This window comes from Mustela putorius, unplaced genomic scaffold (assembly GCF_011764305.1).
Source record: "Mustela putorius furo isolate JIRA1106 unplaced genomic scaffold, ASM1176430v1.1 tig00537284_pilon_pilon_pilon, whole genome shotgun sequence".
Lineage (NCBI taxonomy): Eukaryota > Metazoa > Chordata > Mammalia > Carnivora > Mustelidae > Mustela > Mustela putorius.
The window spans coordinates 3,090,909-3,235,087 of NW_025422422.1; the positions used below are offsets into that span (position 1 = coordinate 3,090,909).

General features: G+C 41.9%; 3 long non-coding RNA genes across 6 annotated transcripts; 1 reads left to right on the plus strand and 2 right to left on the minus strand.

Moving 5' to 3' along the window:
- Nucleotides 1-23,247: 23,247 nt before the first annotated feature.
- On the minus strand, nucleotides 23,248-47,855 carry LOC101676668. 3 transcript variants are annotated; one of them, XR_001178408.2, is made up of 6 exons: nucleotides 47,621-47,855; nucleotides 37,684-37,824; nucleotides 36,237-36,307; nucleotides 35,505-35,674; nucleotides 23,799-24,201; nucleotides 23,248-23,491 (listed from the first exon to the last, which is right to left on the minus strand). It is a non-coding gene; the product is annotated as an uncharacterized LOC101676668 (long non-coding RNA). The 3 variants fall into 3 exon arrangements; XR_001178409.2 differs by lacking the exons at nucleotides 23,248-23,491; nucleotides 23,799-24,201 and adding exons at nucleotides 28,750-28,805; nucleotides 36,641-36,765; XR_001178406.2 differs by lacking the exons at nucleotides 23,248-23,491; nucleotides 23,799-24,201 and adding an exon at nucleotides 28,750-28,805.
- A 1,613-nt stretch (nucleotides 47,856-49,468) lies between these two features.
- Nucleotides 49,469-51,001, minus strand: LOC101675374. The gene is made up of 2 exons (XR_006604863.1): nucleotides 50,138-51,001; nucleotides 49,469-49,716 (listed from the first exon to the last, which is right to left on the minus strand). It is a non-coding gene; the product is annotated as an uncharacterized LOC101675374 (long non-coding RNA).
- On the plus strand, nucleotides 49,523-90,157 carry LOC106005200. Of its 2 annotated transcripts, XR_001178404.2 has the most exons (7): nucleotides 49,523-49,998; nucleotides 60,511-60,589; nucleotides 69,657-69,750; nucleotides 75,167-75,229; nucleotides 77,694-77,885; nucleotides 85,138-85,252; nucleotides 90,071-90,157. It is a non-coding gene; the product is annotated as an uncharacterized LOC106005200 (long non-coding RNA). The 2 variants fall into 2 exon arrangements; XR_001178405.2 differs by lacking the exon at nucleotides 75,167-75,229 and having other exon boundaries at nucleotides 49,525-49,998.
- Nucleotides 90,158-144,179: the final 54,022 nt, after the last annotated feature.

A 144,179-nucleotide genomic window follows, 5' to 3' on the forward strand; every position in this document is an offset into this window, starting at 1 on the left:
CATTAGCACAGACATAACTGAAGCTTGGGTTTTTTTATTCCCCAAGAGAGCAGAGCTGTCCCTGGGAAGACCCAGGACTCAGGCTCTGACTTCGCTAATTTACACAGGCGTGGCCTGGGAATGAGGCAACTCTCGTGGCCCCAATTCAGCACCGGGCTCCTGGAACTGACAGCAGGTCAGCCCGTGGTCCCAGGGGAGCTAGCCTTCACTGCAGTCTGAGCGGGCAGTCGCAAATGTGGGTGATGAAGGGCATCCCCTAGGACTTCAGAATGGTCTGGAAGGAACTGCCGTGTCAGCAAACTCCAGCCTGGGATCATAGTACCAGAAATTGCACTGTTAGCAAAGCCATCTACTGGGCTAAACATTGCCTATCTGTCTTCTGTTTAAACCAGAGATGTCTGTAGGAGAGGAAGACGTAAGACTGAAGCCACCAAGTAACATCACTGCAATGTCAGTTGCTCAGGTTATCAATTATTTGAGTTACCAGTGACTTGGGAAGGAGCCCTAAGGTGAAATAAATTTGTTTTGTTTGTTTTAGGAAAATTTTGGTGCTCCTATGTGAAACCAGTGGGCACATTGGGAGGAGGTAGTCCAGGGGCTGCTGGGGAGGACACACAGGTCCTCAGATCGCCTCCAGATCCTTGTGCTCCTGGCCCGGAGACTATGAGTTCCATGTGATCTTGGACAATAGCTCCTCAGGGCATCCCTTAGAAACCGCCTCCACATTTCTGAGGCCGTCCGGGAAGGAAGCAAAGCATGCTGAGGGCTTCCTTCCTGTTGACCTTCCTGGGAAGGCAAAGGGGTTTATCAGGCAGGCAGGAGAGAACATCCAACCCGGGCATGTTCTGGGAGAAAAGGAAGTCGGTCTGTGTTGATGTGTGGTTACTTTGGGGGAAGCAATCTTGGGGCTCTTGATTTGAGAAATAGTGCACCTCCTGTGCTAAGTGGTGGACTGTGGCCCCAGCAAGGTCAGCCTAGAGCCAGCATGGGGGGTATATCTACTGGGCCAGGGGTCAGCAGTGATCCTCAGCCCATGATAGACCCTATAGACACTCACAGGCTGCTTTTTTATTACTTGCATGAGAAACAGTCATCAGTGCTGAAGTTCAAAGCCATGGTTTCCGTGTGTTCCTTAACATGATACAGGTGGGCCTTCATTGGAAACACCTTCTGCTCCTCCAGCTCCGTTCTCTTGAAAACAAACATCGGTGCCCTTTGCCCAAATCGGAAGACATGGCTGTGAAGTCCCCATGAGCTTCCCCTGCACGCCACCTCTTCAATCAGGTCCTTCTGTCGGGGTGAGGACCTGCACACCCGTCCCAGAGCTCACCACGGGCAGCATGGCCGAGTCTCCCAGACTGCATGCTTGCTCATGGCTCCTGCATAGCCACGCTGAGGTGGGGTGACGGGTCGGGGTCCCTCTGCTAGGGCCAAAGTGCAGTTACAGCTGGGAGGTCTCCTGTCTTTGCTCAGAAAACACTCTTCACAGCCCAGGCCTTGAATTATTCCCTCCTTCCCTTTCAGAGTATGACTGCTTTTCAGATGTGAGAGCCTTGCAGACAATGGAAGAAGCAAATCTGGAGCCTGATTCCGCATATGAAAGCAAGGTCATGTGACTTTGTGAAAGTCACTAAGCTGTTCTGCATTTTAGCCTCAGTGAAATGCAGGTCACACTAGTGCTTACCTTCCAGGGCTCTTTTGAGGTTTAAATGAATTGATGCATATAAGGAAATAAAGCCCCTGTAAGTAGAAATCATGAATAAAGCTGCATTTACCTCTGTAATCTCAGGGTGTTCAATATGTATCAGGACTTATACTCAGTTTTCAACTCCTGACTCACAAACATCCAGCGTAGGTTTCTGTACCCAGGCTGGCAGCAACGCGATCTCAGGATTTCTAGCTGTTGGCCTGTCCTTCACGCAGAGGGCACCTTGCCAGTCACATCTCACTCTTCCGCATTTGTTTGTGTCCTTAATGCCAACAGCTGGTTGAAAAACTTAGGCATAGCTTGTCCCTAAATCTTTACTGAAGTTTTTCATGCTTCTCCCCATGGCCTCAAGTTTTAGAAAAGACAAAAGACTCGTTTTGTTTGCCGCATAATGATTGCAATATAAAGATGCAGAAGAGTCACACAAGAATTTCTAAAGCATAAAAACCATGTGTAGTTGAAAAGGTGGTAAAATAGCTAGAGATACGAAGTAGCCACTGTTGATAGAAGTTACTTTAAATTTAGGAAAAAGACCAAATTACTTAGGGAATGAATAGAACCGCCAGAAGTTTACGACAAAACTGGCATGTTAATCTTGACTGTACACAGGTTTAAAGAACGTGGCGATGGCAGACATTCCTTTTTGACAAATTTGTTTCAGATGATTCATTTTGAGAGGGAAGCTAGGCAAGAGGAACAAGAGAAAAATAGGAAAACTTAGAAAATACTTGGAAAATGAAAGGAAAAAAGTAGGACAGATCTCATCACCCCAAACCAGGAAGTCCATAAAATATATAATACTGACTTAAAAAGCTGAAATTTTGAGAAATTGCCCACAATTCATCAAAATTTCCAAAAAGGGAAAACGAGTGATCACATTTTCATTTTCCTCCAAATTTCCTAATGAAATACTTGTTTTCAATTAAATTGGAGTTACTCAGTGGAGTAACAAAGACATTAGACCTTCTGAGCATCAGTCCTTGGGAAAACCGCAGTAATTCCTTCTGCTCACCTGTGATATGAGGCGAGACTTACTTCGTGGACTCCTACAGCCTCTCCTTTACTTGGTTTGGACTTGGGAGGGTCTCTTCCTTTTTTTGAGCTTTAATGCCTCCATTGAAGGGTTTGTACCACATGTTGAGTGAGAACCTTTGTAATTCTTTCTTTTCTGTGTTCAAACAGTACTGTTACTGTTACTCTGTTAATCCCCCAACCACACCCAAGACCTAACTTTGTTGGTCCTGTTCTTTTTGCTAATTTCTACCAGTGAAGGATCATTTTAACCATGAAACCATTAATGCCAAAGCCACCAAGAGTGACAGTCAGGATTCTGGGCAGGACTTCTGATGGTGAGAAAAAGGGGTGGCCCTATAATTAAGGTACTAAGAATAACAAAAACTCTTATCTCTGCTCTAACTCTAACTCCCATTACACACCATAAAGGTTGAGCTGCTCCTTTCTCACCCATACCTGGCCTCCAGACTGCCGTTTTCTGATGATGTACCTTCCAAGGTAAAGGTTGTCCTTGGTAAGCACTGTAATTGATTTTGACCTACTAGTAACAATTTACCATTGTGTGTGCATGTTTGTGTATGTGTGTCCTACTATCTCTACATCTCTTTTTCTGGGCAGTGTTGAATTGCAATTTTTTTCCAATTGTATCATCATTTCCACCTTGATGGTTTGATTTAGACAGAGCAATATGCTTGCAATCCAGGGACTGGTCCACTTCTCCCCCTCTCTCAAAGTATGCCAAACATATTGGGTACATGCATTAATGATCACCTTTAATTATCCTTTCTCTTCTCTTAATGGCAATATCTTAGTGACATTTGCCTGTCACTTTATGTCATTCTTGTGCCTGAGGAAAGGAGAATGGGGAACTGTGGGCTGGGAGTAGATATGACAAGTGGGGTGCCCGTTTTTGCAAAGAAGGCATTGGACTTGGCTTTCCTTGCTTTGCAGATTGAGTTGTTGTTTTCCATTTATTCCACAACACTTTTGTAAAGGGAGTAGAGATTTTTATCCCTATTGAACAGATGAGAAAACAGAGGCCAAGAGGGTTACATTAACACAGCAGGGTCTCGTCTGAATATCTGTGTGTGTAGGCATGAACCCACACTGAATAATTTGTCCTGAAGCACCCCTTTCTCAAGGAAGTCCTTCCTAATGTGGTCTATCCTGAAGGGCAGCCTCTAGGCTAAAGTAACTTGATAGTAGATGGCAGTCTTCCAAGGAGTTGCTGGTTTCCCTGGGTCTCAGATTCCTTGCTTGTGTGAATATTAAGGCAAATTGAGTGGGATATTGCAACACTGGGTTATCACTCACAGGGTAACTTGCATGGGAAAATGTCTCCCCTGCACAGATTAATTAAGAACCAATCCTTTGGAATTCTGTGCCTTGGAGTGAATTACGGTGGTGGTTTCTGTGAAGTTAAAGGGACGGAGACTGCTTTTTGTGGTTGCTAACTAGAAACCGTAGAGGAGTAGAAGTGGGCATTCAGCTGCATTTGTACAAATGCAGGTTGTTTTTAATTAATGCCACATGACGCATCCAACCACAGCATTCTCCCCCAGTTTGATGATGTCTGTAGGCATTGTAGCCTAGAATTCTCCAAATTACTCCCATGTTGTGCTAGATTCAGCAGTGATTGAGCATTATTTGCTGGGGGCAATTGGGATAATAGGAACCTCATCAGTCAGCTGAGGAGGTGTGGACAGCAGATTGGGGTAAAAAGGTAAAATCTGATCCCAGGATGGTTCCAGAGCCAGTTATGTCTACCCGCAATAACCAGGGAGTCAGAATTTACCCTTTGCAACTCAGCTACGTAGTCCTCATGGCTTGGGCAAAGGGAAATGCTTTGAAGTTCATAGGACCAGGCAGTTCTGGAACTCAGGCACAAGAGCACCAATCATCATTATCCTTTCGGTAGACAAGGAGCCCACAGGCAGCGCGGGGTCCCTCCAGTGTTCCAAAGCATTGTGACTCAAGATTCTGAAGCTGTAGCTCTCTCTTCTAGGAAGACATCCCTGACTTGCAGTGAGAGTTTGAGAAGAACTTAACGTAGAAAATGGTAGTTGATTTTGACGTCCTGTGGAGGGGGCTCACGGTGGGTTGATCGCTGAGGAGTAGGGGTCAAAGGAGAAAGAAGAATTGAGTCATTGCTATATACCTTGGGGCCTCAGACTGATTGGAATCAGTGGGTGGGATTGGTTTGATTATAAAATATTTAATGAGAAATGTATTTTGATAAAGTTAAGATGCATTCAGGGTTAGATATGTGTAAGAAAAGCATCTATATATTTATATAGATACCTCAAGCATGGTAATTAAGTGTAAAAAAGTCATTCTTAGTGCCTTAAAAATTTTAAGTAGGTAAAAAAAATATGCCACGCTAGCTGCGTTACAGTATTAATTTACTTTTCAAGTAGCTAGTGGAATGATAGCCAGATAGCCTGGCTTCTGCCCAAATTATCGAAAATCCCAATTAGGGGAATGTGGACTGGGTACACCATGGTGCATGAAGAAAGGAGGGCTTCATGTGAGCGGGTCCAGAGCCAGGACTCTGGGATCAAGATAGGCCTATGAGATTCAATTGATAAATATTTAACGATACCTACTATAGGCTAAGCACAGTGAAAGGCTATGTGGGGGGCGGGTAGGTTAGAAATGAAGCAAACAGAGGCTGTGCCTTCCTGGGGAAATGTATGTAAGACCTCTGTGGTTTAGTGCGCACAAGAGCCATGGGAGATGAGGATGATCGGGCCAGCCTTGGATGCTAGACTGGGGGGATAGTGAGGAGCCATAGAATGTTTTTGAGCTGGGGAATAACATGACCAGAGCTATGTTTTAAGAGCAGCCCCATGTGGTAATTCAGGGGTTCCAAAACTGCCGTGTACTTTGAGTGAGGAGAGGGCTCCCGAGAATGACAAACTATGGTAGTTCATTGGATGTGAAGAATCAAGGCGTCCAAAGGGTTATCGGAGACTTCAAGCCTGGGACCTGGGACATGGAGCCTGACGTTAAGAGGGTCGGTCTCGTGGGGGAGGACTGGTTAGAAGCTGAAGTTTGAATATTGGTTCTGGGCATTTGATTGTGAGTCCCGGTGGATTATGTAGTGAAGATGTGGAACTGGAATAGGGTCTTGAGCTTGAGAGCCAGCTGCATCGAGTAAGATCAGAGTGTGGGGACGGGATAGAGAAAGAGTGGATAGAAGGGAAGAAATTGGGTCTGGAACTTGGGTAAGGAATCCTGTGGTTAGGAAGTGGCTCATGTGGTCTGTGCCTTCTGTGCCTCCCACTCCAGGGAGAAGACGCCCCTACTGAAATGACTGAGTGTAAAGATGGGACAACTGAGTTTTCTTATTAAGAATGACATCACTAGGGGCCCCTGGGTGGCTTAGTCCGTTGGGCGACTGCCTTCGGCTCATGTCATGATCCCAGGGTCCTGGGATCAAGCCCCACATCAGGCTCCCTGCTCCATGGGGAGTCTGCTTCTCCCTCTCCCTCTGCCTGCTCCTCTGCCTGCTTATGCTCTCTATCTCTGTCAAATAAATAAATAAAATCTTTAAAAAGAAAGAAAGAAAGACATCATTACGCCATGCAGCCAAAGACTAGATTTCTGCCATGCTGGCAGACTATCTTTAAATTACAATAGAAAGGTCCTATTGGTCATTCGCAGTCTTTCTTTCCTTTTCTTTGACTCTGTCATAAATGCACTTTTGGCTCTTGATTTACTGTTAGAAATTTCCTGTGCAGTTTGGGGCTGAGAGTTAGGAGGTCAGGTTTTCGGATTTGAAACCCAAACAAATATTTCACTGCCTTCCTTCAGTACACTTAAATTAATTTAGGGGTCAGAGGATATCCTGTGAAAATATCAAGAGCAACCTAGTCTTTTACTTCTATGTGGATCCAAAAGGGAAACACATTTGAACAGCATGAAGCTCATTCCAGAGGAGCCAAGTTGTGCTGTTGAGAACATTAATGTACCCATCTCAAAATTGATTTCTGAAATAAATATTTGAAAAGTTAAGCATGTTTAACTTTGCAGAAGAAGTTACAGAATATGAGATGCAGTACAGCAAAACTAAAACCCAGATCTGGTATTAAAACATCAACAAAATAAGAAAACTTTACCAGCAGCCAGTCCAATTTGACTAATGTTTACCAAGTGCCTATTAATGGAAAGCATAAAGCATGACCAGGATGGGGATGAGTATTCTATAAAAATTCAGACAAGATTTCTGTTTTCATGTTTGTAGGCACCAATGCATGAGCTTATATATAAAAATAATAATAGCAACAGTAGCAATGATAGCAATAAACTGACTTTAATGCAAAGTAAAATTAATCCGTGATGAGCTGAGATGAAGAAGCATGGAGTATGAGGAAGTGGTCCAATTCTAACTAGAGGATTAGGAAAGTTTTCTCAGAAGTGGTTGTTTTAAAACTACATATTTGAGAATAATTGTGAGCATGATGGTGAGTAGTTGTGATGATGAAGATGATGGTGATGAGAAAGAAGTAGTGGGGGAGAAAGAGAAGAAGAGAAACAAAGAAGAAAGGAAGAAAAGAAGAAGAGGAACAGGAGGAAGGAGGGGAAGATAGCAGTTTCCAGTCATTGAGTACCCATGATTTACCAGCTCTGTAGTATTTGCTGAACAGATTCAATGTTAGGGTCTTGATAGGTAAAGCAGAAGGGGAGGATTTCAGATGACAAAAGAGCATGAGAAGAAATATGTTGTGTGTTGGTGTGTGTAGAATAGTCATTGGTGTGTTCAAAGTCTAGGGTACATGGGGTGTTGTAGTATGAGATAAGATTAAAGAGGAATCAGGGCCAGACCATCCAAGAGCTTGAGATAATCTACAAAACTACATGAGTCTCGCCTAGAGCTCTCTGGATACTTTTGTGGGAAGCTGCCCCCATTAGGCTCTTGGTGTATGTATCTGTCCTCCAGTTCCCTGGAAAATGCTCTCTGGAGTTACATAGTCTGTAGCAAAACTTTCACATGGGGTTTATGAAGGAGAAACCTTGAACCTGGTCATTTGATAGCTCCAGGGAAGATGGATTTGGTGAGGGCCTAGCAGACATCTTTAACAAAGGAGGGTCCAATAAATACATCACGGACATAGGAAGAGGTGGGTGATGTTTTCTCAGGAGATGTGGTATTCTTTTCCACTTCAGTCCAAATGCTTCCTAAATTATCCAGGCTTTCCCTATTTTTAAACAGCAATTCCACTTATTGGAATTGGACAAATTCCAATTATCTCTGAAATAATTTACAAGCCCCTCAGTGTTTTGTTAACAAAGAATACCTTTTATTATTTAAAAAAAATGACTATGCAGTCTATAATAGTGAAAGAGCGGTACGTATCTTTATGGGGAAAAAATTCAGAGAATTCTGATAGCTCTGAAAGAGGCAGAGAAACAGAAAAATAATGACCTCAGGAGAGCATATTATATTTTTTAAACAAGTTGAAATATCTTAGCGATATCAGTTGTGGTCTTTTTTTCTTTAAAGTATGTGGTCATTTGGGGAATGAGGAGGGAACGCATGTGTGTGGCGGGAGGGTGTAATCAGCTTGATAAAAGCTCCCTGCTTTCATCCAATTGGGCTGAGTCCAATTGAGATTAGGAAGGAACAGAAAGGTTTTCTGTAGAACAATTAGTGGGTTGTGAAGAATATTCAGTTCTGGTTTTTAGTTTTGGTGAATATTCAACAAAATAATGAAATAACAATGACAAAATAAACACAACAAAACCTTAGAAGACCCATATCTGTGTTTTCACTAGCTTTTAGAGCCAGCAACATCAGATACTTGAGACTTGCTGGTCTGGACTATGATGCAAAGAATACTTGCTGTTGATTTCTGTTGATACTGTGTTGATTTCTGACTTCTTCCTGGTGTCCCTGGGCATTCTGGGAGTAGAAACACATTCAGCTGCAGGGACCAGACCTGTTTCTTGAGTTTCCAGGCATCCATGTGGTTTGGTTTTTAGTGGAAAAGTTATCTTAAAAATTCCGGAGATTTCTAGGCAAGCTGTTAACATGAGAACTGATGCTGAACTATTCTCTCTCAAGTTCACCTCAAAACAATCAACACAATATGCCAAAAAGGGAAAAGAAATCTTTATTGACCTGAGTGAACAGTGAAGGGTGTCATCCACATGCCTACAACGCTTGGGAAACTTTGTTAGAATCAGGGTCCACGGAACCAAATGCAACCAGTATGCAACAGAACGACCGAACAGTTGTGGAAATGTTGAAGTGCATTTTTACTTATTGGTAGATGGCTACTTCCTGGAGCCTATTGAGTGCTCTCATGCTGTCCTTGTCATTGGGTGGTTCCCTCCTCTGCTAGTCCTTCCCCACAGTTCAGCAAATAACAGGATAATGCTTGGCACAATGGGGGCATCTCTAGAATTTGGCTTCAGTGGCCATCATGATTTCCCAAGCTGTATATGCTTATTAGATGGTTTAAATGTCAGGACTGTTGATTTGTCAGCTGAGATGGTGTGTGAGGGAGGTATTATTGTCATTTAATGTTAATATTCTCAAAACAGTAGCCCCTTCTTTGCGAGGGACCTCTTACCTATATCAAACTTGCGGTTCTGATGGAGGAGGACAAACAGCTACCATTATGCTGGCTACAGTGATCCGTTCAGGGATGAATAGCTAACTCAACCCAGGTCACTCAGATAATTTGTTTTGAATGGGAGCTGCCTCTTAGATTACAGAGTAGAGAATCTTGGAACTCGCCACAGCTATGCCTCTGCCACATGGGGGAGCTTGTCTAAGAGGGAAAAAAATTTCCACAAGGGGAAGTGGAGGTAGAGATTCTACAGAAGTTCTTAGGATGTTGAGGCCCCAGATCTAGTTGTTGATGAAATTCCCAGTCTAGCCCATGCTCTGTTTACTATTCCCTTGATAGACTGTGGTTTTGATTAGTTACTTCCAACCAGAGAGTCTTGACAGGAAATAAGTGAAAACCCATCCTGGCTGAACCCAGTAAATACTTCAGGGTGCGTGAGGACACTGGCAGTGAAGCCCTCCTTGAAAAGGGGAGTGTTAGTTCCCTGTTAACAAAAGAGGCATTGAACACCCTTAGTTCCCAGTGGAAGTGGTCACACCTACCAGAGATCTGATCAGGGGATCCTGTCTTCTCGCCATCTGTGCTGAGCTGAAGTTCCCGGTTGTCACTCAGGAGTGACTCTTAACTGCTTTCTGACTCCATCTGTCTAGGATATTAGTTCTGTGAATCGGTAATCTTAACTGATCATTGAGTTGAGTTTTTTCCCTGCATTTTGGTTTCTTTAATCTGTGTAGAGTTTCTCCTGTTAAATTTTCTACCAGGAAGGTACAGACCAGATTCTTACAAATCCCCACTTCAGCTCTACCTGAATATGAGCCAATGGTAGGTGACATTATGACACTTATTATGGACTAGGTTCTATAATATGCTTACATTGCTTCACTTAATACGTGCAATGATTTTATGAGGTTGGTACTGGCTTTCTATTTCATAGATGGAGAAACTGAGGTGAAAAGTCATGGTGCTCACAAGTAGGGAGACAGTCTGAACCCACGCACTCTGACTCTTGACTGTGTTGCTACACTATGAGTCAGGAACTAGACATGGTCCTGAGAGAACCCTAAGGTCTTAGAGTTTAGTTAACCACCGAAACTTTCCTTCTAGCCTTATTACTCTTCTGCCTTCCTCATGACCCTTCTCATCCTCATTTGACCCTGATTCTTTGGCCACTTGCCACTTTCAACCAAGAACTCCTGACCAAGGAGTAGTGAGGAGGAGACCCCGGAAGGCCTCTGTGAATACTTGAGGAGGGGAAGGGAGCACTCGCTGCAAGGGGAAACGGGAGATTTCCTTCTGTGCGATGACCGGACAGGGTCTCTGCGATGACCGGACAGGGCAGCGCTGCGGACATTTGAGAACTTTCTGCATGTCAGGAGGCAGCTGCCACAGACCCTGACAAAGCACAACTGCTTGCAAGAAAAGAATGTCACCATAAGAAAATAAGAACATTTGAGAAAGTATTTGACGAGTATTCTTAGACTCAGTAGGGAGCAGGGGACATGCAGAACATCCCTAAAAGGGAGAAAATCAAGGTGAGAATGTGACCTCATCTGGATGAAGTACTTTATGAAAAAAATATTAAAATTATTTTTGCAACAGCGAATGGCTGGCTTGATACTATAGAAAACAGTGAAGAGACAAGAGCTTGAAAAAGTCCTTTAGAGCACTAAGGAAAAATTAAGAAGGAAATGAGAGATCGCTGAAGAAATTTTGGATCTTGGAGATCAAACTATGCACAGTAAGAATTCCTGAAAGAGAAAACATTAAAGATGTCACAAGGATGAAAATGAATAAATAATGGCAGAACCTCCCTGGTTGACAGAGACAGCCAGAAGAATGGCGGGGGGGGGGGTTGGATAAAACAAGATGACAGAACCAAGAGCAAACAGAACAGATTTATATAGCAAGGGGAAAAAAAAAAAAAAAAACCCAATCAGGTTGGTTTAAGTTAAATTGCCTGTTCAGGAGAGATCAGTCAAGGAAAATAACAGAAAAGGATTAAAAAAGAAAATTATGAGCAATCATGTGTGAGGGAAACCAAAAGAAATCAGTTAGGTAACACTGGTATCAGCTAAAGACAAAAAGCATTTGGGAGGCCTGGAAAGTCATACTCTATTGGTCAAAGAGCAATTCGTAATGAAGGTTTTTGTTACAAATCCATAGCATCCACCTAGGTTCTGCTAAAGCTTAGAAATCTGAGGGAAAAGCAATAATCCCATCCTGCTAGATGCCAGCGTAGCAGTGAGTGTGTAATAGTTTAAGTAGGCAACAGAAAGCCTGACAGATATAAACACCATAAGAACGAACAAAGAGGTCTGGGGGAAATAGCAAGGTTGAATTTCTACATTATCAGTCTACTTTATATCCTTACAGATAAGGTTCCTTCTTTTCAAATGTTCTTAGGACGCTTATAACATTGCATTATTCCTTTTCCCTGCTACAAAGGACATCTCAATAAAAAACACCCCCGGGACCCCAAACAGAAAGTATTCTGACCACTGTGTCTGACCAAAAAGCTTTAATAAAAAAATAACAGATACAGCATCCATCGTTAGATGAAGCCCTCTGAGAACACGGCCTCTCTGCTCCGAGCTTCACAGCCTTGTCTTTGAGGACAGGTATTTTGTACTCTGGGCTGTAAGAATTTTCTCAAGGGGAACAACATGAAATGATACACCCCAACAGGGATTGAATAGGAAGTTATAGCCGACAACTTCGTGTTAGTTTCTAGAAAGAGAAATATAGGAAATGATTTTAAAAAGAAGTATGGCGTTAGGAAGGTTCTTAAGACATCATTCTGTCCCACACTCTTATCTTACAGAAGAGGGAGTGAAGACCAGAGAGGGGAAAGGCTTTTTCCCCACTTCATAGAGCAAACAAAATCTAGCTGGTGCCAGAGTCTTCTGGTGGGTTCTCAGTTCTGTGCCTTTGTCCTGCTCTGCAGGTTTATCTCAGAGCAAGAACTGGGACCTCCTACACATGCTGAGATCCTGGGCACAGGTGCAGGTCCCAATGACTGTGGAGTGCTCATTTGCCTCTTAGAGCAGAGGCTGCTTCTGGGGGACCCCTTGGCAGCTGGGCTCTGCCTGTTTTGTGAGGGGAAGCTGAGCATGGTGGCTGTTACTCCCCAAACCGCAGGCTCTCCACGCCTGCCAGGTAACTTGTGATACAACCTCTACATCATCAAATGCTGGAATCAATGAAACACACACGTGTGCTGGGGGCTGTTTTCTGGAATGCCTTTATGACCTCTTTATGTCAAGGCTCATTTTATTTGTATTTTTCCCCCAGATCTGACTGTCTCCCCCTTTCTTTCCTCTATTCCAGGTACCCAGGACGGCTCGCACCGTCCGCCCCCTCTCTTTGGATGGCATTTCTAAATCATGCCCGGCAGGCAGCTGCTTGTCTACATCACCAGGCCATGTTTTGTGTTTTCTCAGTTGTCTGCCTGGGCTGTGGTTACAAACCAGGTCTTCCTCACAGAGCGGAGAAAGCAGAGATGTAAACATTGGGCTAGCTTTTTCAAGACTGCTGAACTCAGTGCTCCAGAGGGGACCTTGTTTCCAGCCATGAACTTATGAACTGAGGATTTTATGAAATCCAATCCTCATTGTTATTATAGCATAATCCTTGTTCAGTTATCCACCCAATTTTCCTGTAACAGTTTTATTTCTCCCTTCCTTTCCCTGTCAGGGGCTCTGGGCATCGAGGCTTGGAATACTCATCTCCTGATCCCCTTTTCTTGCTAAGATGCCAGGGGCCAAAGCTGGGTGGAAAGTGGCTTAGCCTTTGAACTCCATCATGGCTAGGTGTGAGAATTGCAGAGCCCCGCTCAGCTGGAGGTGAGGGGAATTCTTTTTCTCTTGAAATAATGCCCTCTCAACTAATCACATCTTAGTTTTGGCACTTGCAGAGGAGGATTTTGTTTTGAAATGAAAAGCAAAGGATTTTAGGACAAAAAGGGATTGTTAGCCATCGCTCATGCCAGACTTCCTGTTTCATTTTTCTTTTGCTACATAACAGTCACCCCGGAATGGAATGGCTAATGAACCACCATCATTTATTTGCTCATGATTCTTTGGTATGGGTGGGGTTGGTGGAGTTATCTTTTTCTGTAGCAGATGTTTGGGGCTGGGAACCTTGGTTTTCCTCCAGGTGGCCCTTTTCCCCTCCATGTGGTCTCTCACCATTCACCTGTTAGCCTGAGCCTCTTCACATGGAGGCTGGCCTCTGAGAGACACAAGGTGGACACCACCTGGCCTCCTATGGGATGGGCCAAAGCAAGTCACAGGGCTGCCTGGTGTTTAGAGGAGAGGAAGAAGACCACCCTTTTCAGTGGGGGAACGTCTGTGAGCTTGCAGGACTGGGGGGCAGGGATGTTTGGCCCCATCTTTGCGGACAGTCCACCAACTTCCGTGTTCTTCAGAGACCTGTAGTTGCTCCTGGAACATGACCTAGTGCATTGGTGATGTGGCTGGGAGCTCCTGAGTCCCGGGAGAGAAGAACTCACTTTTCTATCTTTGGAAGAAAGAATTGAAGTTCCCTCTTAGACTAATCTGAAAATATTAGAAAGTGAGGGGGGGAGCCATGGTGGTAAAAAATTGGGGAGAGTTGGGAACAGGATACGTATTTTGAGCTCTGCCAATCACAACGCAGATCTATCAAATCAGTCAAAGCCATGTTTCTGTTTGGACTTTGTGTAAATCCCTAGGGCTGCTTTTATGTTTGTTGAATGATTATTATATCACCCCATGAAGTCTATTTTTGATCTGGAAATGTGTGGAATGAGCACAGGAAAAGTGAAGCACGGTGGCTTCTCTGTCCCATACTGAAAGGCGATGACTTGAGCCTGGTGCTTTAGCAGAAAGAGTGGTAGTGATAGCAGAGGAAATCCCATGCAAAAATACTGGTCCCATCTGTCCATCCACGAATGTCCTTCCTTCTCAGATCAGACAGAATCCCTTGAGGAGGTGCTGAAGGCCTCTGGCCATTTCTCTTTCCTCTTTGTTCATTACAATGGAGTTCAATAGAAAGTTGATGGGGTTGGTTTGAGGATGATATGTTGTGGTGTGTGTTGCATTTTACATACTTATGCAAGAGAAGGCTTGGCTTGGTATAGGGAGGTGAGGTGGGGGCCCTGACCCTGCTTACAGCCCTAGGCATGGCTTCCTCCTGCTTACCCAGTCTGGGGATGAGCCTCCATGGGCCTGCTTTGCAGTCTTCTTGGCAGGAGCAATGCACTTTTGCAAGGATTAGAAGTAGTTCTCCCAGATTGGATCAGAGTTCAGGCCCCAATGCACCTATTATATACAGAATTGATTCCAAGCCCTTGAAGTCAATAGTGGGTGAGCTCTTTGGTCTAAATGTTACTCTGGATAGTACCTGGAAGGATTATTTAACTTGAGGATTTGGAGGGATGAGGCTATTTTACCTGGAGGGTTTATTCAGTGTCTGTTAAATATTTAAAAAAGACCTTTTTGCTTTTTATTCATCACTTTTTTATCTCAATCTTTGGGTAAATGAACATCTGGTATGAAACAATATTGGCAAAACTGTTGATGTGGTAGGCCCACAGTAAAAAAAAAAAAAAAAAAAAAAAGTTGTATAACGGTTCCCCAGTTGGAAAATTGGGGGAGGTGGTCATGGTAAAGAAGACAAATGAAGTAATAATGACACCTGTTGACCTCACCGTGCTGGTTTTACCATTTGTACTAGTTTCATATCGCTGCTGTGACAGATTACCATTACCATAGTGGCTTAAACCAACACAAATGTATTCTCTTATGGCTCTGGAGGTCAGAAGCCTCGCATGGGTCAGCAGGGCTATGTTCCTTTGGCAGCCCTGGAGAAGCATCCACTCCTTGGACTTTTCCGGCTGGTAGAGCTGCCTGCGTCCCTTGCTCGGTGGCCCCATGTCACTCCAGCAACAGCTGCTGTCATCACATCTGACTCTGACTCCGGCACTCTGCCTGTCTCTCTCTTGTAAGGACTCTTGTGTCCATGTTAAACCCAGCTAGATCAGCAAAAATAATTGTCGCATTTTTTTCCAAAATTTTTTTAAAATTCTCATTTGTGAGCATACAGTGCAATATTGGTTTCCAGAGTAGAATTCAGGGATTTACCACTTACATACAACATCCAGCACTCTTTGCGAGTGCCCCCTTATCACCATTACCCATTTAACCCATCTCCCACTCTCTTCCCTCCATCATAATATTTCTAATCAGGTCTGCCAAGTCCACTCCTTTTGCTGCTTAAGGGACATTATTCTATCCACCATGGAACTCATACTTGAAACACTCATCTAGTATTAGTTGTGAATATCTCATACAGTCTATTCTGCTACAGTGTGTTTCTGTCAATAGGCAAGGCGGCATCAGTCTAATGGTGACTTGTAACAAAATGTTTTAATGTTTGAGCAAAGGAAAGCAAGCTTGTTGTCAGGTAAAGAGAATGCCTTTGTGGCATATAAAGACCTTAAGAAAGAAGTCGAAAATTCTGCACACTGCTTTACCTTAGAGCAAGAAGTGACTGATATGATAACCAGTACACTTAGTACCAGTACCCTTTCTTCTGTTTTAAACTGTTTGGGGGAAGATCTCTATGCATGTGAAGAAGTTACAAATACATTTCCCCTAGTGTTAAAAAAAAAAAAAAAATCAATGGATGAGGAGGGTTTTACACCTTGGGTCATATATTGCATTTTGATGATGATTTCTCATAGATATAAATACCTTCCAGGACCTATGTCTCAAAGGCAGAAGTTAAGGGAATTCAATTAAAATTAAATTAAAGGAATTAAAGATGCAAGGGATGGAGTGGCTTTGGTGCTGGGAGCAAATGTCAGTGGTGATTTCACTGTTCTCTTATTTGTATGATGACTATTTGTTACTATTTTTGTTAGTGTTCTGGTTAAAATTTCAGATGTTTTGAGCGGTCTCCCCTTAACCATTTTTCCCCTAAGCCCTGGTGCTTTTAATGTGTGGTTCTACAAAATGTGAGGTTTATCAGGAACATATATGTGGCATTATTACAGAAATCACTTTATTTGAATTTCAAAGTCACAGTTAATTCCTCCCAAAGTAATAGACAGATACCATCTGAGCCATAATTGCGAATTTTGTTTTTCCTGAAAACACCCATCAAAGGCAGACAGTTGCCCCAAGCAGTACGGGAGAGAGTGTTTGGGAAATGTGGAGAGATTTGGAAAAGTTTAGGTGTAGATAACATCTGAGCTAATTGTAAAGCATTGTGAACAGGCATTACTTGAATAAGAAAAGGTGGGAAGAAGCTTCAGAAGGAGGGTCACTCAACAGATACTTCCTACATTCTGTTCAGAGATTTCTTAGGAAGCATTAAGTTTGGTTGTTCACACATACCCAAATGGCTTTGACCCTGGCCTTATTGGTTGTATTCTGCCCAGCAGCTCATTGAAAGGAGGCATTAGATATCTGGAGGATGACAGCACTTCTGTTTCCTTGGGGAAATTATGCACCAGGATTCTGAGGAGGTCAGTGTTACCCCGTCCCCACCTGGCCGGCTGGCACTCCCCGGCTAGGTGATCAGAACTGATTTCGAAGAATGACCTTCAGCACAGATGAGGTGAGTCATTGCCCTGTCTGCCTGAGAAGAGCTCTGGCAAAGAATTTAGGCTCTTCCCATTTGTGGGAGAGCAGTTTCCTTTTAAGTTCAGAATGCTTTATGAATTAACTGCGTGTGAGAGAGAAAGACAGAGGAAGAAGAAGAGAGAGGGCGGGAAAGAGGGAACGGGGGAGAAGAGAGGAAGAGGAACTTGGGCTCTGCCACAATCCTTCGGATGAGGTTAGCATGAAGGGCTTTTGTTGGTGTTTGTGTTTGTGTTTTTTGGTAGTGGATCAGCAGACCAGCAGACCAGCAGACCAGGGCAGGGGGGAAGTGATGCGGGGCACACAGAGCCCTGCACCTCAAGGTGAGAGTGGGCATTGCCACAGCTCCTCCTGTCTGCCTTAGTTCTGAAACAAGGAGGGAAGAGGGCAAGAGGAGGTGAACTTCTGCTCTGCAGGGAGACAAGTCAGACAATGTGAGTTTTAATTGAAATCATATCCCGAGCATTTTACTTTTCAGAAGTTGTTAGCATGATCGAGGTTGCATTTTCTTGTGACTACTATTATTACTGTCACGCTGACTGCTCTGGGCAGGGGCTGAAGGTTACATGTGGGCTGGGAACGCAGGGCTCCGCGGGAGGGGCTGGCAGATGGAGCCCCAGCCCCGGGAATGCTGCTCCGGAGCCAGCTTCTGGCCGCCTGGCTTCCAGCTCCATGCTCGCTTGCTCTGGACACTGAGAATCATCCCCTCAGGCACAGGGCACTGCTGCTGTTTGCCTTCTCTAATCTTCCGTTCAGACCTCTCGGATCATCAGCGTATCTCTCCAGGATGGGGAGCTAGACCGAGAAGTGCACAGCGTGTGCAACTCACTCTGTCAGAGATCGGGACTTCTCAAAGCTCTGCAGGGTGTGTTCCTAGAAGAGGCCGTTGTACCTTAACTCGGCTCCCCAGTCTTCTGCGCATTTGAATCTCCTGCGGATCTGCTAAAATGCAGGTGCTTTGCCCTTGGGTTTAGTAACAGGTCTTTGGATTCCGCAGTTTTAACAAGGTCACAGGTGATGCCGAGGCTGCTGGTCCCTGGGCCACTCTTTGGCTAGCAGAGACTTGGAATACAGCTGGAAACCAAGTTAGCTGTGGCCTCTAAGCTCTGTGTGTGTGTGTGTGTGTGTGTGTGTGTGCGCGCGTGTGTGTGTGTTTAAAGAAAATCCAAGGAGAGTAAATGCTAAGGAACTCTCTCTACTTGCTGAGTGCCTGGACCTGGGGTGCCACATGGGTGAGAAACGTGATGCCGCTTCCTGCCTGTGGGCAGCTTGTGTCCAGTTGGAAGGACAGACTCACACATGCACAGAGGTCAATCCCGTGTCATGTTTTATTGCTGCCGAAGTGCCAGCCGAGGGGCCTGGGCTCTTGTGACTGCTCTGCTGTGGACAGTGGCAGGCTGTCTGAGGGGCTTTGGAAACCTTGGTTCAAGGGGAGGTTTGCTCCAAGGCGAGGGTAGATAACTCAAGGGAGGCCATGTGTGAAGGATACATCTGTTTTTTGCCTCCTTCCCCAGGAAACTTACTACTCTCTCATGTCCTGGCCCCTCATGTTTCCAGTGTTTTTGTGTTTGGTGGGGGAGTGGGTTGGGGGGTGGGAGGAAAGGTGAATCATGGGAAGGGCCCCTTGACCCAGAAATTCATCCAGTGGACATGTCCCGAAGGCACACTGCATTTCAGACCCAGCCCCCACGAGGTCCTGAGGACACAGACACGGAGTGACACTGTCCTTATCCTTTAAGAGCTCAGGTTGGTGACAGATAATATGGTTACTCAGCTTGTACAGAAATTTGTTTCTGGTGAGAAACATGGAGCTGAGGGCTTTCTGTGAAAGATTTATTCCACCCTTGCCATAAGCAGGGATAGAACTTCCTCAAAACCGGCTCAGAAGTGAAAATGAGCAGCTACTTCTCCATCAAGGCCTGTGTTGAGTTGTTTCTGACAGACCCTCGAAAAGAGCTCCGCAAGGTCTTCTTGCTCCTTCGGAGGTGGCTGTGTTTGGAGAAAAGCATCGGTGTGTTTCTCGAGTCCCTGGTTTTAGGCTTGAGCTCAGGATCTCTGGGAACACAGGGCTCTTTGGTCTCTGAACATCGGCATTATTTGGAAGCATATATGGTAGACTGTGTATGTGGGATGGAATTATTTTCGCATTTCCGGGCATCCTCGCGGCCACAGGCACGCTGGAGATGATCGGTAAGAAGCCGCCTCTGACCTCCTCTGTAGCACAAGGGGTAGGCCTGAGTCATCAAGCTCATTGAATTCTATTTGGCGAGGGAAGGTTCTGCTGTAACTGTCCCTGGAAGAAAAATCCTGTTTTGTCATACATTTCTTATAAATATTTTGGTACTAAAATGACTTTGAATATAATTACTAAGAAGTTCAAGATGTTTAATGGGCTCTGTGGCAGTCCAGTTAAAATGCCTGTCACTCTGTCTCTCTACTGTGCGCTGAACATTCCTGCCTGGAGTAAGAGCCGTGAATGTTATGTTTTTGGCTTGGATCTTGGCAGGTGTGTAACCTGACTCCTGATAGCAGGACAGCAGATTACATTCGGCTATAAAACCATTGCTGAGGCTCTTGGCACCCACACTGTTATTGCGCGTCTGCAGGTGTTTGGTAATTGGATTAATGCAGAGCCGGAGGAATGTCTGCTCCCCGGCTCCGAGAAACGTTGAGGAAAGACAAATTCATTTCGGAGAGTGACCTGGAATGCACGATGACAGGCCTGCGCTCACACATGAAGCCAGATCTAAGCCTGTACGTTTCAAATGAACTGCTGTGAGCAATCACCTTCCCTAGGAAAGTTTATCCAAAGCTAAATATAATAACAATGGCCTTGTGAGTCAGGCGGGAAGGAGCTTCAGCTTGGGTTTTGATCCTCTTCCAAAAGCAACTTAGACAACTTGAGCTTAAGCCGTCCTATCATGCAGCTCATGAACCCCACAATCCTAGGTGTTTAATAATAATAATAATTTTTAAAAGACCTTGGTAAACAGAAGAGGACGATAAGCCTCCCAGTGGAAGTGCCGAGACCACAGTGGTATCCTGGATCATCACGCTCTCGCCGATTAATTCCCACCTTGATCATAAAGACAGTCTCACAGTGTCACAGGCCTCTTCCGATCCGCTCACAACACAATGAGCAGGGGTCTCACCTCACTGCAGCTATGGCCGGTGCGTGGAAGGAGTCGCTGCTTTTGGGATAATTTTGTCATTCTGGCTAATTGAAACTTATTATGCCGTCTGAGAGCTAGAAACCAAACTCTCCGAGGCTCCCATCTGAGTAGATAAAACCTAATGGTTTGGCTTCATAAACCTAACCTCTTTCTCAGCTTTACAACTCAGAAGGGAGGTGGACCATTTGGAGAGAGTCCAAATAGAAGGAAGATAATGGTCAAAAGGCAAGTTCTGTAAAGAAAGGCAAAAGACTTGGTATTGCTTAGTTTAAATCCCAGAGGGGTAACCTGTTCACAAATATTATTACAGGAGATGGCGAGGGTAGGACAGGAGGGACGAGGAAGAGAAGCCGGTCATGACATGCAGGCATGAGTTTGAAGGGTAAAGGAAATGAGAACTCTGTGTGTGGAGGAAGGAGCCTGGCCCAAATGGCTACTCATTCATTCATTCGTTCAACAAAATTTGCTGCTCACAGCTATGTGCCTGGAATGTCCCCAGTGCATGGGTACTTCAACATGTCGGCGATATATTTTCGGCTTTCTGAGCGCTCTGGTCTAGGAAGCATGGTAGGTACTCATCCCACTGGCTTTGGCAGCACATAGAGCTATGAGCACTCTTGGGAGCATTTCAATGGCCTGGGGTAGGAGCAGGGCAGATCTGTCTAGGGAGGTGTGAATGGACAGATGTTGTGCCTCCCCCTCCCTACTCCTCCCCTCCCTGGAGACTAGCAGTCCTCTTGGGTAGGTTGATGGGGTTCTAGCTGACAGTCTAGCTGACTTTCCGGCTCTCATTTTGAAAAATTTTGGGGGGGGAGGGAAGATGTAGATACAAGTCACATCTGGTTGTTTGGATTGTAGGTGTGGAGAAAGCAAAGGTCTGGAAAGCCCCTGTGGTCATCTCAGCATGAAGGTCATGGAGAGGGAAGAAGAGGTCTGTGTATAGGAAACGAACAGAAACAAATAGCAAAACAATAAAACTTTCAAATGAAAGGCAGCAGTTCTGAGGGGGTCGAGGGGATCAGACAGTTGGGTCTGTTCGGAAGGCAAAGTGCTCAGAACCTTCATCACTCAGATGTCAGTGTGGCCAACAGGGCAGGGGAGCTGTGCTAGAGAAGGTCAGGGGAGGATGGGGGGCAGAGGCCTAGCGTGGGTGGAGGCAGTTCTACCTACCGCGCCAAGTAGGAAGGGCGTCTGCATGAGTCCCCGCAGAAGGGGCTGGGGCAGGGGTGAGCAATCCTTGGTAGATCCCAGGACAATGCTGAGGACAGTGCTTTACATTTTTCCTGGGGCAGAAAGGAGCTTGGCTAATCAAGATAAAGACAAGCCACAAAGACTAATGAGACCAAAAAAGCTTACTTTTCTTCTTTCAAAGTTTGAAAATGAAATCATGAAGCTACCACCTGAGGAACTAACTAAATGACTCTTTGAAAAGTCATGCATCACATAAACCTATCAGGTAACACTGGAAAAGTTTCTTACGGACTAGACACCCAACCCCATTAGCTTCCACTGAGGAAACAGAGGAAATGACTTTAATGCCCAGCCATACAACTGACCAACAGGGCAGGGATGCCTGGGCTCTAGAAGGCCTAGGGGAGGGGGATCCATATGGAAACATCTGGGAAGGAGGAGGAGCTTCTCTGTGCATACTTACTATACCAAAATGAATCCGTCAACCAGAAAGCCAGAACTAAGTGCCAGTTCAGTGGAAGGCATTGTGAAAGACAGTGAAGTGCTTGCTTAAGAGCTTTCCACTCTTCTGAGAAGACTCTCTGGCAGAGAGAATAATGAGTTCCTGGGAATTCAGCTGATGGAGAGACTACTGTGGTGGGCATGGTCCAGGAAGGTTTTGAAGAGGAGCTGGGGTGATACAAATCTGTGCGTGCATGCATGTGTGCATGTGTGTAGGGGGTGGGAGGAGCAGAGAAGAGAGAGTTCACAAGGGACTCAGAGGCTAGTGACTTGGAACACCATGGTGGGACTTCTGTCCGTGATGCTTGAAGATGCATGATTGATCTTGCTGCTATGTTCGGATGTTTTCTCTGTAAATATGTGGGGCCAGGCCGGAGGCAGCAGAGTGGAGTGACACAATCCCTTCAGCTGAGGTGGTAGAAGCCTTAAGTTCTCACCTTCTGGTGTGACTGACTTTCTGCTGGTCTCTTCAGGGAACTGGGGGGTCTTACCAGGCAGATGTTTCTATTTTAGCCAACTGTAATGGTGTTGCCCAGGTAACATCTGGAGAGCTTTCCAGCTCTGAGGCCAGACTTGACTGGGAAAGAGAGTCAGGTGCCCACAAATGACTGGCAGGGTTTCCTGGTCCATGAGAGGAAAGGGCCCTCGTCAGACTCCCTCAGCTCCTTGTCACCATTTTCCTTCAGCACCGCCTTGCCCCTGGAAGGCCGTGAAAGCAACGTCACTCTGCACGCGAAAGCTCTCCTTGTTTACAAGATATTTGGGCACGGATGGAATTATTGCATCACAAGCCAATTTCTTCACCTCTTCTAAAAATTTTATCAGGTAAAGCAGCATGCTGAAAGATCTCCATGCTACTGAAGATTGCAAAACGAAAGTGGAGATTCATCTGCTCTTGGAATTCTGTCCAAAGACCTTTCCATTCACATTCCAGCCCCTTCCACAGCCCCCAGCGTGTCTCCAGCATGCCCCCAGCATGCCCACAGCACGCCCCCAGCACGCCTCTAGCATGCCCCCAGCATGCCCACAGCATGCCCACAGCATGCCCACAGCACACCCCCAGCATGCCCACAGCACACCCACCCCAACACCCAGAGAGCCAGGCAGCTTCATCACGTTCATCAGGCCAAGGCTGGTCCTGACAAATAACTCCCTGGCAGGCCCTTCCCAGGAGAACTTTCCTCAGGTAAAACCATGGTGAAACCTCATAGATGCCAGCAATCTCTGACAAGAGGAAAACTGAACTCAGAATTGTCAAAAGTAACAAAACCCAAGAAGGCCAGTTACAAACCCAAACTAGAGTAATAAATGTTTCCTGATTAGTAGAGGGTCTTATGGGATATGTTTCAATAAGGAGATTAAATTGGATCACAATTAACATTACTTACGTATACAATCAATATAGTTTTTTCATTAAATCAGACAGAAATTCTACTTTATCATCCTGTTTGCTTTGCTGTTATTGGTTAATCAAAATCCTTTTTATTCAAAGATGTGGCATAGGTAAATTTTAATCCAGACATTCAATTATCCAAATCACTGACATTTTCCTGTTCTCCGAAAAATGCTCCAGGAACACAGGCTGCTTGTTTCCCTCCTACCTTGGCTGGCAGAGAACTACAGGGGAAAATGTAGAAAATTGGCAAAACTCCATTTTCAATCCATGTTGAAAACTGGGATTAATATTCCTTCTCTTTCTCCCTAAAATAGAAAGAAGAAATACAAGAAGCCCTTCTTTATATAAAATTGGATCTTAACATTCTCCAGGGGATGTGGCAACCCCTGGATCCCAGATGAAAAGGGCCCAGTTTTCCCAGTGAATAATCTGGGACTGGGAAGTGGAGGTGAATGGTTTCCTGGAACTGTAAAAGACCTCCCCAGTCACCTCCCAGGGGACAGAGGGCAATCTCTGGGGTCAGGGATCTGAGTCAACAAGAAGCAGGGAGACCAGAGAGTCGGGGCGGGGGGGAGGCTGGGAAGGGGAGCTGGCAGCATATAGCCCTCTTACCTTCTGCCTGATCTGGGGCTCAGCAAGGCTCCCTGGGGTTCTTTCTCTCTTCTCCAAATGCCGAGAACAAGTTGAAAGAGGAACCACTAGGTAAGAAGATCATGAACTCCAGACTCACAAGTGTTTATTGATTATTTGTTCATTTGTCATTCAAGAAGTATCATGTATCTACTGTGCATCAAGCCAAGGCCAAGGTTGGAGGTATGGCGATAACTGATTCGCAGCTGCTGTCTCCAAGAAGCTTCCAGCCTAAGAGCCCACGAAGAAGCTGCCTCTCACCAAGGCTTGGAGTTATGGCTGTATTTGTGTTCAGGGTTCCTTGCTCTCGTTAATTTACTGTGCCAGCCTTTCCCAGTGGATGGGGAACACCGGTATCTGACAGGAGGATGGAAAGCAGTATAACCTGCATAACCAGGAGAGCTGAATTTAGTAGGGGCTGGGCCTTAGGGCAGGGCTTAGGGTGTGGCCAGCGAGAGGCCTAGGGCACAGCATTTGTGCAGGGCTCACTCTCAGGGTCCTGCTGGGTCCACCTAACACTGGTGGGTGTACAGATGTACAAGTCATTAAACTCTCTGAACTTTGGTTGCCTATCTGTAAAGCAAGGACACGCCTACCTCATAGAGGTGCTGAAGCAATTAATAATATAATATTTACAAAATGACATAAACATGTCATTTTAATCAAAAGTAATGATTGTTTTTAACCATTTTCATGAAGTGCAATGGCATCATTAATAACTACAACCAAAGCATGCTTTGTAGTAGATGCAACCCATTGTATTGGGAATGGACTATAGAAATCAAAGGATCTGGTCCTATGCATTAAAAAAAGCAGTAGTTAAATATAGTTAAATATAATATAGTAGTTAAATATAGTAAGATCTTGAGCGATGGTCTCAGGGAGACTTGAATTTTTTAAAAGATTTTTATCTATTTATTTGAGAGAGAGAGAGAGAGAAACAGAGAGACAAAATCTGAAGCAGACTCCCTGCTGAGAGTGGAACTTGATCTCATGACCCCGAGATCATGATATGAGCCAAAACCAAGAGTTAGTCATTTAACGGACTGAGCCACCCAGGCGCCTCCAGACTTGGGTTTTAATCCCAGCTCTGTCACCTACAAATATGGAAGCTAGCATCTCAGATCTCCCGTTTCCTCATTTGTGGGAAGGGAATAATAATGACCCATAGGTTTGCTACTGAGGACTCTCTGAGACTATGTGTGTAGCACTCATGTTTCAGGGCCTCGGAGGGCTCCCCGTAGATGGGAGCCACTGTTCCATGCTGGTGGCAGCCAAGCCAGTTTGTGCTAGGCCAGAATGGCTCCTGATGTACCTCATTTTTTCCATTTCCTTTGGATGAGCTCATCTTACACTACTCTGCGTCACAAGGATGTTCTTCCTATGGGCTTGGTTTTAGGAATAATTATACTATGTATTGTGCCTTTCCTAAGTTTTTCCAGAATTCTAGCTGTCGTATGAGTGCCCAGAATGAAAGGCTTGAACTTATTCCTTAAAAATAGGAGTGAGGGGGTGCCTGGGTGGCTCAATTTGTTAAATGTCTGCCTTTGACTCAGGTCATGATCCCGGGGTTCTGGGATCAAATCTCACATCAGGCTCCGTGCTCAGCTGGAATCTGTCTCCCTCTCCCTCTGCTTACCATTACCCCTGCTTGTGAGCTCTCTCTCTCTCTCTCAGATAAATAAATAAAATATAAAAAAAAAAAAGAGAGAGAGGAATGAGGAACTACATTAACAGAATCTGGTTTTTATCCTGTTAATTTAGTGAGTTCAGTATTTACCTTAAATATTACTTTCAATCGGTAATTTCAATATTTATTGCTTATCTATTTATTTATTTATTTATTTTAGAGAGTTATGGGGCAGAGGGTGAAGGATAATCTTAAGTGGGCCTACGCCAAGTGTGGAGCCCACTGAGGGACTTGTTCCCACAACCCTGAGATCATGACCTGAGCTAAAATCAAGAGTCTGACACTTAACTAACTGGGCCACTGAGGTGCTCCTATTTCAGTATTGATTTTAAAACTCTATTGTGAAGCTGAAAGTGAAAAAGAAAGACACACTTTGCTGCTTTTCTCCTGCTTCTCGCTGAAAGCTGGAGGCATGAACTGGGCTGGCGACACAGAGAGACACATGGGGCTCTGGGAGTCAGGCTTGGAAAAGAAATGCTGTCTTAGCCCCAGAAGGAGGCGGTTTGGACTAAGGGAAGGCTGTGATCCAGGCTCCAGAAGGGGTCAGACAATACATCCATAGGTTTAGGGAAAGACCTCATGGCTCAGAGAGGATGTACTTACTGTTCAGCAAGTACTTACTGAACACTCAGTGGCACCATCAAAACTATAGGTAACATAGATACAACCGAGACCCCTAGCCTAAGTAGCTTCCCCCTGGTGTGAAGGCAACAGTGTTGCACAGAGGATAAAGGACCTTGTGCTTCTACAACTCCCGCATATGGAGATTCACAGGTGAAAATGGTTACAGCTTATCAGTTTGCTTTTTTCTTGTCTTCCTATCTTATTCTTTCATCTGTAATTTATCAGTTCTGTTGGCCAGTGCCTTAATCCAGCTTCTGGCTTAGAATAGCCCTTAGGAAAAAGTTGTGAATGGATGAATAATGAGTATGTGGGCCCTTGAGGCATGTCTTAGCCCTGATTTCCTAGGAAAGGGAATTTTTTTTTTCATATCATTAATTTTACAGTTGTCTGGTTGGATTCAGTCAATGAATGATTCTTCAAATTTCATGATTGACTTTTCTCACATTTTCATATTAAATAGGGCCTAATTTATATGAATCTATTTTTTAAAATTGTTTAAATTGTTTATTTAAATTCAATTTAATTAACATATAGTATATTATTCTACGTTACAGAGGCAGAGTGTAGTGATTCATCAGTTATATCCGACGCCCAGTGCTCATTATATCACGTGTCCTCCTTAATCCCCATCACCCAGTCATCTCCCCACCCACTTGCCCTCCAGCAACCCTGTTTGCTCCCTATCATTAAGCGTCTCTTACGGTTTGTCTCCCTCTTTGATTTCATCCTATTTTATTTTCAGGAAAGGGGTTTTTAATGAGGATGAGCCACAGGATTCTTCTTCACCAGGGAGAAAGGATTGTGGGCACTGTGAATCTCCAGTTATTCTTGAAAAGTCATTGATAGGATCATTGGAGGGATGTTCTCTCAGTTTCACTGAATGCATTTCTGTGCTCAAAAGAGATCAGAGGTGAAGACTGGGATGTATGCTGTCAAGATCCATGTGATAATTTTCCCCTTGAATTTAAGTTTAGAAATAAAAGTGTCCCTAAAGATGGATTTAAATGCTTTGAATTTGTAGTTAAAAACTACTGTTGGGGCGCCTGGGTGGCTCAGTGGCTTAAAGCCTCTGCCTTCGGCTCGGGTCATGATCTCAGGGTCCTGGGATCGAGCCCCGCATCGGGCGCTCTGCTCTGCAGGAAGCCTGCTTCCTCCTCTCTCTCTCTGCCTGCCTCTCTGCCTACTTGTGATCTCTCTCTGTCAAATAAATAAAATCTTAAAAAAAAAAAACCCAAAAAACTACTGTTAAACAAACGAGTTTCCGTTTTGTTTTTAGCATTCAGTGTGCTTAAAACTGAGAGCTCAATTGTGCTAAACCTACCTCAGCTCCTGATGATGCCAGGATGGGACCCATAAAAAGCCAGGTCTAGCCAATGATGGCCCACAGACCGCGTCCCTCTTGCCCTGGGGATTGTTCACACTTCCCACTGTTTCCCATAAGACCTTTGGCAGGTCAAACATCACATCCTTCCATGCTTCAAGTTCTATGGGACGTGCCATTTACTTTTCCCATTTCCCTCTGTTGCTTTAGAGAGCTATATAATACTGGTGAAGGAGGCCACTAGAAAACAGCCAGAGTGTAAGGACTGTTGATGGAAATTTACAAATAGGGCTGATCCTGACCTCTCTCTGGCTTGGCTTCTCCTGTTGCAAAGCTGCACTTCAACTAGCCGCACTAGTAGATTCCTAAGGTGCGTTCTCTGACTTTCTCTGATTCCGCATCACTGTTTCACTTCTCGACACCAAGCAAATTCTGATACAGTAAAATTTTCTCCTGTCTGGAGAGCATAGAATGCAAAGTCAGCAGCTTTGATCACAATCATAAAATAAGTCAATCTGTCATAAACTGCAAACGGGCAGGGTCTGGATGGTGGTGCTCAGCAGGGAGTCACAGCGCTAACAAATCTAAGAGGAAACTGAAAAGAGATGCAGTCATTTCCCCAAGGTCACAAAATTATAAGAGAAGCAGAGATCCGAACCTAGGCCTTCCCAAATCCATGCTCTGAAACACTTGGCAGTACTACCAACTGGAGAAGAACATTCAAGAGGGTCAGTGATGAGATAAGGGGCCACCCTGGATGATGACATCGCACATTAACACCGCTTCTTCTTGGCAGCAGCTGGACTCCTAGAGTACCCTCAGGTGCTGCCATCAGAACCCAGGACACAGAGTCACCTCTAGTCTCCAGGAAGCCAAGGGCATTAACTGAGAAATCCCAAGTGGATTTGCCAGTCAATTTAAAATTAGAACAAGTAAAAAAACCTTGAAAATAAGAAATGCAAATGCTTTTTTCTCATGGTTGTATTTTAAAATTTTATTCTAAGGCTATCATCAGCGATATACACAAGTTGTACATACAGGATGTTCATTTCAGTGTTCTTAATAATATAAAAAAGTAGAACTAAACTGATGGTCAACAAGAAGTCTGAGTAAATTATGACAGGTACACAGAATGGGTCTTAGTCCCTGTTGTAGAAGAATATAGACTGACAGGGAAAACGTTTCTTGCAATGTTCCTAAAGGAAAAGATAGGTTACAAAACAGTATTTTTATTCTGAAAAGTATATTAACAGTATAAAAGAAAGATTTGGGTAAATAAAACACAATGTCCAGAGTGGTGGGATTTTGGTTGATTTTTATTTTCCTTCATGCTTCTCCATGTTCTCCAATTTTCCTGTAATGAGCATGCATTATTTTTGTAATCAGAAAAAAATGTCAAATAAATGCCATTTATTAAAGATACAAAGCCAAATCCTGCCCTTCAGCACTCAGCTGAGGACACCCATGAATTATGTTCCTTGATGCCCTCCGTCTCATACCGGAGCTCTGGCCACACAATTGTTGAAGAGACCCCCCTCTCTGTCCTCTTGAGGACTCAGGACTGGCCCAGAGGGAGCTGGGCTAGAAGATAATATGAGTGTCACCTTCCCTATAGGTCCATGCACCTGGTCTGATTTCATGCCCCAGATCCAGTCTTCCCAAAGAAATTCCTTCTCCCACCCAGTGTGCTGCCTCATGGAGTAGGCTCTCTTGTTCCCCCCTGCCTGAAGGGTTCTCACGATGCAGGATGTGGTGATGGTCAGCACCAGCTTTTCCAGGGGGTTCCTGAGGACCTCCTGCTGAGGAGGCTTGTGGAGGCCAGGGCATGCTTGGGTTTGCCTGAATTTGCACTGGGTAACACCCAGGCTCTGCTTTGCTGCATTTTCATGAGTAAAGAACAGGTAATCCTTTTTGAAGGAGGTAGGATTTAAATCACATGTTAACGGCCATAGACCCAGAGTGAGCTATTGGCCATCTGCATGCCTCTACGTCCTGCCTGGCTCAGGATATTGAAGGTAATTGGTTGGACAGGCTCAGGGTTGTAACCAGCAGGCTATAGGCTGAATGGATGCTTTTGAAGGGCAGCTGAGTTTTCATCTTTAGAAATGCTGTCATTTGCTATGAAACGAGTGCTACGCCTCCGGTTGGGCTCTCTCTTGCCTGCTGCTGTCACAGAGAAGATGCCCAGCCCCAGGAGCACAGGCTCAACTGGGGGCCGAGTTTGCAGCCCAAGTAGGAACTGAGGAGAAGGGTGGGCACTCAGAGCAGGAAGAACCTGGGAAGCAGCTGCTTTCACAGTGCTGTGACGGGGGAAGGAAAAGTCTGGAATGGACCAAAGCCCAACTGCTTCTGCCCTTCTGAACGTGTGACCCAAACTTAGTCGAGTGCGTCTGTGAGTGCTCAGAGGGCAATGTTCAAAGCTCCACTGTGCATGTGTTCCCTTGGTCTCCTTGCCTTTCTTTTCCCCTCTTTGAAATGAAAAATAAAGCCACCTGTCAAAGCTGGTGATATGTTCAGACCTGTAACCCACACAGATTCAGGAAGACTTCAAAGTAGAAACTCCTTGGATCAGATTTCATTTCACTGCAGATGGTAAATTTATGCCCTGAGCTCCCACCTTTGGTCTCACTTCTGTTCTTTAAGCCTCTGAAGAGAGTATACAGTGGTCTTAGGTGCAGACTAATGAGTTAAATGCCACTTATTCTCTCAAACTTTACAGACTATCTGGATTTCAACAGAGATGAGCTAAGACTTAGCTTTACAAAATTTTTTAAATAGACTCTGGGGGTCCTGGAAGATAGACGGGGGTCCTTTGCCAATAGAAGGTAAACACAGTTGGATACTCCATCTTCCCTACTAGGGTGTCTGTCAACCTTCATAGTACTTGGACTCTGGGGTGGGGATAAAAATAGTGTAAACTCACAGGGTACTTGTGAGCTAATTTAGTTCTATTTTTTTTTTTAAAGATGTTATTGATTTATTTGAGAGAGGAAGAGAGCATGAGCATAGGCTGGGGGAGTGGCAGAGGAAGAAGCAGGCTCCCTGCTGAGTAAGGAGCCTAATGTGGGGCTTGATCCCAGGACCCTGGGATCATGACCTGAGCTGAAGGCAGACAGTTAACTGACTGAGCCACCCAGGCACCCCCAATTGAATTATTTCATGCAAAGGGGTAAGAATACTGCCTGAGACAAAATGTCACATATTTGTGTGAACTATTGTTTCCCTGAGGAGCCAGACATGGAGGAGGCTGGTAAAAGGAAGGTGAGTCCATGTGCTGACCGTTCATTCAGAACTCTCTACCCGTTAACTAGAGTGAACTCCTCTGAGAGCCATGATCTGGCCCCAGCTTAGAAAAGGGAGATAGTGATGTGTCCAGTGGTTTTCTTCCTTGGCTATTTTGTTCTGGAAAGGATGGCATGCCACCTCCTTAGAGAGGATCCACCCAATCCTTGCTCTGTCTGTCATCTCCGAAAGTCTATAATGCATGTATTCTGAGCCATGCAGTCTGGCCCAGTATTGCATTGCCTATATAAAGCTGGTGTATTTTTTTGCTTATCCCATGAAGCTTCCTTTACTGCTACCCACACTTACTGCTTCTTCACTGTTTTACACATCTGTCAACCTCTGGCTTTCATTCATGTCTCAGCTAAGAAGCATTTGTAAAGAAAGGAGGAGCTATGGCTTGGAAGAGATGTTGAGTTTATTTGGAAGCTTCTCCCTCATACTTGGGACAGGGTCCTCCAGGTTGGTAGATCAGTGACTACATGTGTACTGCCCAGGTGACACCCAGATCATCTTCCAGCCCTGCTCCCTCTAGCAAGGGAGGGTCTGTTATCTCCTGCAGACAGAGCACTCATTTGCTTTCCAGATCAGTGACAGCTGACCCAGTAGGAGAGCATATTTCCCCATGGTCCAAGGATGCTTCTTTGTGGACTATAAGGTTCAGGCAGAGGTCAGGCCCATGTGCACTCTCAGGGCACAGGGCTCTTGGGCCATGTGCTCAAGATGCCTTGCCTCTCATTCATGATCTGGTTCTGTCTGGTCCCTCCTCTGGAGGATAAATGATCCAGATGGAGTCTGGTTTGATACTGAGTAGGCCACCTTGGTCAGTTAGCTGTGGGTTAAGAAGAGTCCCGGGAGTGAGCACTTCCAGGTTGCCCTCTTAGACTAATTAAGGAGGTATGAGAGAATGCTTTAATCTGTCTCCCAAGTAGACTTCAGGACTCCAGTTCTTCCCACCTTCTTTTCCTCTTTCCATGTGCCACTTTCTGCATGGATGAGAACCTTGTATGTAAACACCTTCTTTGGACAATCACCATTACCACTGGACTTCCAGCCAAGAATGAGACCATTCAACAGACATTCCCAGGTTACAACTCCATCCACGATCTTGGGGAAACAGAGAGAAAATAGCTCCTGTCCTCAGGGAGCTCACAGTTCTGTGTGGGCGACAGATTCATGGAGAGAGAATTGCCAAGAGCACCGAGACTGTTGCAGTTGAGGGATACATGAGACGTGGTGGGTGGGCTGCTTTCTTGACCGGCTGCTCCATGCAGGAGAGGGGAGCTCCTTTCTCATGGAAAAGCAAGTTCCCTTAGGAACCCTGATCTTCATCAGATGTAGAACATTTCCTCCTCTGGGGACTGATACCGATGTTAGCCACAGCCTTCCTCACACTTGCAGGGAGTTTCAGAGAGATCTGGTGTCTCCACACAGAAGCTGAGCCTGGTTCTCAGAGCCATTTCTCCCGGCCTCACCAGCTCGCTGCTCAAGTTTCTCAGCTGCACCTGCTTCACTTAGATAATATCAGAAGCTCCTGAGTTCCTTTCTGCTAGACACCCTACCTTCTTATGCTCAGGTTCATCTTGGGTGAAGTCTTCATAGCTTGCCCATCCATTCTCAACCCTTTTTCTGAATTTCAAGAGATGCTGCCAGTCCCCTTCACGTGGCAATTGCACTTAGACCCAGGTCTGCCTTTGGTCTCAGGGTCTCATATTGCTGGCACTTTAAAATGCTGCTGACATTTTCAACACATTGGCACATAAACTCCCCCCACCTCACCATGTATTTGGTTGCCCCTTACAAAGCCTAGAATACTGGAGTATACATGGTAATGACTCAAAGGTTTCTGTTAATTTTCTGCCTTTTATTTTCCCACCTGTCCATAAATACTACGTGAGCAATACGTATTGCTCTTCCAAAATGAAGACAAATTTCTCACACACTTACACACGTGATCATTAGAGTAGCTCCTCTTTGTTGAGTACTGACTACATGCCAGGATATAGATGAATCACACGCATCCTTTTATTTTAGCACGTATGATAACTTGCGAAGTAAGTGTTACTATACTTCTGTTAGAGGTGAGGAAAGTCTGGGGGCTGTTGTTAGTGTCTGGATGGAAGAAGAGAGTCGAGTCTATATGCTGACTATTCATTCAGTTGTGGCCTACACCCGTTGTCGTGTAAGCACCTCTGCCAGGGGAGCACTGGGTTGGAGATCGGGGGATGGTATATGAGAGGAGTTATTTTAGGACTGATGAGCTCCCTTCAAGTTCACGACTAACTTTTTTTTTCCTCTCTCCTTTGGCAGTGTTAAGCTTTAGACAGAACCTGGTTCAAATAAACTGATGACAAAAGGAGGGTCGCTTGGACTTTTGTACTCATCATGTGACTCAGGTAGTCAATATGGATTTAGAACAGCTGTGTTTTTAATAATCTAAGCCAGATTAAAGGGATCCATGTTTGAAATGTGTGTTTTATTTAACAATGTGTTACTTGTAGCACTTCAGGCACACGTGGGTTTCTGAGGTTCTGTTGAAGAAGCTGCCCGAATGTTTGGTGTGCTAGGGTTTTCACAAGATTTGTCTCCTCCAGATCTTATAAAAAATGAGCTTTAGTAGCTCCCATGTCCCTCAAATAAATGAACACTAATCAACTCACACAGTTCAGTTCATTTAATTTTTAAAATAGCTCCATGCTCTTTTACTTTTAAAATCTTAAGAGATTTCCTGAATAGATCATTACCACCAAGTTGGTACGGACTTGCGGAGGCCGTAAAACAAATAAAGTCATTAAAAATAATTTGAACAAAAGGAGTAACTTGATATTATGCCATCTACATTTGGTTTAAATGACGTTTTAAAGTTCTCTTTCATCTTACTAAACAGATCTCTAAAAGAGAAAAAAATGTGATTAATAATTATCCTCCATAAATCTTATGATAACTATTATAGTCTTTGGAGAATTATGAATCCACATCTGGAAAAAGTATTTTATATGCTACTGCCTGTAAAGCAGCAGGCCATGCATTTTACAAGTGCACGTTAGTAAGTAAAACTACGGTACGTTTTTTGGGTTCATCATTTTCCCCTCCAAAAGAAGTGTAAGCCTAGTTTATTTCATTATAAAGAGTGCTAATAAAGTTTATATGATGCTTGTTTTCCTCCCTTACTTTGGTGCTGATGCAGTTTCCTTGGTTATTTGAAATGAACTTTCTATTAGATCTCAGGGAAGCCTTCATTATAAGCCGGGTCTTTGGTCCCCTCAGAATCGGTGCCTGGGAAGAAGCCAGCTGGTCAAGGGGGTGGCAGAAACATCACAGGAGTGAGCTAACGCCATAGAAGCCACAGACTTCACTTTTTTTTTTTCTTTCCTTCTCTTTTTTTGGCTCTTGAATTTGATTCCTTTTATACTGTTTGAAATGTACAGGTCTCATGAGCTAGTGATTCAAAATGCAAGATCGGCTCATTTTTGGAATTAGAAATTTGATTAAACTTAAACATTTGTTAAATAAAATGAGTAAAGTACTTTGAGAGCCAACAATGTCCCTTGGAAATAGAAAATGTTTTTTCGTTTCCAAGCAGCTGTTTGCAATAAGAAGTGGCTGGTGAGTGAAAGGGAAGGACGCCATTAAGCGAAGGCGACCCCTCCAGAGTTTTATGGCGCTCTGAAGTCACGTGAGCGCCATCAGTGATAAATATCACAATAGAGGTTGCAATGTGCCTGGTTTTATTTCCATGTGGATCCTTGAATACACTTTAACTCAAGTCGCAGAATCCGTTTAATGACTGACCATGGAAAACCACGATCCTAGTGTGCACAAAGGCAACCTTAGTGAAAAAAGATGTAGAAATCTTATTTCTAGAAGAATAACCTACAGTAACCCATAACAATAACACCTGTAAACCAAATTTTCTTTTGTTTGGATTTCAGAAAAGCAGCAGGCTAAACTTTACTAAAGTTGATACCAGGTTTTCTGTCTCCAGAGAGTTTTAATGCATTTATCTTTGGGGCTTCATTTCCAAGCCTTGAGTGACCAGATTAAAGGCCTGAGATGCTGCTGGAATGGGGAGGGCCATAAAGTTCAGCGTCCAGCCGCCTTACCTCACAGATGAGGAATCTGAACTGCTGAGTGGGAAAGGGACTTGTTCCAGGGCCATAACAAGCACAGAGAGGACTAGGAACCCATGTTCACCAGACTGGGGTCTGCCAGCTCCTAGCTACTCTGGTAGACTGACAATCTAAAATATTTCTAAATTAAAATGGGGGTAGGTTGGCCCATGAGGAGTGGAGTTTCTGTTCCTTTCATCAGATCATCAAAACACATCTCCTGGAGCCTCATTTATTCCTCATTTATTATAGAAGTAATTGATGGTTCCACACACAGTGTCAGATGAATGTCACTTAAAGACTGATAGACACTGTTAGTGCACTTAGGGCATGTGGATCAATAGTTCTATTGTTTGAGATTTCTAGACTTATTTCCACCAATAGTTAGATGTGTGAGCTTGTATAATTCTCAAAACAATGTGTATCTAAATCTCTTCAACATTTAAATAAGATCAGAAAAGATGATTGCAAAATGACCTTTTATGTATATGTTAAGGAATTAATCCAAGATTGGCTTCAGAGTTCTGATGAATGACAAGATTATCTTGTATCTGTTCCAATTTCTATCTAATGCTATCTAAATGTGCTTGTATCAGTTAGACCGTCCAATGGAACAAACCAGCCCAAAACTTAGAGGCTTAAAGCAACACCCATTTACTCACCTGCTGATCCTGTGGGCTGGTGATTTGGGCTGGGCTCACTCACATGTAGTCAGGATGGTTCCATTTCTGGGGGATAACTGATCGCTGGTGGTTGGGGTGGTGGAGGCATGTGGGCACTTGGTTTCTCTTCTCCTGTAGGCTTGAGCTTGTTCATATGGTGGTTGCAGTTTCTAAGAGACAAAGTAGAAGTAACCACAGTCTCTTGAGACCTGAACTGGGAACTGGCACACCAATTATTTCCACAGCACGTGTGGCCAAATCAGACCCAGCGGATCCATGGGGGAGGGGAGATAACCTCTAGCCTTCATTGAGAGGAATTACAAAGTCACACCATAAAGACAAACTGATGTGGATACAGAGAAGAATGGAAGATTTTAGCTATTTTTGTAGCCTACCATTGTGCCTAATTCTTATTATTTAGAAACACTATGTCTCTTTGAATCAGCAGTGCTAAGAATTTTAGATTTCATGAACCAGTAACAGAGCAAAACAGAACAAAACAGTATAAGGAATCCATGTAAATACTAAAAAAATAGGGAAATTTTGGTTGTAATAAGTAAGAACACGTAAAACCAAATGCCAGTCATCATCTATCCCCATTATATATATAATATCAAGGACTTCATGAATCTCTACTTCTAGGAGCATCACGTTGAGGCTACGCACCCTGGCTTTAGTCTTCCCTGGACGGCTGCTAGGAGGAATTGGCCCTCAAGAGAGTTTGGTTCCTACCTCGGTACTGCAGTCAGCAGCTGGGAATCCTTGATGAAACCATTTACTTGGCCAAAGCTGAGTTTTCTCATCTGTAAAATGAGACAGACACAACAAGTTTTTCATGTCTTTTTGTGAGTATTAAATGAAATAGTATTTGTATTTCAATTGCTACACCCTCTGCGAGGCTCATAATAACTGTTCAACATAAGACAGTTGATTATTGGATGATTGATTTGGTTTTTTAAAAATGTTATTGATTTTTACCTACACCCCTTCTCATCACTGAGTCAAGTAGGAAATGCCACCGATTTCTTTTTGTTTTTAATTCTGATTGGATTTAATACAAAAGCACAAGAATATAATAGATATGAAATTGCAGCCACATTTCATAAAAATGTAAATGAATAGCTATAATGGCATACCTTTCTCACAGATACTTAGCTAGTATCAGCACCTCCAGAATTTCATCCTCATTCTGTGCATGGCACTTCCCAATCCTGCGTGTTTTATCTTGGGATAAATAGTTTCTCAGGGCTTGTCTGATACCCTAGGAAGTTTTGCAGGAAGTGATTTACTAGCCTTTCTTTTGCAACAACTAACTACTCTAATAACCAATATGCAAAGAACCACTTATAACATCTCGAAGAAAAGACTCCTATTTACCCATTTTAATATGCTGATCTTACTTTTATAATTCTCTCAGGAAAAGAGATGAAGAAACACCAGAAAAATGTGGTGACCTAGGTTTGTGTGAAGCCATCGTTGAAGGGAAGGGGCCAGGAACGGTTTTGTGTAATCCCTCCTACCAGCTGTTTCTGAATCTATACCTTTTTCACTCATAATTTTCATCTAACAGTCCCTTAGCTGCTATTATTAAGACGAGATTACATGCAGAACTACTTCTTGGTTGCACACTGGAGTTATAAAAATTTCAATATGCTAGAACTAATCAGGCTTTAAGACTAAGACAAAATGATTTTTCAACAAGTCTATTTACATCATAGCCTGTCACCAACCTTTTTTCCCCACTGCTCTTCCTATCCAGTTGGCTTCCCCAGTCTACATCTGAGTGGTTTCCATTTTAGGTAGAGAGAAAATAATGAATGTCAGTGCTTGTCTGTACTTGGTTGTCATTGGGCTTTATTTACACTGGTGATAAACATGGTACCTTTTTCCACAGTGGTAGGATTGGTTTCCTCACTTCTGCAGTCCTCACCCACCACCCCACCCCCATCTTAACCCTATGATGTGCCAAATGGGTCCACAACTCAGAGAAGGTTTCTGAAGCAACTGAAGAGTTAATTCTTTCTGTAGCTCTCTTATTTTTTTTTTTTTAAGGCATCCCTAAAGATGTAATTCTTGCCAAAAAAATAATCTCAAACTTTGCTTGAGCCAAAGAAATTGCCTCAGCTGCTTGCTTCATTCTGTCAGTGTTCATGAATCCTTCTCACTCCTCCATACATACCTTTATACCTTCGTGTTGAAAAATGCTGTGCGAGCGTCTGTGCGCATGTGTATCCCCGAATTCTCATTTTCTTTTGAGGTCTGGTGTCCAAGCTTGTTATTCAAAGTGATGGCTCATGTGATTTCTGTACCCTCTATTCATCTGGAAAGATGACATAGAAGTAGACCAGTTGATAAACCCGAGAAAAACAAAGGGAAGGAAGATGTTGTGAATAACAGCAATAAAATTAACTTCCCTACATTAAACTGTTAGTTCCCTGAACTTTATTTTAAAAGCCTGACACTAGGAGCTTGAATATTTACCACTCGGTGTCTCTCTCTCGCTCTTCCTCTCTCCCTTCCTCTCTTTTATTGGATTGAGAGAAACCTGTGGATTATAGCAATCATATATGTCTGACCCTTCATTTGGATTTTTAAGCTTTCTTTGGCAAGCATAATTTGGTACCATTTCATTTTTTCACTTTACTCAGAAGGATAAATACCTTTGTGATGAAGTGGCGAGCAAATCCCTGGCCATACAGCAAACCAGCCTTAAATACTGTTCTCTTTGAAATGGACCCGACCTCCATGGACTGGAAGGGAGGCAATAAGAAAACACAACTGCCGCCCTGAAGCGGAACCCAGAATCTAAAACCCGCCATTCTCTTGAGGGTTGAAAATGTTTCCCTTCAAATGAAATCACACTTGTGTTTCTACCATTATGGTTTTAGCAATGGAAATTTGATAAGGATGGCTATTTCTCTGGTTCCAGATGCTTCCCCAGCAAACTGCCCACATTGCCTGGCAGCGATGGTCTAATCAAGTTAGAACCAGTGACATTTCCTCTGACGAAATTAATGACGGCTTGTTAGACTGAACCTGCACATCTTCTGAAGTTTGAAGCACAATTCTAGAAAGGTACAGGTATATGTTTTAAAGTCAAAGTGTTTACATGTATGAGATAACTGACAACTTTTGAAATACATATCCAGAGCTGTGGGTACAATTTGCTAGGAAGAAACAAAGAAGAGCTTTGTAGGTAGAATAATAGGCTGACAGAGGCAAAGGTTGTGTTGAGTGCCAGTTGAGAGTTCTCAAGGCTGCATTGAGTGTTCATGCAAAAAAATAGAGAAAGAGGGGTTCAGATGGATGCAGTAGAGGGCTTCTGGCATGGCTCCTGGTGACTCCTGACTCCTGGAATTCATGCCCTCTCCTTAAAACTAGGCTGGACCTGGTGACTTGCTTTTAACAAATAGAATGTGGCAAAAGTGGTGGGATGTCATATTCATGACTGAGTTATAAAGACTGTGATGTGCTTCTTGCTAGCCCTCTCTCTCTGGCTTCTCTTGTAATCTTGATCTGATCAAACAGGCTGCCATGTCATGACCCATCCTGTGGAAAGGACCGTATGACAAGGAAGTGAGGGCAACTTCTGGCCAACAGCCAACAAATAACTTGAGTCCCTCATTGCAGTAGGGACAAGCAACTGAATTCTGCCGATAACCATGCGAAGGAGCTGGGAAGCAGGTCCCTCCCCAGGCAGGCGTTCAGATGAGACTGCAGTCTTGGCAGAGACCATGATTGTAATCTGTGAGAAACTCTGAAGCAGGGGACCCTGAAGACACTGTGCCCAGACTTCTGACCCACAGTAGCTGTGTGACAGTAATTGTAGTTTAAGCCTCTGAGTTTTGGTATAATTTAGTATGTAGCAATGAATGTTCTATCAGTCAGGGTTCTCCAGAGAAACCAAATAGAGGACACACACACACACATGTATATATTTTCATGGAGAAAGAGGGAACAAAAGAGAGGGGAAGGGGGAGATGGAGAGATATCATAAAGAATTGGCTTGTGAGGTTATGGAGACTGATAGTCCATCTTCACTGTGGACCAGCTGGAGGAGACCCAAGAGAACCATTGATGTCCAAAGGCAGTTTGCTGGAAGATTCCCTCTTGCTTGGGGAGGCTGATTTCTGTTTGTTCTGGTCATACCATCCAGTGATTTGATGAGGCCCATCCATATGACAGAGAAAAATCTGCTAGCTCGAAGTTTACTTATTCAAGTAATTTCATTCAAAAACACCCTCTAAGTTGACAAATAAAATTAACTATTACAGATGTGAAGTCATGCCTACAAGGTGTCTTTCAGAGAAGCTGGAACTTGGTAATATCCTGAGCAAGAGAGAGCCCATCTCAGTCCTTCCACAGGCTGTAGTAGGAAAAAAACTGCATTTGGGGGAGATAAATCTGACAGTGTTGGGTGACACAGAGTCAGTTATATCTCAGCTCTCAGACCATTGTAGATGATTTTGAGGACTTTGGAGCAGGTATATGTACATTTTAACCAACTGATAGAGAGCAAGTACACAAGTTGTGCCCACCTAGATTACAAAAGAGCACAATACTGGCATCTCTGAAATCCCCATGTGGCCCCACCTGATCAGAACTATCCTCTGTGAGTTTTTATAATATATTCCATAACCAAAGAAATTTGGAGAAAGTAACCAAACATGGTCATGAATATAAGTGGAACACAGAATGTACACTGATTGTTTTAGGTGTATTAGGATTTCCCTTCTCAACTAGATATAGTCTCCTAAGAGCAAGGGGTTCGTCTCATGTTCCTTGTGGGGACTTGTAGCTTTCAAGCACAGGCAGGGTGGCATCTCATGGTGTCTCATGGGTGCCATGTTATATTCACTCATGGTTATTTGACAACTGAGTATGGGAGCAGTCTTTCATGTCTCAGAATTGTCAGGAGGTAAGATATTTTGGTGAGAAAATACATGTATTGCTGAGCCCCAAATCCCCCCAAACCTTTCATCTTTAGGGAAAATTTGTCTATCTGTAAAGAAAGAACTGAGTGTAGCTAACCTACGCTATGTTTTATATAGGCAGAGTTGAAATAATTGGGGCTCTGAGGCTTTTAGAACTGTTTAAAGATAACTGCGAGTCTTCAGTGCTCAAAACTCAGGGTCTAGGCTTGTGGCTGTGTTATGGAGGTTAAACAGGCATTTTTAACAGAGTTTAATTAGCTGTGTGTTTTTTGTGTATGTGCAGGTTGGGGAGGGAGAGAAAGAGAGAGAGTCAAAGATCAGGGCCAGTTCTGAGGGTCACATAAGTACAGTGGAAGCCCACTGTCCTGCCTGCAGTATTTCACCAGGTGACGAAATTTCTAGGCTTTGCAGAAAATATATTCCGAATTTCTTCTATAAATGTAAAGTGTTCATTTCACTGTGGCCTGTTGGCACTAGGATTCGATCTGTCAAGGGCATAACAAAAATGGACATCATGCCTTGAAATGCCAAGAAAAACAAATGCTAAAAAGGAACCCATGTAGACTTAAATATGCAAACAAGCTAAGGGCTCTTGCCCAGCAGCAAGATGGGGGGTTTGGGGGGTGCAGGGAAGGGGGAGCAAACCAGAGGACTGCAGCATGCATGGGGAGAACACTTGCATACCAGGCAGTGAGGGACATGACACATGCGTCCAGTTGCAGGTTTAGTTGAGATTAATGTGCCTTGATGACCAGTCCTGTCCTAAAGTTTCCAAGAGGAATCAGATTCTGATGCCCATTTGCCTCAAAACAGATGGGCAAGACTTTTCCATGGGGAAAGAGCACCAAGGTGAAATGCCACATGTCAGGAGAAGGTATTTCAAACTTAATTTGCAACAGGCAGAAACAATAGAGAAGAATAAACTGGCCTTCAGAAGGCTCTGGGGTAAACACTGAGAAGGACCCCAAAACTCAGTTCTTAGAAAAATTGTCCTCTTCCACTGACCTCTTAGGTTTCCAAAGTTCACCTGTTGTGAAATGCTAGTATTTGTTGCTGGAAGAGGACACCGAATGATGTTTCATCCTCTGCAAAAAAAATCTCTGTTTTCATGAATTCAGTGTGAGACCAAATATGTCATCACTTGTGCTCAGTGTTACAAAAGGGGGAATTTTTCAGCTGTCTTTATTGGAACAGAGCATGTTTTCACACTACTTGATGTCAGTGTCTCCCATTTTAAGCTCTTGTTTTTATTGGACACATTGGATTGTTTCAGCCCAAATTGCACATATCCGAAACCCACTAGGTTGTAGGCCAGATGATCGGGCCAGAGAATTAGCCACTTATTCCCAGACTCATGTCAAAACTGATTGAAGTAGAGATCCAAATATTCCACCTGCATGATCTCATCTTAACTCCCCGGAAACTCTGCTCTTTCCTAAGATGGTATGTGTTGGTTATAACTACGGGTTCTATTTTCACTAAGTCCAAATTTGTGCTATTTAGAACTTAAGAAAAAACTCACAGAACCCCTAATATGTATGGATTACCACCACTGAGGCTGCGTACATGTCCCGTGGGCTACAACTGGGAGAAGGAAAGAGTAATGTTGTACTGGCTTGGGGAGGGGGGTTAGAAATAGATGGAAAGCATTAAAGGTATCTTTCAGCAGATGTTTGGAAAGAAACAATGTCAGAAATGTTGCTAGGACAAATGAATAATTGGCAAGATACAAAATGGAAACAAATTTCATATTTAGCCTCAGGACCAAAATATATTAAGATATATTAATGATTTATATTAATGATATATTAATGAGTTGGATATAATATATAAATCGTATATCTTCCCTACTATAGGATTCATCACTCATAATTATTCATAATTAAGAACTATTATCTAAAATTCTTAAGTATTATTATACACTTGCTAAAGGTAAGTATGATACAAAGAAAAGAACACCGGTCTTAACTTCAGAAAATGTAGATTTTAATCTAATTTTATATGATCTGTGTGACCTTGGCCAAGTGACTTAGCTCCTCTGTGTTTAAGTTTCCTTAGTAGTGCAATGGAGATAACAATAGTCATCTTACCATCACTGATGCAATGACTGATACAAAATATGAGAAGTACTTAGTGCTATGCCATGCACATAGAAGGCACTTCTTAAATAATTGTTATAAGAAGAAACAAAAACATGAGCTTGGCATTTGTGTAGGAGGTCCGTGTGTGATAGGTACACACAAATGAGAAAAGAACAGATCTGAAAGAGGCATATCAGGGCTGGGAATGTAGGCACAATGATGACTAAGGGTAAATAGGGTGCTGGGCTTCTCAGAATGACTGTAGCTTTTGAGGGTAGAGATTATCCACTGCCCTATGTGTCTTCTTGTCCTTTGAGCTGTTCATCCATCCCAGTTCCCATTATGATAAACCCCTACCTCTCTGGACAGGAGTTTTCCAATGCCAACTCATAACTGAGGTCAAGCAAATTGACTTTTGACTGGGTCAGAGTCTGCTGTTCTGAAAGCGTTCCTGGGGAAATATCTGGACCTAGGCTAAGGGAGGGTGGATGGTGGTACAGAAGTGATGGTCAGCCACGGTAACTTCTATTGACCTCCACTGGCAACCTTCCTGATGTGCTGTGGACAGCTCGGTGTGAGGAGGGTCTTTGTCATGGAGAACTGAGATTCAGGAGGTTGGAGGAGAGTTACAACCGCCATACGTTGCATTGTGAGCTCAAGCTGGAATTTAACAGCAGAGGTTCTGTCTAACGAAATATTTTTCCGTTGTCAGCAAGTGCTTCTTCTCCTAGTTTTGCCCTACACACTTTTCCATTTGGGGGGGTTCAATACTTCCTCATTTTGCTTTGGTTCTCCAGAGTTTATCCAACAGATATTTATTGAGACCTGCCATGTGTGAGACCCATTCTTGTAACTGAGGGAAAGCCATTGGTGGATCATTTCTTCAACCCATTCTCATATACAGTGCTCCTTCCACTGACCATTTTGCCATTTTCTTTAAAGGTGAATTAAACTTATCAGTTTTTATGAAGTGACAAGCTTGAGGACTGCTCTGCTATGAGCATGGGAGAAGATAAAGGAGAGGCACAGAATGGACCCCATGGTTTCTTTCCAAATTTTTGGGGTCTTCCTGAGCCAGCTTGGTAGAAAATCTTTCCATGAGGCAGTGTACTGGCAGAGGAGCTGCCAAGGAGAAGTGGGGGGAAGAACAAGAAAGTAGGCAAAGGATGCTGGCCACTATTTCAGACATTTAAGCAAGACTAGAAGTCGGGGTGAGGAGCTTGAAACAGGAAGGAGATGAGCAGGAACCCCCTTTTATGTAACATTTGATGTATGCTCCCGGGGGATGATAGGTGGCTGAGTAGCAGAACCTAATATATTCTACCTGTAAAATGTTAGCTAACCTTGTTTTAAGATGGAAATAGGTACATTGTCCAGAAGTTATTTTTTAGACTCATAATTACTAGATGACTCATACAGACTAAAATTCTTCTAGAAATTTATTTGTTTATTTCAATTTTTAAAATTTTAATTCTAGTTAGTTAACATACATGGTAAAATTGGCTTCAGGAGTAGAATTCAGTGATTCATCACTTCCATACAACAGCCCATGCTGATTACCACAAGTGCCCTCCTTAATCCCCATCATCCGTCTAGCCCAGCCCCCACCCACATCCCTCCATTAACTCTGTTTGTTTTCTACACTTAAGTTTCTTATGGCTTAAGTTTTAGAAAAGAGGTAGAGTCCTCATTGTTCCAGACTTGAGGGAAGACTTTCTAGGGGAAGATTCACGTAGGGTGTGGTCTTGAAGAACAAGTGAATCTTGGGCAATCAGAGCAAGGTGAAGGAAGCTGACTGAGAAGCAGCCCCGTCTCTCAGAATACCAGGGCCTTCTTTGCTCACCTCTGCTTGAAGTTCCTTTGATCAGCATCCCAGAGACAAGCACTATACACTTTCTGGAGCCCAGTGATGTGCTCTTCCCATCACTCTTGCCTTTCTAGTTTTTTTTTTTTTTTTATTTTTAATAACAGGTAACACCTAAATCCTTCCCTATACCTCAGCTCCTTCTCCAGGAGCTCCAGCACAGGCCTGCTGCTTCTATGGACTTTGTTCTTCCAGATAGCCTACCGAATTGTAAACATCATCTAGAAAGCCTCTTCAACCCACAATTCCTAATCTTTCATTCAGATAACACAGGCACAGTTTTGTCATTGGGTACCAAATGTTTTCCTGCACTGTTGCTGTACCATAGGTCTACAGGTCACGAATGTCCAAGTCACATGCTTGCATTCAGTCTCAACACTAGCACCCAGATGCTAATAGGCAGGGCAAGTGTTATGAGTAACATTTTAGAAAAGGGAGGATTGAGTTGTAGGAAGCTTTGCGTGGGTCACACAGACCACTTAGGGCAAAACACAGATCTCCTGATTCATGCTTTGGTACTTCTTTTCTGCCAGGTGGTCCTGCTACCATCATCCCTCTCATAGGCAAGCCTGACTAAAGGGGCAGATCCAGCTATTGTGCTCATATTTCAGATGAATTAAAAATTGGAGAACTGACATAACTTGTTCAAAGTTACATAAGTGGCAGGGATGGGGTTTGAACTCAGGACAGAATGAGTGCAAAACCTACTCTGATAACCATCATGCAATCTAGCCACGTTCAAAGGAAGGGATTTGTTCCTTGTGACTTTAAGGCAGAATATACACTCATTGATGGGAAACAGAATCTTGTGCTTTGTCTAAGTGGAAGGAGGAACTTGGTCACAAAGGAGTGTTGAATAAGGAAATGAACAACCTTGTGAAACAGTGAGTTTACATAGACACTCCACTATTAATGGAGTGTCTGTGTTGTTGGAGATGCTGCAGAATAGAGCCCTGCATTATGAAGAAAGTTGGAATAAGTCTTTCTAAGGATTCTTTTAGTCTTGGCATTCTTAACTTCTTTGAAGTCAGTGCTGTAAGTAAAAAAGCTATATTTAGAAGTTCTCTTCAAGCATCCTTGAGCTGGGAGATAGAAAAGTGGTCTTCAATTTCAGGGCATTTCCTTAATGGTTGAAGAAGTTTTGGCAAGTCTTACAAATGCCATTTGTGCCATTGATGATACCCAGTGTGTCCCCTACTCCTGTTCTCTGTCCTCCCTTTCTCCTTCTTCCCTTGGAGTCCCATCCAAGACTCAATCAAAACTGACACTTTCCCTCTGTTTCCCACTCTGAGTTTTCTAAAAACTCTTTTAGAAAAGAATAGAAAAGCAGCAAACTTACTCTCTGTTGTGTCCTTAGGATTGGGCTACCTGAGCAATTGCTCATTTTTTTTTTTTTTTTTTTTTTGGTTTGGATTAGAGTCTGATCTAAGGTGATTCTTAATCTCTGTGTTGCAGGATAATAGTTTCTAATATGTCAGCTCCATCCTGCTGAGTGTTCCATCAACACCCTTAACCCAGTTATCTGCAAGGGCTTTGACCCCAGACGGGGAGTCTCAGATGGAAGCCAGGACATTGCTTCAGGACCGGCCATGAAAAATGCATGTAAGATAGAAAAATGTGAATTATGTGTGAAACAAACAAAAGCACCAGGCAACATGGAATTTGTGTCAACAAAAGCTTGCTGCAAGCTGTTGCTTGCTTCTAAAGGGGAAGTAGACTCTGGCGCCCAGGGAACAGTAGCAGGGAAGGACTTTTGCACAAGACGTGCAGAAACAAAAGGGGTGAACTGTTCTGGCTGTAACTGCTTTCAAGTTCTTAAGCTCTCCTCTCTCTTGCATTTGTTATGCAGCTGGGGAAGTTACTGATTACTGAGTCCGCTGGAGCCATGAGAATGGGAATAACTGACATTTATAACATTTTGACATACTCAAGAGAAGAGAAAAATAGTCCAAAGGGTGGAACCTCCAGTTGACTTTCTTGTTGACTATAAAACAACTCCATGACTGGATTACTTGAGTGAATAAGGGGATGGCAAGGTTCTCAGGGAGATTCATGCACTGGAATGTCTAGCTCATGTTCCAATTAAAATATTAAATCTGGTGATATTAAACTACACAGACTTTTGCTGCCACCAACTGCAAATGTTATAAGGACTAGTTTCCAAGCTAGCTACAGAAATCCAAAATTATCATTCCCTCACTGAGAGATATTTCTAGGCAAGAGACAACCAATATGCACATTTTTTTTTTAAAAAGCAAATTATCTTCAGTTATTTAACATGATTACCCCTTTCCTCTCTGGACCACTGCTGGAGACCCAGGCATCCAAGTGCCATAGGCTGCTATGTCAAATATAATAAATAACATTCCAATTATGTTCGGGGCGGGGGGCTGCACATAGCTCGAAGCTGGCTCACAGCCACCCTTGCTACCACCAGAACTGCCTTGCTAAGGTGTTCTGGGAGAAAAGAGCCCTGTGCAGTCCAACTGGCAAGACTTTTGCATAAATACATCTCCCTTTACAAGGCTGATGATATTTTGCGGCCTACGGGCCACAGCCCCAACCCAAATCCATGACCACCGCACACAGTCATTCATGTGGGAGGTACCACTTCTTGCTCCCACTTCTCCAAATGGCTCCTGGGGCTCATTGCAGCCTTTTAAAGACAGATTGAGGGCGCTACTCTGCCAGGCCTGCTGAAACAAGGCACCCTAAAATAGAATTTGATGTCGTGGGTAGAGAATATTCAGTTTAATTCCAGGCCGTTTAATTCAATACGTATTTACCAAGTGCCAGCTATATATCAGGTTCTGTGGACCTGCCTGCGGCCTGAGCTCATTGCCACTTTTTCTCATCTCCTAAATCTTGATTTCTTCATTTGTTAAATTCTTATGGATGACAATAGAGTGCCCTCAGGATTCCTAAAAGCATAAATGAAAATGGGTGTGTGGTGTGCACCCAGCCCAGACCCCGATCCAAGGTGGGCATGCGATGAACAGCAGTGTTCCCTTATCCTCCCCCTCTTTCTGAAAATGCTCAGAAACAGAAACCCGTCAAGCCTCAGGTATCACTCCAGGCAGGAGCAGGAGATCTGTAGAGAGTGTCTCTGATGAAGATCTTCTTAGGGCTGTATTCCTACATGGAAGCAGTTGGGTTATACTATCAACCTAATAGGGTTATAGGGGAATTGGGTGAAACACCGTCTAAGGAATGCTTAATGCCTGTATAGGGACTCACAGATTTCCTGCAAAGCTGTTATTATGATCTATCTTTGTATCTTCTTGGCTTGAAGCTTCTTGGATTCTGCAGGTCCAGTGGACCCTCTTTACCTCTGTCATGGCTTCTTGGCTCCCTAGAGTTTGGATATGCCTTAATTCATTCCACAAACATTGACTGAACACCTGCCAGATGCTTTGCTAAGCCCGTAGGTCACAAGGACAGATGGGATCACCAAAACTGGTCATATGAGCAGGATCCCTGACCTCTAAAAGCTTATAATTGGTTGAGGAAACCAGAAAAGCAAACACATCATTTCAATATGATGTAATAAATGCAGAGGCAGAGGTCACCATGGGGTGAAGCGGGAACCCAGAGTAGGGAGGGACCTGTACCCTGCTGTGGGGGTGGTGGAAGGGGTAACCGGGGACAGTTCCGGGAAGGACAGCTCAGGCAACTGCACACTGAAGGACAAATGTTTCTCCATTCTCAAGACCTTAAAAGTATGACTTACACTTGTGTCCTTGAAACATCAATGGGCTGTAACTAGTGACCCAAAAGTCTAAATTCTGCCATCAGACTATGCTTGAAAGGCAGCACAGCAGGCTGGGAATTCTGGGGGTTTCATTTCCTAGGAATAAACAGGACCCCCTTCCTCCCCTTGACCCCAGAGCAGCACTTTCTGAGCTCTTGCGTCTATACCCCAGGTTCTCCTCAGGTTTTTTGCTGTAGGCCTCCCCTGTAGGGCACCCCACACAGCTGGGTCCCCAGGGTGACCTTGAAGAAAGCCTGGCCAGTGCAGGGACCAGGGAGCACACCCATAAATATACAGACAATGCTCACAGGAAGACTCGGAAGGGAAAGAACCCCAAGACTGTCCACCTCCCTAATGTCCCTGTGCTGCCACTTTAACCCATGGAGGGACGGAACAGCATGGTGATGAGGACAAAAGCGTTTGTGATGAACTGGGTAGCAAGTGATAATCAAAGTTCTAGAAAGTCCATGGCCCTCCATGTCTGGTTTCTGGTGTAGAAAATAATGCTCTGCAATACCAGTGTTGGCTTCTTCACTAATGCCTTTGACCACAGAGCAGGAAATCTTCCTCGTCATTCCAGAAACCTTTTTAAGAACCCTGACTGAGAAGCCTTATGCCTCCATCTCAGCCTGGGGCTGAGCTGGGACCCGGGCATGCCCTGTGTTGGATTTTCCCCTGGCCGTTTCTTCTTACCGTGTTTTTCTCCAGTCCTTAACAACCCTGCTCATTTCCTGTCCCATCTTGTTCTCCCCTAGGAAGCCCTGAAAGGGGCCCCAAATTTCATAAAAAGTCAAATCGCTAGCTCAGCTTCCAGGATTCCTGAAGAAGCAAATATTAGTTTCTTTTATGAGCACATGTTCACTTTTTAAAAAGACTTCGTATTTTTAGAGCAGTTTTAGGGTACAGCAAAATTGAGAGAAGGGTACAGAGATTTCCCACAGCCACCTGGGCATAGTCTCTACACAGGCACCCCCTCCTCCCCGTGCCCCCTGCTGTGGTCATCATCCCACAGTACAATGGTCCATTTGTCATACCCGTTGACCCTACATGGACGCGTCATAACCACCCAAAGCGCAGAGTCCACATTACGGTTCGCTCTTTGTGTTATATGATCCATGAATTCGGACAAATGTATAATGACGTGCACCCACCATGTTAGTATCATACAGAATGTTTCCATTGCCCTGAAAATCCTCTGGGCTCTGCCTAGTCATCCCTCCCCCACAATCCCTGGCAACTGCTTACTGTCTCTATAGGTCTTTTCCAGAAGGTCATCTGATCGGAATCATACAGTATGGAGCCCCTTCAGACTGGCTTCTTTCACTTAGACAATATGCATTTAAGTTTCTTTTTAATGTTTTCTCATGGCACATTCAGTTTTTAAACGTTTCATACATATGACGTTAGACCCCAGGAAGCTGGTCTCTGTCCACTTCAAGACATCGGGGACACCTGAGGTCATGAGAACACCTTGATCAGACCCATGAGTGAGAACCTGAGGGTGAATGGGTGGGCAGAGGTTGGCTCAATCTCCATTTCACAGCTGAGCGATCTCCTCTCCCCACTCGACTCGCTGCTGAACCTGGGTGCAAGGAGAGAGTAAATGAAGCCATTTCCTCCCGGAGGAGATTAGTGAGGAATTGAAAGGGGTTATTCAGAAGGGCCCTCCTTCCAGTTTCCATTATTAATCGTCATAAACAAAGGAGTAATAATGGGTGTAGCAAAAGCATTGCAATTTTAGGGCCAGTTTATTTGCGTACTGCGTTGAAAAATCGGGATAGCCCTTTAACGTCCAGTTCCCATGTGACTCCACCAGAATGATGGTATATATGGCAGGGATGAGACCAGCGTTTCCATCTTCCAGGTGAGGATCCCAAGTCTTCTGTGGCTGTGCGGCAGAGTGAGGGCGAGAGGGTTGGTGGGCACAGCAGAGCCCGTATTCCAGTTCGGGTCTCTGACACCAACTGTGAGGAGGTTTCTAGCGTGTCACTGACCCAGCTCACCTTTGTTGAGCAACTCCTGTGCGGTGCATCCTGGCCTGGGGTGAGAGAGGGAGGGTCCCCCAGGGGGATGGTGAAGCAGACACAAGTCCCTCAGGCAGGGAGACCCATGCATGCTAGTCTGGCTGTGGGGCTCAGAGGCAGCAGGGACCCCCTAGACTGGGGCTCACGGTAGGCTTCAAAGGAGAGGTATCCCTTAACCCAGGCTGTGAGGATGGTCAGGCACTAGGTGGAGATTAGGGCAGAGGTTACTACCCGGCAGGGTTTGAGGCATGCGCAGTACCACGGGGCAACCGTGACGCTGCACGACGTGAGCACGTTACCACGTTCAGGCAGACGCAGAGAAGTTCCAGAAGGAGACGCTAGGATCTCACGTGAGTCCCATCAGTGCCCGTCCTTAACCTTCCCGGCTCCGTCTCTCGCTCGGGGTGCCCTAGGCCCCAGACAGGGCACGTTTGCCGCATCAGGGAAGGTGGCCACGAGCGAGCGTGACAGGAACTGACAGGAACTGCTCCTCGCCGGCTGCTGGCAGGAGCCGCGCTCTCTTCAGCCCCTTAGGAGGCGTTCCCGCGCCAGCGCCCGCTCCTGGGCCTGGGCGAGGCTGTGGGGGGCGGACCCCAGCTCCGCAGCAGCAGCAGCAGCAGCAGCAGCAGCAGCAGCCGCGCGCGCAGGCCTCTCATCCGGCCGCTCCCACCTGTGAGAGGACACTGACCAGAGATTGTCGGAAGGCCTGGCTTGGGGTGGGGGAAGGGGGCCTTGAAATTCAAAGCCAAGGCCCTCATATGCGCTGCGCCGCGGCAGCTCATCAGTCCTCCCCCTTCTCAGCCGCGCGGGAGCCCGTGCGCTCCTGCTCTCCAGCCCGGCGGTGGCATCTGTTAGCAATGAGTAAAGATGGGGTGGCAGCGGCGGGCCTGGAAGTGGGGGCCGGGGGAAGGCCTCCCGGAACCATGTGTGCGCGCTCACACACAGAAAGCCACAGGCCTCCTGGAAGCAGCACCTCGCGAGGACCCCCTCGGTCTTGACTTGGTCATCAGGAGCAGGTGACTGAAGGATGGAAGACTTGACTTCTCCTCGGCGGGCCTCAGGGTCCTCATTTCTTCCCCAGGAGGCGCGCAGGCAAGCAAATGTCAGCGCCTTCCTGGGGCTGCTTTCCTGTGTGTAGCAGGGAGAGGCTGGCCAGGCGAACCCCGAGAGCGAGCTGGTTCTCACGCAGGGCGGGGAGCGCTGTAGAACTCTCCAGTGTCCGCCCGTGAGGAAGGAGGCTGGGTCCTCTCCGGTCTCCTGAAGGGCGAGGACGCACTTTGGAAAGGCTCCCTCCTGCCCATCAGGTAGCATTCACTGCACCCAAGGCCTCCAGGGACCGGATACCTGCTTTCCCATGATTCCCGTCCAACTGTAGAAGGTTCTTTCAAGGTCATGACCTCCAAGGAAGCAAGGAGATAAGAAGAGTGCCAGGGAGGCCTCAAAGCCAGAACGCAGAGTGACTAGAGTACCTCTGGAAGGCTGGACAGGTACAGTGGCCTTCTACAGAGAGAGAAAAGCAGTTCTAATTTTTCTTTCTAGTTTTTCTTTTTAGCAAGTCATCCTCGAGGAAGTTATTTTAAGGAGCTGGAGGCTCCTTAAAAGTCCCTTAAGAACAGGAAATGGGAAAACACAGTGTCTTCCCCCGTTCCTCCTCCCTTCCTCGGGCCTGAGGGATAAAGGTCCTGGTGTGGCAGGGCTCATGGCCAGTGCTGAGGCCTGCACCGGTTCCTACCAAGGAGGACAATCAACAAACCACCTCGCCTTGGACTCCCCGTGCTCTCGTGCTCTGGTGACTAAGTGATGAGAGATTCTGGCCGGTATTTCTATTTTGAGATCCTCCATTGGCTTGGAGCAGCAGGTAGGTTGGAGATAGGAGGAGAAGGAAGAGGAGCGATGTAAGATGAGAGAACGGGTTTTGTGGTCCAGAAGTCTTCTATACCTGTCTCAGAATAAGGAGCTCTACCCTCCAGAGGTAGATTATACACAGGGGCTGAAATAGGACACAGGGTAGGTATCCCTGGTGTAGACGGAGGCCCATGAGGAGGGGCTGTGTCCACAACGCATTTGTGTCAACCTCCACTATGCGTTCTATGCACAGCTAAGGGGTCATCTTCGGTGAGCAAGTCAGGTGTCTCATGCTCCCGTCATAAACTCTGCAAGCTGGGCCATCGCTGACCCACTGTGTGACCCTGGGAATTAGCCTCTGCGTCTCCCAAGTTTTTTGCATATCTGTAAATTGGGAATTCCACTGCCCAGACCCCTCAGCAGCCTTGGGGATTAATGAAAGCCTTGTTCACAAATGTCTTGGAATCCATAAAGGTTTAGATCGATAATTAACAAGAAAGAGAAGGCATAAACATTTCAAATATATATCAACTCCCAAATCTGTAACAGCCAATAAGTCTAAAAACTGAGTGGCCACAATTTCCCTCAGTGACAGGCAGCCCATGCACTTTCAAAAGTAATTCTACAATAAGCATAAATTACCACTTGGGGAAACCTTCCCTGTATGCCACGATTACAGATTTATTAAGTGAAAATGAAACCTTTAAATAAATATGTGGAACAAAAATGTATTTCCCAATCTAATCGGGCCACAGAGGCAAGAGTTTTTAAAGTGCTCTGTAGCCTATAGAGTAGAAAGCTGAGTACATTTTCTTAGAAGTCACTTGGGCGAGTCAGTCACTGCCGCAGAATCTCCCTTCCTAACTGTCGAAACATCTCGGTCCTCCCAATCTCAGCCAAGAGCAGCAAGGGTGCACGAAGCCCCAACGACCTTTCGCAACCCCTCAGAGAAACAGACAGATTCTGAGGCATCTTGATGCCCTTAGATGATCATGATTTGGCATTCCACCGGATTCTGAACCGGGGGACATCATCTATTCACCCTCCCAATGCCATGTTCCTGCTGTGTTCCTGCCACAGTATCCTCCCCTGGAGGGCAGAATAGTGCAGTTTGATTAGTCCTGTTGACTAAGTAATCCTTGCAGGAGACCAAGGGGGCCCAAAATGTAAAGTGCGACAGATACACCACAAGGCTGGCCAGACCACAAATGCTTGGTGGCATTTCCTGTGTATCAGTACCACTGGTCTCCAGCTGTCCTTCTGGTCCTTCCCTGTCCTGGAGCTTCCTGGCTCTGGGTCTGGGCCCTTGAATACATTCAGTCAATCCTAATCATTGCCAGCCTTTTGACAAAGAAGGATGTGAGGACTCAGGCCTAAGCTAATCACCGTCTGGTGTTCCCCGTTAGCAAGATTTGTTCCTAAGTGGGCAGGAAACATACTTGGAAGTAATGAGATGTAAGAGGACATTTTCCAAGGGCTTTTGGTAAAATTTTCCTTGATCAAAAAACCCCCCAAAAACAAAAAACAAAAAACAAAAACCACCACTACCTCCATCACCAAAAACACGCAAAAGACCCCAGGAAGAGATGTTCTCTTCCTTTAGCAAAAAGGAGGAAGGATTGCTGTAGATGGTAGGCATCTATGCTAGCAAAGAGAACCAGCCTCAGGATAAAACAGATCCTGTGGGAGGGAGAACAGGGATGAAGAAGAAAGAGGTTTTTGAAGACCCCAGAAAGGGACTAGGCTAATTTCTTTTTCCCGTAGGAAGTTCACATTCTAACATGAGTGTCGGTGCAGTAAGAGTTGGGGTATCTCAGATTGTTGATGCTCCCAGCCGGTTCTTGCAGAGGTGTCAGGGTTGGAAACTGGACACAATTGCTACAGTTAATGTACTTAGTATTTAGTCAAGCATTTTCCATTAATGTTCTTGAGAGATACTGACTTGTGATTTTATTTGTAATGTCTTTGTGGGTTTTGGGCTTAGAATCATGCTGGCAGTGTAAAGTGATTTGGAAAGTATTTGTCTCCATGTATTTCTTCTTTAAAAGTTTGTAAAAATGTGTGTTATTTCTTCCTTAAATGTTTGATAGAATTCACCACTAAAATTATTTGAAATTTTTTATGTAAAGATTTTTGATTTAAAAAACCTAATTTCTTTATAAAGTGTTATTCAGATTATTTTATTTTGTGCCATTTTGGTAAGTTATATATATTTTTAAAATGCATCCATTTCACCAAAAATGTTTAATATGATGGTATAAATTTGGTCATCATATTATTTTATTATCCATTTCATATCTGTAGGGTCCACAGATATAACATATTTCACTCACAATATTGTTAATTTGTACTCTTTATTCTTTTCTCAATATGATCAAAGTATTTCTCAATTTTATTGAATTTTTTTCCTTCAAGTAATTAAACTTGGGGTTTCGTAGTTTGGCATTTTTTCTTCTATTTTAAAGTTAATTGATTTGTTGCTTTTATCCATATATTTGTATCTTCCTTTTACCTGGACTAACTTTGCTTTTGTTTCTAAGTTCTTTTTTTTTTTTTTTTTTTAATATTTTACTTATTTATTTGACAGACTGAGTGAGAGCCCGACATGGGGCTCAATCCCAGGACCCTGAGATCATGACTTGAGTAGAGGGCAGAGGTTTAACCCACTGAGTCACCCCGTGGGTTTCTAACTTCTTAGAGTAGAACCTTAAGTCATTGATTTTTATATCTTTCTTTAAATCTATCTGTAAACATTAAAGCTGTATGTTTTCCTCTAAACATTGATTTAGCTGAATGCCAGTTTTAAAATGTTGCATTTTTATTATCATTGAGTTTAAAATATTTTGTTACTTCATTGTCCTATCTTTTTTGACTAACATTATTTAAATATGTGCTGTTTACTTTCCAAGTAGTTGGGACTCTTTAAAGATGTTTTATTCATAATGATTTCTAATTTAATTTTATTATGGTCAGAGAACATACTCGGTAGGATTTCAAACCTTTTGAATTATGTAGGGTCTTGTTTTGGGACCCAGTATATGATCTATCTTGGTGAACATCTTAGATACATTTGAAATGAATATGTGTTCTCCTGTTGTCAGTGGTAATAATCTACAAATAATAATTACACCAATGATATGATTACTTTTATCTAGTTTTTATTTTAATAATATGTATAATGTATGGTATTTATATATTTATATAATATATTATATATTATAATTAGAATATAATATAAATTATATACATAAATGTAATATATAAGCTATGTAAATAAATATTTCTACAGTATTTAATAGTTATATATTATTTAGCTATTAAACTGTGATTATGAAATTGTCTATTTCTCTTTTTCAAATATATCTCTCCATTTATTTAGATCTTCTTTGGTTTCTTTTTTTTAATATTTATTTGAGATAGAGTGAGAGTGAGTGAGAGAGTGAGAGAAAGGGGCAAAGGGGCGGGGAGAAGCAGGCTCTCCAATGAGCAGGGAGCCTGATGTAGAGTTCAATCCCAGGGTCCTCAGGTCATGACCTGAGCAATGGGAGACACTTCACGGACTGAGCCATCCAGGTGCCCCTTCTTTGGTTTGTTTTAAATAATAATGTGTGGTTTCAGCATACAAATGTTGCATGTATTTTGTTAGATTTATATCTAAGTATTCAATAGCTGTAGTGAAAATAAATGATATTTAAAGTTTACGTTTCCATGTGTTCATTGCTCATACGTAGAAGTACAACTGATTTTGAATCATATCCTGTATCCAAATCCTGAATCATATCTTGGTTATCATATCCTGTGAACTTGCCAAACTCACTGATGAGTTGTGGAGTCCTTTCCTATAGATTCCTTGGATTTTCTCCTATTTCTCTTTTTAATTATGCCAGTTTTTTGCTTTACGTGTTTTGAAGTTGTTTTATTAGCCACATAGAGGTTTGTAGTGATTGTGAATACCTGAAGAATTGACCTTATCTAGTGTTACTTTTTCTCTTTTCGTAATATTCTTTTTCATAATACGAAATAAAAGTAATTTTGTAATTTCGAAATATGAAATTCGAAAAAGTAATTTCGTAATTTCAAAATACGAAAAAAAGTATTTACGTAATACTCTTTTTCGTAATATTCTCTTTCGAAATCCATTTTATTTGATAATAGTACAGACATCTTTGTCTTCTTATGCATACTGTATTCTAAGTATATATTTTCCCATTCCTCCACTTTCAAACTCTCTTTATATTTTTTTATTATTTATTTATCTTCTTATTATTTTTTGAGAAAGAGAGAGAGAGAAGTTGGAGTAGGGCAGAGGAAGAGGGAGAGAGTGGCGAATGGATTCCACAGCCAGTGTGCAGCCTGACATGGGCTTGATCTCACCACTCAGTGATCTTGACCTGAGCTGGAATTAAGAGTCAGATGCTTAACTAACTGACCCACCCAGGTATCCCTCAAGCTATCTCGCTGTATATTTGATGTGAGTCTTATATTTTGCTTTCATGTGTAAAATTTTCATCATTTTTTTTAACCCATTCTAACAGTTTTCTGCCTTCTGCTTAGAGTGTTTTATTCATCAACATTTAACACTATTGGTGTAAATCTACCATTGTATTATTAACCTTCTCCTTATTTCAATGTTTTTTTTTTCTTTTTTAATTCTTTTACTTCGTCTTGCCTTTTTTTTTTTGAATGATTTGATTATGGGTTTTTAAAAATTTCATCTTAGTCTATACATTGCCTTTTTAGCCTTATTTTTTGCCTATTTATTAGTGGCTTATTAAGGGCTCTGGGATTTAAAATATACACCATTAGCTTTTCACAGTCTAATTAGACTATTTTTGATATATTTTATATGTATCACATCTTCATATATTATAAATGCCACATTACAATGTTATAATTTTTAAAATTTGCATATATTATTTGCCCCAGGAGTACAGGTCTGTGAATCACCAGGCTTACACATTTTACAGCACTTACCATAGCACATATCCTCCCCAGTGTTCATCACCCAGTCACCCTATCCCTACCACCCCTATCCCCCAGCAATCCTCAGTTTATTTAGTGAGGTTAAAAGTCTCCTATGGTTTGTTTCCCTCCCAATCCCATCTTGATTCATTTTTTCCTTCCCTACCCCTGACAACCTCCCACTCTGCATCTCAAATTCCTCATATCAGAGAGATCATATGATAATTATCTTTCTCTTATTAACTTATTTTGCTCAGCATGATACCCTCTAGTTCCATCCATGTTGTTGCAAATGTCAAGATTTCGTTTCTTTTGATGGCTGCATAGTATTCCATTGTATATATATATATACCACATCTTCTTTATCAATTCATCTGTTGATGTACATCTAGGTTATTTCCATAGTTTGGCTGTTGTGGACATTGCTGCTATGAACATTTGGGTGCACGTGCCCTTTTGGATCATTACATTTGTATCTTTAGGGTAAATACCCAGTAGTGCAATTGCTGGGTTGTAGCATAGCTCTATTTTTAACTTTTTGAGGAATCTCCATACTGTTTTCCAGAGTGGATGCACCAGCTTGCATTCCCACCAACATGTAAGAGGGGTTTCTCTTTCTCTGCATCCTCACCAACATCCATCGTTTTCTGACTTGTTAATTTTAGTCATTCCGACTGGTGTGAGGTGGTATCTCATTGTGGTTTTGATTTGTATTTCTCTGATGCCGAGTAATGGGGAGCACTTTTTCATGTGCCTGTTGGCCATCTGGATGTCTTTGCAGAAATGTCTGTTCATGTCTTCTGCCCATTTCTTGATTGGATTATTTATTCTTTGGGTGTTGAGTTTGATAAGTTCTTTGTAGATTTTTGGATACTAGCCCTTTATCTGATATGTCATTTGCAAATATCTTATCCCATTCTGTCAGTTGTCTTTTGGTTTTGTTGACTGTTTCCTTTGCTGTGCAAAAGCTTTTGGCCCTGATAAAGTCCCAATAGTTCATTTTTGCTCTTGCTTCCCTTGCCTTTGGTGATGTTTCTGGGAAGAAGTTGCTGTGGCTGAGGTCAAAGTGGTTGCTGCCTGTGTTGTCCTTAAGGATTTGGATGGATTCCTTTCTCACACTGAGGTCTTTCATCCATTTTGAGTGCATTTTTATGTGTGGTGTAAGGAAATGGTCCAGTTTCATTATTCTGCATGTGGTTGTCCAATTTTCCCAAAGTCTCTGTTGAAGAGACTTTTTTCCATTGGGCATTCTTTCCTGCTTTGTTGAATATTAGTTGAACATAGAGTTGAGGGTCTACTTCTGGGCTCTCTATTCTGTTCCATTGATCTATGTGTCTGTTTTTGTGCCAGAACCATACTGTCTTGATGCTTAAAGCTTTGTAATAGAGCTGAAGTCTAGAATTGTGATGCCACCAAATTTGGTTTTCTTTTTCAACATTCCTCTGGCTATTTGGGGTCTTTTCTGGTTCCATATAAATTTTAGGATTATTTGTTCCATTTCTTTGAAAAAAAAAATGTTGGTATTTTGATAGGGATTGTGTTAAACGTATAGATTGCTTTAGGTAGCATAGACATTTTCACAATATTTGTTCTTCCAATCCATGAGCATGGAACGTTTTTCCATTTCTTTGTGTATTCCTCAATTTCTTTCGTGAGTACTTTATGTATGAGTACACATTCTTTGCCTCTTTGGTTAGGTTTATTCCTAGGTATCCTGTGGTTTTCGGTGCAATTGTAAATGGGATCGATTCCTTAATTTCTCTTTCTTCTGTCTTGCTGTTGGTGTATAGAAATGCAATTGATTTCTGTGCATTGATTTTTATATCCTGATGCTTTACTGAATTCCTGTATGAATTCTGGCAGTTTTGGAGTGGAGTCTTTTGGGTTTTCCACATAAAGTATCATATCATCTGCAAAGAGTGAGAGTTTGATGACTTCTTTGCCAATTTGGATGCCTTTAATTTCTTTTTGTTGTCTTATTGATGAGGCTAGGACTTCTGGTACTATGTTGAATAGTAGTGGTGATATTGGACATCCCTGCCATGTTCCTGATCTTAGGGGAAAAGCTCCCAGTTTTCCACCATTGAGACTGATATTTGCTGTGTGTTTTTCATAGGTGGCTTTTATGATATTGAGATATGTACCCTATAGCGGCACCTGGGTGGCTTAGTGGGTTAAAGCCTCTGCCTTCGGCTCAGGTCATGATCTCAGGGTCCTGGGATCGAGCCCCACATTGGGCTCTCTGCTCAGCAGGGAGCCTGCTTCCTCCTCTCTCTCTGCCTGCCTCTCTGCCTACTTGTGATCTCTCTCTCTGTCAAATAAATAAATAAAAATTTAAAAAAAGAGAGATATGTACCCTCTATCCCTACACTTTGAAGAGTTTTGATCAGGAAAGGATGCTGTAATTTGTCAAATGCTTTTTCATCATCTATTGAGAGTATCATATGGTTATTGTTCTTTCTTTTATTAATGTATTTTATCACATTACTTGATTTGCGGATGTTGAGCCAACCTTGCAGCCCAGGAAAAAAATCTCACTTGGTTGTAGTGAATAATCCTTTTAATGTACTGCTGGATCCTATTGGCTAGTATTTTGGTGAGAATTTTTGCATCTGTGTTCATCAAGGATATTGGTCTGTAATTCTCCTACGGTGTTATAATTTTATTTTAACCTGTTCTGCATTTCTTAAATAACTAAAAGAAAAACTGTATTTTTTGAAAGCCAAGATATTCACCATTTCCAATGGTAGTCATTTCATCATGAATATCTGAGTTTCTACCTACTTTCATTTCCCTTCTATCTAACATACTTCCTCTATATTCTCTTGGGTTTATTTTATTTTATTTTATTTTATTTTGTTTTCCTGAAACTGCCTTTATTTACCTTTCATTCTTAAAGGATATCTTCACTGAGTGTAGAATTATTAGTTGGCAGTTTCCCACCCACCTCTAGAACCATAAAATGCTGTTCCTCTGTCTTCTGGTCTCAATATATTTGAATCTAGTCACTAACTTCCCCTATATCAAATGTGACTTTTTGTCTTTATATTCTTTTGAAATTACCTCATTAGTTTTCAGCAATTTTACTATGATTTACTTAGGTATGGTTTTCTTAATATTTACTGTGCTTGAATTTTTCTGTATTTCGTTATTATATAAATTTATGTCCTTTACCAAATTTGTAAAAAATGAGTTGTTTCCTCAAATATTTTCTTCTGCTTCATATTCTCTTTCTTCATCTTCTGAGACTCCAATTACTCATATATTGGGCCTTTTAACATTACTCCATGTCCTAGAAACTGTCCTTCCCTAACTTTTATTTTAGTTCTTTAAATTGGATAATTCTATTAATCCATATTCAGTTTCATTGACTCTTTCCTTTTTCATCTCCATTCCACTTTTATTAGATAGGGGTCTCTACAGAAACAGAACCAATAGAGAGAGAGAGAGTGTGTGTGTGTGTCTGTGTGTGTGTGGTTTGTGTGTATATGTAGATGGGTAAATAGATAGATAATCTATTTATTTATTTATTTATTTATTTTAAGGAATTGGTCTCAGCCTTTTAGGCTGGCAGGTACGAGATCTCCTAAGTGGCTGAATGGGCTGGCAGGCCTAGACACCCAGGTAAGAGCCAATGTCACAGTTCAAGATTGAAGATCATCAAGCAAGACTGTCAAGCAAGCCATCCTTGTTGGGGGGATTTCCATATTTGTTTTATTAAGACCTTCAGCTAATTGGATAAGTCCTGTTCACATTATGGAGGGTAATCAGCTTTACACAAGGTCACTGATTTATGTTACTTTCATCCTAAAGACACCCTCACAGAAACATCTAGAATAATGTTTTGACCAAATATCTGGGCACTGTAATCCAACCATGTTAACACATAATAGTAACTATCACACTGCTGTTGTGTCTGGCTAGTGAAATTTTTATATTAGATATTGTAGTTGTTAAACATAGAAGTTTCTGTTTTGTTCTTTATATAGTTACTATTTCTTTGATGATATTTTCCATCTTTTCATTCATTGTAAGCATTTTAAAATATGAGGCATTATTATAGTTATGCGTTTAGAATCCCTACAGGGTTATTATACCACCCTTGTCATCTCAGGGCTCATTTTCATTGATGGTTTTCTATCTTGAAGTTGAACCACATTTTCTTCATTCCTCATGTCACATAATTTTGGATCACATCCTGAGTATTGTGAATGTTATGTTGCGGAGATTATGGGTTTTTAAATATTCTTCCAAAGAGTCTCGATTTTTTGTTTTGTTGGAGAAGGAACTTGGTTTGAAGGAAACTGCAATCTCTTATCATTTGGCAGACAAGTTTAAATCTCAGTTCCTTCCCTTTTTAGCTCAGACATACACATGCATGTACATGAATTAGGGATTGGCCAGAGACTTATTCAGAACACAAACACCAAATTTGTAACTACTTCTCTTTGGTCCTCTTCTTTTTGGAAATTCCCCTTCACTTCTCAACTCTCTTGTTGCTCACATTTTTTCCTCTAGTTCCTCTAGTTTCAGGCCAGAAAGACTTGAAACATTCACTAGGGTTTACCCTCTGGCTAAAAGTTGTGATAACAGGGAATGCACACAGTGTCATTCCTTTTTGCAAATGCTAATCTGCCTCCAGAATATTGCTACTTTTGTTCTGCTCCAGTAATTGTAGGTGGTTGTTTTAGTTGCTGTTGTGTGTGTTGCGCAGAATTTATAGGTTTAGTACCATGAGGGACCAGTCTAGTAGAAGCTAGTAAATTATACTGGCAGCAAACATCTTATCTTATTTTTGAAATGATATTTTTGTTGTATATATGTTGACTGAAGAATTTTTAAAAACATTTCAGCACTTTTAATATATTTTCACTTTATCATCTGACTTCCATGTTTCTGTCTTGTTATTACTCTTATTACTTCTCCATATTTGTATTGTGTTTTTTTTTCTCCTGTGGATATTTCTAATATTTCTCCTTTATATTTAATTTTATAAATTTGAATATGACATTCCTAGGTGATTTTTTTGTTATTTTTTATTTTACTTGGAATTAGTTGTACTCTTTTTATCTGTGGATTAATTTCTTTTACCCATTTGAAAAATTCTCAGCCAATATAACCTCAAACATTTACCTTCCTTATTTCCTCTTTCTTTTTTCCTGGGACTCTAGTTTCAAGGATATCAGATTATTTGATATTTGTCCTCTAGATTTTGGATGTTCTGCTCAACTTTAAAAAAATTATTTTTCTCTTCCTTCTTTTCTTCCTCTTCTTCCTTCTTCATATAGTATCAGGTGACCTGTCTTCAAATTCACTGATCCTTTCTTTGCTTTATGTAGTCTGGATTCCTCCTTTTTCATGTAGTAATTTTTATGGAATCGTACAATATATAGTCTCCTTTCACTTAGCAGAACAGATTTGAAGTTAACTACATTATTGCACATATCAGTTTGTCCATTCATTTTAATTGCAGAATAGTATTCAATCACATGGTATACCACAAGTTTGTTTATTCATACCAGATGATGAACGTTTGAGATGTTGCCAGTTCTTGGCAGTTTTGAATAAAGTCTCTGTAAACATTCACACAGAGTTTTTATGTAAACAGAAGTTGTAATTTCTCTTGAGTAAATATCTAGGAATGGGATGGCTGAGTCATATGGTATGTATGATAGTCAAATTTGTAAGAAACTAAAATTGTTTCCAAAGTGGTTGTACGACTTTTACATTCCCACTAGTAAAGAATTAGAGTTCTGGTTACTATAAAATCTTAGCAGTACTTGATATTGTCAGGAAAAAAATATATATAACCATTGTTGTTGTAGGTTTTTCAGAGCTTTTATTTGCTCTAATGGCATATGAATGCTGAGCAACTTTTTATATGTTTATTTTTCACCATTTCTTTGGTAAATGAAAATAACTATCCTAGGGTCATAAAATGAATTGAGAAATGTTCTCTCATTTTTTATTTTTTAAAAAATATTTCATTTATTTTTTGAGAGAGAGAGAGACAGAGACAGCATGAGTTGGGGAAGGAGTAGGGAAGAGGGAAAAGTGGACTCCCTAATGAGCAGGGAGCCTCACCTGGAGCTCCAACCCAGAAACCTGAGATCATGACCTGAGTTGAGTTGCTTAGCTGATAGCCATACAGGCATCACTCATTTTAGATTTTCTTGAACAGTTTGTGTAATACTGGCATTTCACCCTTAAACATTTGATAGAATTCACCATTGAAACCAACTGGGTCTATGGTATTTGCATGTGTGTGTGTTGGTGTGTGTGTGTGGGGGGGTGGTTGCGGGGAAGGTTTCTTAACTACAACTTAATTTATTTAATAAATATAGGAATATTTAGGTTAGCTACTTTTTCTTTGCTGAGTTTAATAGTAGATATTTCTTAAGGAATTTGCCTATTTTATATAATGTATAGAGTTTATCTACATATATAGTTGATATAGTATTATCCTTTTAATCCATAAGCTCTCTAGCCATGTCTCTCTTTTATTATTGAAATTAGCAATCTTTTTTTCTTGTTAAATCTGGCTAGAGATTTTTGAATTTTACTGATTATTTGAATAAACCAGATTTTTATGTCATTGATAGTTTTCATTGCTTTGCTTTTCTGATATCAAAATTTCATCAGTTTTTGCTGTGTGTGTGTGTGTAATCTAATAGTTGTCTTTTGTAATAGTTGTCATACTTGAGTTTGAGTGTATTTTTTTCTTTCTAAATCCTTGCTGAAGTAGTGCCTCAAAAATTCTTATAGTGAAGGCCTATAACTGTTAAACTATTTTTTATTTTGTGTAAATGTGCATGTCTTTCTGTTGCCATTCCAAAATATACTTTTGTATATAAAATTCCATATTTGGCTATCTTCTTGTGCATTTTGAATACTTTTACCTACCACTTTCTGCCTCCTGTCACTCTGTTGTTAAGTCTGCTCTAGGTCATACTGTTGAAATGTGGTAGTCTGTCTTTTTTCTCTGGTTGCTTTTATCATTTTTCTCTTTATTCTTAATCTTTATGATACCTGCATGTGACTATGTTTTATTTTTTTAGTTATTGAGGTAAAATGTTAGTCGACAAATTTATGTGTTCTTCCAGTTCTATAAAATTTTGTCTTTCTGTTTTCTTACTCTTCTATTCTCTTTATTTAAGATACACATTTGAAAATTTAAAAACTCTGTAGCTTTTATATTTCTTAACTGATATCCTAGTTAAATTCCTTTGCACTATTTTCCAATTCCTTTTGCTGTATCAAGTCTGGATAGTCTTTCTCATCTAAGTGACTCTATTTTCCACCTCCTGTTCTCGTTCAATTTCTGCCCACTTCTGTTTCATATTTTCCCGTTTGTTTCCATAGAAATTGTTCCTTTATATCTTTGATATTCCTACACAACTTTATTTTTTAATTTTTCTTAAGCTGTTCTATAAAATTAATTTCATATAAAGAGAACAGCTTTTCAATCTGCTAGTATTTGGCTGTCTTTCTTACCATAAGATAAATTTGTGCCTTTAACATTTTCATCTTAGATTAACTTGAAAGCTTACTCTGCCCTCTAGATGTGTCCTTCTTATCCTATAAAGTTTGAAGTTTCCATGCCGCCTCATAGCTCTACTGAGACCACACATAAGCTCCATGTCTGAGGCACCTCCACATTCCATTCCAGTGGCACTTTTGTGGACATGACAAATGCTGTCACTCAGCCAGCAGATAGCTTGGTTCCATTTCTAGTATTTGTGCTCTCCTATATCCCTTGTCCTATGAACCTGAGCTCCAGGCAGAATCAATTACAGCTTCTTTTGGCCTCATGTCCTGGTGAGAGCTGCCCTTAAGGCACTTTACTGTAGGTGCAGACCCGAGCTTTAATCTCCCAGTTCGTGTGGAGCACCTTTAATCTGTTTTGCCCCATGGATTACTGGCCACCACTGCTTTGGTTTGGATCACAACCCAGAAGTCCTGTGGCTTCAGCTCTCCTCATTGCTTTGCATTTAAGTTCTATTTCAATCTATAGTGATGTTTAAGTTTTTGAGCCTAACTCTTCTCTTTTCGGATTTCTCTTTTTGTACTTAATTTATCACTGCTGTGTCTTTAAAGCTGACAGAGGGTACTAGACATACACTTGATGTCATCTCTATCAGAAGTCGTCTTGTCTTTTTATAAGTAGAGATCTGAGACTGAGAAGAGGGAGCTGTCTGGTCCAAGGCCCTAGAATGGGCTTGTCCCAGAGTATGAGCGGGTCCTCTGGTCTCCCACCTCCAAGCTCCAGGACCTTTTCACTGTCTGCAGGGACTCAGAAACTGCGCTGAAGGGCAAGACTCAGTGCCGAGCTGCTTCCTGCTGTCTTGCGGGAAAGGCTAGGAGGCTGGGGAGAATCCCCTGATGTCTCCTGAGAAGGTGGAGAATGTGTTTACCAGATTTCATCACCCCCAAATTCTTGTCTGGCTAAAACCCTTTTCTTTCAGCAAGCTATCACAGTCCGAGGGAAGCACACCACGGTGTGTGATGCCACACACAGCTGATGACCTTCACATTCAGCACGACTGGAAGCCCTAGAAATGGTGTTTTCCCTTTGGAGGCAATGTGGCTTCCTTATAAAGAAGAGATATAAAGGGAAGCTATTGATTTTCAATTCAAAATGGGCAAATATTTAATTGGGTTCTGCACAAACATAATACAATTATCAGTTGAAAAGTGTCACTCAGCTGAACAAAGAAGGCCTTCCGTGTGGTATGTGGTATGTGCAGGACAAAACAAAGTAAAACCTGGCTGCTGATTGGACACCCATTCCTCATAATATTCTGGGGCTGTGTGATTACGGGCTGTCTGATGAAACTATTTTACAACTCCAAAGTCTGTAAAGAGAAAGCTATCGAGAAAATTCCCAACTGAAATCAAGATTTTAAAATTCAAACTAGAAGTTAGGTATTTTTTCCTCCTTTTCATTACTTTAAAAGTTAGCTAGAAATATACTTCTGGTCTCTCTGGCCTAGCAAATGCACTTGAGGTTGAAAATGACTCAAGGTTCTCCTCACATTCCGGTGGGGCTGCCGTGATGCCCCGAGACCTCTTACTCCTGCAGCTCCCTGCTGGTTCCATGTCCAGAAGGCTCCTTTCTCCCTCATTTCTATAATTCAGAGTTCCAGACAGAACCTGACACACTCAGCAAGCTGCTTTTCCTTGCAAAACATGTACTGGGAGACGATTCAAGTTCCACGCACCTCTCACCACCCAGTAGTGGTATGAGTGGGCATTCTGCCGACCGAGTGCCGGAAGGAAGGTTGCTGCAGATAAAGGGCAGCCACAAATCTCAGAAGATTGTCATTCCTGAGCCCAGCGCCAGGAAGGGGTTATTTCCCTTGCTATGTCCTAAGATTACCGTGTGCAGCAATGGACCGATGTGAGCTGGCCAAGGGGGGAGTGTTTAAGGGATCACGGCAGTGTTTGTCTAATGCTTTGAAGATAAAGGTGAAGACAATTGGGCACATTCCTATTCTTGCAAATGATCTAATAATTACTGTAATAATTATCCTCATGCAACAATAGACATATTTGAGAACATTGAATTTCATGAAGTATTGTGCGTCCCTCAGCAGCGGTCGGGCTCATTGTGAGTAACAGTGCTGATCAAATAACGGAGCGCCGCAAAGCCGCTCTCCTCACTCACCGGGGCTCACATTGAGCTCCCTCTCTCACACCTTGCAATCACATAACATACAATAGCAAATACACTCCAGGAGGCTGGAGGGAGGCCAGGGAGGCGAGAGGGCCCCACTCCCAGGTCCTCTGGCTCTGCCTGTCAAACGGTAAGTGAGTATCTCCAATGAACCAGCTAATATCTTTGTGTTCAACTGACAGGCTGTTTTGACATTATTAGACACAGCCAAACAAAGGATGAAAACCAATTGGTAGCCACGTTTCACAGTTCCTGGTTGTAGGCACAAAGCAATCAAACACACCTGCCAGAAAGCCTGAAATGTGGGCTTTCAGCCCGGCGTTGTTCAAGATCTCCACCAACCCTTCCCTCCTTCATGAAGTTTTTCCAGCTAAAGTAACCGTGGGACGAGTCCCAGCCCTATCCAAATTGCAGGGTGAGACTCCTGTTTTGCCCCAGCCCTCATAAACAGGTGCTCAACCTGTTTAACCCTAGATGGCAACAGGCCACCCAGTCAGGAAGGTACAGGGAATGATAGGGGGATTCTTAGGTATAGAACATGCTAGAACTTAAGAGACCAGGCCTGCAGGTGGGAAGAAAGGGTCAAATATCAGGAGGGATTTTTTTTTTAAATTAATTAATTTATTTTCAGAAAAACAGTATTCATTATTTTTTCACCACACCCAGTGCTCCATGCAATCCGTGCCCTCTATAATACCCACCAACTGGTACCCCAACTTCCCACCCCCTGCCACTTCAAACCCCTCAGATTGTTTTTCAGAGTCCATAGTCTCTCATGGTTCACCTCCCCTACCAACTTACCCCAACTCCCTTCTCCTAACACCCCAAATATCAGGAGGTTTAATCCTCTGCGGGCTCTGTGTTCAACCTAATTTCCACATCCCAGAGCTTGAAAGCCTGACACTTAACAGGTTAAAGAGTTTTAGGGCAGACAAGGTGGTACTACCTTACATGATGGGAAGTAAATTTGGAAGTGTTGATGGTGTAACAATGGATCCAGAAGAGTTTTGAGTCAGTTCAGAGATAATAAGTCAGAAAAGAAAAAAAAAAAAAAAGAAGAACAGAAAAGAAGCTGTTATGTTCTGGTATCTCCCCTTAATCCAGGTCTCTACCAATGGACCTCTTGATGTCCTAATTAGAGAAAGAATCCAAGCTGGAAGGATGGTGGTCCTGGTGGCATGTGTCTTTTCTCTGATGTGGCAGGAAAATTCAGGTTTGACCTGTATCAGCTCTGCCTGAGACACAGGATCCTGCCTTCCTTTCTGCCTCCAACCTTTCTGGGACACTCTTACTGGAACATAAGTATGGGTCTTGCTTCAAGCACGTCTCCATCTACTGTAGGTCAATATCAAACAGCCAAACAAATGATCAGTGAACTTTAAAAGTTCAGCAACTAACAGGGCCTTAAAAAAAACAAGGAAAAAGGAAAACAGTGATAATTTTCCCAAAGCACTGGAGATTTAGACCTGGAGTAAAATCTCATCTGTGTCACCTAGAGCAAGTCACATAGGACTTCCTTAGGAGTTAAAAAAAAATACAATAATACCATTTCTCTTAGCTTATAGAGTTAACATGAAGGTAGAATGAGGTGATCTGATTTACAAGTTTTGCTTTTGGTGTATTTGAAAATGTCTTTCTATGTATGGATGATGAAAATGGTCTACTTTGTTAGCAGTTTAAAGTTTTTGCTTTTTTGGGGGGGGTTTCTTTTTTGGTGTGATTTAAACAATGTCATTTTTTTTGTCCCTTTACGGATAGCCTCTAATACTAATACCTTTCATAAGAGACTGTCTTTCCCTAGTGACTTATAATGTGATTTTTGCTCTAATGCAAATCACCGGTAATGTGCAAGTTTGCTTCAGGGCTCTCTCTTTTGTTCACTTGTTACTTTTCTTTTATGCAAATATGTCACTTTTTTTTTTTTTTTTTTTTTTTTTTAAATTTCTCTAGCTCTAAGGTTTGTCTTGATTTCTGTTGGGAGAAATTCTTCCCTCTCCTTCTCTTGACCTGCCTCCTTGTCTTCCTTTCTTCTCCAAAGATGTTTGACTCTTCTTAGATATTCCTATTCCCTTCTGTATTTTAGAAGTTATTTGAAAGATTCCATCTCATAAAAATCTTGTAATTTTAATATGAACCCCTCTCATATGCAGGTTAATTTGGTGGATAATTGGTATTTTTACAAGATTGCATTTTCCAAAAATGAACATTGTATTTTCATACATTTTATCCTGATTGGCTTAAGGTCCTTCAAGGGAATTTTAAATTTTTTCTTTGTAAATATTTCACACATTTTCTTTGCCAGACTGATTTCTAGAATCTTTAATGATCATATTTTGATTGGTTCCTGTCAGCAGATGGAAAAAATATTAATTTATATTTGCTGATCTTCTGTTCAACACACTTGCTTGTATAAATCAATATCTCAACTAGAAACAGAAGAAACACTCAGAGAGGCTGATTTGAGAAGAGTTTAGTGAAGGGCCTGTTTACAGGGGTGTGGGCTGGGCATCACCACGGATAATCACCATGGATTAAATACAGCAGTCTGGGGCTAGTAATAGTAAGGCTCAATCCTCAGCCCTCTACCTGAAGGCTAGAGGAGGGAAGAATGCCTGGAACAGGACATAGGGAGGTCCCCAAAGGGGGTCTGCCTGACGAATTAGGACATCGGTGGAGGGGATCCACTGGCCAGCAGCAGCTACCCAGGGTTGGGGAAACAGTAGCCTGGCTTTACTTTCCTCCGATAGATCTCCTGCCTTGCCTCTGCTCTCCCTCTCACCACTGGCCAGATCTGTCTGAAGCTTGTAGAAGTTAGTGCCACGGAGCACAGAGAGAGTGGGGAAGGGTGTGGATGGGTGTGAAAGCACAAGTGGAAGATAACTCACATGTTGCCGACTTCAGTTAGTTTTTATAGTTTGTCAGTCCTCTCGTATTTTCCAGATAGAGATCTGTGACGTGTTCAAATATTTTTCTCTATTGATCCTTAAACTTTTTCTTGTCTATTTCACTGTCTAGGTCCTCCAGTGTAATGTGAGCTACTAAAGATCACGACAGTGAATTGGTTTGTCTTGTTCCTGATTTGAATGAGATCACTTCTAAAATTTTACCAGTAAGTAGGCTGCATGCTTTAGTATGGATTTTTTTTTTTTTTTTTTTTTAGTAAGTTAAGTTGGCTACTTTCTGATCCTAGTAAGGGTTTCCTGTTGTTGAAAAAGATCATGAGCAGATTGTTATATTTCAACATACATTTTCATACCCCTATTAAACATATTTCTCACTGTGTGAGTGTGGTTAATTCCATTATTATGTTTGTGTGTGTGTGTATGTGAAAAAATACCCTTGCATGTCTAGAATAAATTCTACAGTTATGATGTATTCAAAAAAATATGTACTGCTATTTTTGATATGTTAGTATTTTGTTTAGGAGAGTCACATCTATATTCATAAGTGAGATTGCCTATACCTTTTTTAATGATCCTGTTTTCAAATTAAGTTTACACTAGCCAAATGAAATAAGATACATATGTTTTCTTTATTCTTGTCAATTTTGAGTAAAATAAGAATTACCTGTTTTTTGAAGGTTTGATAAAACTTCTTTTTTTTTTTTTTCTTGGAAATTTTTTTTTATTTTTATTTTTTATAAACATATATTTTTATCCCCAGGGCTACAGGTCTGTGAATCACCAGGTTTACACACTTCACAGCACTCACCAAATCACATACCCTCCCCAATGTCCATAATCCCACCCCCTTCTCCCAAACCCCCTCCCCCCGGCAACCCTCAGTTTGTTTTGTGAGATTAAGAGTCACTTATGGTTTGTCTCCCTCCCAATCCCATCTTGTTTCATTTATTCTTCTTCTACCCACTTAAGCCTCCATGTTGCATCACCACTTCCTCATATCAGGGAGATCATATGATAGTTGTCTTTCTCTGCTTGACTTATTTCGCTAAGCATGATACGCTCTAGTTCCATCCATGTTGTTGCAAATGGCAAGATTTCATTTCTTTTGATGGCTGCATAGTATTCCATTGTGTATATATACCACATCTTCTTGATCCATTCATCTGTTGATGGACATCTAGGTTCTTTCCATAGTTTGGCTATTGTGGACATTGCTGCTATAAACATTCGGGTGCATGTGTCCCTTTGGATCACTACATTTGTATCTTTAGGGTAAATACCCAATAGTGCAATTGCTGGGTCATAGGGCAGTTCTATTTTCAACATTTTGAGGAACCTCCATGCTGTTGTCCAGAGTGGCTGCACCAGCTTGCATTCCCACCAACAGTGTAGGAGGGTTCCCCTTTCTCCGCATCCTCGCCAGCATCTGTCATTTCCTGACTTGTTGATTTTAGCCATTCTGACTGGTGTGAGGTGATATCTCATTGTGGTTTTGATTTGTATTTCCCTGATGCCGAGTGATATGGAGCACTTTTTCATGTGTCTGTTCGCCATCTGGATGTCTTCTTTGCAGAAATGTCTGTTCATGTCTTCTGCCCATTTCTTGATTGGATTATTTGTTCTTTGGGTGTTGAGTTTGCTAAGTTCTTTATAGATTCTGGACACTAGTCCTTTATCTGATATGTCGTTTGCAAATATCTTCTCCCATTCTGTCAGTTGTCTTTTGATTTTGTTAACTGTTTCCTTTGCTGTGCAAAAGCTTTTGATCTTGATGAAATCCCAGTAGTTCATTTTTTCCCTTGCTTCCCTTGCCTTTTGCATTGTTCCTAGGAAGATGTTGCTGCGGCAGAGGTCGAAGAGGTTGCTGCCCGTGTTCTCCTCAAGGATTTTGATGGATTCCTTTCGTACATTGAGGTCCTTCATCCATTTTGAGTCTATTTTTGTGTGTGGTGTAAGGAAATGGTCCAATTTCATTTTTCTGCATGTGGCTGTCCAATTTTCCCAGCACCATTTATTGAAAAGGCTGTCTTTTTTCCATTGGACATTCTTTCCTGCTTTGTCGAAGATTAGTTGACCATAGATTTGAGGGTCTATTTCTGGGCTCTCTATTCTGTTCCATTGATCTATGTGTCTGTTTTTGTGCCAGTACCATGCTGTCTTGATGATGACAGCTTTGTAATAGAGCTTGAAGTCCGGAATTGTGATGCCACCAACGTTGGCTTTCTTTTTCAATATCCCTTTGGCTATTCGAGGTCTTTTCTGGTTCCATATAAATTTTAGAATTATTTGTTCCATTTCTTTGAAAAAGATGGATGGTACTTTGATAGGAATTGCATTAAATGTGTAGATTGCTTTAGGTAGCATAGACATTTTCACAATATTTATTCTTCCAATCCAGGAGCATGGAACATTTTTCCATTTCTTTGTGTCTTCCTCAATTTCTTTCATGAGTACTTTATAGTTTTCTGAGTATAGATTCTGTGTCTCCTTGGTTAGGTTTATTCCTAGGTATCTTATGGTTTTGGATGCAATTGTAAATGGGATTGACTCCTTAATATCTCTTTCTTCTGTCTTGCTGTTGGTGTAGAGAAATGCAACTGATTTCTGTGCATTGATTTTATATCCTGACACTTTACTGAATTCCTGTATAAGTTCTAGCAGTTTTGGAGTGGAGTCTTTTGGGTTTTCCACATATAGTATCATATCATCTGCGAAGAGTGATAATTTGACTTCTTCTTTGCCGATTTGGATGCCTTTAATTTCCTTTTGTTGTCTGATTGCTGAGGCTAGGACCTCTAGTACGATGTTGAATAGCAGTGGTGATAATGGACATCCCTGCCGTGTTCCTGACCTTAGCGGAAAAGCTTTCAGTTTTTCTCCATTGAGAATGATATTTGCGGTGGGTTTTTCATAGATGGCTTTGATGATATTGAGGTATGTGCCCTCTATCCCTACACTTTGAAGAGTTTTTGATCAGGAAGGGATGTTGTACTTTGTCAAATGCTTTTTCAGCATCTATTGAGATTATCATATGGTTCTTGTTCTTTCTTTTATTGATGTGTTGTATCACATTGACTGATTTGCGGATGTTGAACCAACCTTGCAGCCCTGGAATAAATCCCACTTGGTCGTGGTGAATAATCTTTTTAATGTACTGTTGAATCCTATTGGCTAGTATTTTGTTGAGTATTTTCGCATCTGTGTTCATCAAGGATATTGGTCTATAGCTCTCTTTTTTGGTGGGATCCTTGTCTGGTTTTGGGATCAAGGTGATGCTGGCCTCATAAAATGAGTTTGGAAGTTTTCCTTCCATTTCTATTTTTTGGAACAGTTTCAGGAGAATAGGAATTAGTTCTTCTTTAAATGTTTGGTAGAATTCCCCCGGGAAGCCGTCTGGCCCTGGGCTTTTGTTTGTTTGGAGATTTTTAATGACTGTTTCAATCTCCTTACTGGTTATGGGTCTGTTCAGGCTTTCTATTTCTTCCTGGTTCAGTTGTGGTAGTTTATATGTTTCTAGGAATGCATCCATTTCTTCCAGATTGTCAAATTTATTGCCGTAGAGTTGCTCATAGTATGTTCTTATAATAGTTTGTATTTCTTTGGTGTTAGTTGTGATCTCTCCTCTTTCATTCATGATTTTATTTATTTGGGTCCTGATAAAACTTCTTGATATGGCATCCTGGTTTGTATGTTTTTGACTGTTTATGCCATTTGTTTAATAGTTACACATGAATTTGGGATTTGATGTATTTTGAGTCAATTAATGTTTTACTATATTTTCAAATTATTGATGTAATATTATGCTGAATGTACTTTTATGATGTCATTTAAGTTTTATGTTTGGTTATGACACAATTTACATTTGTCATATTGTTTGTATCTATCTGCTTCTTTTCTTTTACTCGTTTTCCCTGATTAACTTTACCAGAAGTTCTCTCATCATTCCTTCTTCATCCCTTTCCTGCTTCCTGTTATTTCAGTTCTCTTTCAGTTATCAATCATCTCAATAATTTTTTTTATTTTATAAGTTTTCTTCTTACCTCTACTTTTGACTTTTCAACACCATCTCTGGATTTACTTCTTTCCTTTTAAGCTAAAGGTTATAATTAGTTTTTTTTAGATTTTATTTATTTATTTGACAGACAGAGATCAGAAGTAGGCAGAGAGGAGGCAGCAGAGAGAGAGGAGGAAGCAGGCTTCCCGCTGAGCAGAGATCCCAATGCGGGGCTCGATTCTAGGACCCTGGGATCATGACCTGAGCTGAAGGCAGAGGGTTTAACCTTCTGAGCCACCCAGGTGCCCTTATAATTAGTTTTGATCTTTATTTTTTTCTACTACATAAATGAGAGACTGTGGACTCTGAGAAACAAACTGAGGGTTTTGAAGGGGAGAGGGATAGGGGTCGGGTGACCCTGGTGGTGGGTGTTAAGGAGGGCATGGATTGCAATCCATGCAATCATGGAGCACTGGGTGTGAAGCATAAACAATGAATCTTGGAACACTGAAAAAATAAAGTTTAAATAAAAAACACACTAAAAAAATAAATATGTAAGACTTCACATTTTCCTCTGAGAACTTTTGAGATGCCAGATGCCCCATAGAAATAGTTATATGACCATGACTACAACAACTCTCATGGAAGTTATTTGTAGGTATATATTGCTTTCTTTGTAATTCAGTTCTAAATATTTAAATTTCTATTATGATATTTTTCAGCAATATTGTGTTCTCAAACTGCCAGGGTATTTTCTTTTCTCTTTTTCCTCCTTCCTTCCTTGCTTTTATTGGCTAGATTGTTTTCTTTTTTCTGTTTCTTCCCCCTAGATATTTTAGACATTCCCCTTCATACATTCTGTTGCTGTTCTTTTGGTGCTACTCTAAAATTCCTTACCATTCATACTTCAGTTAACAGAGTCCAAGGTTAATCAATATCCTTACCTTCCTTCTGAACCTCTTTCTTGTGGGCATTTCAAAATTTAATCTGCTTTGCATTTAAACTCTCCCAAATACATTATTTTTATTGGTGGTATTTTTAACAGTTAATGCTAATTTAGATTTGCCAACGTGTTCTGACTTTCTTTCTGCTCCACTGATTTTATACCAAATATTTTCAATATGTCACATCTTCAGTAAATTGGAACATCAAGGTTACAAGGTTCATTTCAGGAAGAGGGTGTACCCTTGGCAGTTCTCCTTGATAGTCTTTTTTTTTTTTTTTTTAAGATTTTAATTTATTTATTTGAGAGAGAGAGATCACAAGTAGGCAGAGAGGCAGGCAGAGAGAGAGGGGAGGAGCAGGCTCCCCCCTGAGTGGAGAACCCAATGCGGGGCTTGATCCCAGGACCCTGAGATCATGACCTGAGCTGAAGGCAGACGCTTAACCCACTGAGCCACCCAGGCACCCTTCCTTGATATTCTTTTAAAAGCCACTTCTGTTCCACAGAAAGCATCATGGTGATTTAGCTTACAAGACAATGTGGATTTGTCTTATATCTGCTTCATCAATGTCAAACCTCAAAAATCCCAACTAACTAGGAAAAATTCTGTCAGAAATACAGTCCATATAGGAAGGAGATGTCATTTTGTGACCACCCCAAACCCTATTCCTCCTTTTTCTTCAAGGTGTGGCATCAGATGTCTGCTAACAGAAGTCTCTGGGTTTAATGGAATGAAGAAGAATGATGTGTAAGCTGTATGTGCTTTGAGTAAATACGGTACTTCTGGATCATTCGAAGCCCTTTTTCCTGTTGACTCTGGCTGCCAACAGGATGGTCCTTCAGTTTTCAGGATCAGATCTGATGTGTGGATAAGCTGGTGATATACTTGAGGATTTTGGTAGTCTACACATATAAACCGAATACCTCAGCCTCTGTGTGTGTGCGGGGTGTGTGTGTGTGTGTATGTTAGAAATCTGTATTTTCCTCATATATTAGGCCCTTCTTTAACTAAGCTGTGCTACAGACACGTTGTGCCCTTAGCCTGAGGAAAAGAGAAACATTTTGAGGTTTGATTTTTACAGCAGTGGGTTTTCTGACACCCCAGTAGCTGAATAATTTGGAAGTTATTGTGGCCTTATATCTCAATACATCTCCAAATCTAAATGTACATGTTAATGGATAGGACTGTGTGTTTAACGCTTGCAATGTAGACAGAAGCTGACACAGGAAGCATTTTGTTTATTGTAGGCAAAATATCTGGCTTCAGCTTTTCATTCAAATTGTCATTTGTTTCTAATTGTCAGGGTTATGTAATAAATACTCCATCTTCTCTTTAAGAAAATGAACCATTGATAGTGCATTTAATATAGATTACATGGTAAACTTTCAGCTCTTTTAATAACTGACTCATCTTTGCTCCTGCTTTCTTCTTTCGTGTTTGGTGTGTGTCTGGTGTTAGAGTAATATGCAGCCTTTCTTCCTTTATTTTTTTTTTTTTAAGATTTTATTTATTTATTTGGGAGAAAGAGTGAGAGAGAGAGAGCATGAATGGGGAGAAGGGTAGAAGGAGAAGCAGACTCCCCGCAGAGCAGGGAGCCCGATATGGGGCTTGATCCCAGAACCCTGACAGCATGAACTGAGCTAAAGGCGGACGCTTAACTTACTGAGCCCCTCAGGCACCCCTGCATCCTCTTTTAGACCATGAACTCCCTGGAAACAAGAATTGATTTTATTCATTTTTGTGTTTCTCCTGGAATGTTACGCAGGGTTTTGCAAGCAAGGGAGGATGGCATTAATGCCGGCTCAGTGAGTGCTTGAGTGGGCATTATTGTCCCCTGTAGCCCTGGTACTTTGGCTCAGGATCTAGGGATGATGGAGGGTGCTTCATAGAACCCTTCCTGCAAGTGACGGCTAGCAGCCCAGGTGGCCCGCCACAGATGCCCGAGGAAACCTTCCTTCTCCCTCTCTCTGTCCTTGCCAGGATATGCGAAAGGAAAGGGCTGGTGGCAAATTTGCATACTGAGTTAGTTTATAAACACATCATAAATACAAACTCTCACGAGTTCTGTGTCTGAACATTGCACACCTCCCTCCCCACCTAATTATATTGCATAAATCTGCGGGTGAAAAAGATGGAATGAATCTTCACAAGTTCTGTGAGTATTTAGTCACCACTGTATTTTATATCAGCCACACTCTTTTCCTTGGCAATGTGTCTGCATTCTGTGCGTTTACTGCCTGGACACAGTCCTTCTTAATACTTAAACAAAGTCTTAGCTAGGCATATGCAGCCACGGTAGTAATGGGAGGAGAGTAGGAGCCATTTACAACTGGCGCTTGTCCAGGAGACAGACACAGTCATGCCAGTGACAAGAGGAAACGGAGTCTTCTCCGCTTTAAACTCTGAGTGTGCATAATGAACAGGGAAGTGGGGGAGGGGGGCACTGCCCAGGCAGAGAACCAGATAAGGTGGCGGGACCATTCCCAGTCTTGCCTCTGCCATACACCTCGTAAACTGATAACTTGGGGTAGAATTTCCCAGCCAGCAACTGGAGAAGAAGTGGGTTTTATAGCAAATCGAGACAGGCTGACAGCTCCCAGTAAACAGAAAATAGGTCTTCTTTGTAACCTGGATAGGAAGTCGCCGTCTGCCTCCCCGTGTCTTGTCTTGGGCACGGATCTTGTGCTAGTGTGTCAGAAGCTGACCCACAGAATATAATAATGATAAAATTAACAGATAGGTCACAGTTATTGAACGCATACCAGGTGCCAGCAACTGTGCCCAGTGCTTTATAACGATTTTATTTACTTATTAAAGAGAGCGAGAGAGAGAGAGAGAGCACGCGTGCTCAAGCAGTGGGAGCAGCAGGCAGAGGGAGAAGCAGGCTCCCCACTGAGCAGGGAGCCTGATGTGGAACTGGATTCCAGGACCCTGGGATTGTGACCTGAGCTGAAGGCAGATGCTTAACTGACTGAGCCACCAAGGCACCCGTGCCCAGTGGTTTATACACATGAATCTCATTTCATCCTTTGTAAAAGTCCCTTGTACTTATTTTGATTTCACAGATAATAAAGCCAAAGCTCAAAGAGGTTAAGTTGTTTTCCCAATGCCTCCCCAGCTAGTGATGGGCAGGGCTGGGCTTATGAGTCCAGCTTAGTTGGTGACTGCGCCTGCTCTTCACGATCTTTCCTGTGCTCTCCCACCCTTCTAGAACCCACGACACCCTCTGCGGATGACCAGCATTCCTCGTACCGCAAGATTCTGTGCTTCCTTGCTGAGGCGTCTCACCCTGCTGGACTATGAACTCCTTGGAGACAGGACTCCTCCCCTCTCTGTATCCCCACTGCCTAGCGTGGTATCTGGTGCAAAGAAGGAACACAGGAGATGTGTGATGAACGAACCAGTAAGTAAATGACACAAACATTTGGTAAGGGGCTTTTCGTCAAAGAGCCCTGATTGCTGCTTGCTGGTAATCTCTGCCCCAGTAGGGAAAATCATGTCACATAATAGGATTTAAATTTATTTTTATTGTTTTTATTTTTAAAAAGATTTTTATTTATTTAAGAGCGAGAAAGAGAGAGAGAGAGAGAGAGCACATGCACATGAGCATGAGCTCGGGGAGGCGCACGGGGCGAGGGAGAGCCAGCTCCCTGTGGAGCAGGGACTTCTGTCTGGCTAGATCCCAAGACCCTGGAATCATGACCTGAGCTGAAAGGCAGACGCTTAGCCAACTGAGCCACTCAGGTGCCCCTAAATTTATTTTTAGATTTAGATGACAAATCAATTTTCTTGGTAAAACAGTCAAGAACTAAAAGCATCAGCAGAAGGAAACAAAAGGTTCTCTTTGGGAACAGACAATTTGACAGAAGACTGAGAGCATGGTTAGGAACCTGAGGTGGTCAGTCTGCCAAGGTCAAGCTCAGAAAGCCTCACCTCTCTTGTGTTTCAGAGCCTAGAGTAAGCTGTTTCAGTGCCTACTGACAGCCCCCTCTCGGGGTTTAAGTCAGCTACCAGCTGGCTGAGTTATAGCTGCTCCAAACCTAGGTTTCATTCCTTCTGAGAATACCAGGTGACGGATATGGTCTCTGGTTGCTTCTTCAGAAATACAGCTGTCACTTTGCAGAGTATGTTGGAGAAAAGCTACACCCCATGCAATCAGTAGGTATGCTCTGTTTGTAAATGCTGAGCTCAGAGCAAAGAGCAGACAGCTTCAGGCTGGCTCTGTGGAACTCCCCAAGAGGATTTGCACACACCCGGGCCTTCAGCCACACTAGTTAACGGTTCTCACCAGCTCCTTCGAGAGGGACCACTAGGTACTGAGGTCAGTCTGGAGTGTGTGCTTCACCTGCTGTCAGCAATAAGGACCCAGGGTAAACTATTAGGTTCTCACAGGACAATGGATCCAATTATAGGTTTCCCCAGCTATCCAAAAGTAGACCGTTTCTCTGAAAATGTTCATAAGCTGAAATGGTGTGAAGCAAAGAAGCAATTCCTATTCATTTATATGGAAAAAAAAAAATTGAGTGTTTCCAGACCTCCAAAATAACCACTCTAAGGTTTTTGATACCACAGGATATGTATTGCTAAAGAAGGCACAGAATAAACCCAGATGAAAGGCAGATGGTCACAGACGCCGTCTGAAGCCAGGGTGGCTTGCTGCTGAGACGCTGCATGGGGTTCCTGGGAATGGAGCTTGGGGGGCCTTCCTGCTGCTCTTCTCCGTGTGTGCTGCCTCTCCTTCTCCTCACCACAGAGCAAATGCTGAATGAGATTTTCCCTTTTCACCTTTTTTTCATAAAAGCAGATCCTTTTCAGATTTCTTTTAGGTAGCAAAACCAGGTGCTAAGGTAGGTCTTTTTGTAAAAGTGATGTGGCATGATCACAACATTTTGAAAAGCAGAGGATACCTGTATTCTCCACTAAGCTTTGAATTCAAAGGTGGAAAGCTTTTCCGGTTTTGAACTGAATGGAGTCCATCCGTTTACTGGAGGAGAAAACCAAGCAGGCAGCCCTTTTTTGCAAGATGCTCTCTGAATGCCTGACATGCTGTCAAAGACGAGGGAGTATGCAGAGCCTGGGTTTTGTTTTTTCTTCAGATTGCTAAGAGGTCAGGTGTTTGGGGGTGGGGTAGGAGGCTTGTGTGGAAACTGTGGACAGGGTTGCAGAGACAGGCATGCAGAGGTCTAACTGCCCACCCCTGCCCCCCGCCTCCGCCGCCCTCCCAGTCAAGCCGTTCATCGCCCTGCAGTCCTGGGCTGTCCTGGGTGTGCCTTTGAGTGATGAATCTCAGATTGCCAGAAGATATCCCCCCTGCTTCTGTACTTAGAATAATAATACATGCACATGATACCAAATGATAGAAACTGTTGATTTCGGTAATTTTTAAGGTATCCGGAAGCATGTCTGGGGTGAACTAGGTGACCCGGGAAGTCAGTTATATACCTGCCCTATGTGCCGGCTGGTGTCCAGCATTTCCCAGGGAAGCCTGGTAACCTGATCTTTTTAGAAAGTGAATTTCCTAAAAGGCATGTAGTTTTACAGAGGGAGCCTCCTTTTCTGCTGTGGAATGCTATCCAAGTGCAAATTTCTGTGAGCGTATTAGTGACTCATAGGCGCAGCGTGAGTCCAGGGCGGGCGAGATGGAGATGTTTTCCGATCAAGTCACTGAGCGAGTGTGGGATGTGGGTGCAGCAGGGATGAGAATAAGGAAGCCACTGGTTCTTCTTTCCTGCGGAGTGTACGGAGATTTGGTGATCATTCGTCTCCTCCTGCCCCTCCTCCTGTCCCCTCCACACCCACGTGTCCGCACACACTGCCGTGCACCCTCGCACCCAAGCAGGGTGCAGACTCCTCTCCCAGTGTTCAGCCCCGAGGTTTCCCACAGCTGGAGTGGGGAGCGCCACCTGCGTGGTTCTGCTTTGTGTCGGCCGCACTGGCGCAGGCAGGCCTGGTAACCATCTGCCGAGGCAAGGCCCAGGCCTGGCCGGGAACCTCCAGCGGCGCGGCCCCTGCAGGCCCGGAGGAGACCTGGACACAAAGCAGGCATCCTGCCGTACCCGAGAGGGCCTGCTTCATGTCCCCGGTTCTTTCACACAAGGAAACCGCTGTACACATTCCCCTTCTGTCTTAATATTCATGTTTCTTTGTTTTCATAGCTGAGTCATCCTGGGAGGGATGAGCGGAGCATGACTCTAAATTCAGTGGCTCTGTCACTGAGTGCTGCCCTCCCTCCCAGCTTGCTGGCTTTCTCTCTCCCTTTTCTTTCTTGCTTTCCTTCCTTCCTCTCTCTCTCTTTCTTTAGTTCTTTCTCTCTCTTCCTTCCCTCCTCCCCTCCCCCCTCCCCTCCTCTCTTCTCTTCTCCCTCCTTCCTTTCTTTTTCTTTCTTTGCTCTCCCTCCCTCTCTTTCTGAAACTGCTCTGTGTCAGGCTGTGTGGAGACAAACCTGCACAGAACTCTAGTCCTGCACTTGAGGACGTCAGAGTCTAGTGGGCGAGACAAATACGGACTCATAATTGCAGCCCATGTGACGAGAACTCTTAGATGGGTGCATGGAAAGAGCCTTTCAGGCACAAAAGAGAAGCTACAAGCTTCCTCTGACAGAGTTTGGAAAGATTTTACAGAGGACTTTGGATCTGAGTTGGACATTGAAGAATGGCAGGAGTTTAAGGACTGGAGAAGTGGAAAAAGGTATAAAACCATGAGTAAGAAATCACAGTGCTTCTTAGAAATGGCATATTGGGGCATAAAAAGCAAGATTAAATTATTCTACCGTAGAATTAAAAACCAATAATGGAAAGGCCTCAGTAAAAGTCTTTGAACACTTGGAAATTAAAGAACAAATCCATAAATAATTTGTAAACCAAGGAAGCAATCAAAAGGAGAAAAGGAAGAATTTGGAACTGAATCAAAATATGCAACATTAAAATTTGCAGGGGCTCTGTAAGTGATATTGGGGGAAGAACTTAGAGCATTCAGTATCTATATCAAAAGAGAAGAGTGGTCTTAAATGATTAAGCTTAGTTCCTACCCCAAGAAACTAGAAAAAGAAGAAACTGAACACAAGGAAGTAGAACAAAAGAAATAGTAAAGATCAGAGCAGAGGTCGGTATAATTAATATCAGAAAAGCAATAGGGAAAATCTGTGAGACCAAACCTGCCTCTCTGAGAGGAATGATAAAATCAACAACCTCCAGTCAGATTGGTGAGGAAGAAAAAAAGGGAGAAGACACCACGTATAAATATAAGAAATGAGAAAGGTGGCACTCACTATAGGTCTTAGGAAGTCAACTAAGGTATAATATGAATAGGTTTATGATGACAAAGACACAAAACACCAGCACTCAAGATAGAGTAGATAAATGACCCTGTACCCATTTTTAAAAATTGAGTTTCTAGTTAAAAACCTGCCACCAAAGAAAACTCCAGGACAGGTTTGTTTCACTAGTGAATTCTACCAAACATATAAGATAGAAATATTACCAATTCTGCATATATTCTTCTAGAAAATTGAAGAGAATACTACCAAACTCACTCTATGAGGCCAGCATTCCCTTAATATCACAGTTAGAGATATTATAAGAAAATACCAATAGTACCTTTCATGAACATATTAAAAGTTAGTGGGTTGAAAACATCATGACTAAATTAATTTATCCAAGGGTTGACTTAGGTTGAAAATATTAACAGACTAAGAAAGAAAAAAGATGTCAATAAAAACATTTAAAACATGAAAAAATAAAACATCCATTCCTGATAAAAACTCTGTCAGTAAACTAGGGAAACTTCTTCTTCAGTTTGATAAAGGGCATTAATAAAATAATCCACAGGTACCATGATACTTACTGGTAAAAGACTGAATGCTTTCTCTTCAAATCAGGAAGAAGACAAAGATGGCCTCTCTGACCACTTCAGTTGAACTCTGTACTAGAGATTCTGGCCAGTTCAGTAAGACATTTGATGCAGAATATTTGATATCCTTTTGATATCCAACATCTTTACTGATGTTGGAGGGAAAAAGATCAATATCCAAAGACCAACCGTATTTCTGTATAGAAGAAGCAAATAATCAGAAGTTTAAAGAAAAAACAATGCCATTCATAAGAGCAGGGAAATATGGAATGCAAGGGGATACATCTGAGAAAAGATGTGTAAGACCTACACACTTACAATGGCGAGGAATGTCTGGTGACGTGTCAGATACCAACTATCTGTAATTGATCTACTGACTTAGTGCCATCTCCCTAGAAGCCTTAGCAGGTGTTTTTGTCAAAATTCACAAGCTGATCCTAAAAGGTATAATAACGCAAAGGACTTTGAGTAGCCAAAATAGACTTTTAGAAAAGAAGTTTGACAGAGAAAGAATTTGTGTATAAAAATTATGACACTATTTGTTGATACCAGACCATGGCAAGTCTTGAATTAGACTTTAATTATTTTAAAATAAGGAATCCACACAAAACCTTGCACACACATGTTTATAGCAGCTTTATTCTTAATTATCGAAACTGGGAAACAATCAAATGTCCTTCAGGCCATGAAGGTATAATAATCTGAGGAATATTCAGACAGCTAGATCCTATTTAACATCAAAAAGAAATGAGCTATCAAACCATGAAAACACGTGGAAAAAAAAGCTCAAATGAATATTATTAAGGGGAGGAAGCCGCTCTGAAAAGACTACATACTACATGATTCTGACTCTGACATTCTGGAAAAGATAAAACTCAACAGGCAGGGAAAGATCAGTGGTTGCCAAGGGTTTTGGGTGGAATGAATGAAGAAGTGGCGTGCAGGGGGGGTTTAGGGCCCTGAAACTACCCTCTCTGACACTATCAAGGCAGACACACAGCATTTTGCATTTATCAAAACTCTTGGAAATGTACAACAAAGTGAGCCCTGATGTAAACTGAGAACTTTAGTTAATAATAATGTATCAGTATTGGTTCATAACTGTAACAAGCGCACCACATCAACGGCAAAGTGTTATTGGCAGAATCTGGGAAGCATGTGGAAAGGATCTGGGAGAACTCTTTGTACTTTCTACTCAGTTTTTCTATAAACGTGAACCTTCTCGAAAAAAGGAAGGTCAATGTGAAAAAATTTAAGGGGTCGTTATTTTCAGCAGCATCGTCATGGTAATCGGAGCTGTGCGGGGTTCAGGTTTTGCCGGAAGGGCTGGAGGTTACTGCCGTAGTCCAGGGGGAAGGCCGTCGGGCCCGGGGAGGGTGGCGGCAGCCAGCATGGGGAGTTAGAATAATGTAAAAGGCTCTGAAGGGAGACTCAGGAGAGTCCACTGACGGTTTAGCTGCGGCAGTGAGGAGAGAAGTGAGAACACACAGTGTCGGAAAGAAGAGTCGCGTAGGTTTGCAGACTTCTGAGCCAGTCTTGGCTCTGGATCTTGACAGAATTGCGGGAATGCCCAGGAGGCGTTATTGTGGTGCTGGGGCTCGAGGCTCAAGAGCACAACGTGTGGGAGTGTGCAGTCCAAAGCCTTAGTCGTTAAACGCATGCGGCTCTGACGCCCGAGAAGTGCGGCTTGTCTGAATGTAGATGTGCTGCGTGTGTAAAACTGAGCACAAAAAAGGCTTAGAAAAAGAAAACATAAAATGTCTCTATAGTTTGTATACAGATTACTTTATTTGAATTTCCCCTGTTTATTTGACAGTTTTGCTGCGGCTACTAGAAAGGTTAAAACTACACACGTGGCTCACATGATTTATCTGCTGGGTTGCACTGGTCTTGGGCTTCACCAGAGGCTTTCTGTCCACAACTATCTAAACTTGGCCCCATGGGGAGAGTCCCCATCCTCAGAATCATGCCCCACTCTAGGGTGTGACGCATGGAGCGAGGTGGAGGAGTCAGGCGGGATTCCCGGGGTGACCTCAGCACAGTCTGGGTCTCCACAGGAGTCCCTTTGTCCGCTACTTGAGAGGATCCAGCCAAGCAATACCTGGCCTGGCCGTCACCCGCATGTTTAACAGAGATCATGAAGATAGATCATTTCTAATTGTCCTTGCTTTCTCTGCCTTCACACAGAGATGAGCAGTCTGCGTCTGGGTCTGACCTAGGTGGCTGAATCTCGCGCCTCACCCTGCCCTGGGACTTGGCAGTGAGAGAAAGCCGTGACTAGGGATGGCCATGTCCTCCTGAGGCAGGGCTGATACCCATGTCGACAGGTGCCCTCACCGCAGGGGGAGTGAGCCTGAGCTCCTGCTGGTTCCCACAGCTCCTTGGGCTCTGGCATTCTTTTCAGGACACCCCCGCCACGCAGGACCCGGAGCGCACATCCCTGGCAATGGACGTGCTCCAGGGACACCACGCTGTGCCTATATCCTGGCCGTCCCCTTGCCATTTGGCTTCGTTACATTGTCATGTTCACTGTTGGCCTTTAGGTAAGGATCCATGGACGGTCCACATCTCCACCCACAACCAGGGAGACTCAGAAACCTGGCCATCTGCCCGTTCCCGTGAGTCCCTGCCGGCTCACCAACACTCAGTCCCGCCCCTTTTCTTCCACTGTCATCGGAGAAACCTGACATCCCGAGTCTGGTCCTCAGTCTTTTGTATAATGACCCAAACCAGCTTTCTCGATGCATTTCCCATGTTCTCAGCAAGCAGGGTTTCTTCCTCTCTCTAAAAATATGCTTTCCCCACAGAGAACAGAGAGGGTGTTGTGGCGCCGTCGTGGAGATGCTGGGACGGCCGAGGCAGAAGTGGGCGGACGCAAACAGCCATGTCTTTGAAGTCTCCCGTGAGGTCTCAAGTGTTCATGTAAATTTTATATTCTATTACACTCATACACTTAAATCATCATTTAGTCAAAATGTTATCCATGGAAGATGTTTCATTGTTTTACCCTGGATTCTTCTACCTCCTGGCAAAGCACCCCCTGCACCCCACCCAGGACTCCTAGGAGTAGATAGTCCTCAGTTTCAGACAAAAGAGGCAGCAGGCACCTAGTTCATCAGCCTGGTTTCTGCAGGGAGGGAATACACCACTTGCGTTTCTCGGGGCCCTAGGAGCTGCTTGGCCTCTCAGAAGTTTCCATGTATGTGAATTCCTTATAAAGACTGCAGCTGTATTCAAGTTTCTTGGCTTCTAGGCTGTGTCTGTCTGTGTCTCCTGCTTTGTCCTTAGCTGCTATGCTTTCTCCTGGGCTGAATACGCCATGGGGTTTGAAAAGGCAGAGCCCAGGTCTCTCCTATTCATACCTCATTCCTCTAAGTTGGCACAGTGCTTGGCATAGAACTGGTGCTTCCTGAGGCTCTGTTGAGTCAATGAATGCTCCGGTGAAAACAGGGCTGATGGTCTTTATATTAAGAGACTGTCAGTATCTCAAGGACAGGATCTGCCTCCCATGCCCTTGTATTTCCCTCTGGCTCTTGTGCCTAAAGCTCATTTGTGTTTATAGAAGGATGGTGGGTGCGATGGATGGAGAGTTTGGAAATTTGATAGAGTGACCCACCAGATTAATGTATTTTCTTTACCAGTTACTGGAGTGAACCATCTTACCTTTGATGTTTCACATGAGGTTATGTTTCAAAGTAGCTCTGTGATTTGTTACCACGTACCTGTTGGGGGTCATTGAGAGCTGAGAAGTACGGACTTTGGAGGGCTCTGTGAGAAAGGGTCTGGGTGGCAAGGGGACAATGGGATAGCCACTGTCAACAAGGAAGGACAGATGCTTTCCTCATCAGCATCTTTAGTGATTGATGGGGTCCGTCCAGCCTCCATGACTTTGATACCTTTGGTGGGGAGCATGTCAGATGGTACACTTACCACAAGGCTTTGTAATAAGGTAACTAGAGAGAAGGTATAACCATGGAGTAGAAATGGGATTTCTAGATATGAAAGTCCCTTTGACATTCAGTGTACACAGTGGGGAACTGAGAGATATTAGAAAGCAGAACAGAGACGCATGAACAAGACACACCCTCCTGAATGAAAGGAGGTATTGATTAGTGTGAGTGGGAAGGATGGGTGTTCTACAAACGAGGTCTCATCAGGAGCCTAACGTTTGCACTGTCATTTAAAGCGCCTTACATATTTTTGGTTCAAGAGTTGCTGTCCTGTATTCAGCGATTTCTGGAAGCGGCGGGGAAAATGATTGCGGAAGTACAGAAAGGGCCCACGTGTGTCTTAGTATGTTTGAGCTGCTATAACAAAATACCATGACCTGTGTGGCTTATAAACGAGGAACGTTTAACTGCTCACAGTTCTGGAGGCCATGAAGTCCAAGATCATGGCACCCACAGATTCAGTGCCTGGTCAGGGCCTCCTTCCTAGAAAACGCTCTTTTCATTCACATAGCAGAAGGAGCAAGGGGGCACTCTCAGGCCTCTTATCTATAAGAGTACAAATCCATATATATATATATATAGAGAGAGAGAGAGAGAGAGAGTACACATCCTTATGTGGGGGTGCTACCCTGCAAATCATCTCCCAAAGGCCCTACCTCCTAATATCATCATGTTGGGAATTCAGATTTCAGCATATGAATTTGGGAGAGGAGGGCACAGTTACTCAGACCATACCAGAACGGATGTATGGCAACCTGACATTATTCCTGAATAAATTCATAACTGGTTATAGACATTATCATACTCTATAATTTATTTGTCCTTTTGGCTGTAGGAGAATAGAATGGATGAGTGAATTCAGAAAGCCAATCTCAGAGGATACCTATCCACTGTGTGTAGTAAGTCAGGAGCATTCTCAGGCCAGACCCAGGCCTCTGGGTTCCTCCCATGGCCTCCTGTGGGTGGAGCCCTGCATGCTTAGCTCCACCCGCCTGCCTTTCCTGCACTGGTTTCATCTGGCATGACCATTCTTCCTAGGCATTGTCATTTATTATCACAAAATATCAGTTGACACCATTAAAAAACCAAATACCCTATAACTTTGGCATTTGAAGTGTGGCCTGAGGACCAGTGGCCCTGTGTCATCTGAGAAGCTCAGGCTTCACCCTTAATTCACAAATCAGGATTTGCATTTTACAAGATTCTCTGGTAATTTACAACTCCAGCACATTACAACTTGGATACGCCGCCCTCAAACACCCGTCACTAGGCTGCTTCTTTGTAATGGCCATTCTAGTCTCTGAAATTCAGCTTCTTCTGTCTCAAATTACATCCCTACATCTGGTCATCAAACTCCACCCCCCCACCCGATCTTAGAGATGGCTTTTCCTGCCCACTGCTGACAAATCCTGCTTTACTACCTGGAGATGAGCCTTGTGCATTCAAAGAGAGAAGAAAAGGGAATAAGGAAATAGCTTAGTTTAACTTTTTTTTGGGGGGGGGGTCCATTTAATTTCATATAGGACACATGTGACTTGTTTTTATTTTCCTAAAGATATCAGTTCCTAAGTTCTTGAAGTTCTAAGTTGTTAAACAGTGGTTTCCAGTCTTCTCAAAGTTGGGCATATAAGAGCAAGATTATAGTTTTGATTCTTGATGTTAAGAAAGTAACTTCCCCAAAGCTATGAATGCTAATATTTGTGATTTATAAAATCACAAGGTCATTTATAAAATACCTTTATGGGTCTCTTGGGGAGTTATTTACTAGGCCACCTTTTGTAAGACCAAGATAGGAAGTTTCCATCCACCGCCGCCCCTCCCACAGCCAGGTGTGACATCCCACAGGGTGAGGTGCCCTGGTCAGTACATCAGGGAAAATGGGAATGTGCTACAAACAAACAAAACTATCAGATAATTAAGGTGGTTTTGGCTGGGGCTTGATTGACCTTTTATAGTTTCCAAATGTTTGCCAACAGTTCTTTATTTTTAAAGAACTTGTGGCTTTTCAAACTATCCAGGTTGCTAGTAAGTTTCCCTAGAATTGTCGATTTTATGATGAAAGAATTCTCTTGATAATTTGATTTCTGAGTTAATTTACATAAGCTGTCCCCAGTTTAAAAAGGGATCTTGTTTACTGTCAGTAAGATAGATTTTAGAGTGACATTTAAAGAATACAATGAGTCAAATAGGTGTCCATGGACATTCTTAAAATAGCCACAATGTTTCTATGAGATGATTTCTGGCTCCAAACTAGAACTCCAGAGGAGAAATGTATGTTTCCTTCCCGTGGAGGTCAAATATTTTTCTTATCAACCTTTGGGGGAAAGTATCTCTGATCTCGGCATGGGACAAGTGAGACATTTATCTGCCCATGTTAGGTATTCATATCCCAGCTGAGATGCTGTAGGGCAGAAGAGCTAGTGGTATGGGACTTGGAAGATGCATATAACATACAGAGAGAGTTTGGGATAAAATGTTATAGGCAGGTTAGCATGGGGATGAGGAAACAGAGCTCAAAATGGGATGGTATCCCTTAACCACCAGGGAGGCTGTGGTCAGCCTAAAATTCAGGGACCTAACTAAAGACTAAGTAAGCCGGGTTCCTCTTTTGAAGTCCAAGCTTTCATGTGGAAGGAGCCTTAGGTGACCAAGAATGACCCCTCCACTAAAGGCACTAGAGGTCATTTAGTGTATTCTGTGTCTATTCAGGGTATAAGCACAGAAAATGCTAGGAGGCATGAGCCAGATAACTAGAAGTAAGTACGTGCAAAGTCCTCAAAGCTGCCTCTTCATAGAAGAAGAAAACCCCAACCCCTTCCATGAATATGCCACACCTTACCTTAACCTCCCCATAAGGAGACAAGACGCAGACCTCCTGGGGGGGGGGGCCTTCCCTCCCAGAGTCAGCCCACACTCCTGTCTTGAGCATGTACTTGTGTTCTCACTACACTGTGGCTTTCACCTACCTGGCCTATCTGTGAATTGTCTCTCAGGCAAAACCAAGAACCTAGGTCGCTGGCCCTGAATCGAGGTCTCATTCTCACCTCTCTGGAGACCTCCTTGGGCCCTACAGGGTACCAAAAAGACCAGGAAAGCAATATAGCCTGTCCTGCCCTTGACCATAGTGATGACCTCAAGTACACACTTAATATTTATATTATGTGCTTACATGTTCTATTAATTAAACATTCTATAACCTCACTCAAATAGTGCTCATAATTAAGCGTTAGAACATTGACTGGTATTTTTTAGGTTCCTATGTGGTAAAGGCAGTTTGTGAAGTTAACATTCATAGTTGAATACAAGTAGGCTTTGGGCAAGAAGGAGAAGCACACTAAAAATCCGTGGGCTAGTTCTTACAGGTTGCACTAAAAATGAGGCTCACAATGAAAAAAAATACACATTCCTAAATTGGTGAGTAATCTCTGCTTATCTTACTTTACAGTAATAAAATGGAAATATTGTTCAAACCATTGAGATTTTTCCCCAGGAACTACTTATCAGATGATTGGCTTTGTCTTTATTTTGTCCTTCATAATGAACACTTTTTTTTTTTTTTTCTCCTTGAGTAGTTTTGCTCTGCTCTTGAAATGATGAGGGATATTAGAAAATTAAAAAAAAACATCTTTTCACAGCTCTTTTTGTATGATAAAAAGCAGTGTTTTCAGATTGAGGAAGCATTTATAGGTCTTACTACTTTCCAACTTCATATTCTATAGATTTTGGTTTGGTTTTAGAGATACCTTTTAGGAATTAAACTGGATTTTTTTTTTTTTTTTTTTCCTACCAGTGTGTTGACCACCCAGCTTGGAATAAGGATGTTGACAAAAATAAACCATGTGATTCTCCTGCCACATCACTTTCTCTCCCTAGTTAAGGTAACAGTCATCCTTAATACTGTGTTCATGCTAGTTTTTTTATTTAAATACTACAGTTTAACATTTGACAAGGAATAGCACAAATCACATTTTATGACACTCTAAAAATAGTTCTACATCTTCCATGAGGAACTTGCAGTCAAATAAGAAAACTATGTCATTTGCCATCTAGAACTTGGGTGACTGGCCAAACATTACTCAAAGAGGACACAGTTAATAACGAGTTACATGTGTACTTGTCTTCCCCTTTGTGCTGCACAGTGAAATCATGCCAGTTTCGAGAGACAGAACACGGCCCTTCTTGTTAGCCGCCTATTATGAGTAATCAGATCAGGAAACAATGATCTGTTCCTTACTAGTAGATAAACACTTCTTAGTAAAGATTGAAATAGCTTGCATTTGGGAAATCTATTAACCGTTTGTTTGTTTGTTTGTTGTTTTTGTTTGTTTGTTTGTTTTGGGCTACAGTTGTTTTTTATGGAAGTATAGTTGACATACAAAGTTATACTAGTTTCAGGTGTACAACTTAGTGATTTGACAATTCTGTACATTACACAGTGCTCACTATGAAAAGTGTTGCTACCAGCTCATGTTACGATTGTTTTCTATGTTTGTTATCTACTTGGTTGAAAACCTAGTAGGCTTTGTGACCTACTAAATAATAAACAGTAGTCAAATTTTCAGCTCCTAAAACCCCTTTTTCTCATATTCACCTTTGGGGAACTTCCTGGTTGTGTTGCTATTGTGACCTAAGTGATTTTGGTTGCTGATGAAAATGAGCTACTTGGGTGATTGAAGCACAAATCTACCAGTTACAAACTGCTCTGATTTCTTTAAAGTGTTCTCATTTTCATCAGATCACCAATTACTGAGAAGTGAAGTAATGATGTCAGGCTCTATCACATGTAATATGAAATATGTGCATTTGCCTTTATAGGAAAAATGATACACTGTATTAGAAAGAATTCAAAAATATATTATCAAGGAGAAATTTTAGAAAACAGTCTCTAGTTATAAAACCTGTTTTAATATATGTACATTTTTACCATACATGTAACAAGCTGAATAAAATCTTCCATATAAGACATTTATTGCCATTTCATATGTGGGGAAAAGAAAGGAGGCAAAACAAAACAAAACCAAACCAAACAAGAATTAAGTATCTTTTGTGGAAAATATTTTTCAGTAACTTTTATCCTCTTATCTTACTGCAGAAAATTGAGATATTGATCAAAAGAGTGAGATTGTTAGTTTTGTGTATCAACTTGTAGATCACAAGAGGCCCAGATATTTAGCTCTGTACTATTCCTGGGTGTGTCTGTGAAAGTGTTTCCAGATGAGGTTAGTATTTGAGTCAGTGGCTAAATAAAGCAGATTGCCCTCCCCAGTGTGGGTGGGCCTCATCCAATCTGTTGAGGGCCTGAATGGAACAGAAAAGAAAGGTGGAGGGAAGGAGAACTTGCCTCTGTCTGATTGCTTGAGCTGGAACATCCGTCTCTTCTCATTCCCTTAGTTCGGGACTTATGCCATTGGATCCCCTGGTTCTCGGCTTTTAGACTCAAACTGAACACTCCATCATTGTCCTTCCTGGCTCTTTACTTTGCAGACAGCAGATCAAGGATCTTCTCAGCTTCCACATCCTCATGAGCCAATTCAAAGTATATGTATTTATTTATATGTATCCTATTGTTTCTATTTCTCCGGAGATCCCTGAATAATACAAAGGTATTTTAGAATAATTCTTGAGTCTTAATGGAATTTTTAGTCTGGTGTAGCATTTCATCATCTTCCGTAGAATTCTCTTGAGTATCAACTACGACTGTTCAGAGTCAGTGACAGGTGTGACAGTGAATTCTCCTGCCAGGTGAGATAGAGAGGGACACCTGAGGTGGCTCAGGTGAGAAAGGAGATTAACCTATGGCTAAGCACTGATTAATGTTACTATCTGAAAAATTAATATCTCAGGGTTTGGTGTGTTTGTTTTCTAAATGGAGAAAAATCTGCTTTCCAGTCCTCACTTCTAAGTAAGGGGTAATTTCATTAAGTTCAACTCCAATAAACTCAGTTCTGAATCATCACAGGGAAAGCATCAGGCCATGCAGCTTCATGGGAACTATTCCATCCTGACAATCATATTTCTAAACTGGGGCCTTTTTCCAATGCTAATTCATCATCACCATTCTGTAGGCTAAGCCTGAGAGACAGGATCTCACAAGAATTTGCCATATGTACTCATCAGCTATTCGAGACACCATGTCCACACAGGGAGGAACACTGATGACATCGCTCTGCTCTTGCTCCAGGTGATCGTAGGCAGCAGTCTCATAATTAACAGTCTTGAGGCTGTCCTAGGTTGGTCATTTTGCATATGCTTGTGCTAATCCAACGCATCACATGCAGCCAACAAACTCAAGAGAGCTCCATGGGCCCTGAGCTGGGCCTCCAGGTCCTGCACTCCTGCCTGTCCCACCTGGGTGTTCCCACCACCTCCCAGCTCCCTGTTCTTTTAATACACATCCTCAAAAAGCATATAGTCTGTTTTTTGTTGTTGCAAAGTTATAAAAATATGTCTTATGGGCTATGTAAACTTTTGAGATGGACTTTTCACTTAGTTATATACTGCTGTGATTTATCCATATTATTGCCTATAAATATAGTTCATTCTTTTTAACAGCTGTAAAATATTCTGCGGTGTAAATATACCACATTTTATTTATCCATCATACTGTTAAAGAGCCCTGCAACACTTCCCATTGTCAATCTTTTTTTTTTTTTTCTTTCTTAAAGATTTTATTCATTTGTTTGACAGACAGAGGTCACAAGGAGGCAGAGAGGCAGGCACAGAGACGGAGGGGAGAGGAAGCAGGCTCCCTGCTGAGCAGAGAGCCCAATGCGGGGCTCGATCCCAGGACCCTGAGATCATGACCTGAGCCAAAGGCAGAGGCTTAACCCACTGAGCCACCCAGGTGCCCCCCCATTGTCAATCTTATAAGCAGTGCTGTTAATGAACATTCTTATATATGTCTCCAGCACATATTTAAAAGTAGCTTATGTACACATACACACACTCATACCCAGGAATAGAACTGCTGGCTAATAAGGGATTTGAATGTTAGGTCTAACAAGATAATGATAACTTGTCTTCCAAATTTGTCATAGCAGTTTATATTTCCATCAGCAATGTGAAATGGACTCCGTTGTCACATTCTCTCAAATACCTGACTTCTTGATTTTTGTCATTGAATGGTTGGTTCTAAAATGTTTTCTTATTGTGATTTTGATGTACATTTTCCTCATCCTTAATGAAATCAAATGTCTTTTCATGTATTTATTGGTTCCATATGACTCCTCTTCTGTAAGATACTTATTCCTTTGTCTTATTATTTTTTTTGGTAGAAGTTCTATATTTTTTGTGCTTATGTGAATATCAGTTACATGTGTCAATATATTCTTCCAATTTATACTTAACTTTTTGCATTTTTAAAAAGTGTTTTGTTACAAAGAGATACTTTAATTTTAATATAAGCAAATTTATCAGTTTTTTATTATTAGCTCCTTTAGCATTTTAAGAATTCCTCCTTCTCCAAAGATAACTCTCATGTTATGCCAATTGTAATAATGAATGTGTTAACACATCAATTACTGTGTTACACATGTGAGCCATAGAAAGCATGTAAGATACTGTCCTCAAGAAGCTCTCAGCCTGGTGGGGAAATAGGACCATGAACAGATAATTATGTGGAAAGTGATCAGTCCTGTTACATCATATAGTACACTTGGACAGAAATCCACCCCCTGAAGGGAAGGTTCTGTATGGTGGATAGCTTAATCTACTTTTGCACGCATTTGCCCCCCAAACTTGACTGCAGCAGGTGCGAACATCTCGTCTACTCATTTATCTATACAAATATTTGAATACCAAAGAGGAGTTTTTAAGCATGAGTCATATACAGCAGATTACAAGACATATTTTATGTGTCTGTTTTTTTGTGAGTTTGAAAATACCTTCACCCTCCCCCCGACTAAGATTCTAGGGTGAGCATTTGAATTGTAAAGCTTCAGCTGATTCTGATGATCCAAACTGGACCATCCTTGGTATGTGCTGTATGCTCTCGTTCCAGTGGACTGTGTGTTTGTTGGATGTCCTCTTCCTGCCTCATCTTGGGATACTTACTACTAGTCACACCGAATCCTCAGCTTTTGCCAATGAACTTCATCGAAGTGTAGCTTCTGAGCGTGCGGCCAGTTGCCTACTCATGTCTATGGATGGCTTCCACTTCATCCAGTATGCTCTGCAGAATGCAAGCTGCCTTCTTTCTTAGTAAAATGGCTGTGATGCTCTACCTTTTCTCCCCTCTAATCTCAGAATTCTCCAAATTGTTTGAATACTTTCTGCTGGCTTCTGCTGAATGGGTCACTTATGTTATGTCGGAGGGGAGGAGAAGGTGTTAAGTCACCTATAGCAAGATGTTCTACTTCTTACTTGAAATTGGATCTGACAATTGATGCCCATGCACAGAAAAAAAAATGCACATGATGCTGCAAATTTGAAATATCATTAAACTTCCTCTTGCCAGCAAAATCTCTAGCATTATATACAACCACATCATGTCTGGAGTTTCTTTGTGTTAGACTGGGAGAGGGGTAAGCAAAGGTTACACAGAAGGGGAAGGCTCACCTAACACATGCAGGGTAGCCAGAGAAAGTGTCTTGGAAAGGATGAATTTTAGAGGGTCAGTAAGCATTAGCTTGATGAAGAAAAAAAAGGAGGGAGATAGTAACAATGCAGGGCAACCCTGGTGGAGAAAGACTATGGATCTTTAAAAGCTCATTTCCCTTTGTGGCTCAGAAGTTATTGATATCATCACCCAATTAAAGTCCTCGGTGTGGCATATTTGCCCTTTGGCATGTAGGGGGATCCTGCCACCATCCCCATCACCACTAGAAACCACCCTGGGGATTAGCATATATAAATATGATCTCATATACAGTCATCCAAAGTGACATATATATCAAAATAGATCATTTCACACAAGGGACAAAGGGCAAAACTTAGCCACAAATTGTGTGCCAAGAAGGTGGTTTTCCACAAAAATCCTCTAAGTTCTCTTTCCTTACCAAGGGCAAAGTGTGCAAATGCAGGATCTTGCCACATGTTTCCATTCGAGCAGATGGCAGAAAGGTTCGTCTGCAATGTGGAACTTGTTAAGGGAGGAAGGCCTTCCTGATAGAGATCAAGAAGTCTGCTTAAACTTGCTTAGTGATGGAATGGTTTGTAATCCATTCATGCTCATGAGTAGAATGCCTTTATAATTACTTGTAAGTAGACTGAGAGCCTCCAGCATCAACTCCAGGGAAAAGACTGTTTATCTGATGCTTAGACCTCTGCTCAGCACTCCAGACAATACATCCATTCCTCATCCATGCCATTGAGTTATGTTTTACATCTACATCATCTTCATTTTTGTTGCTTTGATGGTGAAAATATTATTTTGCCTGTCTGTGGGAAAGGCATCAAGGGCCGTAGAGAGGTTACTTTGTTTGATGGTCCTAATGGACAATTACATCAAGACCAACCACCATGAAAACGTGAACACTAATGCTGTATAGCTGAGGATACACTAGGTTTTTCTGTGGTAACAAACGTTCCCCAAATCTCAGTGGTTTAAGACAGAAAAGTTTACTTCTCTCTCATACAGAGTTTGCAGGGCAAGACTTTCCAAGGCAGCTGTCCTCCATGTGTTGGCTCAACACAGGGTACTTGAATCTTATGGCACTTCCATATCAACACACACTCCCACAATCTCCTGGGGCAGGATGAGAACTGGATGGCCCCACACTAACAGTTACATGCACATGACCCTGTTCTGTCCATAATGCATTGGTAAGAACTAGTCATCAGACCCCACCCAGAGGCAGCTGGGTTAGGAACTTTAATTCTCCGATATGCCAAGAAGGGGAGAAAATTAGATAAAGGAAAGTATTCACAGTCTACTTTAATGTGAATTGTTTCCAGTTTGCAAAGCAGCCTTATGCCACAAGAATTAATGGATTCCTTTAACCAGGAGAGACAATGTAGAGTAAGGGCCTGAGAACATGGGTTTGCAGTCAGTCCTGGGTTCCTGACACATGACCTGTGGGGGCCCAGGCAAAACAGAATCTCGAATCGATTTGCTTTCTTCTTTCTTTCCTCTTCTCTTTTCTTTGCTTGTTCCCTCTCCTCCCCTCCCCTCCCCTCTCCTTCCCCTCCCCCTCCTCTCTTTTCTTTCTCTCTCTCTCTCTTTCTTTTTTTTCTATAAAGTGGGATGAAATTACCTATTTCATAGAGATGTTTTGAGGTTCAAATGCAGTAAATAAAACAGATTGCATGGTTTGTGTATGTGCTCACCTACATCTGTTGTAAGTGAAACATGGGTTCACAGGGATCTGTCCAGCTGTACCGATTACTCTGCGGATCATCCCAGCCTTCTTCGGCCTCACACTCCAACAGTGAGAACTCTGGTTGCCACAGTTATCATTCTTACCTGATTGCTCAGTTCCAGCATAGATGTATGGTGGCGTCGGAACTGTTAACCCCTACCCCCCTACAAGGCATGGCTTGGGTCAGCTGGAGTACAGCTCCTTTTATTTTAGTCTCACAGATGCCATTTATTTCCATTTATTTCCCCCTCTTCATTCAGTGAGGTCAAGTTACATCTCTTTTCAGTCTACGTTCTGTCTTAGTACCACTCCCCTATCACCCACTAAATGTTGTACATTTAAGTGCATCCGCACTCACTATTTGCGCTGTAAACTTCTGTGGGCTTGACAAATGCATAATATCATGCATCCACTATTACCATTATGTCACAGATTGGCTTCCCTGTCTGAAGAAATCCCTCGTGCCTCATCTCTTCAACGTTTTCCCCTTCCCAAACACCTGACAGCCAGTGATGTGTTTATCCATCTTTATAACTCTGTCTTTTCCAAAATCTCGTATAATTGGAGTCATACAGTAGATCACCTTTCCAGACTGGCTTGTTTCACTGAGCAACATTGCCTCTATGGTTTTGCATTTCTTAGTCACTCATTCCCTTTCATCACCGAGTAGCATCCCACTGCACAGATGTGCCGAGGACATCTTGGTTATTCCCAGGTTTGGTGACTATGAATAAAGCTGCTATAAATATTCACTTGCAGATGTTTGTGTGGACATAAGTTTTAAACCAGTAAATACCTAGTAGCTTGCCCACTGGATTGTATGGAACGACTAAGCTTAGCTTTGTGAGAAACTGTCAAGCTGTCTTTCAAAGTAGCTTACCAAGTTCATTCCTCCCAGCAATGAAGGAGTGCTCTTACTGCTCTGAATGCTCCCCAGAAACTAGTGTTGTCGGGTGTTTTTTTTATTTTTGTTTGTTTGTTTTGTTTTGTTTTTCATTGTGGCCACCTAATAGTTATGTAGACTTATTTCTTTGTTGTTTTAATTTGCATTTCCCTGAAAACAAATGATGTTGGGCATCTTTTCACGTGCTTGTTTGCTATAGGTATAATTTCTTTGGGTTGTTTGAGGGTTTTTGTTTTGTTTTGATTTTTTTTTAAAGTGCTAAGTTTTATGAGTTCATGGTATATTTTGGAAACAAGTCTTTTTCAGATATGTGGTTTGTGAATATTTCCTTCCAGTTTATGGCTTTTTAAAAAAGATTTATTAATTTATTTTAGAGAGAGAGTTTGAGCCAGTGGGGTGAGGGGTAGAGGGAGAGGGGGAGAGAGAATCTCAAGCAGACTCCCTGCTGAGCACTCAGTCCCATGTCCTATGCAATCACAACCTGAGCCAAAACCAAGGGTCAGATGCTTAGCTGACTGAGCCAAGCAGGTGCCCCAGTTTGTGGCTTTTGAGTCTCTCAACAATTGTCTTTTGCAGAGCAGAACTTCTTAATTTTAATGGAATCGGTCTCATCTATTTTTTTTCTCTCATGGACTGTGCTTTTGGTGTTCTATCTCTTCAAACCCAAGGGCACACAAGTATTCTAAAAGATTTTCTTCTAGAAGTTTTATAGCTTTGCATTTTTCCACCTAGGTATTGGATCACATCTGAGTCCCTTTTTGTGTGAAGTATAAGATCTGTGTTTAGATGCTTTTCTTTTTCCTCTGTGATTCTGAAAAGTCATTATCCATTTTCCCATTTTTCTCATGGATTGTCTTTATATTCTAAACTGAAAGTTTCGATATACTCTCAGTACTCTGTTCTTTGCCAGTTATGTATTTTGTAAATATTTTCTCCCACCCTGTGGTCTGTGGCTTGCTTTTAAAATTCGTCTTGGTTTCCTTATTCAATATGTACATTAGCACAGTGCAATTCACATATATAGTTTCAGAATATCATTCACATTGGATTTTACTGAATATGATAATGTTGCATACAGAAATTTTGAGTTTAATTTTAGGGCTAACAAAATAATCAGTCTTGTCCTTAGGTTTTTATCTTATTTATGAAATTTTCTTATTTTGAGGAAAAAATTATTTGTATTATCTTCTAAATTTAAAGTTATTTCAAATTTACACTTAAAATATTTCTATACATGATATTTATGTTAAAATATAAGCTAGACATACAATTCCATAGTTTTCCCATACAGATAAGCATTCATCCCAGCAGTATTTATTGCCTAGTCTGATTTTCTTATTGATATGTTGTTGCCTCTCACATATACAAAGTTCCCTCTCTATTCTGTTTCTTTGGTAAACTAACCTTATACTTTTAAGAAATAAGTTCAAAAGTTTGAAATGTTAGTAGGGCAAGTTTTGACTTACTCTTATTCAAATTTGTCTTGGCTTTCCTTGGTAATTAGATAATGGATTATCCATTGGATATCCATTAGATATCCATTGGATATCCATTAGATTATCTAATGGATTATCTAATTCCATTAAAAATGTGTTGGAATTTATTTTTAGAATTGCATTGAATTTATAGATTAATACAGGCAGAATTAACATATTTTGGGTTTGGAGTATTCCTACCAATGAATATTGTATATCTGCCCACATATTTAATATTTTATATGTTCATTAATAATATTTCTTTTTTCCCTTTTCCTCACAAGCATAAGATCAAGCCCTGAGATGATATCAAGTGTTAGATGCTTAACCAACTGAGCTACCCAGTTGCTCCTGTATGTATATAATTAAAAAAAAATATATCTATTTATTTGAGTGAAATAAGTCAAGCAGAGGGAGTCAATTATCATATGGTTTCACTTATTTGTGGAGCATAACAAATATCATGGAGGACAAGGGGCGTTAGAGAGGAGAAGGGAGTTGGGGTAAATTGGAAGGGGAGGTGAATCATGAGAGATTATGGACTCTGAAAAACAATCTGAGGGGTTTGAAGTGGCAGGGGGGTGGGAGGTTGGGGTACCAGGTGGTGGGTATTATAGAAGGCATGGATTGCATGAAGCACTGGGTGTGGTGAAAAAATAATGAATACTGTTTTTCTGAAAATAAATAAATTAATTTAAATTAAAAAAAAAGCCAAAAAAAAAAAAAAAAGAAAGAGGCAGAGAGAGAGCATGCACATTGGTGAGGGGAGAGGGAGAGAAACTTCAAGCAGACCCCCACTGAGTGTGGAGCCTGACTTGGGACTTGATTCCATGACGCATGAAATAATGACCTAAGTTGAAATCAAGAGTGGCACACTTGACCAACCGAGCCACCAAGGTGCCCTACATCTATACATTTTTAATTGCATTTCTAAATTGATTGTTTCTGACAGATAAGAAATTTATCATCAATTCACATATATTTTTCTTTTAACTAGTAAACTTGATTTACTCTTATGAGTTCTAATTTCCTATAGTTTTTTTAATGCAATCATAATATAGGTCAACATTGACATTTTTTCTTTAATAATCTGTATTTTAAAAATGTATCATAGTATTTGTTAGAAGCTCCAGAACAATGTTAAATAGAAATGGTAATTTCTCCTTGCATTGCTATTAATTTTTGCCTTATAGTTTTATGCTCTCTTCTTAGGTACTACATATTAAGTATTATTTCATCTTGGAGAATTGACACCTTCTTGTTATGTAATGAATGCTCTTCTTTAGTCCTGATTTTTTACTTGCTTTGAAGTAGACTCTGTCTGAAATTATTATACATACTCCTGCTTTCTCTTGATTAGTGTTAGCATGGTAAATCTTTTCTCCCATCCATTTACTTTTAATCTTTATATGTCTTTATAATTAAAGTGGGTTTCTTATAGACAACATATAGTTAGGTTTTATGTTTTGATCCTCCATGACAATCTCTGACTTTCAGTTAATGCATTTAGAACATTGACATTCAAAGGGATTACTGATAGAGTTAGATTAGTATCAACTGTACTTATTACTGTTTTCTATTTGTGGCCCTTGATTTGTGTTCCTATTTTTGTCTTCCATTCTTTTTTTTGCCTATTGTGGTTTTATCTTAGCATTTTATACACTTCCATTTTCTCTCCTTTCTTAGCATATTAGTTATACATCTTTTTATTTTTAAAAATTTATTTAGTTGTTGCCCTAGAGTTTTGAGTATACATTGACAACTAATCCAAGTCTACTTCTACTTTCAAATAAAACTATATTGCTCCGGGGCGCCTGGGTGGCTCAGTGAGTTAGAGCCTCTGCCTTCAGCTCAGGTCATGATCTCAGCGTCCTGAGATCGAGCCCCGCATTGGGCTCTCTGCTCAGTTCTACGCCTGCTTCTCCCTCTCTCTCTCTGCCTGCCTCTCTGCCTACTTGTGATCTCCGCCTGTCAAATGAATGAATAAAATCTTAAAAAAAAAAAACAAAAAAAAAACTATATTGCTCCAATTTACCAGTTCATGGGTGAGTGTCTTAAAATAGCAACATCATCTCAGTGCCTTCCCACTATCCCTTCTATCATGGCTGTCATTCATTTCACACATATATAAGCATTCCTATAAGTATAAGGGACGTATAACTGTAAGATTCATATATACATATATAAATCTTATACATGAGGTATATATATGATGCATATATATACATAGATATATGTTCATATGTAAATACATAAGGTATATGTGTAAGTGTATATGAGTGAATACATTGTTGCTATTATTACTTGGAACAAATAATATCTTTTGTCTCTGGTAGACTGATTAAGAGAAAGAAAAATAAAAATTTTTATCATACCTTCATTTTTTCCTTCTTTGATGCTTTTCTCTTCCTTTATGTAGGTTTAAGTGTCTTATCTATGTTGTTTTCTTCTTCTAAGAACTTTTAACATTTCTAGTAAGGCAAGTCTACTGGAAGCAGCAAATTCCTTCAGTTTTTATCTGAGAAAGTCTTTTTTTCTCCTTCACTTCTGAAAGATAATTTCATAGGGTACAGGATTCTAGGTTGGTGGGTTCTTTCCCCCTCTCAACACTTCACTCTTCTTTCTTGTATTTTTTAAGATTTATTTATTTTTGGTGGGGAGAGGGAGAGAGAGAGAGTGGGGGGGAAAACTCCAATAGACTCACCTCTGAGCAGGAAGCCTGACACATGGCTTGATTTCATGACCCTGAGATCATGACCTGAGCTGAAACCAAAAGTCAGATGCTTAAATGACTGAGCTACCCAGTTGTGCCTCTTGCCTGGTTTTGAGGAGAAGTCAGGTGTAGTTATTCTCTTTGTTCCTCTAAGGTAGGGTATTTTTTTCCTTTGGCTTCTCCTAGCACTTTTTCCTCTGTCTTTTTTTTTTTTTTTTTTTTTTTCGGGTAGTTTGACTCTATCCTAAGTAGTTTATGCCTAAGTATGGGGTTTTTGTTTTTGTTTTGCGCCCCCCCCCCTTTTTTTGGCGTTTATCCTTCTTGACATTCTCTGAGATTCCTGGATATGTCGTTTGGTGTCTGAAAATAATTTGGAGGATATTCTTAATTGTTTTTGTTTCAAATATTTCTTCTTTCTTTTTTCTGGTATTCTCATCATGTATATATGGCACCTTTTGTAGTTGTCCCACAGTCCTTGGACATCTTGTTCTGTGTGTGTGTGTGTGTGCGTGGTATGTGTGTTTTAATTCTTTGTTTTCTTTGCTTTTCAGAGTTGGAGATTTCTGTTTATACATCCTCTAGTTCAGAGATTCTGTCACCAATCTTGTCTAGTTTAATAATCAGCCCATCAAAGACATTTTAGAGTATTCTTGATCTCTAGCATTTTTTTTTTGATTCTTAGGATTTCCGTATTTCCATATTTCCATATTTCCATTACATTGCCCATGCTTTCTTGTGTCCTGTCTACTTTACTCATTAGAGCCCGTGACATATTAATCACAGTTGTTTTAAATTTCTGTTCTGATAATTCCAACATTTCTACCATGTCTGCTTCTGATGCTTGCTCTGTCTCTTTAAATTGTGCTTTTGCCTTTGATAGGACATGCATTTTTTTTCTTGATAGTTGGACAGGATGTACTGGGTAGAAGGAACTGATTGATGTTAATGGGCCTTTAATGATGTGGTGGTAATATGTTGGGGGAGGGGAAGTGGTCCTTAGACCTATGATTGGATCTCAATCTTTCAATGAGCCCATGCCTCTGGGCTATAAACTTCACAAGTGTTTCTCAGTTGTCCTCCCCCCCACCCTTAAATGGGAGATTAGAGCTGACTGGAGTTGACTATTTCCCTTCCCCCAAGTCAATTAGGCTCTGATAAAACCCCAGCAGGTTAGGCTCTGGTTAACTCGTTTCTCCTCCGCGCAGGCTTTGTTCAGGATATTAGTGTGATGTGGTGTAATTCAGAATGGTTCCTTTCCCCTCTCCCTTGCTGGAAGCCAGAGAGACTTCTTTGATATTTACTGTGAAAACCTGGTTGAGCTCCTGAAGGTAAATCTCGTGAAATTGTGACACCCTCTATGGCCCTTCTCCCTGGAGTTCCTAACTCTCAGAGTTGTCTACATGGAGCCTCCTGCAATTCACCAATTGTTGTTCATATCCTGGAGCTCCTACCCAGGCACTGGTTTCTGCACAGGAGTCTCCATTCTGGTAAGCCATGACTCCCTGCATTTTCCCGTCTGTCTCTCCAATCTTTGGGGCTGTGGTTTGCCCTGTGTCCTCCCCTTTTCTGTGGATTCAAGAAGTATTTTTGGTTTTTCAGTCTGTTGGGCATTTTACTTGCTATGGTGGAGTGGTGACTTCCAAGTTCATTAAGTATGGAACCTTCTGAGTTCTATTTTGATCCTGTTAAAAGAAGCTAAACGTCTGGAGGAGCACAGACTTAGTTCCACTTGGATTCCTATTTCAGTGCTTGTAAGCCCCCTCTTGATTCCTGATCATGGAGGAGGAAGTTGAAGGCCTGAGAGTGGAGGGGTGTGGTCATAGTGCTAGGAAAGGGGGCCTATTTGATGTCCTTGATGTCCATAGTGCTAGGAAAGGGGGGCCACTTGATGTCCTTGGGGGGAGAGTAGCAAGTGTTCCACATTCTTGTCTGATGATACAGTGTGACTGGGAAAAGGTGTTTTACATCTACCTCAAGGATCTCCTCTTGGTCTCTGATAATTATGAGATGAAGAAGGTGGAAGAATTCATTTATTCTACGTGCAGGATGTTCATATCTGTGTTAATAAGTGAAACCTGTCTATAATCTTTCTTGGTTGTCATGTATTAAAATCAAGGTCCTCCTAGCCTTATAAAAACAAGTTTGAAAGAATTTCTTCTTTTATTATTCTCTGGAACAGTTTGTGTAAGACTGGGGTTTGTGTTGCTGGAGAGTTTAGTAAAAGTCATCTATAAAACTGTCTGAGCCACATGGTGTTCATGTTTGGGTTTGTGGGAAGGCAAGAGTGTGAAAAGATGGGGGTGAGATGGATTTTTTTAACTCTCAACTTAAATTCTTTAATAGATATTTAGTTTATCTATTTTGTCTGATTAGAATCAATTTACTATTTTTTCTATAAAATTACTTATTGCATCTTAGTTTTCAAATTTAATGGCATGTAAGTATTTACAATATTCTGTAAAGATTGGAAAAAGTCTCCATTGTACCTATAGGTATATTCCCTTAATTTTTATCTTAACTAGTTTTGGGATGGATTTGACTTAGTGTTTTAAATGTTTTCATCATTGTTTTTCTGTATTTTATTTTGCTTTTCCAAATGTTTTAGCTTATCTTAAATTGCACATTTAGCATATAGGTTTCAAATCTGTATTATTTGCATAAAGATAAAATATATATACATTTGCATAGACCTACACACACGAGTGCAGATGTCTACATCCTCTAAGTACTGTTTCAGTTGCCTCACATAGATTTTATATGTGATTATTTCAGCTTCTGTCTTTCAATTTGCTTTTTATTTGACAGCTGAGCATTTCTCTTTCTTGTGAACTCTCATATATTTTAAAAACATTTCTGTTTGCAATATTTTATTTGTGGAAAATGGGGTTCTGCTTTAGGTCAGCCTACTGTGTTGCTGGAATTGGGTGACAAATATACGTCTTGGGTTTTTTATTTTTAAGATTTTATTTATTTATTTTATTTTATTTATTTATTGACATAGAGACACAGCTAGAGAGGAAACATAAGCAGGGTGCATGGAAGAGGGAGAAGCAGACCTCCCGCTGAGCAGGGAGGCCGGTGTAGTGCTGGATCCAGGGATCATAACCTGAGCCAAAGGCAGATGCTTAATGATTGAGCCACCCAGGAGCCCCCCTCTTAGATTTGATAACGATTTTCTTTTTATACTAAGAGGGGAGAAGAATAATGCAACATTAATACTGAATTTTCCTTTTTTTTTTATTATTAGTTTCAGAGGTAGGATTTAGTAATTCATCAGTTGCGTGTAATGACCAGTGCTCATTACATCACATGTGCTCCTGAATACCTATCACCCAATAGTCCCTTCCCCCAATGCATCTCCCCTCCAGCAACCCTCAATTTGTTTCCTAGGGTTCAGGTTCAGCATCTCTTATGGTTTGCCTTCCTTTCAATTTTCCTCTTATTTTATTTTCCATCCCTTTTCCTGTGTTCTATTTTGTTTCTTAACTTTCTGAAAAGCAAAAATAAGATCTGTTAAGTCAAAGGGGAGAAATGAATGAATTTATAGGCAGGAATGTTTTCTTAATTAATTTTTAGGTGTTTTTTTTTTTTTAAAGATTTTATTTATTTATTTGAGAGAGTGAGAGACAGAGACAGCAAGAGAGAGCAGGCTCCCTGCTGAGCAAGAAGCCAGATGCAGGGCTTGATCCCAGGACCCTGGGATCATGATCAGAGCTGAAGGCAGAGGCTTAACTGATGGAGCCACCCAGGCACCCCAAATTTTCAGTTTTAATTCCAGTGTTGTTAACATTCAGTGTGATATTAGTTTCAGGAATGCCACGCCAGGTGCTCATCCTGATAAGGGTACTAGGAATCCTCTCCACCTATTTCGTCCATCGCTGACCTACCTGCCCTCAGGTGACCCTCAGTTTGTTCTCTGCACTAAAGAGCCTGTTTCTTGGTTTGTCTCTCTCTGTCTCTTTCTCTTTTCCCTTTGCTCATTTGTTTTGTTTCTTAAATTCCACATCTGAGTGGAGTCATACAGTACTCGTCTTTCTCTCACTGACTTATTGCACTTAGTATTATACTCTAACTCCATCCATGTTTTTGCAAATGGCAAGATTTCATTCTTTTATGGCAGAATAATATTCCATTGTATATATCTACACCACATCTTCTTTATCCATTCATCTATCGATGGGCACTTGGGCTGCTTCCATAATCTGGCTATTGTAAATAATGCTGCAGTAGACCCAAGGGCACACATAGCCCTTTGAATTGCTGTTTTGTATTTTGGGGGTAAATGCCCAGTAGTGTGATTACTGGGCCATAGGGTAGTTCTATTTTTAACTTTTTGAGGAAACTCTGCACTATTTTCCTCAGTGGCTACACCAGTTTGCAATCCTGCCAACAATACAAGAAGTTTCCCCTTTCTCCATATCCTCACCAACACCTGTTGTTTCTTGTGCTGTTGATTGTAGCCATTCTGACAGGTGTGAGGTGATCCTTCATTGTAGTTTTGATTTGTGTTTCCCTGATGATGAGTGATGTCGAGCATCTTTTCATGTGTCTGTTGGCCACCTGCATGTCTTCTGTGCAGAAATGCCCGTTTATGTCTTCTGCCCATTTTTCATTGGATAGTTTGTTTTTTGGGTGTTGAGTTGTACCAGTTTATTATATATTTTGGGTACTAACTCTGTATCAGAAATGTCATTTGAAAATATTTTCTCGCATTCAATAGGTGACCCTTTAGTTTTGTTGATTGTTTCCATCTCTCTGCAAATGCTTTTTATTTTGATGTAGTCCCAAGAGTTTGTTTTTGATTTTATTTTACTTGCCTCAGGAGACCTATCTAGAAAAATTTTACTATGGCCAATATCAGAGAAATTACTGCCTGTGCTTTCTTCTAGGATTTTTATGGCTTTGGGTCTCACATTTAGTCTCTAATCCATTTTAAGTTTATCTTTGTGTGTGGTGCAAGAAAGTGCTCCATTTTCATTCATTTCATATAGCTATCCAGTTTTCCCAGCATTGTGTGTTTAAGAGGCAGTCTTTTCCCCACTGTATCTCCTTTCTTTCTTTGTTGAATATTAATTAACCATAGAATTATGGGCTTATTTCTGGGTTTTGTATCCTATTCCATTGATCTATGTGTCTATTTTTGTGCCAGTACCATGTTGTTTTGATGACTACAGCTTTGTGATATAACTCAAAGTCTGGGATTGTGATACCTCCAGTTTTGTTTTTCTTTTTCAAGATTGCTTTCACTATTTGGAGTCTTTTGTGGTCCCATACAAATTTTAGGATTGTTTGTTCTAGTTCTGTGAAAAGTGCTGCTGGTATTTTGACAGGGATTGCACTAAATCTGTAGATTGCTTTGGGTAATATAGACATTTTAACAATATCTGTTCTTTCAACCCATGAGCATGGCATGTCTTTCCATGTTTTCCATCTTCAATTTTTTTCATCAATGTTTTAAAGTTTTCAGAGTACAAGTGTTTTCCCCCTTTTTGGTGAAACTTATTCCAGGTATTTTATTATTTTTCATGCAACTATAAATGGGATTAATGATTTATAAGTTTTTAAAATGATAATTCTAAGGCCCAAGTCAAACTCATTAGTCATTTCAACTTTAAACTGGGAATGAATGATTCTTTACTACTTCATCATCTTAGAGTAAAATGAGAATACCAGGAGAAACACTTTAAAAAGTAGGCACAGTGTTAGAATATGGCATATGAATGTTAAGTTTCAAAGTGTTTGGAGTCACATGTAACGTAATGTATACGAATGTGTTATGTAGACCTATAACCCTACATCCACATTCCTGATTATTACTTGTAAGTAAAGATTTGTGAGAAGAGCTATATAACTTTTTAGGCATTTATGGTCTAACCAAAGTAATACATTCCAACATGTCATAAGCACATTAAATATTCAATTAGGTGACCTCAAAGGGTGAGTACCTGGAAAGCTTTCAGGTTGAATGGATTCAGGTTGAATGGAATGGAGAGCTTAGTGTTTGAAAGGCATCTATCTTCTCTCTTTAAGTATTATCTCAAGGCACCATCTTTTTTTTTTTTTTTTTAAGATTTATTTATTTATTTGACAGAGATCACAAGTAGGCAGAGAGGCAGGCAGAGAGAGAGGGAGGGATGCTGGCTCCCCGCTGAGCAGAAAGCCTGATGTGGGGCTCGATCCCAGGAACCTGAGATCATTACCTGAGCTGAAAGCAGAGGCTTATTAACCCACTGAGCCACCCAAGCACCCCCAAGTCACCATCTTTTAAAGACTCCATACACCGTTCATTGTAGCTGCTTTCTGTTACAGGATTTCTTTTGTTTAAAAAAAATGATACTACCTCATTGTTTTCTTGGAAATAGTATATAACTGATCATTAAAAATACCACTGAAACACAACATGTTTACATAGAATAATGGAATGTAGACTTTTCAATTTCTCTTCTTAAATAGAGAAATGTGTCACTAGATATTAAGTGTTTTAACTAAATTCTAAACCATAGCTGTCTTTGTTCCTTGAGTTCAAAGTTCTAGTGAGAAAGCATCTTAAAACTGAATTCCTTTTTTAAGGATAATCTAAGTGAGAATAGTTAATTAGTCCCTTTTGATTCTTAGAGATTATTATATCCAGAATCAGATGTGTACTTATGATTTCTGTATATGTGGATATTACCACTTCCAAAATAGTAACACACTGGTAATTTGTTTTCTTGACAGTAACTCATAAATATCTTCTGATTTATACTACTCTGTTCCTACATTTGGGCCCAATTTTTTAAGTATTTCAGATTACATTTCTTATGGTGTCATAGCCTTTATTTCAATGCATAAAAAGTACCTATTTATGTTTCGTCTAACTATTCATGCATTCATCCACTTCCTAGTAAATAAATAAGGGTAGAAGAATAGTTATCCTTTGAGGTCTGCCCCTAACCTATATCCTACATGGAGCCTGTGCAAGTCATTTTGGCTTACAGAAGCCTCTCTTTTGAGTACCTGATGGGTCTCCTTGGGCACTGAGCACACCTGCCCCATGCCCTCTCCTGCATGATGAGACAATTTCCACATGTCTGTGCTGCATCCCACGTAGATGGAAGGAAGCTTGAAAATTTTAGACTGATACCTCCCTGAGAGACTTCAAATAGAAAATATTTACAAACATAGACCAGCGGGGTCTCCTGCTCTCCCTGAGCCCTGGCCATTATCACCCTGATCTCCCCCCGCCCCCCACAGTCCATGTGCCTTGGGGTACAGTGCCTGCCTGCGGGTTTCCAAGCCTTAGGTTTCTGCCACAAGCGGTCACGCCAAAACTTGCTTACTCTGAATTCTCTTTATCCACACCTAAGCTTGGCTTTGTTTTTTAAAAAAAATTTTTTTATCCTTTTAATAGTCAGCCAAAGAGGGGACCCCTCCAGTCCTTTCTCCCTGATAAATTCCCTAAATCTTTTCACCTCTCTGCCTTCTGCAATAGCCCCCGCTCCCTGACATATGAATTAAAAGGTGCAATATTTTTCAAAAAGTATAATTTTTGGTAATAAAATAATGATAAACCAGATTACCTTACAGCTTTGATGATTGGATAACTTCAATGGAAAGCAAATTTCCTATTCTAAAAAATTCCCTTGTTCATTTCTGCGGAACTGTCTGCTTGCTGCTACATTTTTATCTCCTTTCCTGACCTCTTCCTCTACATCACAACACTCCAGCAGCCTCTCCACCATACCCTCCACTTTACCAAGCAGAGCCCACTCAGCATCCCCTGCCCCGAATACATATTCAGGGTCTGACCTATCTGTTCTTGCTCAAAAACATATTAATGTGCTCAGCTAGACAATGGTGAGACTTATGCTTTTTCTCCTCTGCCAACCAATTTCTTCCAGGGACAAGGACCAGGGCAAAGATATTCCCTTTATGATATGAATTATATTACCCCTCCTTCACCAAAACAAATTATTTCTCCCAAACTGGAAAATGAATAGGTACCAAATATTTCTTCCGGAATAGTATCTGCAGATGGCCAAAACTATATACTTATGATAATTCTTCCTTCACTAACTAGAGTAACACTCCTGATCTTGGTGTCCTAATTCCAGAGAAGTGTGTGTGTGTGTATGTATGTGTGTGTGTGTGTGTGTATGTATGTATGTGTGTGTGTGTATATATATGTAATGTATATATTTATATATATTTATTTATATATAAATATATGTTTATATATTTATATAAATTATATATTCATATATTTATATATTTAATATATTTATATAAATTATATATTTATATAAAAATATTATATATTTATATAAATATATAAATATACATATATGATCATGATAAGTTGTGGAGTTATGGCTATGACATTTAAGATTTTATTTTATTTTGTTCTATTTTTTAAAAAGATTTTATTTATTTATTTGACAAACAAAGATCACAAGTAGTCAGAGAGGCAGATAGGGAGAGAGAGGAGGAAGCAGGCTCTCTGTGTAGTAGAGAGCCTGACATGGGGCTCTATCCCAGGACCCTGAGATCATGACATGCTGAAAGCAGAGGCTTTAACCCACTGAACCACCCAGCCACCCCTGGTTATGACCTTTAGAGATAAGTTTCCTGGCAGCCACAGCAACAAGGAAAACATGATGAGCTTCATCAATAGAAATACAAAGGAAATACACTCATTCCTCAAGAGATACACATTTTCTGGTCTTTAATCACAAACAGTAATTTGCAATTAGGTATATTTGTATTCTTGACAGTAGCTTTATAACAGATTTAGAGGCATTTTCATACATCATGTGCTTCATTGAGCCTGTCATAAAAGCCAAAGGCATGGTATCATCACACATCTTGGTGAGATTCTGCAGTGACTGAAGGGATTGATTTGAAAAGCCTTGTGACTACAAGAAAGAAGATGAAGTTGGACTCAGAATTAGTACCACTGAGACACTTCTCTATGACAGAGGCTGTTGCACACTGGAACCTTGCTCCATTTGCTAGAACGTATGCTTCAATCTGAAAAGGCTGTCTAACTTCTATCTTATTTCACAGTGTAAATTCTTGAGACCTTAAGTGTTCAGCCCAACATGTTCAGTTCCAGAATGTTCGGGTTCTGAAGGCAGTGTAATATTGAGGTGACAAGGTTCTCAGTTGGAAGTTTCAATAGCCAAACTTATTAAAAAACAAAAGCTCAACACAGTTGTACCACTGATAACCTCTGAGGTTTCCGAATGACAGATTTAGGACAGGAGGACTCATACAACAGGAGCAACTCAGTTGGTGGGATCCATCTTCTCAGCCCTCTTTGTGTGGCCCACCAGTGGAGGCCTCTTGTGCATAGCCAAGACTGAGCTCAAGCCCGCGCATTCAGCTTGCTCGGCGGGCTTGCGTGGAGCCTCGCAGGCCGGGAGCCCCTGATGGGAGCAGGCTGCCTCGGCGCTTACACAGCTGTTAGGCTCCTCATGTTCTTGGGTTGGCCCGTCACATGTGTGGCTTCAAAATGCTCAAACCTCAGGCCTCAAATAATCTTTTGTTCCGCTTTTCTGCTTTGTATGTTTGACTCAGTAGCTTTGTTTATTTTCTTAAAATATTTCCTTTTGGTTTGTGTTTCTTGGCATGGCCCAGCCATGGTTTTTCTAAAGGCAATCTTCTCCCGACCCCCTTGCCGTTCACAGTACCACACTCCCAGGAGAGTGCGCGCTGTTACCGTCCCTTCCAGATCCTGGGGCTTGGAAGGGCACTCAGGACCATGGGGCCGCCTCCTCTTCTCCTGAAGGGCGAGTGCTCATTGGGGACACTGCTGGGTCCGGCTCACGTCACTCTTACTTCTGGTCCGAAGGATGTATCCAAGCCAAAGAATCCCATATGCTCTTCTTCCAACCAAGTGTTTTTACCATTGATATCAGCACTACCGGTTTTCTGAAATTACAACTCTCTTGACCTCATCTTTGGGGTTCCACAGCTAGGGAACCTTTTAAAAGGAGGCCAGGCAGAAGGATAGGTTCCCCTCTGCAGCCCTAACACAGCCTCAGGCTTTCTTTAGGCAGGTCTCCCAACACCCCTCCCCCGCAGGAAAGACATAAAACCATCTCCCTAAGATTGTCAGCATTCCAAAGCAACTAGTCCTGCTCGTTTCCTGCATGCTGATGGCCAGTGCCCTTCCCTGGAGCTGAGCTCCAGGCTGGAAGCTCTTGGCTCTCTGAGCATCTCCTTCAAAGAGGAAAATACCAGCACCTCCTGAACCAACAATGAGACATGTTTGACTAGTGGTGATGAAATGTCTTCTACAAACACTCCCTACCTTACCCACCTCCCCTTTCCAGGACTGATTCACCACTGAAATATTTGTGTCACCCAAGTTCAAGTAGATGAAACCAAACCCTTTGGTGCTGGCAGTTCTCAAGTGCCATAGAAAGCAGCGTGAACTTCGTGGGCAGGGGAGGTAATGAAATAAGCCAAAGCAAGCAGCTGGTCTCCAGCAGGCTGGCCAGAACTACAAATGAGCCCTGGGCCTGGGCCTTTCTGAGGCAGATCACTAGTGCATGCTGGGAATCCATGTTGCACAGTGAGTCGCCTCCCAGAAGTCCCTGGCCCTCCCCAGCCGGCATACATACTTCAGCATAAGAAGGGATAGGACTCCCACTTCTCATGTGTCCCACCAGCAGCCCACTATGAATTCTCTTTAGCTCAGGACCCTCTCCCTCAGAGCCTGGGACCCTAACTCAAATGTACTTTTATACTCCTGTACAGGGACAGGGTATTTTACCTATAATTCAGAATAAGACTAGGGTTGGGGGGGGTCCTATTGTAATTATTTCCTTGGGAAAAGAAGGGAAAAAATAATATTGAAAACACTAGAAACAGCCAATTTATCTACATATCATTGAGAATATTGTCAGCAGCTGCAGTGCCAATAAAAATCAATGTTCCCCACTCGTGAGCAAACACTGAACCCAGACGTCTCTGTGAGAAGATTTCCCTGGGGGTGCCTAGTCATTGGAAAAGACTATGCTGGGAGTCATGGCCAAAACTCCAGAGACAGAAGTAAGAGGAATTATGGGTCTTTCCCGCAGAAAATTAAATTTTACATGCCCTGAATTCTATGTGAGATATAATTATTACCTTTTCAGGATAGTCTAAAATTTTAACTTACTTATGATAGTCTAAAATTTTAACTTACTTATGATATAGCAGCAGTATATTGTTTTTATTATGTGGTCCTGAATGTAGCTGAAATTATGCATTGGGCTGTTATTCTACTGTGGATATTATACAACATTTTCACTATTGGGTGGAAATAACTAGATGGTGATTTCCTGAGCTAATGTCTCAGTGAACACTGTTCTCAAATCACTGCTGATAGCATGAATTTAGAACCTTTTTTTTTTTTTTTTTACTTTGGAATCTTTAATAAATGAGTATGCACTGTGAGTCTCCAACTATGCTGCATTTCCCAAATTTATTTTACAAAGTGATTTTCCCTTCTTTTTCTAGAACCCTTAATTCTTAACATCTCATGAAATACCGAGCTTTGGAACACAGTTCAGTAAATGTTGTGTTAGGCAGTATTTCCTGTGCCATGAACTAATGTAGCCAGTATAGCTTAGACTAGAAAGTGCTAGAAGATCCATAGAAGCAACCTATGTTGTTTTAGTAATGTTCTTTATGGCCATTAAGTTCTGTTTAAAAACCAGCACCTGAAGAGGATTCAGCTTTACATGGACTGTCTGAAGAGCAAGACAGTGAACAATCTGGCTGCTGCTTTCTTGGCTTCAGGCTGCTTGGGTGTGGTCCTTGTCACATTTTGCTCTTGGATTGGAAATGCTCATGTGGCCAACCACCTGGAGGCTGATCACCTGGTCATGGCATCTAAAGTTACATTTGTAAGAAACTCTGCTCAAGAGTCCTAAAGGGCTAGTTTATCATTTCATGGAAAAATGACTTAGAAGATGCCACCGTCTCTAACGAAAACTCAACTCTCCTACCTCATAGACGTTTCAGCTGTCGTTCCCTCCTTCAGACTTTGCCTTCCTTATCTAGGTTGGTCTGAATCGGTGAGGTGAGCCTGTCTCCAGAGCTGTGACATGAGGATGGTGTGAAGAGAAAACCCTCCCTCTCCAGCGTTTCAGTCCATTTTGAAGCTCTCGTCACACCTCCTCAGGTTACTGCTGAATTAGTCAAGCCGCTGGCACGAGTTGCTACTCAGAGCAAGGCAGAGTGTCCTTTATTGAGTTGAGGGGCAGCCTCTGGGCTCCCTTTAATCTGATTGTTTTAATTCAATTTAATCTGGCCAGTAAATATTTTTCTTCAGCTGCAGAAATGTGTAAACCAACTAAGTAGTTCATAATCTATGTATACAGTTAAGAGAGCTCATGCTGACCAATGCCATGGGACTTGAAATAAATTTGCTTTTGCTGGGCAGTCACTACAGTTACCCCGACCAGAAAGCAGTTCATGTGAGAGCAGTGACAGAAATCACCTCGTGGCAACTACCATGTATTGAATATTTGCTAAGTTCTTGTAGCATTTCATGATCTTCAGAAACTTGGCAAGGTCAACATTGCTATTCTCCTTTCACAGATGAGTTAAGTGAGGTACAGAGAGCTTGAGTCTAAGCTCCCCCCGCCCAACCCCTTCCACCAGCTGGTGAAGCTGGCCTTCAAACCTAAGTATGGCTGGGGCCAATACATTTTCTCTTGCTATTACACTACCAGCATTCTATGAAACTGACCCGTATAATTTTAACCTTTTCTGTTCTATGGCTAGAGAGCCTAGATTTGATGCAATGGATTTGGCTGAGAAGATTTTAATTTTTAAAATTTTTATTTATTTCTTTCCATTTTTTTTTTAATTGCCAAAGTATCTCAAGATCCTGATCCAGTTGGAACTTTAAAATTTCCTCAAAAATTCCCCTGGAGATACAGGAGGAGATGAAAATTCACACCTCCATCAACATTTAGGACAAACATCCACACTTTATTCAGAACTGGGCCTCATGTGCACAACTGCAAGACCATGAGTCTATATGGAAGAATAGAGTCTGAGGCCTGCTCATGCAGGCTAAGGCTCTGCTCATGTTGCTAAGAACAGCGGAAACCTGCTCCCACTGGCGCAAGGAGTACTATCGTTTCCTTCTTGCATGGCCAGTCAATTCAAAATTATCAAATCTTTTTTTATTTTTTTAACTATATAGTTATTAGAGAAAGAGTGAGCATGAGCAGGGGAGACAGGGAGAAGCTGGCTCCCCACTGAGCAGGGAGCCTGACATGGGGCTCCATCCCAGGACCCCAGGACCCTGGGATGATGACCTGAGCCAAAACAGATGCTTAACCATCTGAGCCACCCATGTGCCCCAAGAACGATTAAATCTTTAGTAAGGCACAAGGCCTCTCTACTGGGTTAGTGTTGGAGGTAACCAGGATGCTGTGAACATGGATGTAGTGGGGTGTAGGTGGGGAGCGTAGGTGGGGGTTGGTATGGGTGGGAGGCAAGATAGGGGAAGAGAGAGGTAAGTGAAAGCATGTCGAACATTTTACATGTGGAGAGAGTCAAAAGATGGCAGTTCTAATAATAATTGCAAGTTGTCGACTATACACATAAAATGGTTCCTTTCCCAAACTAGGCTTGTAAATTGGTAGGACTCAGAGATTAGAACACTTAGCAAAAGAGCATATATACATCTATTTTACTGGTTAAGAGGATTGATTTGAGGTAAGAAAGCATTGAGTTTGAATCTTATTCTGAGTCTTACTAGCAATGCAACCTTAAAAAGTCATTTACCCTACGTGAGCCTTTTCAGTTTACTGAGCTAATAAGAATGGCAATACCTATTTTGGAGGGATATTGAGGAAATGAAATCAGGTATTACACCGAGTATGCATGGCCTGACACACAGCTGGTATTGGAAACTGGAAGCAATATTAACATTTGAGGCCCTATTCCTGTGTTACTACTGTACCACGAAATAGTCCCACAAAGTCAGTAGAAGATGTGGAGACTTTCCATAGCTACCAGCAACAGGGGATGGTTTAAACTGAGATCTGATCACTCTTCTAGTTAATGCTCTTTCAATTATACCTCCATGTTTTGGCTTGAGCTCATTAGACTATAGATGTGTGTTTAAGAATATGTTTGAAAATATTGAAAAACAATCATTAAAAGAATTAAAAGCAAATGCATACCTACAAAAGTGCTGGACAAGATAAGAGCAAAGACCTCAAAGGTGAAGAACAAAAGAAACAGAAAATGTAAATGACAAATGCAAAGCACAAAGAATGGCAACAGGAAGATGGCACAAATGAAGTTTGAAACTAGAGACAAATGGTTTTAACATCCTTATGGAAAGACTCAACCTTCTTTGGGGAATAAAAATAAATTATTAAAATAAATTTATTTCAATAATTTATTTTTATTTTATTATTTATAATTATTATTATTTTATTTTAATAATTTATTTTTATAATAAATAAAATGTCTACCCTTGGTAAGGGACAGGCTTGACACATGAAAAGATCATGGTAAGGGGGCAAATGTTTGTCTGGTAAATGCAAATATAACGAGAGTGGAGAGACTTGGAAGTTGGTTTTGGGTCTATTTGGTTATTCTAAGAATGGTTTTCCAGAATCCCCTCCTTTCTTGGTTTCCAGATTAGAGTGGGGCAAAAAGGAATAGGCTTGCTATTTGCAAGGCAGAACTGAGTCATTACTCTCTGAAAGCCATTGTGGCTACACAGGGGGGCAGATAGATGTAGAGGCACTAGAGGGTTCCTGCTTGTTCTCACCCCTGACATCCCCCCACCCCCCATCCATTTGTTTTACCCCATGTCTGCTGACCAATCGCCTCTCCAGGCCTATCACCAGGAGCTTGGCCGGAGACCTGCAGAAGAGGGAGTGAAGCAGAGGATTTAGTTTTACACACACTTTTCCACCCACTCCCCTTCATGGCCCCACTCTGGCAGCTCCATGTTGCTGGCCTCCCAGATTTTCCTGCACGCAGCATTCAGGTAGCCGGGCCAGTGCTTCTGGAGAATTGGTTAGTGGTTTTCTCTGCTCCTCGATTCCTCCCCAGACCCCTACTTCCCCAGCTTCTTCCATAATTAGATAAAGACTTCTATCAAATCCTTGATTTTAATAATACTTAGAGAGGGTCAGCTTCCTGATTGAACCCTGAAAACTAGAGATAGGAGTATCAATTTTATGCACAGGATAATTTCGGCAAAAATATTGATGGGCAGATATGTGTTCTGTGCTTGGGTCTTGATCTTAGAAAGGTGACTGAATGACCACATGGAGAGTTCAGTACCACTGAAAGACAAGTTGAACATTACTCCTAGTTCCTCGTAGAAATGGGGGGCATGGCTGGACATGCAGGACCACAGGATGAACACCAGATCATAGGAACAAATGATAGATTTAGACCAGAAGCTTTAATGTTGGTTGGGCATCTGCTATCAGCTCAGGTCATGATCCCAGGGTTCTGGGATCAAGTCCTGCAGTGGGCTCCCTGCTTAGTGGAGAGTCTGCTTCTCCCTCTGCCCTCCCCCTGCTCATGTACTCTCTCTCTCTCAAATAAATAAAATATTAAGAAGAAAAATGTGGGGGAGACAAGAGAGGGCAGGGTAAACACTTTAGGATTGGCTAATGTGAATGATTTTGGCAGGTTCTAAACTGCAGGAATGATCCCTAGTTGCCAACTACCTGGCTGGGGGATGATTAAAGCAGAGAAATATGGCTTTGTGGGATGAAAAGGCCAGATAGAGGAAGTAGGGTTCTGATTGGTTAGTTTACATATCAAAGGCATGTTCCTAAAGATATGGTATGTGTGTGTATGTAATGTACATTATAATATGGTAAAATATATGTATATTTATCACATATTTATTATATATTTATATAAAAATTACATTATATAATATATACTGTTTTATATATAGTTATATAAAACATAATTTAGTTATATATTATGAAATATGAATATGTATTTTATATGTGCATATGAAATATGGAATATTATTCAGCCATGAGAAAGAAGGAAATCCTGTCATTTGTGACAGCGTGCGTGAACCTGGAGGACATTATGCTACTTGAAATGAGTGAGCCTGGCACTGAGGGGTACAGAAACAGGGAGAGGGTGGTAAAAAGGTACAAACTTACAGCCACCAGATGAGCAAAGTCCAAGAATCTAATGTAGAACATGGTATTATAACTCATAGCATTGTATCGCATAACCAAAATTTGCTTAGAGAGTAAGACTTAAATGTTCTCGCTGAAAAAAAAAATCAAAAAAGAACATAAACATGAGGCGATGGATGTCAATTTAATTAACTAAATGGGGGACTCCTTTCATGATGTATACATATTTCAATTCACCACATTGTACACTTCAAATATCCTAAAATTGTATATTCCACTTATACCTAAATAAAGCTAAATTGAAAAAAATAATTTTAAAAAAGAATATTCCTGGCTCAATCCTTTGCTATCACTAAGAAATTTTAGCCCCTGGGAGGGAGAGTCTTTCCCTTCCACAGAGGTTGTTTTTTTGTTTTTGTTTTTGTTTTTTAAGAAGTTAAAACATCATAATACACAGAAAATTTTAAAAACGTTACTAATACAATATCACCCTTTAAAAAAGTTAGGGCCCAAATCCACCATATACGTAGCAACAGTTGTTAATCTTTATTCACTGAGTATCATAATATTGGATATATCAAGGAAAATCAATTAGTAATACAAGAAAAATGGCCAGAGGTCACTTAAGTAATCACAAACTCGCTCATAAAGAAAATCACAATAAATTCCAAAACATACAAAAGAAATTTTATAAGAGTAATTCTCAGTGCATTGAGATCAAAGGAGTCCAAATGAGTCCAAATAGAGATCAGACTTACCAATCATACTCTTCAGATCTTCTGTATCTTTATTACTAATTGTATTGGTTTGGAGGCATCCAGATCTGGGTTTATGTTAATATCTTGTGAAAGTACTAGAGAGGTGTAATTAGTGAAATTTTAGACTTGGGAAAGCCGTGTCATTTAAGAAGGACTAGCATTGTTTTCTCCTCTGTTGATTTTTTTCTGACTTAGTCTCTAAGGATTTAGTGGGAGTAAACGCCTTTCTATTCCACAGATATACCAAGTTACCCAAGCCTCTTTGGTTTGCTGATATTTTCCAATTGGCATGGAAATCTTGCTGCCTCACCAATTCCATCCACCACTTCAAAAACTCTAGAAAACCCTTTTAAGATACTCTTCAGTTATGTCTATGTAATGCCTGACAGTATTATCCTATAGTTCTCTAAGATAGAACTTTCTTATAGTTCTCTTATTTATTGTGGTTAATACTCCATTTATTAAATCATTCCATAATAAGTTCTCATAGTATTATTTATCTCTTTATACATATGTGTGTGTGTAAATCTTTAAGTATATCTGCCTTCTTCTCTAGGGTATACTATGATACCCATAGTTGGACATGAAGGTTGGGGAGGAACATGTGTTTTAGCATTCAGAACAGTTCCTGGTCTATGGTATGGCTCAAATATTTGTTGAATATAGAAATGGATGAATGGATAAACATTTCTGAAGTGTCTACTAGGTGGCAAAGCCTTCAGTAAATTATCCTCAAAGTATCAAGTTTATATCTCCTTTTTTCCTTCTGATCAATGGAATCTCTCAGCTGATTCAGTCATGGCGGCCTACAATATTACCTCCTCTTACCTGGTAACAGCCCCCCTGTTGCTTCTCCTGCATCCTGGCTCACTGACCTCACTGACCTCACTGACCTCTAGTGCATTCTCCACACAGCAGTCAGAGTGGTGAGCTCGAGAGGCAAAATCACATCATTCGCCTTAATACTTTAAAGCTTTCTTTAATAACACCTGTATTCTTTAAATATATAAGGAGGCAACCATACATCCCAGCTTACCTAGGACAGTTCTATATATGCCAACTTCCCAGTGTAAATCTCACTTCTACTGCCAGGATACCCACTGATGCCCTGGGGGAAGATGTCCAGTCCTTGGAGCTATCTGGAAAGAGTGGCTTGAAGACTGCAAGGCATGGCCATGTTGCATGTGCTTGTTACTGATGAGGGTGAGTTAGGGTTGATTAGTTGCATGTCCTAGAACTCCTTTTGTGTTATCTTGGTCATTTTTTTTTTAAATCTGTGAGAGCCTTGTAGCTAAGTAACTGAATGCTAATGGCATCCTCTTGAATCTTGGAGCTGACCCCAGAGTAGTTTTTGTTGACCGACAGGGTGAACATCACAGATTGCATTTGAGCTACTTAGTCCAGCCCTGAACAATGCCCCTAAAATTTCTACTATGTGTTGTTCTGAAAGCTTATGATGTTATTTTTGACACGATTACTAAACACATTAAGGATGAAGACTGATGGCTACCGTTCATAAGACAGTAGTATAAGTGCAAAATATAATTTACATGTTATTTTGTTTAATTCCCACATTGACAGTATGAACATTTTAATCTCTATTTACAGACAAAGAAATTATGACATTAACTTTTTCCAGGCATGGACAGTCCTGTGCTTCCTGCATTCACAGCTAATACTTGGGGGCATACCTACTTTAAGCTTAATAGACATAGTTCTCATCTGGTAAGTAGATAAACAATTACCAGATAAATAATGATCAGTTTAGGTTGAATCTACAGAGTGTGAGACATAAATTTGCCCATTATAAATATAATTTCTGAGTCAAGAAACTTGCATCTTGCCTTGGGCACTTGGGATTTTAAAATACAAATGACAAAGCTCCTGACCTCATAAGAATGGCAGTTTTGTCCAAGAGACAATTTTCATAAACAAACATTGCACTATTCTAGGTGTGTAGCTTGCCTGGCGTTTGGCATGCAGAGAGCGGTAAAATATGTACTATTTGAATAAATAAGATAAAATGTGCCTGAGGAAAAGAACATATGAAAGTGCAATGATCAAAGGAAGCAGAGAGGAAAACACTTTCTCCCTGGGAAGTGGGTAAAAGCATCACTAAAGGAGTTACATTGAAATGGGCTTCTGGAGGGTATGGATGAGTTTATGAGGAGAGGAAGGCCAGAGGAGGGCCTTCTGGGCAGATGTGGGCAAATGTCTGGAGTTAAAAATGAAACCATGGCATGTTCGGGAAATGGGTGGGAGTTCACTGATTGAGAATTGCATGGGCAAGGTTTTATCTGCATGATGAGAACTCACAACCTTGACAGCCCTGCTGTTCCTGACTCAAGTTGATTCATTTTGTGAGAAGTGCGGTCTTAATATCTCGGGCTGAATTCCGAGAGCCTGTGGGCTGGAAGCTGGAAGAGACCAGAGCTGAGATGGATGGATGGAGTCTGATACCACGAGCCCATTCTTGTGAGACTCACAAGATGGCAGGCATTGAAACTACTTGTCACTGAGGGAGTGCAGCCTCCCCTCTGGGGAGCATTCTGCTTGCCCTCTCTGTTCCAGCAAATAGTGCACAAGCCCCCAACCGTTGGGGCCGCTCTTGCCCGCACACACAAGTCTTTGGAAGGTCAGAGTCTGGTAACTGCTGTGTTCTCAGAGATTAATACGGGTACTTCATGGCCTGAGCGGGGCTCAAAGAGCTGCAGCACTCCCTTGAGGGAAATAGAATGGACTCTGAAAAATAATCTGAGGGTTTTGAAGGGGTGGGGGGTGTGTGTGGGAGGTTGGGGGAACCAGGTGGTAGGTATTAGAGAGGGCACGGATTGCATGGAGCATTGGGTGTGGTGCAAAAACAATGAATACTGTTATGTTGAAAAGAAATAAAAAATTAAAAAAAGAAAAAGAAAAAGAAGGGGCACAGGGTATAAACCCGTAATTAAGTGGAGAAGTTTCTGGGTGTAGTGCTGTGTGGAGGAGACTCGGCAAAGGACACACAGAGAGACAAACAGAAAAGTGACAGACATGAAAGCGCTTCCTGTCATTTTTTTTCCTGAAAGATGTAGGTTGATCTTGAGAACATGAAGACATTATGATAAAACTCTCATTCCTGTAATAGTGAGGGTGAGAAAACCCATTAAAGTTTGTGAGTGTGTATGTGTGTGTGTGTGTGTGTTTGGTGTATCTGGCTACTGTACTTCAACAATAATTCCTCTTGACATTATACAAGGTCAGCAAGTCACCTCAAGACCACCCTGCTTGAGGATTTTCTCTCCGTGCAGGGTTGTATGGACTCTCTCAGCTGAGAAATGTCACCCAGCACCTTTCATATTTATAGTGACTCATAAACAGGAAACCAGTCCTGTCCTATGACATTGTAACTTTTTTTCATATCTCAAATCCTTTTATGAAAATGAAAAAAAAAAACAAAACCAAAAAACCAACTACCAAACAAAACTATAGAACTTAGCTGCCTTACTCTTTCTGAGCCAAAATAAGTATTGCCAAATTAGTAAGGCATACTGAACAAATTAAGCGCTAAATGCAAATTTATCGACTGAAATCCAATGGCAGAATTGCCAAAGAGCTTACAGGGGTGAAGTGCGGCCCTGTAAGTAGGTGTTTGTGTTGGCGAGTCTCAGCAGAGAGGCATGGGAACAGTAATAGGGAAAGAGAGCATTTCTGTTACACCCAAGATGAACAGTTTGTTTTAGAAAGTTCAAGTAAACAGTGTCTAACATATATTCACTGAATTCAGAATCTCAGTTGCTACCAAGAGGGAGATGAAAAAAAATAGCTGGCAGAATTTCTCTTAAAACAGCTCCCATTTGCAAATGTTCACGTCAGCCTTGTAAATCATTGGATGAGACGGAGACATCCTTCCTAGTTTCTGAGCCATGAGTAAGTCCCGGCCGTTCTTCACCAGGGCAGACAGGAGCTTTTCCCTTAAGGATGTCTCAAAACCTTACATAGTGAGATTTATCTGCATGTTTTCTAATGCCCCGAGTGGAATGTGTAGGATGTGTCTTTGTAAGTTGTGAGCATTGTTTATGATGCCTCCGTTTTCAAAGTTGCACGTGTATTGCTTCACGAAGCTCAAAGACTGATTTGGGAGGGGCTGCAGGAGAGAGTGGCTGTGATTGTAACAGCTTCGTGTTTTCCTCCTGACCTGACAGTGTTTTCCTCCTTCCCACTTTGGTCAGGGTCTCTCATCACCTTCTCTTCCTTCCTTCCTTTGTTTCTCTTTCTCCGTTCCCTTTCCTTTCCCTCCTTCCCTCCCTCTTTCTTTCTTTCTGTCTGTCTTTCTAAGATTTTATTACTTATCTGTTAGAGAGAGGGAGAGAGCATGAGCACAAGTGGGGGAGGGGCAAAGGAAGAGAGAATCGTCAAACAGACTCCCCACTAAGCGTGGGGATCAATCTCATGACCCTGAGATTATGACCTAAGCCAAAATCGAGAGTCAGATGCTTAACTGACTGAGCCACCCAGGCGTCCCTCTTATCCCCTTTAACATGAAAGATCCTAAGATGCACATTTCTGTTTGCATTGAGTGTTCCTCCTCCTCCTCCTCCTCCTCTTCCTCCTCCTCCTCTTCCTCCTCTTCCCCCTCCTCCTCTTTCCCTTCCACCCCCTTTCTTTATAGCACTGCATCTGCAACGCAAAAATCCAGTCCTGGTTATGTTTATTTCATAATACTACCTTTGATGAGATTTTATTCTTTAAAAGTTTAACAAAATTTAATTGAAGTTTAATTGATATGTAATGTTATATTAGTTTCAGGTGTACAGCATAGTGATTTGAGTTATATACATAACAAAAATACCTTGATAAGTATAGGTACCATGTGTGTCATCACACGAAGTTATTACAGTATTATTGACTATATTCCTTGGATGTTGGTTATTTTTTTTTTTTGAAGATTTTATTTATTTATTTGACAGAGATCACAAGTAGAGAGGCAGGCAGAGAGAGAGGAGGAAGCAGGGTCCCCACTGAGTGGAGAGCCTGATGCAGGGCTCGATCCCAGGAGCCTGCTGTGGGGCTCGATCCCAGGACCCTGGGATTATGACCCTAGCCGAAGGCAGAGGCTTTAACCCACTGAGCCACCCAGGTGCCCCAGGATGTTAGTTATTCTTTAGTGAAGAGTTCCCACAAGCTTCCTGGGGCTTCCCACAGTGTCTTGACTCTTCTTTGATGGTTGAAGAAACCAGGACACAGAAAGTCATTTTACCATACATATAAATTGGGAATACCATAGAATACCATAGTGTGCCAACACTGGATGGATATTTAGAAAGCTGTATTTTACAGAGGAAAAATTAGAGTCCCAGAGAGAAAGAGAGAGAGAGATCATAATATGTCCAAAGTAACACAGTGAATAAGTTCCAGAGAAAATATTAGATCAGATTTTCTTTATCTCTTGACTCCTAGCCAAAGGAGTCAACACACCACTACATACCACTCCCCCTCCCACATACTTACTGTTTAGAAGTCCTTTCTCTAGATAATACTCTCTTCCCCAACCCAGCAACATAAAGTAGCAGAGTTACATTTCTCCTTCTCCAGGCTGTTCTCTTGCTCAAGGAAATCCATTGGTCTTCCACTGCAGAAGAGGTCAAGTATAAACTCCTCAAGCATTTTGGGTTTTGAAGCTGAGGCTAGTCTTAACTTTGGTTGGCCAAAACAGGAGACAAGCTGAGAATTGTCTTGTGGCAGAAAGATGGCAAGAGAATTGCAAAGCAGAAATTGCCCCAGCTGTGACCCCTGGAGGAGGAGAAATATATAAATATTTAGTGGGTGGAAATGAAAATGGCTTATAAATTATCTTTTCCTACATGACATTCCCTAAGAAATCAGGGATACATTTTTTAAAAGAATCCAGATAGTCAAAGAAATGAACATCAGCTTGGTGTAATTTATTTGCATGGTGTAATTTCAGTTAACTAGCTGTAACACACAATCAGCTGGTAATGCCTTTGGTTCACAGACCCACATGGCAAAATTGGCAACCTTGTATATGCAGCTTAATTTACCTGGACACTCTGAATTTATCTTAGATTCCTCTCTAAGTCAAAAGTCTAGGTTAATGAGCATTCCTACTCGTATTCAGAACATGTCCCTGAAATGCAGCCAAGTACACCATGCACAGGATAAACATTGTTAACAACAATGACAAAGTCCTTTGAGTTCATTTTAACCAGAAATGGTATAAAAATAAGTATAATAATTTCAGAACATTGATGATATGTTAATATGTTAATCCCTCGAAGAAAGTAAGCAAAGATTACTGTTATTACACCTGAGTTCTTGGTTGTCTCCCTTGATTAAATATTAGAACAGGTCTTCTCATGGCCCTGGTGTAAGAATTCATAGCCATCATCAAGCTATTCTCCACTTGAGCAAGGCTATTCAGTGCATTGGTCTACTCCAGGGGCCAAGGGATTGGGTGGTCCTGTGAAGTAGAAACTACAGTGTGTTATGTATCAGCTAGTGGAGAGTTCTGTTGAGTAGATGACTTCTAATATGTACATGTTTTGGTAATTAATAGTGAGTAATTTTACTCTTTTCCCATGGGCTGACCTGGCCCAGAATAGTCTTAGGTTGGCTATTCCTACCTCCAAGGAGAAGATTCCTCAAGCCGGGGATGTTAAATTGCTGCACATAAGCTACAGAGAACTAGAGATCGGAAGAGACTTGGTTATTCAGATAGATATTGACAGAGATGCTGTGGCCAACTTAGAACCTGTGCTTCCCTTGAAGTCTGTCCCCTTGGAAGCACAGAGAGGATACAGTGGTGTTGGGGACAGTTTTCTAAAAACAGGACAGCTTTCTAAAGATGTGTTCGGGGTAGAATGGCTGGATGTGGAATGGACTGGGCAATGAATCACCATCCTGGCCACAGGAATGACCAGCAGTCCCTGAGGAGTGACCTCCTCTTCAGTCTTGTATAATTAACAACCTCATGCTAGGGCCCAAGGCAAAGCTTAGAGTCCACAGAGGGCTCAGAGATCCTGTAGGAAAGAGCCAGGTTGCCACACCCTCTACTTTCTCTTCCAGTTCTCCTTTTCAGAGTTTTCCAGGGCACATGGATGCCATCCAAGCTCCTCATGTGAATCTCTGCAAACCACTGAATCCAACGCCTGGCATGTTTAAAGACTTAATAAAGGTCCATCATTAATCTTGTTGTCCTAACATCATCATCATTTATTTAATCCTTATAACGTCCTTGTCAGTTCCTTCAGGAGGCAAAACCCAAAGCCAATCTCATAACTGGTAGATAGATTGTTTATAGTTTGTCTTACAGGACAAAATTTAAATTAACTGTACATTAAAACAATCAATTACATTTTATTTTTTGGTTTTAATTTTTTTAAAGATTTATTTATTTTAGAAAGTGGCAGAGGGAACAAGGGAGAGGGAGAGCCCTCAGCAAGCTCTGTGCTGGGCGTGGAGCATGGAGCATGGAGCCCAGAGCCCTATGTGGGACTCAATCCCAGGACCCTGAGATCAGGACTTGAACCTAAACCAAGAGTCAGATGCTTGATTGGCTGCACTACCCTGTCACCCATTGAACATCAGTTACCTGTTAGAGAATTCACTCAGCATTGTTGGAAATACTCGTTTTTGTGGCCTCCATAGATTTTATAAAGACCTCCACCGGTGATGTTACCTGCAGATATCTGAGCCCCACAGTCAGGCTCCTCTTGCTGGGTGGTGGTCCGCCTTCTAAGTTCAGACCTCTCATATTTCATACTATGTCATGACATATTTGGGGACAGAAACCTCATGTTTATTTTTCTACCTTTTTCACAGTGTCTGACACAGGACTCTGCACATAGTAGGCATTTAGGAACACAGCTGGGATGACTGCATGAGTGTGAAGGCCATTGGAGTTTGGGCTGGACCAGTAGTGTCTTCACTGAGTGTGAAGACTGATAATTGTGGGGGCCTGTAGACAGTCATGCATTTCCGGAAAACTGCCCTTCACCACCCACAAAGACACGCTTGACACAGGTGAGTGTGTACTGATGCAGCTGCACACTCACACCCATGCTCAAGTGTGCTTCCTTGTAGCCCCAAGGGCTGACATTCATCTCTTCTCTACTCCAAATCAGCATCCCTCCATCCGTGGTCACAGCCAAGTACACCATGCACAGACACCCATGTGGCCCATTACAGGACGTTCCCTGTGCACACGCGAGTCTGAAGCAAATGGAATTCTGCTCTCACGGAAGTCACAACATGTCACGTGAAAAAAAACAACAACAACTCTCAATTCCCTGGAGACTGCAGGTTGACTGCAGGGTTTTAAAGGACCCCCAGAACTGACTCTCCTCTGACTTTGCTTCGGGCTAGCTCCTGAACAATACACAGATTGTCCGGATCAGTGAGAAGAGTACACTGTGTTCTCCAAGGGCCTCGAGGAGTGTCTCTACATCCCAAGACAATATTGCTATTGTCTCCAAAGCTCAAGCCTGTTGTTTTATCTTTGAGGAAGTTTATTCCTAGATAGAGATCTTCATAACACCAGCCGAAAAGGGAGGCATTGACGGGCTGGCTCGTGTTTATTGCTGCCGTCTCAGAAAACCATTTAAAAGCTGGTTGAGTTGTTCTCCTCAGCAAACACAGCCACTTGCCCTGGTCAGGCCATGTGCCTTTCTAGAAAGCTCAGCCCAGTTACTGGCAGAACCCACAGAGCTGTAAAGGCCAGTGCGGAGGGTGAGAGTTTAAACTTTAACTGCTTCAGACATCATGGGACCATCACAAAAATGAATCAGAAATACCCAACTGAGAGCATTTTTCACAGTCACTGTGCAGATGACAGAAGATAAGAAATGTTAGTAAAGGTGGAAAGTTCCATACTGATAACATTTTTGGCCTCGTAGATGGAGACACTCTTTGTCAGGAGGTCACTAGAAAGTTCGCATCACTGATTTCTGACCTACAGAAACTGAAAGAAAAATGTATCCAAAAAATCACTATTAGGAGATATATCCTCTGCTCCTTAACACTGGAACGCTGAGCTCAGAAGGCCCCAACCCAAAGCCTGTTTTGTTGTTGTTGTTGTTGTTTTTAATAGAGGAAGAAGAACCAAGAATGGGAAAAGAGAGGGACTTGTCCACAATGACGTATAACGTTGGGGCCAAATGAAATCTCGTGCCCTACAACTTGGGCTCTCCTTTTAGGGTTTTTAATTTATGTTCTCCCCACCAGGCCATGCTATTTCCCTCTCTCATTTAATCCTCCTCCATGACCACTGGAAAACAGGCATCTTTCCAAAGCAAATGATCGCTCACTCAATCTCCTCCTGCACTTCAACTTTTAATTTATTCTCACTTTTGCTGTAACGATTTGTGCAGGTTTTTAGTTCGCTCTTAAATGAATTCAGCAAAGGAGGAGTTAAAAGTGAATTAGTTTGTGATACTTAATAAAAAGGTCTTTTATCCTAGAGACCTGAGGACTTCTAGAACAGGATTTTCAGGGTAGTAAAGGGAAAGAATCTTCTTTTGACTTCTCTTTGCTCCTGGAGTCTCTGTCGGGTCAGGTGGTTGCAGAACCACTGGCAGAAGCAGGAGTGGCTGGAGATATTTGGTGGGGGGTGGATTTCTCTCGTACCAAAGACTGGGAACCAAAGGCCATTTCAATTGTTTAGGCATCTAGAGTGGAGAGTCATATCAGTCTCCTGATATGGCCTGCCAGGCTCTGGTGTCTGGATAACTATTTGCTACCCACCATTAGAATTGGAGAGGTTCTTAGAGGCTACAGGATCTAATCCATTTTATTGGTGAAGAAACTTCGCTCCATAAATGCTGTGGTAGTCAGAATGCCGGCCCTCCCCACAATGTCCACGTCCTGACCCCCAGGACCTGTGAATATACTACCATTACATGGAAAAAGGGGCTCTGTAGATGTAAGGAAGTTTAAGATCATGAGGTGGGGAGATTACCCTGGATTATCCACGTGGCCCACTATAATCACAGGGTCCTTAAAGGGGAAGAGGGAGGCAGGAGAGTGAAAGTTTGAGAAGGAGAAGGGACCATGGAAGCAGAGGTCAGGGTGATGTAATTGTGACTAGGAGTCACCTACCAAGGAATGTGGGAAGCCTCTAGAATCTTGAAAAGCTAAGGATATGAGTTTCCTCCTCAAATTTCCCTTGGAGGTTGCCTGGCACCTTGATGAACTGCAGACACCTAAAACCCATTTCAGACCTTTGATTTTTAGAACTCTAACATAAATCCATATTATTTTAAGCTACTACACTTGTAGTAGGTTGCTGTAGCAGCAATAGAAAGCAGATAGAGATGGGGACAGGCAAAACTGGGACAAGGACATGCCCTCTTTCTTCTTCCTTCACCTGGAAAGCTTCTCTCTTCATCCCCTTTCTTCACTTGGCCACTGCCGTGATCCCCAACTCTACCAAGGATGTGTTATTGAAGAGCCTCTCCTCAGATCTGGCTCAGAACCTTTCCTCAGCTCTTCTACAATTCCCTGGATCTGCTATGGAATCTTCCACATGGTGGACTGTAAGACAGAGTTGTTCCCTTCCCCCCAGCAGACTGTGGACTCCTTGAGGGCATCAGAGGGCCTCATTCACCCTCAGATCACAAGCATCTAGCACAGGAGAGTCATGATCTGGTTTTCAGTGAATACATCAAAGAATAAACAAGAGCTCTTTTTCAAACACTCAGCATTTTGAAGCTATTTAGCAAGCATTAGTGAATAACTGTATTTTCTTGGAATTTTTTCCTTGCTTTTGTTCTTTTTTTTTTTTTTTTTTTTTTTTAAAGCTCAGTCAGGAAAGTTCTGTAGATGAGTAAGGAGACTGCAAATTCAAGAGGGTTGCCTGTGGAGGACAGGCTTAGAATTAAGCTCCTCAGGAAGGGGGTTCCTTAAACTTGTCATTGAGTTGTCCCAGCAACTTGGAAAATAGCTCCCCTCTTTGAGGTGGTAGACCAATTTTCTCATACTCCCCAATCCTCAGACCCTCAGACTAACCAGTTCATCTCCTCAAAGGGAAGCTTCCCCCAACCCCCAGGATGCAGAGAAACCCCAATGGCAAAGATCATCTGATTCATTGAGTGGTTCCAAATTTCTGTCCCAGGCTAATCATGTATCTCTATTCACACAAATGAAGATAGGGATGAATGAAGACCTGTCACTTGCTCCTGGTTCTTGTTACCACTGGACTGGGCTAGGAGTATAGGTTATTTTGGAGAGGATAGTCCCTTGTTTTCTAGGCTCTTGTATGGCACAGATGCATGACTCCTGAAGGGTCCTTTGGTGCCTTTTCAAGTAACTCAAAGGAGACCATAGGACTCCTTTGCCTCATGTCTTCAGTCTGGAGGTTGTGCTGCTGTTTCTGTCACCAGGATCCTTCACTTTAAACTCTGTGGGTATGGCTCCTGCTCAGGGTTCAAAGGGTGTGCTTCATATGCCATCACCAGGAGATTCTCCAGATACTGGTTAGATAGGCACTCAAATTGAAGCTGCTGTGTTCTCTTTACCAATATTTATTTCCATTTTTCAGGTAAAAACAATTTAGCATGAAAGATAGCATGCTGATAACCTGAAGTAACCTGCGGTGGGTACAGCCTTGTGAAATTCTTGGCAAGGGAAATAAATACGTATTTAGCCCTTGAAACCAAAAGGTTTATTGCCTAGGAGGGGCTCCATGGAAACTCCTTCTTCATAAGGATATGTCTAAAGCAGTTATTTTCCCAACTTTGGTCTTTAATGTATTACTCAAGAAGGCAAGATTCTGGAGAACCTTATGAAAAGGGGTTCAATGATTAGGTGAGGTTGGAGAAAGCTGCCTTTTATGTCTCTCAGAAATTTATAACACACCCTGAGAAAACCTACAGGACAGAAACCAATTTATATTTGTTTAACTCAGAATATCCTGATTATTTCCCCATGAAAATCCAACCCCCCCCAGAATACCTGTTAATATGTCACATAATCAGTGTTCTGTACCCCACATTTTGTGAAGCCCACATTTTGAAAAGCCCCATTTTTTTAAACATCTTAATATAATTTTTTTTCAATGTTCCATGATTCATTATTTATGCACCACACCCAGTGCTCCTTAATACCTACGACCAGACTCACTCATCCCCCTGCACCTCCTCCATAACCTTTGGTTTGTTTCTCAGAGTCCTCAATCTCTCATGCTTCGTCTCTCCCTCCAGTTTACCCCATTTCATTTTTCCTTTCCTTTTCCTAATGTCCTCCATGTGACTACCCTTATTTTACATGTCTAGGTGGGAAACTGTGGCCCATAAAAATTAAATAATCTATCTGGAGTGACATGACCCAAAATAAAATTCAGAAAAAAAGCCAGAAACAAAATTCAGTTTCTCTGATTGCCAGTCTTGGGTTGTCTCTACTTTCTTCAGGCCACAGAGAATTATGCCTGCCATCCTTCTTCCAACATTGCTCTGGAAGTTCAGAATAGGGTTGCTAAAGAAGTCTTCATCATGAACTTAATTGAGATCTTGTCCTTCCTCATCTCCCACCTTGTGCTTTCCCTGCTTCCATCTCTGAGGTAGGGGAGGGAAGTAGGTGAATTAGCTCTTAAACAGAGAGGCCCACTCAGACATCATGTCCATGTGACACTCAGAGCCCCAGTGGCCATTGCATTTGTATATCCCAAAAGTGGGAGGCAAAAGTGGGAGGCAACTCAGGACCTTTGAATCCCCCTCTCCTTGGCTTCTAATGTAGGAGGTTCTCGCCCACATATGGAGCTTTAGGACAGTAATTCTAAGGGGTGCCCAGGCATGGTGCATTGGGTGGGAGGCCTTTGGGCTCTGGGTTTCCTGTGCTGTGGTCTAAAACCTGTTCGGTCAAGTAGAATCGTACTGAAATCCGGGGTTTGTGTTGGGAGCCCATGGCCAGCTGTTTATTATTTTAAGAACTCTTGGTTGCTGCCTTTAGATGTGGGGGTGGGGGAGCGGCCTACTGTGTAAGGCGGCTGCCACCTTCTTCTGGGCATGACAATGTTGCTCTGTATACCCCACAAGGGCCCCTCAGGCAGAGCTACCGCATTCCAGAACTCTACCCAGCCAGATGAATAGACACTACTTCATCGCAATGGTTATCGAGACAAAGTCAGGGCTCTAGCAATTGTGTTCCTCTCTGTCCTATCACCTTTACATGGGGAAGACCCCACTAAGGCCTCGAGCCAGGGCACTCACAGTTTTACCAGTGTCATGGGTTAGCATGTTCATGCTGGTCTTTACGAAACACGTTCTTGCCTTCCTCACCTTTCAAAATGTGTCCCTGCTTGGTGCCCCACATAGTAAGAATGTTTCAGTGTCCCACTGGAACATTTGTTATTGCCCAATCCAGCTCAACACCCCTTCCAGCCATGTCCTGAGAAGCCAGCTCTGAGTACTTGAAATAAAACAGAGTGATGTCCTCGAGCTGTAAATGCCTCCCAAAGACAAACGGACAGAACTTCATTGTTTCAGGGAAGAAGGCGCCTCACATAGTGGTCACATTGTGGTTACCGGGGGCCTAATGACTAATCCACAGAGAGGATGTGCAGGAGAGAGGAACTGGCACCATTCCTGTAGACGAGGATTCTTTAACATTTCATGTCTCTGACTGAACATGTGCACCAGAAACACAAGATTTCCATTGTTAAAGTCTCTTCGGTGACTTCATTTTCCCAGTTGTGAGTTGGCATGTAAGTCATTACCTTTTCTGTCTGCACAGGGATACTGTGTTCCTGAAACTTAAATGCTTCACGCTTCAAAATATACATTGTGCTGCTTATAATTCTACCTCTGAAGGTGAACACTTAGAGGGATTTATAAAGTTTCTAATTTAGAGATGGGCTAGGAGCGGCTGGTGCATGGAGAAATGAACAAAATCGAATACTGATCAATATGCATAGATTTGGTATAAATAATTGAATCATTTTTAGAATTCATTTTTAAAAAGAACTGTGCAATGATCTTTTAAAGGCACTCCGGGAAATTCCAGCAGTATCCGCCTATATCCACCATGGTTCTTTCCCTTTGTGTGATCACCATTGGGGAAGTGTACTCTCTCAGAATGTGCGTGAGGGGCTGAGCAGACGGCATGATGGTGCTGATGGGTGCAAATCCATAGCTCTGAATCTTACTGGTACTGGGCTGGGACAGCTTCTCTAAGCTTCTGTTCCCTCATTCAGGTATGGACTAAATCTTAAGATATAAACATAAAATGCTTTTGCTCATAGAAATTATTAGATTAACCTCTTAAATACAAGTTCAGTTCAGGATGACATTGTGATTTTGGACTGTTCTGAAATGTTTTAGATATGGTCTCAGAGATCGTGCCTTTCAGGTCACTTCAGAACTCGTGGAATGAATGGGCAGCATGATAGGGATGGGTGTGGGGGTGGTACAGGAAGTAACTGGGAATGGATTGGCTATTGGAATGAGGGGGACATGTCTCGGAGAGTTCCTATTTATGTATTAGGTGACTGGATCTTTAATCTGTATCTTTCGCTGCCCAGTTGAAATGTATGCTAGAACCTTTGGGAAAACTCGGGTCAGAGGGCAGGGCCTCTATGTCCAGAAGTAAGCTTTCTGCCAAGGCAGCGTGAGTAAGCTGTCATCGTTTTTATAACCTACCATCACACAAGGCAGGCCTTAAGGCTCGGAAGACAAAGCAGAGAGAGTTGTGTCCCTTTGTTTCAAGCTCAAGGCCTTTCTAAAGCCATCAAATGTCTCCTTGTTCCCTCATTATGCAACAGGGCATGTAGCTCTGAATGGGACCTTTTGTAAGTGGAAATTCCGCAGTTCCAGTTGCCCCTGACTCTCATCCATGCCAGACAACATCCTCAGAGACTTTGAAGTTGCCTGTTAGAAGGAAGCACTGCCTCAACCACATCTCTCACCCCACGTGCCTGCCCACAGTATCAGTCAGACTCGGAGGGAGCAGTAGGATGAGCTTCTGGCTACCAACAGGCAGGGCCTGGAGCCAGGGGACCAGTGCTGCCCCACCACTCAGTTCTCCTTGGGTCTAGCATTGCAAGGATAGCACTTCTAGAAGCTCTGTCTATAAGGAGGGACTGGGAATCCCCCCCAAGTCTCCTCTGCATCCTGGTTCCAGAAACGGTGTTTGTGGGAGAGGCCATCTTACCTGATGTAGACCCAAGTGGCCCTAGCCACATCCTGTCTGGTGTCAGACAGCAGAGCTCCACCTTGCCTGCACCCCCTGCTCTCCTGATTTGCATGTGAACAGGTTTCTGAATAGACACCCATGCATCATGTGACACCTGCTGAGCCATCCAAGCACAGGGATTGCTTTGTACTTAAGTAGGGGAGGAGAAAAGAGGGACAATATTTATTGAGCACATACAATATAAATGGTTACTTGATACTAAATTTCATTTAAGCATCACAGCAAACCTGAGTCCATCTGCACTTGTGCTGATGAGGAAACTGATGATCAGAGACTATGAGGTTTTCCCTGGTCTTTATAGCTACTAAGTAGAGAGATGAGATTCAAACCAAGGTCTGTTTAACCCCCAGATAGGCTCTTTCTTTTACAGCATGCTGATTTTTGGATCCCTTTCCCACTGAGCTCAGTTCTTAATAAGTCTGTTCCTGGGGCCACCAGCCCCACATCAGAGATGTGTCTTAAACAGAGACTCATTCTGACTTGACTCCCTCAAGCTCTTTCTTTTTCTCTTTGGTGCTGATGATCATATCCCTACCCCCCTGTAGATGTCCAGAGGCCTCAGGTTCTCCTTATTTCTTCTTCAGTCCCCCAACAACAATGTATCTGAGATCCTTCATTGATGTTCTAAAGGCATAAAGGACATTTAGAGAGGGACTTCCTGTATAAACACTGTCTGAACTCAAAATAGGGATTTAAAACCATCATCCCAGGGGGAGACTACTGCAGTAGCAGAGTAGTGCCCGGTCTGATTATGTTTTAGAATCCTGGAGTCCAGCACAGTGCTGCACCAATGCACGGATAGATGAATGAGTGGAGCTCTAAGAAATTAGACTCTTGTGGAAGGGCATTTGAGGGTATCAGGCATTTTCCATTGCATCTGTGAAATTGTACCATTTTGGCTGACACCCCATAAGCCTGTGCAGAATGGCAGGATCTCAATACGTTAAATTTATTTGTTTATTTCTAATTTTATTGAGTGTTTATTGAGCACCAATTCTGTTAGGTTATGCTGGAGAAGAGAGCAAAATGCAGGAGCTTAGGCTCTGTCCTGAAATAATTCAATAATCCAGGTGGTTTCCCTGCAGAAACCAAGATGGCAAGGAATAGACACTTATCTCATCCTGAGAGATACATACAAGAAGACTTCCTGAGTAGGATGCCTTAGAATTGCTACTTGAAGGATGTAGTAAGACATAAAAATTGGTAAAGGCATTTAAGATAAAAAGCATTGTTTTTCTTTATATTCACACCAACATTTCTGACATCAGATATGTGGGTTTTTCCAAACCAAGCAATTCTCAAATTCTCAGCAGTCACAAGTTGGGTGTCCCACAGTTAACTAAATTCCTATGCTAACTGTTTGGAGTTGGCACAGACCACACAGGTTAAGGGCTCTATCCCACAAGACTTCTCCCTACTTCATGAGCCAATTGCAAGTCCTGGGTTGTCACCTATACCTCTGACTGACCGGCTATACATGGGGGTTCCCACAACCCCTTCTTGGATTGGGTCATTTGCTAGAAAAAGTCACAGAACTTGGGGAAACAGTTTACTTAGTGGAGGACCAGTTAAATATAAAAGGCTATATACAACTCAGGAACAATAAGAAGGAAGAGAAGAATAGAGCAAGGTGGGAAGGGGTGCATGGAGCTTCTACTCTCTCTCTGGCCTCACCACTTTCCCAGCACCTCAGTGTGTTCACTAACTAGGAAACTCTGTATCTTGTTGTTTGGGGTTTTTATGGAGGATTCATTATATACATGATGTACATTACATGATTACTTAAATCATTGGCCATTGGTAAGTGGACTCAATCTCCATCCCCTGCCCCCTCAGGAGGTTGCGGAAGGGACTAAAAGTTACAACCCTGTAATCAGATGGCTGGTTCCCCAGGAGAGTAGCCCTCCATCTTTTGGAGCTTTCCACAAGTCACCTTATTAGTATAAACTCAAGTATGTTTGGAAGGGAATTCTTATGAAAAATAAAAGACGTTCCTCTCACGCATATCACTCAGGAAATTCCAGGAGATTGGCAGCTCTGTGCCAGGAACTGGCAACGATGATCAAATATATATTTCTTATTATATTAAAATATCACCACTTTCCATGCAGAGGGAACAGAACAATTAAAACAGCAAGTGTGAAATAACACTTGTTAGGGTATGGCTATAATAAAGAATTTCTGTGAGGGAATGGGAATGATCTTGAACAATCAGTAGCAGCTTTTCTGTGTTAATGAATTTGAAACTATACTATTCCCTCCTAGGGGCATAGGAATAATAATACCTTACACACACAGAATGCTTCTGTGAGCAGTAAGCACTCTAAGTGCTTTACATGAATGAGCTCATTAAATCTTTGCTACCACTCTCAGTTAGGTACTCATATAATTCCCACATGATATATGAAGACCCTGAAGGCCAAAGCATACCGATCATCCATGTCAGAGTTGGGATTGTAAACCAGAAAGCCTTTGAACCACCCTACCCTTATGCCCCCCAGAGATATGATGGAGTGAGTTCTCCAGAAACCAGGGTTATAAGGACAAGGAGCTCATTGGCATAAAGGACAAAATATAACCTCAGGCCCTGGCTCGATTCCTGTACTCACAAAGATCCAGCCCCAGATGACAGTGTCACGATGGCAAGCACCATTGTGCTGGCCTGGATGGCTCATCATAGGGGCTCAGACCTGCGTGTTCAACATTTAAGAGACGTGGAATTTAGTGGAAAGAGAGAACAAATGGAAAATGACCTCACTGGCTAAAGGCTGAAGTTGAAATGCCTGGCTTGAATTTTGGCTTTGCCCTTTCCTCTTTTCTGGCTGCTCTTGTGGCCATGTGGCCAAATCCCAAGGCCACTGTAGAGTAGCTTTCTGTGCACAGGGTGGTAGCTCCTGACCACCCAGTGTTTCTACGTTCCTTCATGGGGGAATCTACTAATTTCAGTAACAATCTGCAAAATTATCCAAGAAAAGCAAGGTAGAGACATTTCTAATGCATAAACATATTTCCCTGCTATGAAAAAAAAATACTGGAAGAAAATGAAGTGATTCATTGAAAAATTTCACTGAAAGTTCCAAATAATCATTTGCGATGCAACATTTCTACATCAGTCCAGTCATATATTTTTTTGCAAAGAACTCATATATCTCTTTTCTCTACCAGCCCAGTGAAGTAGGCAAGTATTCTTTTCCTTTTTTTTGCATGTGAGAAATCTGAAACTCAGAAAGTGACTAAGAGACCAAGCCAGGTTTTCCAAATCAGATCTTTTTGACTTTCGCTTCAGTACTTCTCCTTGTTGGTACTGCTTATCCTAGTCTCCTGAATCCAAACTGAATGAATACTCTTTCTTCCACTTGAGATGATGCTGTTTAATTTATCAGCAAGGACGGCATTCTGCCTGCTTACACCAGCTTGACATTTTTGTTGTTAATGGATAGCACCTTTCTGATTGGTCAACGACCATGCCATAGTAGTTATTAAATGTTTTGATTATTGCCTCTGTTTTTATATACAAATTTAATATTTCTGCTACATTACTTTGAAAAGGATTTATGACAGTTTATAAAAATACCACATACTAGTAAGATAACATCTATCAGAAGTAGGTAACGAAGTAAAAACAAATAGCAGGATAGAAAGAAATTTGGGCAGGAATAAGACCAACACAAACGTATAGACTCTAAGTCTGAAACTCTTGCTGGAGTAGAGATGAGCTGCTTGTTGGATTCTAAACCTGCCAAGAGTGAATGGCAGAGGAAATACATATTGTTTATCATGCACTGTATCTTTAAGAAAAATGAAAGGAAAAACATATCTTACCACAAAATTGCAATTCCAAGACTCTCAAGAGAGAGGACCCTAATTTAATTAGTACTATTCCTGCAACATCTATGTCAGGACAGCAATGAATTTCACAGTGCCATTTCCGTGGGCTGTTTGACTGAGAAGCCAATTTCCTGCACTTGCCTCTATTGCCTTGAGTTGTCTGGTGACCTTCTGAGAGGATTTGCCTTGTCTCCCTGCTTAGGTAATAGTTTCTCTGATGTGTGATACTGATCTAAAATTTCCTTAGAAAATTACCGAAAATAATCCTTTTAAAAATGAGAACAATAAAAGGGATGAACTACCACTGAAGGGGTGGGAATTCAGGGTCCTGCTCCCAGATTTTACGTTTCTTACCTGACTGAGCTCCTTTGTCACAGGACAGGCAAGCCAAGTGTTGTCCATTGCCCTCTGACCTACCAGGTGGGACGTCTTACAGATGTGCCTGAAGTTCTTGTCAACTTCAGAGAGAAAAGTAGTCAGTGTGATTCTTATACCCATTCATTGTCCCTCATTTATTTGTCGTTTTGTTAGAATGTGTAGAAGGTCACTTACTATGTGCCTTACCCTGCAGACACAGAGATAGATAAGACATACTGCTTCCCTGGAAGAGGTTATGCATAAAAGAAGACAAAAATGCTCATGGACAATCACAGCACAACACAGGAAGCTCTGCAACAGAGATATATACAGTGTCTTGGGGAAAAGGGAGAGAAGAACCATCTAGAAGGCCAGAGACAGACTCCCAGTGGAGGTGATGCTTGATTCCATTCCTGGCACAAATCCCTCAAAGAACTAAGGATGAAAGGAGATGATGGATGGAGAGAAAAACACATTGATGGCAGAGCAGAGAGTATGTGTTTGGGCAACAGGAAATGTGAGGCCAATAGGACAGACTTGTAATAACCACAAACCAGTTAAGAACCCATGACTCTGGTTATTACATTTTAAAAGAAAAAATACCTAAACACATGAGTCATTTAAATTTTGAGAGGGAGTTCTATGGGCCAAACCTTCTCAATCTACATTTGTTAACACTCTGATATAGGTTGCTGAGGGAATGGGTCAGAAGCACTGTGCTGTGTGCTAGGCACACACAGGGATTCTGATTGCCATGCCTTGAAAGATGAGCTAGTGACTTATTTCCCCACAAACATACACTTTTTTTCCTTTTTTTTTAAAAATTCAAGCAACAGCATATGATGTTACGTCTTCCATGACGTACTTCTCTCCTTTTTGGTTAAAAAGTGTTGGGCTTTGGCTTCATGTTTTGGTCTTGAATACACTCCACTCCGTGTGATTAATATGCAGCTCACATAGCCAAGAAAGAACGTGCTGCCTCCAGTCCTGTCGCATAGGCACTAATCCCAAAGCCAGAGATTTTCAAAAGCCATACCATGAGTTAATTTTTTTTTTTTTCCTAGCAGGAAGATCCCATTGCCAGAAGAGTGAAGTGCCTTAGGAGTTGCCGAGTGCCAGGTTCAAACTTTGCTTTGTGAGTCAATGAGCTGTCTTCAAAATGGGAAAAAAAGTCAGTCTTCAAGGATATTAAGTGATGTGCACTGTTGAGGTTGTGTTTAAAAAAAAAAAATCCATATTGGAAGTTAACCTTTGAGGATTTGGGATACATCATTCAACATTTTAAAATTTCATCAGTAGCAATGGAATCAGTATAAATAGCAGGGGATTTGCTATACAAATTTAATAGGCTTGAAAAATTTTAAAGTCCAAATGAAAGGATTGTAAATGTTCTAATAACACAGATAATTGGCCAAATATATACATTTAATTTTTTAAAAATCATGGCACAGTCCTTTTTATTTTTATTAGGAGATTATTTTTTTTCCCCCAAACAGAAAAGAAGATAGAACCTTTGTCTTAACTTCACAAGAGTTCATAGACTTCGAATTGATGCTCCTATCTTTTGTTTTCTGGGATTGGAGTCATCCAAGCCAACTGGTAGACCTAATATTGGGTTTCAGGCAGTTGTCTGAGTTTGCCAGATTCCTGAAAGGATTCTGCCACAAGCAAATGCTCATTAGTCAGCTTCCTTACTGCAATAGTAATTTTCTTTCATTCTATTTAAACAGCCCTCACTCATACCATGGTAAATGATTTTACACTGCACAAAATGTGCTGAAGTGCTCACATTCTGGCTGATCACAAACCACACAGGAATAGGACTTTACTCTTAAAGAGTAGTTTGTGCCTACCTTGGGTCTTTGCTGCTCACTTTCGCCACTCTTTGCCAACTCAACATTCTCCAAGAAAGTGTAAATCCTACCACGGGAAAACGAGGTGTAGAATATGTGCCTCAGTTGATGACATCACCTTCTGGTTGGGGCTGTAAATTGTGTGAGATTATGCGCACAGATACTGGCTCCTAAGTGCTGGGTTTTATAGTTGTATATTCTGAGCTTGAAAACACATCATCTGAGGAATGGAGAACATCCCTTCTGCCTAGCTGAGAGTTGTTCCATGATCTTAAGGGAGTGCACTGGCCCAGAAGTCCAATGAATAGGAGGTTTTACACCTGAAATTGCTACTGCTTTGGGCCAAATGCTTGTGGTAGCTTTATTATAGGTCTCAATTATACATAATTCTGATACACCAGCTAATGACTACATGGCCACCTTCATTTAGTGACCTTGGGATCCCCAGGAAGGGCACCAAACTTGTGAATGCCCCAAATTCTATCATTATAAGATAGTTCATTGTCAATTTCCTGGGAAAGGATCACTGTTGAGGTCCCTTAGGTGCAGTGGTTATCTACCTGGGGTGAGGGTGTCCCCAACAAGACATTTATCAAAGTCTGAAGACATTTTTAGTTGCCATAACTGGAGAGAGAGAGAGAGGGTGCTGCTGGTGTCTAATGGGTAGAAGCCAGGGATGCTGCTAAGATCCATTAGTGTGCAGGACAGCCTACACAACAAAGAGTTAATCAGCCCCAAATGTCAATAGAGCCATTGACATGGAGAAATCCTGTCTTAATTAAATAAGAGTCTTATGAAAGGAGGAAGGGGGAAGCAAGATGGGAAAACTTTCCCTTGTATGGGAAGTTGGAAACCAACAGCACAGAGAGGGACATGTGATGGCAAACTTTTTGTTTTGTGGCAGGTAGCCCTGAATCTTTGCTAGAAAAGCATTGTTGTTAGGATTTGTTGCTGTTGTCAAGGGCTCAGAATGAAATAAAATAAAACAGAATGTCTCTAGGCTTTACTCATGGTTGATGGAGAAGAAGAACAGGAAAAGAAGAAGTTGTCCTAGAGAATATAGAATGTAGGATGAACAGCCTGGAGTAAGCCTGGGGGTGGGAGTGGGGGGTTCTGGCGGTTTCCACGGAGAAAGATGGACATACTGAACTGATTCCTCTAATTAGTTGGGTCTTCTGTCTTTGTAAAAACACAATTATCCATATTATCCAGTCAGTTGGGCATGAAATCCCAAACCAGCAGCATGTAGTCAGTCCTTGTCTTTCGTGGTCTGGTGGATGATCGATTTGGAATCCTCAGATATCACAGGCAGTTCTCTCTAAACAGTAATGGGCAATGCATGGAGAGCAGCCGTTGTCCCAGGAATATTCTCCAGCAGTGGTGCGTATTCAATTATTTCTAACAAAGACTTGAACGTGGCAGTTGTTTCCAAGGTTGTGATAAAAGGGCATTACAGAAGGCTGTGGGAAGCCAGACTGTGAGGCATGTAGAGAAGGTGTTGAAAGGGTGGTGCATTATGTTGCAGGCTTGCTCTCTTCCATCAACCACCAACACGTGCCCCCTCCCAAACGTATGCGGTGGATGCTTAAACTTGTGTACACCCCTATCAGCTCCTGAAAATTCTATCACCAAGGAATCTGCAGTGACTCACCAACTTCTTGAATTAGACCCTGGGTTTACTCTCTCTTTGCTTTCCGTTTTCTCATTAAAAAAAAAAAAAAAAAAAAAAAAAAATGTCCGGACTTTCTTGGTGTTTTCTTTGCTCACATGTCAGTTACATGAAGTCACATTGTTCCCACAAGGGGACTTTTTGCTTGTGCCGCTGCCTAGTGTTAACAGAGCGCTAATGCTGCTTGGCATGAAGAAGGCTAGTCATTGAGGCCAAACTTCTGAGAGGTGCAAGAGGCCAAATGTCAGACTGCCAATTAAGCAGCAAGGTGGAAAATTCTTGACTCTCTTTTGGCTCAAGTGAGTTGGTTGGGAGAAAAAATTAAACTAAACAGGCACTAAGAAGAAAGATTTCATTTGTTAATGGACTTGAGCAGTGCAAGACGTTGGTCTACCGTTACTGTCCTGTTCATAGCCACACATCACATTTATCACACACACACACACACACACACACACACCCACACACACGCCATAAGAAGCCCAAGAAAGTGTCTCTATGGCTTCAATTGCTGGAGCTCCTAGCTGGGAAAATCTGCATGAGAGGAAAAACCAGCTTGTACCCCAAGTTAACAGTTCAACCTCTGCCCACATGGCCAATCAATCCAGTTTTGGGGATTCACAGAGAGTTCTAGAATATCTATTATTAGGAATATAGTAATCATACCTCTGCATTGTGCTTTCAGTGTTGCACAGAATGTGCATGTGCATGATCCTGTTTGATTTGCATAATGCCCTTTATTCTCCCATTCGTTCATGGCCTAGTGTGTTGTGTGTCTGGCACAGGATTTATGGGATTAATTGGGGAGTGAGATTAAATAACTTGACTTGGATCATACGACTTCTAAGTGGCACAACTTGGACTTAAACCTGAGTCTTCTGATCTGCAGTCACAGACTTTTCAATGAATTACATGTCTCACTCTCCACTCCCTTTGATAATTGGCCATTTAGCTCCTGTGCGGTTCGTGAGTGCAGCCCCCAAAGTAATGATAAGCTAATAGTTTTTATTTATCTCCTTGAAGTAGTCCTCCAAGGAGAGGTGGACTCAGCCCATTCGTTGGAATGTCTGGTGATATCTGTGATTAGCAAGCCCCTTATTCCCACTTGGGACAGTGTGTTTTCAGGTTTCTCCCAGTGACTGTTTTCTTCTGAGCTACTGCCTGTGTTTCTCAGCCTTTCAAGGATACCTGTAAGAAGTGGGAGTGGGTGGTTTCAGATGGCCAAATTGTGTCATGAGGCTGTAAACTGTACTGCTTATAACCACATGCAACATTCCATAGCTCCACAGGCAGATTTTTTGATACGTTTGTTACATGTAGGTTTTGCTTTTTCGTGTGTGTAAGGAAAAATTAAATATATCACAAAGATGTAGATATTTTGGCTCTGTAGCCCTTTGATTTTCCTTGGACTTGTTAGCTTAAGGCCCCGCTAACTCAGGCTTGCTCTTAGCATACATCTCCCTTTATTCCTCTTCAGCCAAACTAAAAGCCCATTAAATGGGCATCTTGACTGCCATTTCACACCTCTGCATCTTAGTTCTGAGGTCAGGGAGTAATATTTCTATGTCTTTGTGTGTCTCTGTTTGTCACCTTTTTCCTCCCTCTGCCCCCGCCCATCCATCCATCCATCCATCCATCCATCCATCCATTAACTTACTCCACAAGTTTTCTGTATTTATTGAGTACATACTCTGTGCCCAGTACTACAGCAGTCCCTTAGGGATTCATCAGTAAACAAATGACCCAAAGCTTGTATATGTGTATGTATGTGTGTGTACACACTTGTGCATGCAGGTGTGTATGTGGGTGAATGTGTGACCTAAGTCACCTGTATCATTATTATAATTCATGTACAAAAATTCTCAGTTGTGAAGTCGCCTAGACTGAAAGTATAATACAAAAACATTTCCTAAGGATATCTTTGGTCCCAAATTTCTCCATGACTTTCCCATAATCTTCTCTCTATAACCTGGGAATTGATTTTATTTTTAGGATCAACTCCTATCTTTTAACTTGGATGTGTCAATGGAAGCTAGGCAAACTTTTCTTGCTACTGGAGCCGTAATGTAGACTAAACAGCTAACTCCTATATAGTAAACGTTGAAACTTCACATTTTCCTGCTGCCTCGGCATCCCCACAACCAGGCCACCGGGTGGGAACAGACCACCATGTGGGACCAGGAGTATCAGTACGATAAGGCTGGTCCCTGCCCCAAGTTCCCCTTCTTGCCCTCCCCTATCAATGACCTAGTGATCATCATACACAGCAATAAAATCCTCTTGTGCCTGATTCCCAATAAAGGCACTTTCCACAGGTCCTCATTCTCTCTCTTGGCTCCCCATCTGCTTGGTTAACCCCCCTCTTTTGATACTCTTCCTCCGTGTGTCTCCCTCTTGGTTTATAGTGTCCCTGTCTCTCTAGGACATATGAGTATAATAGTGTGTTTTCCTGTGTCTCTCCTGTGTCCCCTTTTGTGGCCACACCTGACTGACTGTTTCTGATACCAAGCAAAATTTGTCCACATACCAGATCTCTTAGTCTCTCCTTCTCTACTCCCAAGAGATTAACATACACTTATATCTATAAACAAACAAACAACTGTCCAGCAAAAATCATACCAAATCAAGATCTGCTTGGCGAATGATTCACTGCAGACTTTCTCTTTAGCTGCATGGAAACCTGGGATCTCAGTCTCGGATGGCCAGGGAATTCTCACACTTCCTACCAGCGGTCCACGTG